The 113321-nt window shown below is 53.4% G+C and overlaps 41 protein-coding genes across 41 annotated transcripts; 18 read left to right on the top strand and 23 right to left on the bottom strand.

The window, feature by feature from the left end:
• Positions 1-6522: 6522 nt before the first annotated feature.
• W97_08728 (uncharacterized protein) lies at positions 6523-7977 on the bottom strand (the record flags this gene model as incomplete). The annotated part of the gene is made up of 1 exon (XM_007786595.1): positions 6523-7977. One exon carries the CDS (start codon positions 7975-7977, stop codon positions 6523-6525), a length of 1455 nt encoding a protein of 484 aa, XP_007784785.1.
• Positions 7978-9447: 1470 nt separating this feature from the next.
• On the top strand, positions 9448-11034 carry W97_08727 (uncharacterized protein; the record flags this gene model as incomplete). The annotated part of the gene is made up of 1 exon (XM_007786594.1): positions 9448-11034. The coding sequence occupies one exon, from the start codon at positions 9448-9450 to the stop codon at positions 11032-11034; it is 1587 nt and encodes a 528-aa protein (XP_007784784.1).
• A 1424-nt stretch (positions 11035-12458) lies between these two features.
• On the top strand, positions 12459-14217 carry W97_08726 (uncharacterized protein; the record flags this gene model as incomplete). Its single annotated transcript, XM_007786593.1, has 3 exons — positions 12459-12741; positions 12801-13720; positions 13795-14217. 3 exons carry the CDS (start codon positions 12459-12461, stop codon positions 14215-14217), a joined length of 1626 nt encoding a protein of 541 aa, XP_007784783.1.
• Positions 14218-14510: 293 nt separating this feature from the next.
• W97_08725 (uncharacterized protein) lies at positions 14511-15974 on the bottom strand (the record flags this gene model as incomplete). The annotated part of the gene is made up of 4 exons (XM_007786592.1): positions 14511-14729; positions 14812-15606; positions 15658-15785; positions 15854-15974. The coding sequence occupies 4 exons, from the start codon at positions 15972-15974 to the stop codon at positions 14511-14513; spliced, it is 1263 nt and encodes a 420-aa protein (XP_007784782.1).
• An 864-nt stretch (positions 15975-16838) lies between these two features.
• Positions 16839-19477, top strand: W97_08724 (uncharacterized protein; the record flags this gene model as incomplete). The annotated part of the gene is made up of 2 exons (XM_007786591.1): positions 16839-17005; positions 17059-19477. 2 exons carry the CDS (start codon positions 16839-16841, stop codon positions 19475-19477), a joined length of 2586 nt encoding a protein of 861 aa, XP_007784781.1.
• Positions 19478-20038: 561 nt separating this feature from the next.
• Positions 20039-20914, bottom strand: W97_08723 (uncharacterized protein; the record flags this gene model as incomplete). Its single annotated transcript, XM_007786590.1, has 1 exon — positions 20039-20914. The coding sequence occupies one exon, from the start codon at positions 20912-20914 to the stop codon at positions 20039-20041; it is 876 nt and encodes a 291-aa protein (XP_007784780.1).
• A 2393-nt stretch (positions 20915-23307) lies between these two features.
• W97_08722 (uncharacterized protein) lies at positions 23308-24276 on the top strand (the record flags this gene model as incomplete). The annotated part of the gene is made up of 1 exon (XM_007786589.1): positions 23308-24276. One exon carries the CDS (start codon positions 23308-23310, stop codon positions 24274-24276), a length of 969 nt encoding a protein of 322 aa, XP_007784779.1.
• An 823-nt stretch (positions 24277-25099) lies between these two features.
• W97_08721 (uncharacterized protein) lies at positions 25100-25319 on the bottom strand (the record flags this gene model as incomplete). The annotated part of the gene is made up of 2 exons (XM_007786588.1): positions 25100-25154; positions 25216-25319. 2 exons carry the CDS (start codon positions 25317-25319, stop codon positions 25100-25102), a joined length of 159 nt encoding a protein of 52 aa, XP_007784778.1.
• A 1854-nt stretch (positions 25320-27173) lies between these two features.
• Positions 27174-28797, bottom strand: W97_08720 (uncharacterized protein; the record flags this gene model as incomplete). Its single annotated transcript, XM_007786587.1, has 2 exons — positions 27174-28032; positions 28085-28797. The coding sequence occupies 2 exons, from the start codon at positions 28795-28797 to the stop codon at positions 27174-27176; spliced, it is 1572 nt and encodes a 523-aa protein (XP_007784777.1).
• Positions 28798-32527: 3730 nt separating this feature from the next.
• W97_08719 (uncharacterized protein) lies at positions 32528-35783 on the top strand (the record flags this gene model as incomplete). The annotated part of the gene is made up of 5 exons (XM_007786586.1): positions 32528-32794; positions 32847-32971; positions 33022-33317; positions 33371-35000; positions 35060-35783. The coding sequence occupies 5 exons, from the start codon at positions 32528-32530 to the stop codon at positions 35781-35783; spliced, it is 3042 nt and encodes a 1013-aa protein (XP_007784776.1).
• Positions 35784-36901: 1118 nt separating this feature from the next.
• On the top strand, positions 36902-37979 carry W97_08718 (uncharacterized protein; the record flags this gene model as incomplete). Its single annotated transcript, XM_007786585.1, has 3 exons — positions 36902-37156; positions 37208-37486; positions 37545-37979. 3 exons carry the CDS (start codon positions 36902-36904, stop codon positions 37977-37979), a joined length of 969 nt encoding a protein of 322 aa, XP_007784775.1.
• A 409-nt stretch (positions 37980-38388) lies between these two features.
• On the top strand, positions 38389-39543 carry W97_08717 (uncharacterized protein; the record flags this gene model as incomplete). Its single annotated transcript, XM_007786584.1, has 2 exons — positions 38389-38424; positions 38479-39543. The coding sequence occupies 2 exons, from the start codon at positions 38389-38391 to the stop codon at positions 39541-39543; spliced, it is 1101 nt and encodes a 366-aa protein (XP_007784774.1).
• Positions 39544-40067: 524 nt separating this feature from the next.
• Positions 40068-40463, bottom strand: W97_08716 (uncharacterized protein; the record flags this gene model as incomplete). Its single annotated transcript, XM_007786583.1, has 3 exons — positions 40068-40106; positions 40170-40223; positions 40314-40463. 3 exons carry the CDS (start codon positions 40461-40463, stop codon positions 40068-40070), a joined length of 243 nt encoding a protein of 80 aa, XP_007784773.1.
• Positions 40464-40780: 317 nt separating this feature from the next.
• On the bottom strand, positions 40781-42904 carry W97_08715 (uncharacterized protein; the record flags this gene model as incomplete). Its single annotated transcript, XM_007786582.1, has 1 exon — positions 40781-42904. One exon carries the CDS (start codon positions 42902-42904, stop codon positions 40781-40783), a length of 2124 nt encoding a protein of 707 aa, XP_007784772.1.
• Positions 42905-43177: 273 nt separating this feature from the next.
• On the top strand, positions 43178-44102 carry W97_08714 (uncharacterized protein; the record flags this gene model as incomplete). Its single annotated transcript, XM_007786581.1, has 2 exons — positions 43178-43415; positions 43501-44102. 2 exons carry the CDS (start codon positions 43178-43180, stop codon positions 44100-44102), a joined length of 840 nt encoding a protein of 279 aa, XP_007784771.1.
• Positions 44103-45528: 1426 nt separating this feature from the next.
• W97_08713 (uncharacterized protein) lies at positions 45529-47472 on the bottom strand (the record flags this gene model as incomplete). Its single annotated transcript, XM_007786580.1, has 3 exons — positions 45529-45828; positions 45901-46981; positions 47117-47472. The coding sequence occupies 3 exons, from the start codon at positions 47470-47472 to the stop codon at positions 45529-45531; spliced, it is 1737 nt and encodes a 578-aa protein (XP_007784770.1).
• Positions 47473-49690: 2218 nt separating this feature from the next.
• W97_08712 (uncharacterized protein) lies at positions 49691-52394 on the bottom strand (the record flags this gene model as incomplete). The annotated part of the gene is made up of 4 exons (XM_007786579.1): positions 49691-49778; positions 49838-51733; positions 51791-51842; positions 52094-52394. The coding sequence occupies 4 exons, from the start codon at positions 52392-52394 to the stop codon at positions 49691-49693; spliced, it is 2337 nt and encodes a 778-aa protein (XP_007784769.1).
• Positions 52395-52829: 435 nt separating this feature from the next.
• Positions 52830-53742, top strand: W97_08711 (uncharacterized protein; the record flags this gene model as incomplete). Its single annotated transcript, XM_007786578.1, has 4 exons — positions 52830-52850; positions 53016-53150; positions 53205-53311; positions 53364-53742. 4 exons carry the CDS (start codon positions 52830-52832, stop codon positions 53740-53742), a joined length of 642 nt encoding a protein of 213 aa, XP_007784768.1.
• A 365-nt stretch (positions 53743-54107) lies between these two features.
• W97_08710 (uncharacterized protein) lies at positions 54108-55981 on the top strand (the record flags this gene model as incomplete). Its single annotated transcript, XM_007786577.1, has 3 exons — positions 54108-54238; positions 54286-54869; positions 54918-55981. The coding sequence occupies 3 exons, from the start codon at positions 54108-54110 to the stop codon at positions 55979-55981; spliced, it is 1779 nt and encodes a 592-aa protein (XP_007784767.1).
• A 373-nt stretch (positions 55982-56354) lies between these two features.
• On the bottom strand, positions 56355-57274 carry W97_08709 (uncharacterized protein; the record flags this gene model as incomplete). The annotated part of the gene is made up of 2 exons (XM_007786576.1): positions 56355-56950; positions 57010-57274. 2 exons carry the CDS (start codon positions 57272-57274, stop codon positions 56355-56357), a joined length of 861 nt encoding a protein of 286 aa, XP_007784766.1.
• Positions 57275-58884: 1610 nt separating this feature from the next.
• On the top strand, positions 58885-60360 carry W97_08708 (uncharacterized protein; the record flags this gene model as incomplete). Its single annotated transcript, XM_007786575.1, has 2 exons — positions 58885-59069; positions 59253-60360. 2 exons carry the CDS (start codon positions 58885-58887, stop codon positions 60358-60360), a joined length of 1293 nt encoding a protein of 430 aa, XP_007784765.1.
• An 852-nt stretch (positions 60361-61212) lies between these two features.
• On the bottom strand, positions 61213-62925 carry W97_08707 (uncharacterized protein; the record flags this gene model as incomplete). The annotated part of the gene is made up of 4 exons (XM_007786574.1): positions 61213-61252; positions 61307-62310; positions 62717-62818; positions 62908-62925. The coding sequence occupies 4 exons, from the start codon at positions 62923-62925 to the stop codon at positions 61213-61215; spliced, it is 1164 nt and encodes a 387-aa protein (XP_007784764.1).
• Positions 62926-63563: 638 nt separating this feature from the next.
• W97_08706 (uncharacterized protein) lies at positions 63564-64616 on the bottom strand (the record flags this gene model as incomplete). Its single annotated transcript, XM_007786573.1, has 1 exon — positions 63564-64616. One exon carries the CDS (start codon positions 64614-64616, stop codon positions 63564-63566), a length of 1053 nt encoding a protein of 350 aa, XP_007784763.1.
• Positions 64617-64792: 176 nt separating this feature from the next.
• On the bottom strand, positions 64793-65144 carry W97_08705 (uncharacterized protein; the record flags this gene model as incomplete). Its single annotated transcript, XM_007786572.1, has 3 exons — positions 64793-64838; positions 64890-64944; positions 65003-65144. The coding sequence occupies 3 exons, from the start codon at positions 65142-65144 to the stop codon at positions 64793-64795; spliced, it is 243 nt and encodes an 80-aa protein (XP_007784762.1).
• An 825-nt stretch (positions 65145-65969) lies between these two features.
• W97_08704 (uncharacterized protein) lies at positions 65970-67634 on the top strand (the record flags this gene model as incomplete). The annotated part of the gene is made up of 1 exon (XM_007786571.1): positions 65970-67634. One exon carries the CDS (start codon positions 65970-65972, stop codon positions 67632-67634), a length of 1665 nt encoding a protein of 554 aa, XP_007784761.1.
• A 486-nt stretch (positions 67635-68120) lies between these two features.
• W97_08703 (uncharacterized protein) lies at positions 68121-69319 on the bottom strand (the record flags this gene model as incomplete). The annotated part of the gene is made up of 2 exons (XM_007786570.1): positions 68121-69188; positions 69245-69319. 2 exons carry the CDS (start codon positions 69317-69319, stop codon positions 68121-68123), a joined length of 1143 nt encoding a protein of 380 aa, XP_007784760.1.
• Positions 69320-69552: 233 nt separating this feature from the next.
• W97_08702 (uncharacterized protein) lies at positions 69553-70677 on the top strand (the record flags this gene model as incomplete). The annotated part of the gene is made up of 1 exon (XM_007786569.1): positions 69553-70677. The coding sequence occupies one exon, from the start codon at positions 69553-69555 to the stop codon at positions 70675-70677; it is 1125 nt and encodes a 374-aa protein (XP_007784759.1).
• Positions 70678-71169: 492 nt separating this feature from the next.
• Positions 71170-72159, bottom strand: W97_08701 (uncharacterized protein; the record flags this gene model as incomplete). Its single annotated transcript, XM_007786568.1, has 1 exon — positions 71170-72159. The coding sequence occupies one exon, from the start codon at positions 72157-72159 to the stop codon at positions 71170-71172; it is 990 nt and encodes a 329-aa protein (XP_007784758.1).
• A 969-nt stretch (positions 72160-73128) lies between these two features.
• Positions 73129-74097, bottom strand: W97_08700 (uncharacterized protein; the record flags this gene model as incomplete). Its single annotated transcript, XM_007786567.1, has 2 exons — positions 73129-73825; positions 73877-74097. 2 exons carry the CDS (start codon positions 74095-74097, stop codon positions 73129-73131), a joined length of 918 nt encoding a protein of 305 aa, XP_007784757.1.
• A 1296-nt stretch (positions 74098-75393) lies between these two features.
• W97_08699 (uncharacterized protein) lies at positions 75394-77062 on the top strand (the record flags this gene model as incomplete). Its single annotated transcript, XM_007786566.1, has 3 exons — positions 75394-75572; positions 75645-76610; positions 76675-77062. 3 exons carry the CDS (start codon positions 75394-75396, stop codon positions 77060-77062), a joined length of 1533 nt encoding a protein of 510 aa, XP_007784756.1.
• An 845-nt stretch (positions 77063-77907) lies between these two features.
• On the bottom strand, positions 77908-81683 carry W97_08698 (CAMK/CAMKL/KIN4 protein kinase; the record flags this gene model as incomplete). Its single annotated transcript, XM_007786565.1, has 3 exons — positions 77908-79661; positions 79720-80014; positions 80070-81683. 3 exons carry the CDS (start codon positions 81681-81683, stop codon positions 77908-77910), a joined length of 3663 nt encoding a protein of 1220 aa, XP_007784755.1.
• A 1104-nt stretch (positions 81684-82787) lies between these two features.
• On the bottom strand, positions 82788-85489 carry W97_08697 (histidinol dehydrogenase; the record flags this gene model as incomplete). The annotated part of the gene is made up of 2 exons (XM_007786564.1): positions 82788-84586; positions 84640-85489. 2 exons carry the CDS (start codon positions 85487-85489, stop codon positions 82788-82790), a joined length of 2649 nt encoding a protein of 882 aa, XP_007784754.1.
• Positions 85490-86442: 953 nt separating this feature from the next.
• On the top strand, positions 86443-90370 carry W97_08696 (DNA-directed RNA polymerase II subunit RPB2; the record flags this gene model as incomplete). Its single annotated transcript, XM_007786563.1, has 3 exons — positions 86443-88854; positions 88905-90137; positions 90194-90370. 3 exons carry the CDS (start codon positions 86443-86445, stop codon positions 90368-90370), a joined length of 3822 nt encoding a protein of 1273 aa, XP_007784753.1.
• A 318-nt stretch (positions 90371-90688) lies between these two features.
• W97_08695 (uncharacterized protein) lies at positions 90689-92211 on the bottom strand (the record flags this gene model as incomplete). The annotated part of the gene is made up of 3 exons (XM_007786562.1): positions 90689-91396; positions 91459-92044; positions 92132-92211. 3 exons carry the CDS (start codon positions 92209-92211, stop codon positions 90689-90691), a joined length of 1374 nt encoding a protein of 457 aa, XP_007784752.1.
• A 3517-nt stretch (positions 92212-95728) lies between these two features.
• On the top strand, positions 95729-97224 carry W97_08694 (uncharacterized protein; the record flags this gene model as incomplete). The annotated part of the gene is made up of 2 exons (XM_007786561.1): positions 95729-95767; positions 96061-97224. 2 exons carry the CDS (start codon positions 95729-95731, stop codon positions 97222-97224), a joined length of 1203 nt encoding a protein of 400 aa, XP_007784751.1.
• A 1011-nt stretch (positions 97225-98235) lies between these two features.
• On the bottom strand, positions 98236-100398 carry W97_08693 (uncharacterized protein; the record flags this gene model as incomplete). The annotated part of the gene is made up of 1 exon (XM_007786560.1): positions 98236-100398. The coding sequence occupies one exon, from the start codon at positions 100396-100398 to the stop codon at positions 98236-98238; it is 2163 nt and encodes a 720-aa protein (XP_007784750.1).
• Positions 100399-101415: 1017 nt separating this feature from the next.
• W97_08692 (uncharacterized protein) lies at positions 101416-102089 on the bottom strand (the record flags this gene model as incomplete). The annotated part of the gene is made up of 3 exons (XM_007786559.1): positions 101416-101510; positions 101572-101880; positions 102008-102089. 3 exons carry the CDS (start codon positions 102087-102089, stop codon positions 101416-101418), a joined length of 486 nt encoding a protein of 161 aa, XP_007784749.1.
• A 3320-nt stretch (positions 102090-105409) lies between these two features.
• W97_08691 (uncharacterized protein) lies at positions 105410-107304 on the top strand (the record flags this gene model as incomplete). The annotated part of the gene is made up of 5 exons (XM_007786558.1): positions 105410-105488; positions 105538-106196; positions 106247-106401; positions 106450-106803; positions 106851-107304. 5 exons carry the CDS (start codon positions 105410-105412, stop codon positions 107302-107304), a joined length of 1701 nt encoding a protein of 566 aa, XP_007784748.1.
• A 760-nt stretch (positions 107305-108064) lies between these two features.
• On the bottom strand, positions 108065-109325 carry W97_08690 (uncharacterized protein; the record flags this gene model as incomplete). Its single annotated transcript, XM_007786557.1, has 4 exons — positions 108065-108394; positions 108455-108649; positions 108705-109143; positions 109243-109325. 4 exons carry the CDS (start codon positions 109323-109325, stop codon positions 108065-108067), a joined length of 1047 nt encoding a protein of 348 aa, XP_007784747.1.
• A 1339-nt stretch (positions 109326-110664) lies between these two features.
• Positions 110665-112292, top strand: W97_08689 (uncharacterized protein; the record flags this gene model as incomplete). Its single annotated transcript, XM_007786556.1, has 3 exons — positions 110665-110674; positions 110747-110895; positions 110949-112292. The coding sequence occupies 3 exons, from the start codon at positions 110665-110667 to the stop codon at positions 112290-112292; spliced, it is 1503 nt and encodes a 500-aa protein (XP_007784746.1).
• Positions 112293-112661: 369 nt separating this feature from the next.
• Positions 112662-113290, bottom strand: W97_08688 (uncharacterized protein; the record flags this gene model as incomplete). The annotated part of the gene is made up of 1 exon (XM_007786555.1): positions 112662-113290. A coding segment is annotated over one exon (629 nt), but the record flags the coding sequence as incomplete, so codon positions are not given.
• Positions 113291-113321: the final 31 nt, after the last annotated feature.

Genomic DNA, 113321 nt, shown 5'->3' with positions numbered 1-113321 from the left:
ATAGTATAAACTATAAAGTAGAATAGAAAGTAAGCTATAAAGTAAAGTAGAAAGTAAACTATTAAATAAAGTAAAACTAGACTAGAGACTAAACTAGAAACTAGACTAGAGACTAGACTAGAAACTAGACTAGAGACTAGACTAGAAACTAGACTAGAGACTAGACTAGAAACTAGACTAGAGACTAGACTAGAGACTAGAGTAAGAGCTTAGCTAAAAACTTAGGCTAAAACTAAATAAAAAACTAAGTAAAAAACTAAGCTAAAAATTAGAGTATAGAGTAAACTAAAAAGAAACTAAATTAAAAACTAGAGATAAGAGTAATATGAAAAGTAAACTAAAGATTAGATTAAGCTTAAGCTTAAAAAGGGTAAACTAAAGAGTAAACTAAGAAGTAAACTAAAGAATAAACTATAAGATAGACTACTAAAAAGCTAAGATAGATTCTGTAAAAGAAACGAAACTAAACACTAAATAATATACTAGACTTTAAATAGACTCTAGAACTAAGCTAAAAGCTTAGCTAAATTCTAAACTATAAGCCAAAATAAAGATAAAGCTAAAATATAAATATAAAATAAGCTAGATAGAAAACTAGACTAAATATTAAATAGAAACTAATCTAAGAGTTAGACTAGACTAGAACTAGATAGTAAACTAAGTAGTAAACTAAGTAGTAAACTAAGTAGTAAACTAAGTAATAAACTTAGAAATAGATTATAAAAAACCTAAAAAGAAACTAGAATCTAAATAGAAAAAGAAAATAACTTATATATATATTATAGAGAAGACTAGGAGGGGATTTAAGGGGGGGAATACTCCTTATTTTAAAAGAGAAAATAGAGAGTTTAAGAGAGAGAATTCTTCGTAGAAAGCAAAATATTTATTTCTACTTAAGTAAGAAAGTTAATAAATTTAACTATACTAGAAGTTAAATAGATAGTATAGTATAGACTAAGCTAGAAACTAGGCTAAAAACTAGACTTTAAGCTAAGTAAAAAACAAAACTAATACTTTACTCTAAGCTAAGCTAGAAACTAAGTAAAAGAGTAAACTAGATATAGATTAAACTAGAAATATAGCTAAGATATAGATTAGAAAATAATCTAGAGATTAGATTAGATTAAAATCCAAAAGATAGACTAAATATTAAATTAGAAAGTAAACTAAAAGACTAACTTAAAGATAAATAGAAAGATAAACTAAGAGATACACTAAGAAATATAATAAGAAATATACTAATAGATATACTAAGAGATACACTAAGAGATATATAGAATAAGGAAAACTAAGAAGAGTTTAAGAGAAGGAAAGTCTCTTATATATAAGAAAAAGAATAATAGAAAGACTTAAAGAAATAAGGTTCCTTCTATAAGATATAGATATAATAAACTCTCTCTATTAATACTCTAAGCCATTTTAGTATAAAACGGGTATATCTAATATATTCTAAGTAATAGCCAATCTAGTAATAATATAGGATATTAATCTATTATTACTAGGTAAGCGGAGTAGAAGTAATAATACACCGTATCCTATAATCTATAGAGAGTAGCTTAAATATTATATCCATAAAAATATATATACTTTAACCTATCTAATATACTTATAAGGCTAACTATAGTAAGATCTAGCCTAAATATACTATTAAAGACGCTAATTTATCTTACTTAGTTTCTATATAATCTATAAGCTAGACTAAGCTATTCTCTATTAGGAGTACTATATCTAGAAGTGGTAGTAATCTATTAAGCTAGTTAAGCTAGTATTATATACCTCTAGTTCTTAATTTTAATAGTAATAGCTCTTTAAGCAAGCTACTAGAAAGTATTCTATTACCTTTTACTAAAACTATAATTTTAAAGATCGCTAAACCACTACTAGTTGTTTCTATAATAGAAAAGTATAGATTGTTACTACTAGCTTTTACTAGACAACTAAAAAGAAAAAAGCACGAACTATACTTTATTAGAGAGAATACTAGATTAAGAAGTGTAAATTTCTTTTAGGTTTAGAAGACCTTTATAAATAGAGTATAAGGTAAAAGGTAGTAGTATATAATAGTGGGTTAAAGAGCTGCTATTATAATATAAGAGAATAAGTATAAAAGGTTCTAAAAGCATATATAGAACTTAACTAATAGTAAGGTGAATATCTAGAAGAATATAGAAGAGGAGTATATAAAGAATTAGTTAAGATTATATACTACTTTTTATTATACAAGATTCTAGTAGCTCTAATTTAGTAAGTATTTACTATATATAGTATAGCTACTCTATCTATTATACCTATACTACACGTAATACTATCTATAAAGTCTTTATAAGAAGCAATAATAAAGTGTTAAATATTAAATATATATAGGGTATTAACTCGAATTACTATACTATAAGTAGTTAGTTAATCTCAACTTAATAATATATATAAAAAGTTTACTACTATTATATAATAGCCCTATAATACTTATCTCGCTTGATGCTATTATATTATAAGTAATAGTATAAGTAATAAGTAGGCTAATCCCTATACCACTATTAATCGTGCGGATAATAAATAGAGCCTAGTAGTAGTTAGAAGGTTATTAATTATTTTATATTTATAATATAAAAGCATTATTATAAGTAACTTACATTCTATAACTAAACTATACTCTAAACTAAGTAATAATATTAAAGAAACTAGTCCTAGCAAAAACACTAATTATAGTAAGACTGCTTAGGGCGTTTAGAATACTTAAGTACTTAGGTGGTACTCTAAATATTTTGCCTACTCGCAAGCTACTCTAGAGCGAGTAGAGTTACTTAGAGGCTCTAAGCGCCGAATTTTTTCTTCTAATACTCTAGTTAGTAGTCTAATAAGCTATAAGCTTTTGCTTAGCTTAGTAGCTATTCTAGATTAGGAAATTAACTAAGTAGATATTAAAATAGTAATTTTAAATAGTTAACTACCCGAAATAATTTATGTAGAGTAACTGATTAGATTTAAGAATTCTAAAAAACTAAGCTCTATATATAGGCTAAATAGTATTTTATATATACTTAAATAAGCTATATATATATAGAATAAAACTCTGGAAGCTTATCTAAGTAGAATTAGTTTCAAATAGCCGGAGCTAGATAATAGAGTTTTTATTGATATAGAAACTAATATTATAATAGCAATTTACGTGGATAATCTACTTTTTTTTTAGATTAAAAAGAACTAAAATCGACTTAATTAAAATATAGTCAAATACCTATTTCTAAATAAGTAATTTAGAGCTATACTATTTCTACTCTAGTATTGAAATAATACACTAAAGGGCTAGGTGTATTATATACCTCTTCTAAAAAGCTTCTATAGATAAAATACTTAATAATTTCAAGTTCTAAGAACTTAAACTAGTTATGATGCTAATAGAGCTAAATAATAAGCTACTAAGAATAAGAACTAATAAGACTTAGTATTAATACTCGATTACTAAGTATAAATTAGAAGCCTTCTATAGCTTATCCAAGAGACTAGACCCGATTTAGTATCTTGTGTTAGTAAGCTATTATAATATATAAGTAGCCCTAAACCGATTTTTTTTTAGCTATTAAATAAGTCTTTAAATACCTTAGAAAGTGTAAAAATCTAGTACTAAAATACTTATCTAAGTATTTTAAAATACTAAGCTAGCTACTTAAAGCATCTAAAATAGCGAGGAATAATGACTCTAACTTCTTATTATATAACAATAAACTTAGTAAATTCGATAAAAAATTGCTATTATATAATAAAGAAAATAGAGAGTTCAAAAACTAAAGCCCTTTATAGAATAATAAGAAAATTCATTACATTGCATTTAAAGTAGGTACAGAACTAGTTCTAACTAGTTTTACTAACTCTAACTAGAGAAATAATAAGAATTACTATATCTTAATTACTAATTATAGTTTTTACTTTAGACTTAACTTAATTAGCTGGTACTCGAAAAAATAAGCTAGTGTAATACTATCTAGCTATAAGACTAAGTATATAGCCTTAGTTTATATAGCTAAGAAAGAGTTATAGTTAAGAGCTCTATTAGAGTATCTTAGTATTAGTTAGTAAAACGCCTTAGTATTACATTATAATAATACTACTAGTATAGCTATTATAGTTATAGAAGACCTAGTTAATTACTTACATATTAAGTATATTACTATACGTTGTTACTTTGTTTAAGAAGTAGTTAAAAGAGGTAAACTATAGACTCTTTTCCTAGAAGAAACTGATAAAATTATAAATAGATATACTAAGAGCTTACTAAAGCTAAAATTCTAGGAATTCTATAAGTAGATTAGGCTAGCTAAATACTACTAGTAGTAAAATATTATTACTAAATTATCAAAAATAGTAGAGCTACAATTTATAGAAAATTATAAGGAGTTAGTTGAAATAGTTAACTTATCGAAAATTACTATCTTATAATAGTAAGCTTAAGATCTTTAGACTTAAGAAAAGGGGTTAAAATTCAATTTATAAATGTCTTAGCTTAGTATTTTCTTAGTATTTCCTTAGTAAGAGTCTTACTATTAGTTGAATTGAAGTTTCATACTTTCTATTTTTAAAATAAAGCTTTTAGTTTAAAATAGAGTTTTAAGTTATATCTATTTCTAATAGAGTTTTTGTTTGCATTCATCTAAACGAAGCTATAAGTAAAACTTAATAAGTTTCACTTTAGAAGTAAGTGAAAAGAGTATATAGATAAGAGGTTTCTTCTACTAGATAAAAAATTAGGCTCTCCACTAATTTAGTTTCTACTATCTGTTAACCTGAAATTCTAATATAGGCTTAATTAGCTTAATAGAGATATAAGCTAAACATAGAGTAATACTTTTCTAATAAGAATTAGTAGATAAAATTTAGGGTAATTATACGCCTATAAAACTTGTAAATAAAGTACTTAGTATTAATATTACTACTATTAAGGTAGTAATAGCAAAATGTAGATAGAAAATAAAGTATACTAAATCTTAAAAAACTAGAAGAATGCGTAATATTTATATACTTACTAAGACTTATAATTTACTATTTATCTATCTTTATAAGCTTGTTTTATATTACAGTCTTATTTCTATTTAGTTCTATATTATCGATAGCAATGCAACGCTTTTATATATTATAAATAAATAGTATAATAGTAATAAATAGGTGTATTACTAGCTAAAAATAGCTATAAAAGAAGAGCGAGGTAGTTATAAAATATAAAAGAAAGACTTAGACTAGCTTTAGATTTTCTACTAGTAATATACTAGTTAAGTAAAAGTGTATAGTAGTTGCTTCTATATAATAAAAGCTTAGTAGAATTTGATCTTCTACTAAACAATTTATACTACTCTATCTATATATAACTTATTATTATATTACTAGATTAACTTTAAGAATCTATAATCTCTAATATAAACTAACTTTATTAATATCTAGTATTAATAAATATACTAAAAAGGTAAGAATAAATGAGTTTAGCTTTAATTTACTACTATAAATAGTATTTATATATACTATCTAACGAAGCTTTTAGCGAGAACTAAATAATAAAGATATATTAATAATATTAATACAAAAGTAGAAAGTAGACTAGTTTAGACTATCTATTAAATAACTAGAAAAGAAGTATTAGAATAAAATATATAATTATCTTTTTCTAATATATAGCTAAGATTACTACTCTATATAAAGAGAGAAGAGATAATAGTTCTAGAAGATATAGTCGCTACTATCTATTATAAATAAATTACTTATATCTAGAATAGTAAGAGACATAATCCTTACTCTTTACTAATAGAAAGCACTAATAGCCTAGAAGATATCTATAGCCTTTATAGTATACTAGCTAAGTATAACATCTTAACTAAGAGTATCTATAAGCGAGGAATAAAATATAATATATAGTTAAGCCTAGTCTAGTAGCGGATCTTCCTAAGTAGTAGTTTGAAGTTATTGAGGAATCTAGCTATTTAGTAATAACAGAATGCATTACTAAAATACTATAGCCGCATGACGCTTGCAACGCTAGATGTTGCTAGTGGGGAATCTTCGATCGTAAGTTCGACTACTACGGTCGCCTGCTTGCATGTCTACGTGTGGTGTAGGAGGTGAAGACGTGGAGTTTCAGGACTGCGCGTAATCTTGTTTCTATGCTTGCGGGAGCATCGCTCACAGCGGGGACTCTCGGGTCTGAGAAACGTCTCTTCGATACATTCGGTCCCTTGGGGGAGATCGCAGGTATGCGGTTGCGGCAAACGTTATGTAGAATGAAGGTCCCCTCGTCCATACCACGCTTGAAGGCAATGATTAACTGCCCCGTCAGTGTGTAAAGAGCGGAGCTAGACACGAACCTTGATGTCCAGTGGGGCATGTTGATGATGGAGACCGGTGCGAGGACGTCGTCGTATGGCTTGTAGTCTTCCCAAGTCGATTCATCATATTCACTCTGTGCGCCACCATCGTCGGTGGTGCCTGACCGGTATTAAACAAAATAATACACACGGATCGGCTCTTTGCATGTGCAAAATCTCAAAAAGCTATCCCCCGCCAACCATTAGCCCTATCGGTGCCGGACGTATCGAGACTAAAATATCCTGTCGACGCCAGCTTGAGCTGCACCTGTCTGAACTTATTAACGCTAGCTCTCTTCTCGAACAAGACATCCAGCTCTATGTACGTGAGGCCCATGGGCTCCGGCAGCCGGAAATAGCACCATATCAAGCAGAGAATACAGGTTCCCGCCCACAGAAAAGACGCCTTACCCCCCCAGTCCCACGCGGTAGGATTCAGCATCTTAGGCATCAGTACGTTGCTTATTATGGATACGATGTTGTATGCGACTCTTGCCAGAACCACGGTCTTGACGCGTAAGCGCGTCGACGGAATCTCAGCCACGAGGGCGAAACAGACGGGGCCGATAGTGATATCATAGATGAAGGTCAAAAGGAGAACTAAGGAGCCAAGCGCCCATGATACAGCTGAAGATTCGGGCCGCGTGCTCACGCCCCCGGTTACCAGCAAGGTGATGAAGCACCCCGCCAATCCCCAAATATACAGGGTTCTGCGGCCGACGACCCGCATGATGAACATGGCCATGATGCCACCGAGGATTGCCAAGCCGTACATGCCCGTCGAGAGATCGAAAGCTCTTTCTGGAGTAAGGCCTGCCTGGACGTAGAAATAGGCTGCATAGCCGGTCAGGGCTGAGCCGCTCCAAGCCTGCGTGATCCAGACTGCAGCGGCGATCTCGGTTCGACGCAGGTTTGTACCTTTAAAGCAGTCCCAATAGGATGTGCCGCCGTTGTGGTGCTTTTCCACTTCGTTGGTGTGCTTCATCATGGAGACTGTCTCGTGGGCGTTGAAACCTACTGCCCGCCTTGTAAGGCGTAGCAGCGACTTCTTCGCATCTCCTGGACGGTTATGGCGGATCAGCCACCAGGGCGACTCTGGCGCAAATGCCACTCCAATGAGGATTGGGATGGCCCACATCCATTGCAGTCCAAGAGGGATCCGGTATGACCACTCAGAGGTGTTGTTTATGAATGCTCGCACCACGCCGACACTGATAAGCTGGCCGATTAACCAGCACAGATTCACGGTGCTTGTCAAGTAAGCGCGTAACGCCACGGGCACGACTTCAGCGGCGTATGTTGTACTTAGAGTCTGAAACACGCCCCAGGACAACCCACAGAGGACTTGCGAGGCCAGCAGCATGCCGATGTTGACGGCGAAAAATGCCAGGAAGATAAAAAGCGACATTGCCGCCAGCGAGACCATCATCGTTTTCCTGTACCCGAAGCGGTCTGCCAGGTAGCCTTGGCCAAAAAGGCCTACGATTTCGGCAGACCGAGCACCATTTATAAGGCCAGATTGCCAGGCAGTCGGGATTTCGAAACTTTCATTGCCCGTGGGACGGCCATAAGACCTCCGAAATTCGGGAAAGGCGTAGAAGCTGTTGACCAGAGCTGTGTCGTAAGCTTCCATGATTATTGTCATGGAAAAGAGTATCGACCATCCAATCGCCTTGGGATATAGCTTCAACCCCTCCATGAAAGACATTCGATGCTCTGTCTGCGCCGCGGACTTTGCCGCAGTCGTGAGGTGGCTGAGACCCGGAACTGCGTGGGATAAGGCTGAAAACAAGTCATCGCTGGATTGGGTGCTATCGTTGTTTCCCTCAGTTGGAGTTCCAGAGGCACCATGGCCGTCTGCTGCTGTTGGAGTAGCGATGAATTCGAGGTGCACATCGTTTGCTAAAGCCGGGGTTGCAAATTCGAGAAGCTCTGAAGGGTGTGGTTTGGAGTCGCCCATCCGGACAAATCGCACCTTCTATTGAGTGCGACTCGAAATAGATTTGATCTCTAGGTACACCACCATCTGGGTTTGGAATTTTGATGTACTATATTGACACTTTGTTTGACGGAGTCTGATATTTCCGAAAGCAAGCATGCCATAGCGAGGAGGGGCAGGGACAAGTCGACTCGACTACAGGCGTTGTACGGATCGGCGCTTCTTTGCGAAAGAAACTCTGGGCTCCCAAATTTGCCAAACCCTTGCTCTTTCGCGGGGAACTTCATCACAGAGCTCTTTTAAACACGTTTAATCCGTAATACCACCACCATAATAAGCTATAAGCAAGCTGAGACTGCTAAAATATTATATTAGCATATAATATTATAATATGCGACCATAAAAAAGCGATATTTTAAAGATTATAATTAACGTGTTTAAAGGACGGCGAAATATTTTTTGCTCATGTTCAGCTGGGAAGAAGCGCCGATCCGTGCAACGCCTGTATCCGAGGCCTAGATTAAGAAAGTCAAGCGACTCCGCTTCCTCGCCTCTGGGCGTTTCTGGGCGGGAAGACCAGCAGCGGGAGTCGCATCACGTTCTTGATCCAGCCTCCATTCGGCTTGTGAGCTGAGTGAATAAAATTAGTCCGTGCATATAGCGGTCTTAGCACTACCATAGCGAGGTGTTGCGATGCAGTAGTTAGAGCTAACAAATCACTTTCTTGATACTATAGATAGAACTTGTATATCTAGTAACCTTGCCTCGATATGCTGCTAGAATATAGATAGTATCTAGCTGTAATAAACTACTAGACTAAGTGTAAGATACTTACTTATACTACTCTTAGACAGCTAGTAGTAAGGACGCTATATAGATAGAAAGTAAGAATTGATACTACTTAAAGAGAAGTAACTCTGCAAGAGCTTAGCTAACTATAGGAATAATGTTGCAAGAGTGCATCTTACAGTATTTAGAGAACAAAGGCCGCAGTTTCACAATCCTGCATTGTGTTTTTAAAGCTAGATCTTCGCTCCCTTTATTAAAATCCCAAATTCCCTGTCATCACAACTCAGATTCCTTTCACTTCCCTCAAAACAAACCCCTTCATCATAACACGGACGACTTCCCAGTATCTGAGTGTTCTTCAGTAACCCCACCACCATGGAAAGTCCGTACGTTATTCTCGGAGTGTCTCCAGACGCTTCCCCCGAGCAGATCAAGCTCGCATGGCGCAAGCTGTCCCTCAAACACCACCCCGATAAAGCTAAAGCTGAAGATCGCGAGGCGGCTAACAAGAAGATGCAGCAGATCAACGAAGCATACGACGCTGTCAAAGATGGTGGCCAGGCGAATAAACTTGAAGAAGATCTCCGCGAAGCCCAGGAACGCTTCGCTAATCTGCGTCGACAGCAGGAAGAAGAAGAGCGTCGACGATATCGTCCGGCACCCGAGTCGAAGTACAATGAGTATCACTCCCGCTCTGCTGGACAGAGCTACAGTGAGTCAACTTACACTTCAGGAGATCACCGCTCCACCAAGCAGGACCGTGGCCGCAGCTACAGGTACACTCCCGCAGACACGTATGCTGGGTATGAACAGAAGCCACGCTATGAAACTCATGCTCCTCGCCATCAAAGTGATAGGGAAGCTGGTTATGAACAGATGCCACACTACGAAACACATGCACCTCGATTCGAGGCTGACACAGAAGCCGGGTACGAACAGAGGCCTCGTTACGAGACACGTGCTCCTCGATTTGAGGCTGAATCAGAGTTCGACAGGCAAGACTCGGGGCACGGGTTTCGCTCCAAGTACGAAACGCATGCGCCTCGGTACGAATACCACGCTCCGAGATATGAGGAATGTAGACCTCGCTACGAGGAACGGAGGCCTAAGCATAACGAATCTCACTACGGTCAATCCGCTACAGCCGGCTCCGGTTGCGAACGGAAGGAACGTCGACCATCCCACGCAGAATCCAGACCCCGATATGAGGAGCACGGGCCCCGATATGAGGAACGCAAGCCCCGAAATGAAGAACATAAGCCGAGAGCCCAAGAGCGGACTCCGCAGCAGGACTCGTCGCGCTCTGCACCGAAAAAGAACAAGAGCCGGTTCGTATTTGTCAGGGCCCGTCCAAAAGATTCGGAATCGTTCAAATCCCGCTCTTCCGCGCAGTCGAGCCAGGAACGAACATGGTCCTCACGAGACGCGTACGAGAGGCTAAAGGATCTCCACAACGATGTTCTCCATCACTACGAAGACCTCACTGATCGGTATACAGATCTGTCGGAGGAAACGAAACTCGACCTTCGGGGCGGTGGCAAGATGGCTATAGCGTGTGTGGTCGCTCGCGCTGTGCTTTGTCCTTATTTGCCGAAGGCGCTTGATGTCATCAATGATGACTGGCTCAAGGAGAGCATCCGAGCCCAAAAGATGTTGGAGACCATCCAGATGCGCATGTCACGCAGTGAGGGCGTTGGTAAGCATCTGGAGCATGCGGAGAAGGCTCTCAATACAGCACGCGAGGAGGTTGAGAAAATGGAGAGAATCATCAGGAGTCTTAGAGACATCGAAGACCAACAAAGTAGAAGCGGAGAGTCGATGCGTGGTGGTCAAAGAGAGAGCCAGCTCGAAGCAATGGAGGAGATTTGGGATAAACTTATCGGCGAGCTAGGTCCGAGCCAGGACCTCGTAAAGGACCTACCGAGAGCCCTTGAGAGGGCGTTGAGGAGGAGTCGAAGATAAGCAGTGCGTGGAGAAGGATCGGGAGATCAGCTTTGGCTCGGTCTAAGCTAAACTCCGCTCCGGTTTCCTTCTGATCTACTAGCATAGAGACCTCTATATATATATATATAAGCTGTTCCGTAGACTATCTTTTTAAAGTCTTCCCGTGATGTTGCAATTTCCAGGCTGAGTTCTAAACTGACCTGGCAAACCACGCAGTGGCGTAGCTAGAGAAAGACTTCCGTTTCATAGCCGCATATCCTGCGCTTATGAGGTACGAGAAGAACTCAAGTCATGAGTGAGTGTGTGGCAAACGAAATGGACCGGGAACCCTCGCCAACCCGAAGCTGAAAAAGAACTCTCGAGGAATAAAGGAATAACTGCTTAAATGGACATGTCATGAACAAAGAATGACTCCCGGGGCAGGCTGGCCTCACTTCTTACGGAGTATGTGCAGCACACACCTAGAGGGCCTGAGGAATACTTGGTAGTTTCCATCATCCTTCACTGCGGAACGAATTGCAGTTCAGTCAAGGTAGATAGTTAAATCTTGACAATGTTATTCATTCCCTCGAGGCCGCGATCGGAGAGATGTCTCCGACTTATCCTGGCAGACGTCACGTGAGTGCGAACACTAATACCACTTGCGCCTTTGATTGAGTGAAGGGCACCTGCAACACATAACCGTAGAACCGGCCCCGCTCGCGAGAGACTTGACGTGTAAGTTACAGCGTGGAATCAAGTTTTGAATGATCTTCAAGCGCGTAGTGCCTGCCGAGGCAAGTTTCCCTCTACCATGCTGTAGCCACTGCCTTGGTTTCTACCGGGTTGGGTTCCTTCCGCTGCGCATCAACCGCGTTCTCTTCTTAGTCACTCTCTTACGCGACTGCGCGGACTGACGTAGACTAGGTCTCACAAGCGGCTTGCGGCAATCAATCCATTAACGCTGCTCAGGAACCTAAACCTGAACCCGCATGCTCAAGCATCTTATGTGCCTTGCGGGCACCCGATCTAGCATTCCTACGCTTCAGGGTCCAAAATTTTCTTCTCCGAGCTCATTAATTTCACTGTGTCGCCTTTGTGACGTCGCACGGAATCTTTCTGTCTGAAAGCATGGATGGATCGCAAGACTACAGTTCACCGTGATCAACGAATATGCCCCTGCTTTTCGATATCTTGGCAGCGGAGGTACCCCGCAAATCCGGGATTAACATCTGCACTCCAGCTAGCCGGCTGGGGATCTTCTAGTCAAAGCAACCGTGCTGCCTCGGCATCTCCATCCCAGTTACAGTCGTCATCTCAATATTTACTGTCTGCAGTACTGTTCCGAGCGTGGCAAGCGGCAGGACCGTCACAGCTAAACTCTTAAAATACTGCATAAATAGCTTTCAACAGCCTCTCAAAAATGGGCTCACGAGTCTTGATCTCCCTTCTCGTCTCCCAAGATGCGTTCCTGGCTCAGCGTGAACAGTTTTACCGCTCTAGTAGCACTCTGCAGTTTTCAAGTCAAGGCAGATGATGGTGCTTCTCCTACAGCCAGGTTAGACTCCGGGCCTATCGTGGGAACCACCACCGCGCTTCCTTCTGCAACCGCAGTTGTCAACAAGTTCCTTGGCGTGCCCTTCGCTGTTTCACCTCCGGAGCGATTCTCACCGCCGCAAAGAGCCCGGAGACACGGAGTTCTGAATACTACAGCGTGGAAGTCGGCATGTATCCAGCAGTTCAACTGTAAGCAAGATATTGTTCCGTTCAATACGCCATCAAGTATACTGACCGTCCGATCCAAGACCCTGAGGCAAGCCGGAACTTCACGATATCGACGTTCAACACCCCCGCTCCTGAGGAAAGCGAAGATTGTCTCTACTTGAATGTATATGCCCCAGCGGCTCCGGCACGAGGCGCTGGACGTGCAGTCATGGTCTGGATCTACGGTGGATCCCTGAGATTCGGAACTGCAGGACAACGAACATATGACGGCTCGTACTTCGCAGCATATGAGGACGTCATCGTGGTCACGGTTAACTACCGCACGAATGTCTTTGGGTTCCCCGCTTCCCCCGAGCTGCCTCTCATCGCCCGTAATCTGGGATTCCTCGATCAAAGGTTAGGCCTGGACTGGGTGCAACGTAATGCCAGAGCCTTCGGCGGAGACCCATCGCGGGTCACTATTTTCGGAGAGTCGGCTGGAGCTTTCTCTATCGACGCTCTACTCACAAGCTTTCCCAAGGGAAGCAAGCCACCCTTTCAAGCTGCTATACTCCAATCGGGGCAGTACAGCTACCGAACCACTCCTACAGTGAGCAGCTCGCCAGCATGGAACAATCTTACAGCAGCGCTCAATTGTACTGGACCAAGTGCCCTCGCCTGTGCAAGGGCTGCCCCCGCTAGTGTGATCAAGAACATTATAGAGCGAGGCGCTCTCCAGTTTGACCCCGTCCCTGACAATCTCACATTGGTGTCGCGACCCGCACAACGCCGCATCTCCGGAAACATTGCGGATGTGCCCGTCTTAAGCGGTACGACATCACAGGAGGGCCGTGTGTTCGTTGTTGGCCAGACCAACATCACCAACTATGTTCGAACAACGTTCCGCAGTGCTCCAGTAGCACTGCAGGACGCCATCCTCGCTGCGTACCCCGTGGGCGGCGAGTATCCAACAGGCTACGACGCCATCGCCCAGATATTCACCGAGTTTGTATTCCAATGCGTACGTCTCACCATCTCCCCAATTCCCCTTCATCTACCTCCCAGTCTCCGACCATCACACTAACATATCCTCAGCCCCAAGCCCTCTTCGCCAACGCCACAGCCGCCATCGGCATCCCAAGCTGGCGCTACTACTTCAACGCCACCTTCCCGAACCTGCAGCGCTTCCCTAATGCGGGTGTCTACCACGCCTCGGAGATCGCCATGGTCTTCCGCACCTACAACATGAGCACCGCGACCGCCGAGCAGGATGCCCTCGGCAAGTTCATGCAGGGCGTGTGGGCGCAGTTCGCCAAGAACCCGCATGGTGGACCGGGCTGGAATGCTGTGGGTACTGGTGATGAGTTCATTGGTGGAGCGGCCGATCTGGATCTTGGGGTAATTGGAGGTCAGGGGTGGGCCGGGGTGAAGGTTATTAGGGAGAGTGAGGTTGATGGTAGATGTGCGCTGTTTAGGCCGATTTATGAGGCTACTACTGGGCTCACGATTGGGGCTTGAGGGCGAGTAAGGAGGTATTGATGTTACGTGTAACGATCAGATAGAAGTCAGATGAAACTGTCAGCTGCACATCGCGTATTTATAAGTACAAGTGGCCAAAGCTGCAATTGAGACTTGTTTTGGTTGATTCGTGACTCCAGATCAAGCCCCCTAGTGAGCTCTCATATTAAGCTTGCCAACCATGCGCCAGAAACGCCTTTCCCCACGCCCCGTATCCCGAACTAAATGCCGCTGATGCACGCTCTGCCAAGTAAGTAACAAGCCCTTCAGTAACTAGATAAATCGGGCTACACCTATAACACCACCTTCCTCGCCTCACTCGGTCTACTCTCGCTCGGACAGTACGGACATTTGAACCGCGCGCCCTTGCTGATCCGATCCAGCGACTCTTTGGCGATGACATGGCCACAGGGCATCATCATGGGCGGATTTGCATCTGTAGCTTGCTCTTTGCTGACGGGACAGACGAAAATGGAGTGGAAGATGAGGTGGGGAGGTAGAGGTGTAGGTACCTAGAAATGACGTGTTAGCAGGATTGTACTGTGCGGAAGGAAGAGGACGATGAAAAAGGACGAAGATGGGTAAGGCACTTACTGGGAGTTCATGAACAGTAGTCCATTCCGTTCGCTTCTCTTTCATAATGTTTTGAAGTTTTACGAGGGTAGGTAGGGCTATCGCGCCCGCCGTGGCGGCGATATAGAGCGGCGAGTCTGCAGAAAGACCCAGCAGCGAGCAGAACTCCCGCGTGAAAGACGTGGCTACGTCCTCCCACGCGGAGTCAGTGTGGAAAGTGCGTCGATACGGCGAATCGGAGAGATTCTGGTGGAAGGCAAGAGCGCCCAGAAGCTGTTGTATCTCGCGGCCGTAGCGAGCCTGAAAAGGCGCAAAGTGCGTCTTGGCGTACTGCCATGCTTTTAGTGGACCGTTGCTGTCGTCTCCTGAAAAGCTGCTCTGCCCGTTGAGAGGCGCCACGCCGAGAAACAAGCAAACGAACTGCAGCCGGTGGAGCTCAAACTCCAAGTTGCTTCCTCTTGCCTCCAGTATCGCGCTGTGCCACCGCGCCCATACGATGGCGGGGCCAAGGTCATGGTGCTGGCGGAGCGAAGAAAGGATGTGGTACATCTCCCCGAACTGTCTCTGCAGGCTCTCAGACTTGAATGTGCCATCTGCGAAATCCTGCTCCCATCTAATTCCGTCTGACAAGCCGGATGAGGTATCCGGGATGGCTGCCGTGTGGGGAGGGTGGCTGTTCGCTTCTGCGATAAAGGTGCTTGCCACCCCGAACTGGCCTTCTCGCAGCAGATGCATCGCTATGGCGCGGTTGACGAGGGATGGGTGGGAGGAGAGCGCATCGTTCTCGGCGGTGGGAAAGGGTTTGTCTTTCGATGCCTGCGGAGCTTGTTAATGGATGCTGGCGCTGAGATCACAGGGCCGAAGTACCTTGGGGAGCGCTTTGCCATACTCGCTGAGTGCGGTGTGTATTTCCGAAAGGTCGGCTTTGACCCTGTCGAAGGACTTCTTGACGGGAGTTTGGAGGGTTGCTAGGGCTTTGCCGGCGGAGTCTGGGTCTGCGCAAAGCGGCCGGTGAGCTTCTGTCGCCTCGCAGATCTGGAGGAGCGGTGCTAGAGGAGCTTACTGGTTATTATGGCGTACCTCGCGTTCACCAAAAGGTCGATCGTCGCCTGCACATCGCCTATGGTCTTGTCCAGGCTTCCCCTTTGCTCAAGCTTCGCTTGCTCCTCAGATAGTGTCTCCATGGCTTCGGTTTGGAGTCAGGTCTCAGTAGCACGTTTCAAGGACAGAAGCCCCGGGATAGTTCTTGAACAGAGGTTGAGCTGTATGAAGCGACTGCTTGTACAGCCGCCGTAGTCACATGCGCCGCTTCCATGCTCACTATCAGGTCATGCTGGATGTTGAGGTTGGTGGTGGTGGTGGTGGTAGTGGTGGTAGTGGTAGTGGGGTGACGTCCCTCGGCACTACCGACTGTAGCGTGACAAGGTACTTGGGTACCTCCCTCTAAAATAGCCACTCGGTCTACTTTTTCGAGCATGTATGGTGTAGATGTAGAGGCATAACGGATTGTTTTATCAAGTAAACCCTTTATCCAACTTGCTGGCTCTAGCGTTGCTTCTATTTTAACAGTTGTTTGTATCACTACAAATTCTCTGGTCTAGTGGTAGTACTTGCTCGAGCATAATATACAAGACTAGAAGCAAGTGCTCAACGGCTTCTAGATAGTATATCAATTTAAGTCGAAGGGTACTTGCAGCGACTCAAGCACGTAGGCACACCTTGCGAAGTTGAAAGAATCTTGCCATGTCCCTTTCGCGCAGTCTGTCGCCGACATCCGCGAGAATGCAACACCGCGGCAGGACCTCGCATTGGGGTGTACGCTTTTACGCCGACAACACCGCAGCGGAGGCCCGTCCGGCAGAGTCGCTCCGTGTGCTGTGCCCAGCCTGTTGAGCCTGTTGATCGGACGAGGCATCTGCAGAGCTGGCCATCTGGTCTCTCTGCGCATGTCTGCACGCCGTCACCATGAGGAAAGCGCCGCAACACACACTGTTCGACAAGATCATCGGGAGGCCTGGTCGATAGTCTAGGCTGACGGAGGATAAAAAATGGCCAACACGGCGCGGAACGGCGTCAACGAGGGCGCAGAGCCCAGGCGGAGTACAGCTATTGAGCCATCCCAGGGAGGCCAGCCAAAGACAGCGTCCTCTTCGGATGAGCACGGGAAGCCTCGAAGCTATCAGCGCTTTGTCTTGACAGATCCTGTGGCTTTCAGGTATTTGCAGCTGAAACTCGACTCTAGTCTACTGCTGCTGACAGGACACGCAGATATCTCGAAGAAGACCCCTCCACTACCGTCCTTGCACGCCGCCGCTCCCTGCAAGGCTATGAATGCTATATCGTGGAGCAGTGGGCCTGCTCTCGCAGCCACCCAACCTTCGTCATAACCACCTTCACCGGCGACCCTTCGCATTCCGTAATCGTAAACGTCGTCAGCGTACCCACAGAGGAGGAAGCGTGGTCACCCGCACTTAAGGTGTACTTCAAGGCCTTGAACCAGTATCATGCAAAGAAGAGGGATACGCCGCTGGGTACACTGATGATCACAAACCTGAGTGGATTTCCGTCCAGCCTAACGGTCATTCCCGTACCCGGCGGCGATGTGAGGAAGTACCGTGAAGACTTCTTCGTCAACGAGAACTTGAAGAGGTTGGGCTGCTCAGGACGTGTGGGAATCCAGCTGGCGAAGCCAAGCGGAGCCACACAAGCAAAATTCCATCAGCTGTACCGGACGAGTGAGAAGATTGATTTTGCCAGTTCAGTTATCGAGCTTGTCAAGCTCTGTCAGATGGCGCTGATGCTGTTTGGAAAACTGGAAGTCGAGTATGCGGACGGGTTGCTCTGCGACGTTACGGAACAGTCAATCAACGACTGGTGGATCGAGCTCGGCTCGGAGCACTACAACATCGAGCCGCACGACGGGATACTTGGACCTACGACAGTCGCAGCTCTGCTGGGCATGCTTTTGGGCGCCCGGAATCGCCTCAATGCATATGGTGCGCCTGTATCCAAGGATGTGTTCGATATCGAAAGCACCAAGCGCGGCATTGCGTACTTCCAACGCGCTCAACGTATGACCAAATCTCGCCGACTCGATCGCCAAACACTCGAAAGACTTCATCGCTCCACTGCTAAAGCGGCCAACGGAGAGGAATGGGCGCTTCCTCGGGCTGTCAAGTCCACCATGGCCGAGCTGAGTGGCAAAGGCGGCGAGATGCTCATGGACGTTGTGGGTGCTCGAGGTAAAGCCGGTATAGCGGAAATCGAGACTACGGACATCGAGGTTTTCGTCGAGCTCTTATATGGCGAACGGTGCAAGTGGCTGTGGTATGGCAAGCCTAGAAAAACCGGGTCTGGCGACACATTCGACAAGCTGCCAACCGAGGAAGGCTTGGTGTTTCAGAAGGACGACCAGGGCGGTTACGCTTGGGCTGGAAGGAGAAAAGATTCGACTGCCGTGGGAACCCGTGAGGACTTTCTCTTACATCGAAGACAAATCTCAAACCAGCAAGGGCCGCCCGAAGCAGTCGAGAAAATCCAAGATCCCAAGAGGAAGCTCTTGAAGCGAGCAACAGGCAAAGTAGCCGCGTCCGGCCGTACGCTCAAGGACGCCGTTAACCTACGCGGTCACCAGCATAAGCACTCGAAAGATGACAATGCCTATGTTCCTGACAACGTGAAAAGGCCACTACCCCGACGGACCAGCACCGCTCCAAGCAGTCCGACTAGCCCACCTGTCGACCGCACTAGCTTCGAAGGCTCGGCTCATCGGTCGCCGACAAAGCGAAATGTTATCGCTGCACCTACCTTTACAAAGGTGTTCTCACAAACACCCACCGAGTCATATACGAACTTGCCTCCTGAGAAAACCGAGGACGACAGAACTGACAAGCAACCAGAGCGAAGAGGAGCCCTGGGTTCATCGCTTCGAGCTCTTTCCAACCCCTCTACCGCCAAGTCCTCTGTAGCTGGCTCTGTGTATCGCGGTGTCGATCTAGATGACCTGTTTGGCACGGCGGAAGAAACGTACCTACCACCAGTATCCCTTTTGCGCCGGACGCAAAGCATCACTGAGGGCATGCCACGCCACCTCAATAGCGTAGAGCTCGACCGCTGGCCCCGCCACCTCTCCTTCAGCGTTGCCGAGGACAGCGTCCTGACCTGGAACGATCGTCCGGGCGCCAATGACGAAGAAGACAACCACCCAACTGACCCAAAGAAACAGCTGATAATGGAGCTCTGCCTCGCCGAAGACGCTAAGCGCGCCGCTGCCAGCATGTCCCACGTCACTTCTAAGCTCGTCCCGTGGACACAGCGCCGCATCGACACTATCAGAGACCTGGACGCCCAAGCGGACCACAACCAGCAGGAGTTGGAAGACCTGTACTATCCGCTGTTGGACTCGTACAACAGTTTGTCTGAGGAATCGAAGGAGATTCTGGCGCGGGAGCGCAGCAGATTGCAGGCGGGTATCAAGGAGATCGAGACGTTGGGCTCGAAGCTGGAGTATGAGATTAATGTACTACGCTCCAAGGTCGAGGATGTGGAGACGGGGGTTGAGGAGCTGGGGAGGCAGGTTGGGTATATTGAAGGGAGGCTAAGGGAGGTGGATGGGGAGGGGGAAGGGAAGGGGTGGTGGAGGTGGGTGACTGGCGGGCTGGTTGGGATGATTGGGTTGGAGAAGTAGCGAGTGTTCTTATGCGCCAACAGTAACATCCGAAGGAAGCCTAAATGGAGGCAGAGCCTTCCTCTCTGCACTTTTGATGATACCCCTTTGCATCTCGGTATCCTAGTGTGTCGTGATAGTCATCCAATTTACTACGCGCTTGAGGCGGAGTTGAATCTCAAGCCAAGTCATGGGTTATGCTGCGCAGAGCGCTTTGTCGTAAGCGTACTTTTCGAACATCTCACCAACTTCAAGCTTGACAATCCCAAATTTGCAACCCCATGTTAGCTAGTAACGTGTCTTTGGAAAACCTTATATCAAACTCTGAGGCGCAGGCTTAAAGCCACCTTCCTCACGGTTGTTTCAGCTCAGTTGGACCCATTTGGGACAAAGCAACGCTTTGTATTTTTCTATTCTATAACTAAGCAAGAACGCCTTCGAAGCAACCCAATGCTATGCAGCCCCAACGCTAGCGAATGCATTTTTGGGGTCATCGTAGTATCGAGCGAATCGCAAGTCAAACCCCCAGCGCCTTCCTCCAAATCTCAGACCGAAGTCCTATCCCAATCAAGCGTCAATACTTCACGAATCCGACAGGCCCTCGTACAGATCGATGACTTCGTCAATCTCGAACATCAACTCACGGATAACATCCGTCCCCGTGTTTTCGATCTCGACGAAGGAGTCTGAGTCCTCGTCTGAGTCCTCGTCTGAGTCGACCTCTGTATAGTCCTCCAAGTCGTCCTCCGAGGATTCTCCGTTGCTTATCCCGTCAATACACTCCGGCGATGCAGTAAGATATTCCGCATAGACCGGGCCTTGTGGTTCAACTCTCGCTACGGCCTGCGGATGAGGGTCAACCGTCCCCCCAGCAAGGTCTTCGGGCCACATCGAGGCAACCAGTGCCGCGACGGGACCTCGGGAATGAGCTTGAAGAGCGGCGGGATGAGCGTTGACATTCGAAGCATATAACGCTTCGAACTGATTTCCGTGGCGACGGGTGTCGCGCACAGCTACTGCTCCGCCATCTTGAGTGGACTGCTGCATTCGGAATCTGGCACCAGGCATCCATGGCGAGGGCGGACCATCCGGCGACTCAGCAATCTCTTTCGGAAACCACCCCATACCGAATAGACATAGGGACAGTGACCCATCCTGCGGGATGGGTTTTCCTGACTTCGAGAACTTTGGGAGAGAAGGCTTAGTCGACAGTGCTTTGGAGCTGATGATCGTCCGGTCTGGCCCGTCTGCTGCACCTGAGATGCCCAGACCGTGGTATTGCTTCTTACTGTCGTCGTTTAGAGTTCTGTACGAGATGGCTTCTTCAGGCCGAGACAGTGGTCTGTCTATAGCAGCTTGGAGCGCTGCGGAGACATCGTCAACGAAAGTCTCGAAACGGACGCCCGTTTTGATGCTCTTGATGATGATAGGGAGGTTCATTCTTTCTCCTGTTGGCATAGCGATCTGCACAGATGCGAGCGGTGCTCTGCCCGGGCGACGTCGGGCGTAGAGTGAGCTCATCATTGCGTTCTCCACGATGCGCTTCGTATTGAGAGAAGGTTGATAGACTCAAGAGTTATTGGTTGCGAATAGAGACGGAATGCTTGAAAGAGTGTTCTACCGAAGAGTTTGGTATCAGCCGGAGTAGAACACCGGTTCAGCTACAGCTGGAGTGAAAAGAAGAGGAAAGCTCGCTCTTAAGTGGTTCCTGCTTCTCCCTCACCAAAAGCACAGCGCTGTGAGCATATAATTTCACCATTCGATGTTCGCTGGTGAGGGACCATACTGGTGAGGGACAACGTTGGTGGAGGACCTCGCTGATAGGCAACAATGTCGTTGTGTTGTAACATGCGAAGCATTGTATAGAAAGCGCTACAGTGTCGTTCCGGACAAAGCAGGCAAAAAGTTGTCCTACACTTTTCAGTGAACGGAGCATCCGCACTGCCATGCAGGTCGATACTCGACGTTTTTGGATTGGCTCAGCGCTGCAGTGTCTGTCGAAGCGCAAAGGTATGGAACTGTTATACAGAACCCAGTATCTGTGTTTGTGTCAGCGCGGTGCGTTCGACTTAAGCGGCAGACGGAATCGGGAGACTGAACGGACGAAGTCAGTTGAGCGCGTGTAAAACGTTTGTCCTGTAGGTACTAGGTTATCTCCTGGTTGTTGGATTATACGGCTGCGTAGACTTGAATACAACTGATGACATCCCATTTCCGCCACCCAAGCCGAACCGGCGCATGAGTGACCAAGGGCGTCGGGACAAGCGAAAACCTGCTGCGGCATGTTCTCCTTCTTTCTAATTTTGCGTCTCTTAGTCCTCGGGGGTTGGGAGACCAGAAGTATACATACCTATAGAGGCGCCGCCTCGCCGTTTGTGAGTCTTATACAGCCAATCACTGATAAAAGGCGGACAACGAGTTCTGGGATTAGAGCAAACCGTTCCAGATGGCCAGTCTTACACCGCCGGATATCTTCAAACCCAGAAGGTCAATTCTGAGAACCATCGTCATGCGGTAGCGGCTCACTACCGTCTCAGTCTTGCAACCTTTTTCATCTCCTTCTCACGCGCTCGCGGAACCATATCCTACAAGACTTGCCGACCTGCGTAGAATGCTTGCATGTGTATTTGGCATGTACGGCATAGCGTTCTTAGGTGCTGAGGGAGAGATGTATCGCTCCTTTTCCGTGAGATACTTCGTTTCCGAGGACCCAGAGTCCATGCCCGTCAGACCGCCTCCGTCGTACCATCGAAGCGGTAGCCGGTTCATGGAATGTTCATTCAGTCTAGAACAGGATCCCGGCGGCGTTCAGCGGGCCCCCGTTTAGAGCTCTTTTAATGGCTTCATGGACCCGCGCGCAGCAAGCTCTCGATAGTCATGAAGCTAAGCTTTTAGCTGCTGACGAGCGGATGTAACGCGAGAAACATGTATTTAAGATTAGTGTGCAGTATTTAGAACGAGTAAAACTTTTCGAGCGAGATGTATATCGAATAGATACTGGAAAAATACAATAGCGCCTAGTGTGAGGCGCAGGCAACAGGCATCTGTAAAATAGACAACGAGGAAGATGTTACTCTAAATCCACGGCCGGAATACCGTGATGAGATATGGCTCACAGGCACTATCGTTTCTCACTTGGGAGAAGCTAGGGCACAAGGTTGCTCCACAAAAGGATGTCCCATCGTCGCGGATGTGTTCATCCAAGCTATTGACGGATATTCATCTTAGTAGACACATCAATTTGCACATCCCTCGGCATAAAGAGACAAGAAATTGAGGTGACGCTCTGCTTGGTGGCTGACAGTCGTCTTGGCTGACACGGGAAGCCAAAAATAGGCATCCGGAACTTCCCGACTGCTCATTGAGACGAATCTACTCATCGAAGTCACTCGTACTCAATCAGTCGTATCCAAATATGTACCTCAGCCCTGCTGACGCCTGAACCGAACAGTTAGTGGCGCGTGCTTAGATCGCATGTCCCTTCTGTTCAGGGAGCCTCGCTAGCACGTGGTAGTATTATCACTTCGTATAAGTTCTACCTAGTGGTTGAATACTGTTGCATTTCCTCTCGATGAGCATCCCCAACTGCACTATGATTGGTAATACGAGACTCTTGTCGGTAGGTGTTATGGTACGAACACACTATATAAGTGTCGATGTGCCGTCGTCTTAGTCCCGTTTGTATACCTCAACGATACATTCGCTACTGATCTCCGTTTCCTACAGTCGGTCGCTATTCTGTTCAAGTTATACATTGTCCTCGATTGTTTACAGTCCGATATTGCACTCAATCTTTGATCTTGTCATTCACGTCCATATCCATTCCAAGATCTCTATTACCATCACTCAGGATGCGCGCACCCATCACACTCCTCTTCGCAGCATTGCTCGGCTCTGCCGCTGCTACCCAGTCATACACTCCGCTCTGGCCGACAGTAGGTGCTCCACATCCGACCGGTGGCTCGTCAACTGGAAGCACTTCTCTAGCGCCGAAGCCAACACAATCTACATCCCACCCACAACCGAAGCCTACAGGAACCGGGGACGATAAGCCTCCAGCAGGGAGCACGGAGACTCTGACTACCTACACCACCGTAACTACATGCCCGATCACGTACACGCAGACACGTAGCTCATCGATCCACATCACGACGAGCTTGACGACGAAGACACTCACCATCACATCCTGCAAAGCCAACTGCCATGGCCGACCCACCGACTCGCCGAAGCCACCCTTTCCCTCAAACTCAACTCAATCTTCCAAGCAGACCTGGGCCACAGGCACCGAGGCGCAGACCATCACTTCCGTCTACCCCACCACGATCACAAAGGCATACACAACCTTCGTCCCCTGCTCCACAGAAGTAGGCACATCCACGTCCGGCGGTAAAACAATCACGTACTACTCCTCTTGGGTAACCCCATCAAGATCCACAACCATCTACACCAGTCTCTGCACGACTACCTACACCCTCTCGCCTCATCCGCCAGCCGCCACGATCGGTGCCAGCAATCCCATCCTGACCGTTCCCGCTCCAACCATCTGCCCACCACCAACGACAGTCTACACAACCATCTACGTCACGCCGTCCGCGCCGCCCAGGGACTGCCAAAGCTGCTACGAGATCATCACTGCGACGATCAGCGGCACGAAAACAACTACGCTGACTATAACGCGCCATCCCGAGACCGAGAAGCCGGAGGAGCACAAGCCGACCGGCACAGATGGTTCGAGCAAGCCTAGGACAAGTGGGACGGGGAAGGGGACGTGGAGTTGGACCACGCTTAAGCCGACAGGTGTGGGGTATTATCACTGGTAGAGAAAGGGAGGAAAGAAGAAGTTGATGGGATGTAATTTCTAGATTTTAAACGACGCTCCTTTAGACTTAGAAGTGTATTGCGTGGGTGTTCGGTACGGAGGAGCTGCATCTTGTATAGGGTGACTGCTTCAATCTAATTTGGCGGTTCGAACGCGCTTTGTAGCATCGGTATTGGCTCACAGAGTCATAGGCTGAAGTATTCAGTAACTAGTCATTCATTCTATCTAGCATATGTGTCCACAGTAACGAGCTACTCTCGAACAAAGAGAATATAGATTTCTACATGAAGTGAAAGAAGCAAAGCTCGAAGCATGCAAAAATTACTCGTCCTTCTCTTCCTTGATAGACACAGGGATATGACGAACCCCTGTATCAGTTGTCATTTTTCTCAGTTGGAGAGCCCACCCCACTGGTGGGGACACCGCCCTCGAACCCAGGCCCGAGGGCTGGGGCTCTGCGCCTTCTAGTGCCGGACAGGATTGAAAGAAGTTGGCGATGGCGGCTTCATTCTCATCGATCCGCTGTTGCAGCTGGCTTGAGAGCTGCTGGAGCTGCTGGAGCTGTTGGCCAGTCTGCAGGACCGATTGCAGGAGCGACTGCAGAGTGGGGGGAGCGTTGAGAACGGAGGTGAAGCCGGAAGCCGGTGGTGCGGTGAAGGGAGTCGGAGGAATCGCGGAGTGGGCCTGGGGGGCCGCCAAGAAGGACGGAGAAGCCGAAGGGTTCGGTAAACCCATTAAGAGAGCCGAGGGTGTAGCAAAGAGGGGCGGTAAAGCGCGCTGGGGCTGATCCTGGGGTGGGGGTTGTTGCTGGTGCTGTGCATCCTTTAAGCGTTGTGCAGCACGCAAATGCTGCTCCCGTCGACGGCGGGTCCGGTCGGACTGGAGATGGCTAGATTAGCGTCCCGTAGCAAGGAGATGAGATGAACACGAGGATACATACTCCTCGTCCTCCACGTTCTTGATCTCTGCGCCCACGATCCCCTCCTTGTTTCTGGTCTTCTTCCCGTTTACCATGGCCGCCACGGCCGGCGCCACGCTCGTCATACTAGAATCATATCAGTATGCTTATAAATAAAAAGAGACGACAATACATACAGTGAATATGATGTTCTGCACTTGTGCGTTGAATGTTACCATTCTGATACTTGTTAGCACATATCCTGCATTCGATGCGATAACGAGTGGGTAAGCGGTAAGAGCGGTCCCCGGGAAAGACAGGTTGTGCGCAGATGAGGTATTGCGGAGAAGAGATGGTGAGGATGAGGGAAGGTGACAGTAAGAGGTCAGGAGGGCCAAGGCTGCGAATGCTGTGCTGAGATGTGACCAAGGAAGACTGACCGGAGGGTGATTGACGGAAGGGTGGCGACAACTGCATAAAGTCAGCTTCTCTGCTCGTTGAAAGACGTACGACCTCCATGGCACAGCGAGAAGGTTGAAATGGATATGGAGTTGAATGCGGTCGGGGTGCAGTCTGCTTCATACCACGAAGTAGCCTGTGGTGCGCCAGAGAGAGGACTAAACGTGCAGCTTGTAGGATGAGACGTGCGGTTGAGTCACCTTACTTGAGTGTACGGTTGCTGAGAGAGAGGAAAGGGAAGCAGAACATCTTTAAGACTTCTCACTTACTCAGACTCGGCCTCGGCCTCCGGAGGGCCTCCGTCGGCGCGGTGTGCCCATATTAAACCTCCACAACCAGCTGCATGGTCATCAATCAATCTGTCAGCCGTTCAAGATTGGATTGAGATGTGAAAACAGTAAGAAGAAGATGAAGGGCAAGGACACGAGTGGTATGCTGAAGTGAATGCGTTGGAGCAGATATCACAGAACCCTCGAAGCCGGAACATCCATGATGGCCTGGAGGAAGCTTTCAGTGGAATATATTGAACGGACCTGGACCGTACATGGATGTTGCAACAAGCTGTGAAGCACAACGTGGGATCTGTTGCGTGACGAAGACAAGGCCGTGGCCTATGTGGCATGAGAGCTGGACGCGAAGCCCACCACAAAATATGGGCTCATTCGTTAGACAATTCTCTGCGATCGATCAGCGCTTTACCATGCGAAGCCAGATCAAAAGCCTTACCGTGTGCAATATCTTCTAGAGACTTATATATTCCGACACCACTTCGATATCTTTAGGGAAATGTCACAACGTTTAGCCACAAGTCCTCACGTTGCGAAACGAGCCACGTCAGCCGCCGGCAGTGACTTGAACACATCCTACACCCATCATTGTGGTCCGAGAACCGCTCTCTAAGCCCGAAAAAGTACCCAAGTTACGTGACCAACTCGGCGCTTCGAAACTGAACGCCTCATCGACGAATATTGCGATTGCTTGAGCTGAAGAGCTCTGAGGACGGGACCATGAGCGCTTGAGGAGGGTGCGAGTAGACCCTCGCCACCTCACACACAAAAATGGAAGCATGAGAGACTGAAAGATTCAGCACTCGGCTTGCGGACCATAAGGGGGCGCAGGGGCCTGATTCAGGGTCGTCTGAGGTAGAAAAGGCTCAGATGGTGATAAAATCGATTAGGAGTCGAAGCTGAAGAAGTGTAGAGTGGATAAATCGAACCTGTCAACCCCAATGGTCTCCCCTGACAGCCGTAAGGCAGATGATAATGAATGCGTATAGATACACATGGCCCCTGTATTCGCGCCAGTGGTATCAATGCCGCCGCCCAACCTCCAGATTTTCCGCTCAAGGGAAACTGATTCCGCACGCTTCAAGATCCTCGAGCCATAGCCATAACGCCGCCAGAAGATGCTCACCATGCCACCGCACTACTACCAGATATACAGGTATATGAACGCCACCAAATGCATCCCTTTTCTGCCGCAAGCATTCCCATCCCACCGAAACGCCCTGATACATGCAACCAGGAATATTGCCCCGCGACTCACTTCGCGCCACTCCCCAGCTCCGCCTCCAAGTGCGCCCACTCCGGCACCTCCCTGACCCTTCCCCACATGAACTTCTCCAAGCGATTTGCCGCCTTCGCATACGGGGTACTCTCGCTATTATACTTCCTACAGTTATCAAACACGAGCTTCGCATCCCTCAAAAACTCCTCCGCCGTCTCATACTGGTCCTTCTCGAGCTTCTCCTCCATGGTGCTCAGATCCATCGGATTCGTAATGACGTCGTAGTAGTCCTGGACCTCGTCCTTGTTGACAGGCTGGATAAAGGGCCACGCGTTGCTGTTGTTCTGGAGGGAGTTGAGGAGGTGCAGCAGCTGGTTGTAGTTCGGGCCGTGGCGGGGCGCGCGGGCTAGCTCGTCCATAGAGGGGGACCAGCCGGAGGCCTTGATCGCGGGGATGGTGAGGGGGTCGATTGGATGGACGCCGTTTTTCCACTGTGAGGGCGGGGGGTGGACTTTGTAGGAGTTGGAGATTGCTTTTATCTTCTTGTCGACGCAGCATTTCTGCTTGGTGAGCATGCGCTGCGACTCGAGGTAGCGGATCTTGGGTACCATGCTGCATTGCATGATGGTGCCGCCTTCGTAGTCTTTGATGTAGCCCATCCAGCGCGGCTTGCTGAGGGTTATCTCTTTGGTGAAACCTTGCTTTTTGAAGTAGCCGATTGCGTAGTTGTCCGCGTAGGTGAGGAAGTGCATTACGTCGGAGGTTGCTTTGACGTAATCTTTGAGATGCGACATCAGATGTGCGCCGTAGCCTTTGACTTGTTGGTCCGAGGAGATGGCGCAGAAGACGATTTCGGCGAACTGACGACCTTTGAAGGGGCGGTAGGTTATGCCGCTGCGAGGGTGTCAGTTGGAATGAGCTTCCTGAAATCGGAGGTGATACATACCCAACGACTTCAAGCGGCTTCTTGACTATGGCCATGGATAAATGTGTCCGGTCATACACAAGCCGCGCAATGTAATCCTTCGGCATCTTCGGCAGCTGCTTCTGGAAGATACACTTCAGACCCGTGAGAATTATGATGCTCTCCCTGCTGCCATCGTTGTTGACCACCCTGAACTCGATCTCGCCATTGCGCTCTTCAATGACGGCGGGCTTCTCCTGCAGCTGTCCGATCGAGGCCTTCGAAACCTGTCTGGCATTCTCGGGGGAGTCGTCGGTCTGCTTTGGCCGTTTCGAGGGACTGGCGGCGTCGAGAGATTCGTCTGCCTTTCGCTTCACTGTGCTTCGGTTAGAGGGTCTTTTGCTTTTGCGCGCAGTCTCGATAGGAGGGCTGGGCGTCGGAGAAGACCGTTCAGGCTCGAACGGTGAAGCAAAAGAGAGTGTGCCCCTTGAGGAGGGTGAAGTAGACGAAATGTCCGCCGGAGGAGACGACCCGGGGGGGAACGAGGACAGCAAAGGCAGGTCGTCGAGCTCCGGAGACAAGACTTCAAGTGCGGTCGCCCCTCCTAACGGGGAGCTCCTGGTGCCTGTTCGCAAGCCTATGCGTCTCCCCCGGGTCGGTTGGACCTTTGACGGTGAAGAGCGCACGGCTACGGTAGAGCCGGTGCTGGAGGTGCTGGATGCGCTGGATGCGCCGGATGATGTGCTCCGAGCCATGGTGCCTGGAAGTGGCCTTCGAGGCGTACGAAAGGGAAATGCAACTCACCGTCTTCCTTCAGGATAGGAGCCATGGCGGTTTGTACTGCTGCTGACACTCAGCGCGGGCAGGCGCCAAACACACAACCTTGGAAGTCGACGCTTTCGGAAAGTGACGATGGGCGGATGCGGGAGCGCGGGAGCGAACGAGGCGGCTCAGTGCAAGCGGTGGCAGAAACAGGGGACGATCTGACACGTGCTTGGAATCTTTGCTGACATAAGCTTAACCTCCGCCAAAGGATAGCCTGTATCTTCCATCCCACCGCGAAAGGTCGAGCCTTCAACCGGCAGTCTCTCTACTCCTACAGAGCAGGCATCACTCCAGTGTTATCGTGCAGCCGTTATGATGCCTTAGAGCTGCTAAGCGATGTCTCATGGATACACATGCAGCGGTCGCGGTTCCAAACGGACTGTAGAGTCATTACCTCGCTCAGGGTGGTGTATATCAAGAAAGGCTACCCGCCCTCACTAGAGCATGGCTCAGGCCTTAGATAGGTGCTCAAGTATCTGCCACTATAGTTCAAATGCTTTCTCTTAGCTCTCTCTTTCCCTTCCCTTCTTCAACAGATCACTATCCTATTCTTGGGTCATCAACACGCTTGGAAAGGTATCTTTCCAACTCCCTCTTATTCTCTACTTCAACAAACCACTATCCATCTCTCAACTGCTGCTCGCAAAAGTCAACTCGTAGAAGATCCAGCTACTCTATCGCTCCATTCCCGCCAAGCCTTACGCGCAGCAGCTCCTGCAAGCACTCTACCACCGACCATTGCGCGCACCTTAAGCCAGACATTCTCTCCACCGTCATCGCCTACATCACTAGTAAGAGTTACTGAGTGTAGTCCTACTAAAAGCCGTGCTTTACGCGTGCGTTCTGCTATATTTGACTCCGACTCCGACGCAATGCCACCTTGTGCAGATTTATTACTGAAGCCGCTTGTATCGCTACATCCCCGCCGGCAGATATGCGAGACAACTCCAACGAGCACTCACGAACCAAATATCGCACACACCTCGGCACTTGGCCGAGCATCCGTAGGCCTGAGGGTGCAGATTCATGCCTGCCAAGCTACACGCAAGAGCGGCAACATTGGAACCTGCATTCTGCATCGGTGTTCCGGCGGAAAGAAAGGTTTAGGCTCGATGAGTATGATCTATAGCGCCGTATTGACTGATCATTGGAGCCTTGGAGTGAAGCCGTTGGCGGAGGCGGCAAAGTTGCCCTGGCATGATCGTCTTAGTTGACCATTATAGTAACCACTTCTCCCTCACCCTTGGTAGCTTCGAAGAAGAGCTTAACGGCGGTGGCGCGCCTAGTACGAAGGTATAGATCTACACCCACTCTAAGGACGCGTTCCGAGCGTCAGCGACGAAGAGGAAAACCCCTTTCTTAGCAAGAACATTAAGCTGCATGCTCTCAAGGCTAAGACTAGCATTATTGAGCGCTGTAAGAGCGCTAAGGAGCGGGTAGAGGAGATGGAGAAACAGCACGTAATAGTGAGAGCATGATACATACTTCGTGAGTCGATGCCAGCTCCTTTACACCCCTTATACACCTTATATTGTCTGCTAACACTCGTCCAGCCGCGGCAAATTTTTTTTACCTACCCCACCTCTCGGTCTGCCCTTTGATTCCTACAAAGCGTACTCTCCTAGAAGATCCATCCGGGTAGCTGCTCAAAGTCATCTTTCAGATCTAGCTATGTCATCGCTATATCATCCCCGCAGGCAGGTACGCTTACGCGCTCAACTGTCAAATCGCGCCTCCTATCCTCGAACGAGTCGTAGCGCCGTGACCGCTCGCATCCTCCAATTCAAGGAAAAAGCTCCGGTCGGCCTACAACCGCCCGCTCAAGGCCTCACCCCAGAGACAAGCAAGCCGAAACACTGATTTACCGCTGAACCTCCATCGGCAGTAGCAATGGCAACCCTGGGCATCTCCACTCCGCACAAGTGATACGGAAGCCCCATTTTCTCGACCAGGAGGTTGAAGGACGCACTGAGTGAGTGACCAGATCCACACCAAGAAGATAGTTGCATGCTTTATAGGTAGACTGAAGCAGCGTCCGGACTTAGAGCGCTACACTGCTTAACATCCCAATTGAACTACGTTGGATGATTCTCAACAATGTCTACATTAAACATAACGACGAAGTTCTATCAACCCACGCTTGTTGCAGGCAGATACGATACGAGGTCATCGATATGTTGTTCTGCGAGGATGCCTTCCACTTCCGTGTCGACCGATGGGGTGTCACGCAGCTTGGTGGTCCTCTTCCGGTAGAAGTGTTCTCGGGTTGCGTTGTAAGTAAGTCTCGGCTCTCCTGTACCCCTCATGACCTTGGACTGTCTACTAACACCTGACCAGCTGCGGCAAGAGAACCTTCCCCCGCTCCGATCCCCGATATCTGATCTGAGCCGTCAGCGACGATTCTGCCCGTCGCAAAGCCGGCGCATCATCCCGCCGCCCGTTCACCCGTTCGCTCGGTCGCATGGGAAGCAATACCCACGTCCCTATTCATGCGTCCATGTGCATTCGCCACCTCCCTCGAACCCCAGACCGCGGCGAAGCATAGTCACCGCCTCCCCCCGCCAGGCAGACAGGGCGGGGATGCGTACCATCTGCAGTCCCTAGGCGACAAGCTTCTCCCTCAGGCTCTCTTCCAAGTTCATACTCCAACCCATTGTCGGACTTAGTGGCGTAGATCGGGGTCTATAAAGACACGAAATCCCAGCTCAAGTATGGCCTAGGGAGGTCTCTTGGAAGAGAATTCCGGTACGGTATAAACCGCGGTGAGGCGGGTTAGCAGAAGGCAACATCCTATTATATATCTAGGTGAACACATAGTGTATACTAACCGTCCCTCACTTCAATCAATCAACTAGATAATCACAATCTTATCGTCCATTGCATTTCCAAACGTGATAGATTTGCATCAGCTGCGCTACAATATTGACAGAAACTTAGATGGACACAGCTTATCAACCTACTAGCGGAGTAGTAAAGTGTCTATGCCTTGATCGTTAACAAGACGCGAGGCAAGTGGCTTAGCGGTGTAGTAAATCGACCTACATCCACGCATGGGCATGGGCAGGCATGAGGGTCGTGTGAGGTTGTCAGGGCATCATGTGATCTAGCTGACTGCTTGTGGGTTGCAAGACAGAGCAAGAAAATTCACAAGTTGAAGCTTCCAAGGTTCCATCAACATGTCATCCGAGAAAGAATGGAGGTCCGGAATCCACAAACTCTCGTTGAAAGGCTCATCTGAGCCCTGAAGATCAGGGTCCAGCTTTCACATGCAAGTGTCCAAATGCTACAGCTGTTACTCCGTAGATAGATGTCTTCCAACATCGGGTGTAGCATTGTAGCAGAAGTACTCTTTCTTCACAGATTCGGCTCTCGAAAAGAGGGGAATGGTCATTGCTGGATGGCAGTGGTCTCCAACAAGCTTGAAAGTAAGTTTGCGCTGAAGACCGCTCGGGCAGAGTCGGTTTGCTATTGGAGCGATGACGCAACTTGAACATGTTCCTTGGCTTGAAGCTGAAACGTAACACGTGACAATAGCCCCTCCACCGCATACACAAATCGCTGTCCACAAACTTGCTCCCTGAACATACTCTGTTACTCTACCACAACCAGTACCTATTGGAAGACACGAATTGACACGGCTCAATCCAACGACCACCCATCATGCCGTCCTTTCGGTCATCTACACCACTCCTCCTAGCCACCGTCATCCTACTCATCTGCTATGCCCGCCCAACCCACGCTTTCGGCGCCGGCAACATTGCCTCCTTCTCCAAGATTGAGGGCCAGAATTGGCGTCATGGAGACCTCGAAGATACCCTGCTTACTCTTCTCATGACCAGCGCTCAGGGGGGAAAGAAGTTCTCGAAGCTCGACGTCAAGCGGGTCTATTTTGGCAATTGGTTGAGGGACTATTCTCAGGCTGTCGATGTGAGCGAGAATGAGCAATACAGCGTTAGCGTGAACCTGACGAGTGTTGTAGGTTGGCACCGTCAAGAGCGTCAGCGCTGAAGCTATCCGCCTTATGCTCTGGATTCTTGGCTTCTTGAGCTTTGGATTCGGCACTGGAGAGTTTGAGGTCACTCGGGAAAGACTTGGATGCTATCGGTACGTTGACAGGATCTCTACCGTGACTGAGCTGACAAGAGGCCCTGCAGTCCCGAGGAGCACATCGACAACCCAAAAGACTACGCTGACAACATCGACGCCCGCCAGTATGACCGCAGACTCCGCGGCCCGGTCGACGAGGAACGCGAACTCAGTGTCGACGAGCGCACCGGAATGAAGAATTACATTGCCTCTGAGGACCTTGGTATCGTGACATCGGCTGGCCTGGTCCGTAAACTCTTTAGGCGCTCCGTAGACCTCGCTCGGCGGTCCAACAGAGGAGGTAGCAAAGCCGATATGTACGAAGCATTGAGACTGTTGGGCACGGGATGCCATTGCTTGGAAGGTCCTGTTACGACATCTTCGACGACGGTAACAGGCAGCTGACGCTATCAACAGACTTCTCCGCTCACTCGAACTACACCGAGCTCGCACTCATCGAGATGGGCGAACGCAACGTTTTCCCTCACGTCGGCCGGCGTACCCAGATTCAACTTCGCGGCGCGCGCGGGCCTGTATATCCTCTGGTAACAGGTACCTTTGGAGGCGTCGACTTTCTGCACTCGGTCATGGGAGAGCTGTCAGACAAGGCTACACAGTCAGAGATTCAAGAACTTGAGGGCACAATGACCGCATCTCAAAGCCAGGAGAACAAGTCCATGGTGCAGGATCTACTGAAGCAGCTTCCGGATGGACTCTTTGGCGGCAAAGATGAGGCAAGCAAAGTGGACGAGCTCTCCGCCAACAGCGCTGCGGCTCAGATGCAAGGCATGCATATCACGCCAAAGGAGCCAGAAGCCTTCATTGAGCAAGTGAATGAGATTGCGAAGCAAATATACCCCATCATGGAATTCCACGACGAGATTATGAAGTCTATCACCGAGACCATCGACAACATCCCCATCCTGCCGGATCTGTTGGAACAGGTACAAGAACAGATGAACATCTTCGTGTTCTCCCTCCTGGCACCTTACGTGCTCCCAATCATCCGACAAGTCAAGACCGAGCTCGCAACCGGCTCCTCCGAGATCATCCAGTCCTCGAGGGAGAAGCAACTTATAGTCTTCCACGACGACCACTCCACCGATCCTACCCACTCCATGCTATCCAAAGATCACTTCTCCAACGTGCTCAACGAGCCCGCCGGCAAAGTTGCCCAGCAGATTCTCAGGTGGGCCGTCCCACAGCTCGTCGAGTGCTGGGACGACCCCCAGATCGACGCCGACAGGACCATCGACCGCATTATCGACGGCGTATTTCACCACCCTGCCCTCCGCGGCGATGGTAACGACGGCGTCAGCGAGGGCCGCGTGCTCCTTTTTGGAGTTGTCGCGCAGTGGTGGGAGGAGCAGAGCGAGCGCGCGAGAGCCGACCTGCGTGACAAACTGTCCCGCGAAGGTGTCGAGCGCGGCCGAAACCACAAGGAGGGTGTCCATGACAAGGGCCATGGCTGTGGCAAACCCCTCGGTATGCCGGGCCTCGGCACCGCGTTGTCGTCCGGCGCGCCTGGCGGGAGAAACACGCGGCCGGAGCAGGCGGCTATGCATCAGGTCGGCAAGGCGGCTGGCGAGGCTGTCGGTGGTGGCGCCCTGGGCGGTCTCGTTGGTGGAATCGTCGGCGGTGTCGGCGCGAGCTTGCTTGGTGATGCGCTGGGCGGCGACGCGGACGAGAAGAAGACGTACAAGAAGGAGGGATACGGCCGGGACGGGTCCCATACGCAGTCGTATATCGAGACCGGTCGACGCGGCCCTGGTGCCGAAGGCAGGGAGGGATATGCGCAGGCGGGGTACAAGACTACGACTTATCCGGGCGGTGGCCAGCGCGAGGAGTACTCCCGGTATGAGCAGGATGGACCGGGAGGGAGGGGCCAGGGGTATGGCTTCACGCAGGCGGCGGAGACGAGATATACGGCGTCGGGCGGGTATGAAAGGACGGAGGAGAAGCGGTACGAACGCAATGAGGAGTGGAGGACTGAGGTGAAGCGCGAAGGTGTTGACAGTCGGGGAGAATATTATACGGAGACCAAGAGGTATAACTTACCCCTATCCTTTGATCAGCGGTCAGATTTGGCTGACGCGACAAATCCAGGCACTCCGGCAAGTACGGCAAAAAGGCCTCCGACGATGATGATGACGATGACGACGACGACTACGAGAAAAAACAGCGCAAGCGTGAGAAGAAGGAGCGGGAGCGCCGCGAGAAGGAGGAGAAGAAGATGCGCAAGAAGCAGTATGGCGGCGGTCGCTCAGACGATGACGACGACGATGATGATGACGAAAAGAAGAAACGTCGTTCTGGGGGCTACGGCGGCGGCTACGGCCAGGAATCCGGCCACGGTCGCCGCAGTTCGAGAGAACGCAAGCGCTCGGGATCGAGGGAACGGCGCCGGTCGAAGTCGAGAGATAGGAATGAAGGCGGGTATGGGCGTCAGGAGCAGTCGTCGTATGGCGGTGGTTATGAGGCGAAGTCTTCTGGATATGGGAGGCAGGAAGAGCCTGCGTATGGCGGCGGGTATGAAGAGCGCTCGTCGGGCTACGGCCGAACTGAGCAACCTGGCTATGGCGGACGTCAGCGAGGCGGGGATGACACTGAGAGAAGTTATGGCGGTGGTCAGGAGTATGGCAGCGGAGGTTATGGAAGAGAGGAGCAGCCGGGCTACGGCGGAGGCTACCAGCAGCGGGAAGAGGGATATGGCAGGCGCGAGGAGCCGTCGGAGGGGATGCCTGGAGCTTTCGGTGGTGGTGATGAGGAAGAGTACGGCGAGCGGAGGCGAGGATATGGACAAGGTGGTGGGTATGGTGGTGGATACTAGAAGGGCACAGGATGTATGTTCATCAAGGGTGATGCTGGGACACTGGAAGAGACATGCGGTATGGCGGACGACCTAGGAGTTGGCTTGGAGCAAGAGTAGCCGGTTGTCCCGAAAGAGCTCTTTGAGTTTCCACAAATGGACCTTGTGGAATGACTTTGCGGGAATGGGCGTGCCAAATGCAACAAATAATCCACTGCTCGATAGCAACTCGCTTCACGTCTTCAATTGAGCATGCGGAAGGTGATTTCCTGTTATGTATCTAGCTAGACAGTTTGGTGCCTACCAACCGACTATTCCTTACTTGGTGAGATAATCAGAGAACCATGATCTTTCAGTCCATTGCATCACCAAACGCGATAGATTCACCCCTTGGCCTGATGAGCTTGCACACGCGGGCGGGTTCCTGCCAAGCCTCGCTTCCTACTAGCGCGAAAAGTTGGGTATATCAGAACGCCTCTCTCACACTCTCTTCTCTCATCACGACAAGTCCGTTATCCCACCCCATATCTTGTAGAGCGTGTTACTGACCCTCTCGCAGTACTTCATAGAATCATTTCTATAGTATATGTCCTCTTCTGAGCTCCTTACCAGAGCCACAGAATCTCCAACCTGGCTGATGAGACGTATCCTCGGCGCCCTGGAGTGAGAACTTTACTCCCGCTTCGGCGGGAGTGGCGATGATCTCGACCACACTTGGCTTTGGTTTCGGCCTGGCTGGTGGGGTGGGCGTTGATGGACTTCTGACAGGCTTTCTGCGCTTTTGATGTTTGGGGCGCAATGTGAGTCTCTTGGACATTCGTGGACCGGTCTTTGGAGAACATCATGTAGCGTTCAGAAGAATACGATCGAGCGACCCTATTCACAAACAGCTTGCTGTGAGACCTTTGAATGCCTCGAATCAAACTCCACTTAGACACCACGTCATGGCAGATTGCCGATATTTGATGATGAGGCTGAACTGACGATCAAGCTTTGGTCAAGCTATGCGGCTCTGCTCCCCAGATCGCAACATTCGAGAGCCAATTTTCTGGATGGATCGTTGCAGAGCTCCGCCCTCATAAAGACTCCGGATGCCGCTGCACCGCAAACAGCAGACTTGAATAGTCTGGCTATCTAAAATGCTCTGTCGTATACTCAGCGTTAGCAGTTTGCTGCTCACCGCAGCCACAGCATGGAATACAGATGTGCACAACCAGATTGGTTTCATGGCGGAGACGTTTCTCACGCCTTCGACCACCTCCGTTCTGCAGCATGTACTCGGGCCACAATACAGCGGCTCGATAGGCCGGGCGGCAGACTGGGCAGATGCATACGCCCACACGGCTGAAGGCAGTTTCTCATACCAGTGGCATTGGATTGACTCAGCGGACGAGGTGAGTGGAAACGTCCTGCTTGGAAGGGGCTGTCACTCACCGGCCCATTAGCCGCCTACATCCTGTAATCTTTGCTACGACCGCGACTGCTCAAAAGGCGGCTGTGTTGTGTCAGCCATTGCGAACCAGACCGAGATTCTACGCGACTGCATCGCGGATGTCAAGCATGGTATTTTGACTGACGGCAGCAACATCACCTGCTCGTATGCCCTCAAATGGCTCACGCATTTCGTCGGAGATGTTTCACAACCCTTACATGCCTCGGGCACCGCAGCTGGCGGGAACCTCTTCAACGTGACCTTCAACAACATCTCCACTGAGCTTCATGCTGTCAGTATACAGCACTACCTTTAGTCGATAGCCACCTCACTCTGACACACATTTCTAGGTCTGGGACGGCTACATAATCTACAGGGACGCTGGACTCTCTCAATTCTCCCACCAGTCCATCTCGCCCTTCATGAGCTCTCTCGTTTCGCGCATCAAGGCGGATGACTTCTCCCAGCCCACTGCAGAATGGCTAGCCTGTATCGATCCAGCTACACCCCGTAAGTGCGCGCTCAGCTGGGCGCGTGAGAGCAACCGCTGGACCTGCGATTACGTCTACAATCAGACGTACAACGATACAGACCTCGCAACAAGCGGGTATGCTGAGGGCGCCTACCCGATCGTAGAGTTGCAGATCAGCAAGGCGGCTCTTAGATTGGCGACGTTGTTGAACAGGCTGGTAGCCAGTGGTTGTAAGACGGGCCATGAGGTAGTGCTGCAGACGAATCACAACCGGCAGGACAGCCCTAAGGAGGCGGATGATGTGTTTACATAGAGCTGCGACGAAGCTGAATCTATAATCATCTCAAAGGTAAGGATACCAGATTTGTTTTCTTTCCCTACTTTGTGTCATACTTCATATTCGTTGTCCTCGAGGATAGATTCGCGACGAGGATTACTAGTGTGGTTGATGCACGAAGCATTACGCTGCCGATGGCCGCAGTTCCAGCTGTCGCAGCTTCATGTTGGAAGAATTAAATTTCTAATGTCATCTCTTCGGCACTTGCGCTCCTCCGCAAAGCCGCAGTCCCTGCATAAGGTGTTCGGCGAACCCCACATCGGACTCCGTCCCCAAGCCAGCCCCACATCATTCTTCTACTACTCCTTCCATACTTCGCGGCCATGTAGATACTACTACCGCAAGCTTTGCAGCTTACTTTCGCACCATTGGCAAGACTGTCGCAATGACCTTCGAGGATCTCAAAGAAAAGCTCACTGACGTGGGTATACCGCCTCTCCTTTCGACTTCAGTGCTGACTCGATGCCAATAACAGGGAGCTAGCCGCGAGGTTTCACCAAATCGCGGATCTTCTGTCCCTCAAGATGCCGCAATCCCTCTCGAGCGCACGAGCATAGCCGACTGGCGAAGAGCGAATGACATCGACCCATCGAAGCAGATCCGCATCACCAAAGTCAGCCACATGCGCTACCAGCACGAGGACCTGGACGAGATAACACGGTTTCTGCGCGACTTCGGGATGAGCGTTGCGAAGAAGACGGATAGCCAGCGCTGGTACCGCGGCTACGGCTCCGACCAGTACGTCTACTACGCCGAGCAAGGCCCGAACAAGTTCCTCGGCGGCACCTTCGAGGTCGAATCGTATGCCGACCTCGAGAAGGCCTCGTTGCTTCCAAACGCCGGTCGGATAGAGAAGCTCGACGATGCGCCGGGAGGAGGCTATCTCCTTACTCTCACAGATCCCGAAGGGTTTCCCGTCAACCTCATCTACGGCCAGGAGGCCGCGCAACCGGGCAGCATGCCCGAGATCCTCACGACGAACTACGAAGCCGAGAAGCCGAGAGTAGCGCGGTTCCAGCGGTTCAAGCCCGGGCCGGCCGCCGTGCACAAGCTGGGCCACTTTGGCCTTTGCGTGCAGAACTTCGAGGCGCAAGTCGAATTCTACACCAGAAACTTCAACCTCGTTCCCTCGGACTTCCTCTATGTGCCGGATGAGAGCAGCGAGAAGGGACGGAAAGACGTCGCGCTCTTCGCGCACATTGATCGTGGCAGCGACTATGTCGACCACCATACCTTCTTCATGTCGACGAACACGTCGAGCCATGTGCACCATTGTTCTTTCGAGGTCCACGACTTCGATACGCAGAATCTGGGGCATGAGTGGTTGGCGAGCAAGGGCTACAAGAACGTGTGGGGTGTCGGCAGGCATATACTAGGGAGCCAGTTGTTTGACTACTGGTGGGATACCAGCGGGAACATGATTGAGCATTACGCGGATGGCGATCTGGTTAATGATGAGACGCCCGTTGGATGGGGGGCGGCGGGGGATGAGAGTCTGGCCGTTTGGGGCCCGGAGGTGCCGAAGTGGTTCTTGGACTAGATGCAGTTTACCATTTTGGAAAAGATGTCAGGAAGCGTGGTAACATAGTCATGGGCTACTCACGGTGAAACTACCTTGTCTCTGTTCATTGCACGGTCTCCGTATTTAAGCGTCACCATGGGTTCTCTAGAATGGATGGGTAGACGGACCTAGAAACGATCTCATGAACTAGGTATGGCTCTCGGACTGCCAACGTGGTTGCTAAGAGGGACGTTGTGCTGGCACTGGCAGCACGACGTCGAAGCACATTCACAAACAGAGCGCCCGAAAAGTCAGGCGAGAGTCAAGATGAAGCAGATCCCCAAGGAGGAAATCCTATGTATTCAGTTCCAGTTTTTGAAGCTGTGGTGTGTCTAAGCAAAGACCCCACCATGTCAAGCCGCTTCCCCAGCCATGCCAGTATGTATGCCGAAGACCGACCGCTAGGTTCTCCTCACCGAAGACCTCTGCACCGTAGCCAAGGACGAGGACCCATCACCTTTTTGATTCGAGTCTGGCCGTGACGACCCCATCCGAGATGAGATCTAGCCGCAGCGGTCATAGCAGGCGAGGCAGCCATCCTGCTGCATAGACAAGATCTCAGATTAGCGTCCACAGATGACGGTCTCCCTTGGGATGAAACTTACACGGCAGGTAGCATGTTCGCAGATGTCGAGGCAGGGGAAGCCGAGGATGCAGCTCTGTGCGCGGCCGCTATGTCAGCCTGTAGTTCTTGCGATACGAAGATTGTAGAGTAGCAGGGACTGCGGCAGAAAGGGTGAGGCACGCACAGTCAGGCAGTTGTTGTAGTAGTCGTTGCACTTCTTGTAGCAGTCGATCTGGATGCCGCCGGCTGCGTTGGCGCCGTCGCCGGTGTTGGGGATCGTGGCGGCGAAGGCGGTGGCCATGAGGGCCGTGAGCACGGTCGTGAGGATCTGCATGATATGCATGTTGCCGCTGTAGTGAGGTTGACTGTCTTTATTGAAACGGTTGTTGACTGAGTGTAGTGATGTTGAGCTGGAGTGAAGATCGAATTGGAACGGAAGTATTTGGTGGGCAGGATGGGAGGTTGTTGGAGGAAAGATGGAGGAATGAAGGAGGTATGAAGGTCGGGGCGGTGTTTGTTCTTATGGTAGCGAAAGAGGCAAAAGGTCGATGCGGGTGAAGTGAAGCGATGAGCAAGTTATCGGGCCCACGCGAGAAAAGCCCAGTGATGACATTAAAACTGTTACATGACAGACTAGCAGGGCGCGAAGCCTCAGCCCGCGTCGGTGAAATTGAATGTTCTGAGCTTCTTCTCCTGCCTAAGTTCTTTGTTGTGCCTCTCACAATCCGCGAGCCTGGCCTTCAGATGGTCGTTCTCAGTCCTTAACTTCCTTAGCTCGGCCTTGACTCTGATGAGCTCTCGGAGTTGAGCTTGAGGATCTAATGGTGAGTCAACATCTTCCTGTTCGCTACCGATGGAGATCATCTGCTGCTCTGTCGCCTCCGCGCTAGGAAGTGGCTGAAGGGTAAGGGACAGCCGTGACTTGGGTTCTGAGTAAGAGGACTTCCTTCTTTCCTCAATGAATCCTTCAAGCAGCGAATTGCGTGCTCTGATTCTGCTGGTTCGGCAGTCGTTGTAGTTTCCAGGCTGCGGCGACTGCTGGTTCTGTCCTAAGCCAGACAAGGGTTGCTGCAAATCGGGAGGCGGTATCGGGTCGTTCTGTGCAGTTTGGAGGGGCGACTGTGGGCTCAAAGGACTCTGGCCACCATCCACAGGGCTTTCAGATCCTCGAGGCACCTCTATCCTCGGGCCCCAGATGTGATGTCGTTGCTTCTTCCTTGGTGGACCAGATTCTTTATCAATGCCCACCTCAGCCACATTGTCACCATCGCTTCGTCTCTCGCTGCACTCGTTAGTGCTCGTACGCTCTTTGCGTGCCGTGCCAGGCTGAACCATTTCCAAGCCAGCAGGCTCTCGGGCGGATTCTCCCTTTCCCTCGCAGCGTAGCGGCTGCTCCCCCGCGTCGTACTTCTTATGAATAGGAAGGTGTTTGTATGTGAAGGCCAGCGACTTTTTGGGCGCTGAAAACTTGACAATCAGTCCCCCTCGACAGTCGTACACGGCCTTTGCCCCTCTTTTGCCAACTGTACTTGCATGGGGCTTCCTGTTCGCTACCCGATCCTTATTCGACAGCGAGTCGTTGCAGATGAACGAGAAACGCCATGCGCCGGGAGACTCTTTGCTGTTCCAGTCGTTGCGAAAGGTATAGCGGTAGCCATCGACCCTTTGAGCTGCATCTACGACTGCTCGTGCTATTGCACGTTGCTTTGTCCTGTTCCACTTGGTGTCCATTGCGTCGTTGAGAGTCATGGCCTCCAGTATACTCATTGACCGCTGGACAGTCGATTGACAATTGGCGTCTCTGTTGGTTGCAGTAGCTGGATCTCGGTGCAGATCCGCATCATTGGTGTGCGTTGAGCCCGTGCCATTCTTCTCAAGATTCGCTGGCTTACCGTCCGGCAGTACCTGTGAGGGCTGCGAGCTATCGTCCGGAATGGAGACCACGAAAGACGCGCCGGGCCAGAAGGAGATGTCGCAAGCGGAATGTTCAGGGATCTCAGGTGGAGGATACAGGTAACTGCTCAGCGATGCCTCGAATTCACCCAGTGAGGAAACATAGTAATGGGTAGTGTGAACATGTGGATCGTTCGAAGGTCGGCCCCTTCTTCGCCGCAGGAGGCTGAGGGTCCCGCTGCTATTGGGCTGCTCCCTATCCGCCTGGCGTTGTAGAGCTTTTGGCTCCTCTTCTTGCCGTTGCTCCTCCTCCTCCTCCTTCCAATACCCTGGGTCCTCGTGTTCTTCCTGATCATCTTCTTCCTCTTGTTCGTCCTGTTCTACCTCGGGCCGGTCTTCTTCTCGCCGAAGCTGCAGCAGCTGCTGCGGTCCCGCGGTCGCCGCACTCGCACTAGGAGGCGGAGTAGGGAAGCCTGAACCAGGTCGATGTTGGGTATCGACAAAGTACTGCGAATGCGCCTTCATCCACCGTCTAGACCACTGTTGTCCGACTTTTGGCGGCGGCGCCCGAGGATCCGGGTTGTGTAGGGCCAGGATGGAGTTTGCGCCATCTTCGACCAGCTTGCTCCACGTTGTCGAAACGCCAATGCTGTCCAAACCAGCTAGCCAGCTGCAAAGCATCTGCTCCTGCTCATCGTTGAGTTTTCTGTTCGCGGCAGGTCGACCGGATCTCGATTGGCGGCCTTTGGCGCGTTCGCGCAGGCGTTGGTAGGGGACATTGTATACTTCGGCGAGATGGCGGAGATTGGGCTTCGCGCCGTCGGGTATCGTGCTAATGGCCTGGTGGATACGAGCCTGGACGACTCGGTAAGTGTCTGACATGGTTGGAAGTAGATGAGTATAGAATAATGTCCGCTGTCATCACCAGCACCCACCGATACAGTGAGTGGTACATGTACTTGGGGACTATCTAATCTTGATCGCTCAAAAATCTAATCGATAAGTACCTACATAGCAGAGCTCCAGCCAGAGCTCCAGGCCAGAGCTCCAGCCAGAGCTCCAGGCCAGAGCTCCAGCCAGAGCTCCAACCAAAGCTCCGCTTGAACCTCACGAACCTCTATCCACCCACCACACAAACACCCCACTCCCGCAATCATGGAGCAAACACGCGCCCTCAACGCCCTCGAGCCCTTCCTCGCCCTCTCCAAATCCGCCAACTCCCCCCGCGCAGCCGCCGATCTGGTCACGCAAGCAACATCCGCACCAAACACCTACGTCTTCGCCGAGCTGCTCCAAACGGCAAACATCCAAGCATTGCGCCAGTCACCTGACCACTGCTCCTACCTGACCCTCCTCGAGATCTTCGCCTGGGGCACCTGGGAAGATTATCAATGTACCTCCCCCTTCCCTGGCCCCCCTTCCCCGAAACCCGCCCCGCCCCGCCCCGCCCAGCAAGCCGACTGACACACAACCCCCAGCGAATCCCACCCTCCCCCAGCTATCCGAAGCCCAGCAAACCAAACTCCGCCTGCTCTCCCTCCTCCCCCTCGCCTCAACCCCGTCCCGCCTGACCTACACCGCCCTGCAAACCGCGCTCTCCCTGCCCTCCGCCCGCTCCCTCGAAGCCCTCATCACAGCCGCCATCTACGCCGGCCTGGTGACCTGCACCCTCGACCCGGCCCACAACAGCATCGCCATCACCTCCGTCGCGCCGCTGCGGGATCTCGCGCCCGGTTCGGTCCCCGCCCTGTCAGCGACGCTCGACGCCTGGGCCGCCAGGTGCGAGGACGCGCTCACGGCGCTCGAGGCGGAGAATGAGGGCGCGAGGAGGGGCGCGAGGGAGAGGGCGAGGCGGACGAGACGGGAGGAGGAGGCGGTTGAGGCGGCGGAGAGGGAAGTTGAGAGGGGTGGGGGTGGGGGTGGGGAGAAACGAGCGGCTGGGCCGGGGGAGGAGGGGGAGGGGGAGGAGATGGATGTTGATGAGGTGGGAGGGTTTGGTGGTGGGCAGGGGGCGAATCAGGCGAGGAGGACCACCAAGAGGGGCCCGGGTGTGGGGTATGGGCGGAGGTTGGGCGGTTGAGTGCGGGAAGGAGACGTGGGAAGGGCGAATGAGAGGCTCCAATGTCAGAAACGGAAGACTAAACGGTGCTGCACCATGGGCGTTTGATGGCGTTGGCTGGCGGTACGAATCGAGCGCATGGCACGAAGATAACGAGAACCATTGTAAGGCGTGCTTAGATTGATACGAAGACTCATGAACAACCTCCTCCTGATAGATCCTAGAGCAGGGCTGGACATGGGATAGCATAGCAGCTGCGACAAGCTTGAAAACAACTTTGTTCAAGCCACCAGAAATCGGCGCTCCGTGATTTTATTCCAACCGCTTTCCTGACAGGCCGCTCAACCTGGACTTCGTTGCAGGCGTAAATCCCATGGGCTTGTAGCTCTGCAATGGAGACGACCCACCTCCGCTTGTATGACTGAATTCGCGTCATCACACTCGAAAGCAAACTTTGGCAACTTATTGACTTATGTAGGTGAAATAGGGTGCGTTGTCATTTCAGAGTGCAGCATCCTAGCACGTCCAAGCGTGTTCGGTTTGACCGGACACAAGTGACATGCATAGCTGCTGTCGACGAGTAGGAAAGTTTGTCTTTGAGATTCTTCAAGGGGCAGACATTCTATCAGCAGACTGGTGACGCGGGGCCGATCTGGGGTTTCCAGTCGCAACGTTGTGAAAAGGGTCGGTTGAAGGATCAATGAAGGTGTCACACAAGAGGCGAGAACAAAGACTTGAGGCCTGGCGAAGGAGGGAGTGAGGGACGAAAATAGGCATGCCGGATCTCTTCGGAGCAGTCACATCACTTAGCTACATCCATTCCCCGCGAGTCTCACAGGTACGCACAAGTTCCGCTGTAAACCGCAAAGCAGCCATTCTAATTAACCGAACTCATCACACGAGTCCCCATAGTCCAGCAACGGCTGGATCAACTCCTCGCTTGTGAGGCCAACTACCTCCTCAACTCCACAAGTCCCAGACAAGGTATCCCCAGTTTTCTACCAGCCAATCATAGAAGAGGTATTCACAGCAAAGCCAACTTTTGTGCGCTGAAAGAGGGAATCTTTTGGAAGAGAAAGCTAAAGGCAAAAAGTGAAAGCAGAGTAGACCAGTCTCCCATATGAACGTTGGTGAAGAAAACGAACAGAAGCGAAAGAGGAAAGAAAGGGGAGGCGTCTTCTATAAGCACCGTCTCGTGTAATTAGGCCGTTGAGCATGTAGCGACATCAGTGGTAGCCAGGAAGGTCGGCTCTGCGATCCGCAAGCCAACCTTTCGCTGGAATGGCCCGGAATGGGACAAAGCGACCAAGCGAAGTAGCCAACAGCCGTAGCCCCTATAACCCAGCATATCCCCGGTTCTAATCACAGGACGCCGGGGTGGAACAACTCGAAGACCCAAGAATCGCAATGTTCAAAGTCTTCACAAAACTCCACGATCACGCACGGCTCATAACCCCATACCGGGCAGGCCCGAGCCAGCAACATTAACATTCATGCCGCCCAAATTGACAGGCATGACCGGCCCACCAGTCGGATTGATCCTAAGCTCCGGATTGCAAGGCGGCGAATGCTGGCGATGATACTTAAGCCCGTTAAGGTTCTTGTACCGCTTCCCACACACCTCGCAGCGGTACGGTTTCTCCTTCTCCATGCCGACGGTGCCCGGATACGGCACCGAGGTAATCGGGTCGACAATCGAGTACGAGCCGTCCTCGTTTGCTTGGAGTTGCTGGTTTCGATGGCCGTGCTGTGTAAGCCGTTAGTATGTGGCTAATCACGTGAACCACAGGGTTGTTGGATTTCTCGGGTCGAGACTTACGACTTTGTGGTACTTCAGCCCGTTCTGGTTCTTGTAGGCCTTCTCGCACCCATGCACGGGACATTTGAATGGCTTCTCCTCTTCGGCTGGGAAGCCGAGCGCCGCGCCGTTTAGGCCGGTGGTTTGTTGCGTGTTGCCGCCCATCTGCGCTATGCGTAGGGCTTGCAGTTGCTGCTGGTTGTAACCGCCTTGCTTGCTGTAGAGACGTTTGGCCGGGTCGTCGATGAATTGGCTCGGGGCGTCATTGCCCATCGCGTTGATCTTGCTCCAGTCGAGGTCGTTGCCGGTGGCCATGGGCGGGCCGAGCGGCATGCCGGCAGCGTAGTTCTGCGCGAAGTCGGGGTCGAGTTCTCCGGGAGTGCCGGGTTGTGATGTGTACGGAGAGATTTGGCTTTGTGCGTTCTGCAGCGCTTGATTGCCGAAGGTAGGTGTGTTCACGGAGGAGACAGTGGGGTTGTTTTGAAGTCCGAACGCTTGATGACCGGCATTTGGCGTTGTTGGACTTGACTTTTTTAGCCCGCGATGTTGTTGCATAGTGTTCGCAACATTCACATTGAGCGGTGGCATTCCGTTGTTCATGTGGCCGAATGGCGATGGCTGAGAGTTGCTCGTCGTCTGTTGCGGCTGGTCGAGCTGAAATGGAGCGTCGTCCATGTCCATGCTGTCTAGAGGGTCGACATCAGGTACAGTGGCCAACGGCGTCCGGCTGAAAGTGCTGTTCCCGAGTCCACTGGACTGGTATGACTGCATGTTGTTCATCTGAATGTTCTGATTCGACTCGAAGCCGTGGTATTGACTTGATGGCTGCATACTCGACCTTGACTGATGAAACCCAATACTGCCATTCCTTCCGTTCTGATAGTACCCGCCTTGTCCGGATATCGAAGGGCGGTTGTTGACTTGGGCATTCGGCTCCGCGTGGGCCGTCTCGTAGTGCTGTAGGAGGTCGTGTAGCGAGTCGAGGGTCAGACCACAGCACGCAAAGTCTCTCATGAAATTGGCCTCTAGTTTTGGTAGATACGATGAAGAGTGGAAGGAGGGCGATTGTTGAAAGGCGTAAGGAGAGGTTCCGGTCATGATGCTGTAGAGTCACCAGTCAGTACCGCTGCAAGTAGTTTATGTAGAGACCCGGCTAAGAAGGGGGACTGCGCTTCTCCTTCGATGCACTGCTGCGTGGATTGACGACGATAGAGGCAGGAGATTGGAGCGCACTTACTCGTCTCGAATCCAACTCCCTACCGAGATTCCACCCCAGCTCATGCCATTGGAGAGACTCCCGGCCTGGCTTTCTCTCCGCTGCCTATCCTTGACCGAGATCGGCCTGGCGCCGGATCCACCGAAATAAGAACCCATGCCGTTGTTCAAGGAGTTTTGTCGCGCTCCTATACTCATGCGACCGTCGCTGGGGTTCTTGCCTCCAATATTTATAGCGTCTGATTGCTGGCCTGACAAAACCGCGTTCTGCAGCGCAGACGTGAGATTCGAGGTGCGAGGTGATTGTGAATTGAACCTCGGGGGAGTGGCAATCTGTATGGGCGACGCGGGCCTTCCGCCATTGTAGTGTCCGGCCATAGTGTACGATCTCCGCCTCGGAGGCGAATCTGGGAACAGAGGAAAGCTGCCCTCACCCGTATCTGCGAACAAAAGGTCGTCCGCTCCCAGGTGTGAGCTCGCGTGAGTGGCGCTGCCGTCCTGTGGTTTCTTGTGCCAGGAGAAGTAGAGGTCAGGGCCCCTCTTTGGACGGTTGAATTGGGGAGATGCGACGGCAGTGACCGGAGTGCTGATTGGGGTGCTCTCTACAGTTGACTCGCGCCCACGGTCACTGGTGTTGGGCGAGTAAGAGAGAGGTGGTGGTGTCTCGGATGAATCCAGCTTCACGGCTTGGCTGATGTACCGGGCTGCGTGACTTAGTTAAAGTGGGCTGCGGCAACGTCCGCAAAACGGGTTCGGCGATCTGCGGTCTTTCGGAAAAGAACAGTAGAAGGTTCTCGGATTGTGTATGCGATCGATGCACTGGGAAGCAACAATTATTGTAGGAGGTGAGGTTAGAGGAGATCGGGGGCTGCGGCAGCGACTTTAGCGGCGACGCGAGGTGATGTCGCGGACTACAGGACGTAACTACCAGCCCGGATGCGCCACAACCTTTCTTCGAGGACGCGGCTCGCTCGGATAGCACTGCTTAGGTCAGGTTGCAATAGAGGCGAAGAGGCGAAGAGGCGCATGTGAAGGAGAGTTCAAGTGCAACATGAGATGAGGGAGCTGTAGGAGCCCCGGGGGGGCGTACAGTACAGTACAGTACTCGCAACTGGAAGCTATGGGCCGCTTTGGCGGTGGACCCTGACGGTCAACTACCTAGGTAGCCAACTATTGGGGAGGGATCATTAGAGATGCGTGACAGATGGCTCCCCCCGAGCGCAACGGCAGCTGAGTAACGTAATCGGGCCTCACTCCCACTGTCACCGCCGAGATCCACGGTTGACTCGAGCGCGGCGCCACCAAAAGGCCATGGCCTTCCAGAAGCTGAAGATGGTAGGGAGTAGGGTTTAACGGCCCAGCGCTGTGTGCTCGGCACAACTGCCGGCTCGCTGTTTGCACGTGGCAGCCGAACGTTGTGCGCCTGTTCTTCAGCCTTCTAGCCTTCTAGTCTTCTAGTCTTCTAGTCTTGCAAGCATTCCGTTGACACAGCTGACAAAGAGTTTCCACGTTCCTCGACACAAACCATGCTCCATCTCGAAGATGCCGTCCAATGCACGCAACATGCCTGCTAACGCCGCCGATTGGACGCGCGCTTGGAACCGAAGCCCTAATTCGATCTAAGCGCATCTGCTGTCGGAGCCAGCCATTTCGTCAAAGGCGTGCAAGAACGTCCATGGGTTTCCCGCTCCATGCAGTTGTGCATCTTGCCGCGTGCTCCGTGAAGACCATCCCGCCTCTCGCGCCGAGGATGTTGAAAGTCGCCGCATCGCTGTCCCCGAGCATTGCGCGTACTGGAAATCTCCGAGGCCAGCATGGCCTCTCCCAACGAGCTGGTCTCCGGATACAAGCAAGGGGGCGCCTCGGCCATGGTGCCCCTTGGGGAAACCCGGGCTAGGGCGACTGGCCTTTGCGTAAACCTGAGACTTGCCTGGTATTTGGGATGTGTCTCGTGCGCACTCTAGCAGCTACATAAGGTACCTATTCGCACTGGCTAGAAGATGCTCACCGCTACGGGTAGAAGTATCAGTAGGGTACATGGCTTCGGCCAGTACCACGGATATGTTTCGGAGAGCAGGTCCGAATCGATGGTGCCCGCCTCATGAATGGTACCCTAGTGCTCTCGTCCCATTGATCACATGCTAGGACGTTTCAAGCGCACGGCACGCACTGTCATGAAGCAGGCAGTTGCATAGCGTCTAATGGTTTGGGGTGAAACTTGGCGTTAGACTTGCGTTCACGATGATGAAGGGCTGCAGATGTAGTTCAAGTGAGAGAGTCCAATCGAAAGCAGGTCTGACGACCAAGTGTTCTTGTTTGATATTCTGAACACGTAAACGGTCCGTCGCTATTCTGGCTTTGCTAGCTTAGAAAGGTGTTATAGTAGCCAGCGTGGACTTTGCAAGCTTCACTCGTCGGGAATTGGCCCATGGGATCGAAGCTACATCAACACAAGCTCACATGCTATGTTAATCAGTCCCCCTTCAAGGCTACCTAGTAGCCGACGCATCTCGGACGGCCGGTATGCAATACCTCATACCAAAGCTGCGGAAGGAGCTTCAATTGTACTGATTATACGTCTCACGAAGCGAAGTTATTAACCTTCCGCTTCGATCTCATAACTGTTCGACTTGTGCTTCGGTTCGAATTTGAAGTCCGGATGTGCTGGGCCCAAGAACATCTCACTGAGATCTCATTAGCGTGTTACTCACAATAAGAACACGTGTACCTGGGGAGCTCTTACCTGATCTTGATCCAGTCCCGGTAGTTATCACTCGCCAGCAGCGTCTCCAGATCGTCACGTCCCCTGTAGGCAGGTGGCCTGTCGTGGATATGCGGAGGCATATGCTCCAACAGCCCAATAGGTACGTAGCGGCATGAGAAGCTGAGCCACTCCAGCAAGAACCTCCTTGTGGTGCCCACACCAATCTCGTCAGAGCCCCATGCCTCAAGCCCGTACTTGGCGAACTTCTCGATGTAGGCCAGGCGTTCGGACGCAGATTTGTCGAGGTACTGGCCCTTCTCGATCTCCTCGAAGATCCATGGCTTGATCAGAGCGCCGCGGCCGATCATGACTGAGTCGACCTTGTCGTCCTGGATGTGGCCGAAGTAGTCGAGATGCGAGTAGCAGTCGCCGTTACCCAGGAAATAGACCTTTCCTGAGCTGACAAGCTGGCTTGGATCAGGTTCCGCAGCAGTGTCCGCTGCTTTGTCCGTGTCTTTGTTTAAGCGGTTGATGAGGGCAGCAATGTCAGAAATGTATTTCCAGTCAGCCTGCCTGGTGTAGCGCTGTTGTCTGCTTCGGCCATGGAGTGTAATGGCCGCAACACCTGCTGCGCCTTGACCTGCCTCATAAGCCTCTTGCCCGCCTAAGATCAGTCGCTTAACAAGCTTGTGGGCGGTGGGATCATTGTCTTTCGTGCCCATGCGAATCTTGACGCTGATTGGGACCTCATCCGAAACGGCGTTCATGCCTCTCAGGATCTTCTCCAACTTGCCAGGGGTATCCAGAAGCGCAGACCCAGCGCCCGCACGGTACACCAGGTCAATGGGGCAGCCGCAGTTGAGATCGATGGCACGAAGATTCGGACATAGCGATGTGAGAATCTCTGTCGTCTTCAGGGCCAGCCAGGGCTTGTTCGCAGCGATCTGTGCGCCGAACTTGAGATCTTTGGTATTGTCATAGCCTGCGACAACAGTGTTCTTGCCGGAGAACTTAGGTGGCTGGATTTCGGTTTGGTGGGCTTTCATCAACGCCCACTCGCCCTTGTCTCCTTGGATGAGGGGAAGTCCCATAGCCATCTCTGACCACGTGACTTGCGCGCCGAGTTCTACGCAGAGGCGTCGAAACGGCATGTTGCCTTGAGTTGTAAGAGGAGCCAGCACTGGTGTTTCTGGCCCGTAGTAAAGGCGACGCTTCTCTGATGGTAAGAAGGGTGGCTCAATATACTGAGCTCGGTTGTTCTCCCTCGCTTCTTTCGAGTCTATGTCCATCGACTCGTCATCTTTGTTTGACCTACCATTCGCTGGGTGTACGGCGTTCTCTCCCCAAGTCTTGCTGAGAAACTCGGTGTATGCATCTGCCTTCGGCGTCTTCGTCCTCTTGCGATTGAGATCGATCTTACGCTCCGTGCTCACAACGTTGACCACTCCCACCTCGTCTTCGGTGATCCCTAGCTTTTCGGCTTCTGCCTTGCGCACAGGGTCTTCCGTAAGGACGAGCTCTTTGCGACCATCGTCTGTTTCCCGCTCTTCCGAATGAGATCCTGCAAACCGGCACTTCCAGCCGGCGTTGCAGAGCCCCCGTACGTTCCAGACTGGGCATACTCCACCGAAAGTCTTGAGATCATCCCGTTTCCCTTCTTTCAAATACTTACGTAGATCATGCTCAAACTTGCACTTCGGGCCGAACTTGCATTCTCGTGGAGAAAATTCAGGAAATAAGGCGCGGGAGCTGCAAAGCTGAAGGGTGTCTCGAGAGCTGCCGAAAGTACGGCCCGTGTTCTGTCCCTTCTGCTTCGACTTTTTCTTGTCGCGCTTGTCACCAGCCGACCCATTCGCCTCATATCGCGGGCCTGATGCTTCTGCGGCATCGTCATCAACGGCTGCAGACGGCGCGCTTGACCTGCTAATGAGGTATCTGAGAAGGGTCAGCTTTCGAAAAGTCAACCCTGCGACGCTTCCAAGCTGCACTTACTCGGACTTGATAGGAGCAACGCCTCTCCTCCTCTCACTCGCTGAAGGAGCACCTGGGGATGACTATGAGCATAATGCAAAGATATGTAATTCTCGAGAGGAGTTTGTTCTTCCCCATAGCGACGCAACAACGCAACATGTAAAAGCCATATGAGCAGTTCTGTTTTGATGCTCCGTATGGGATCTGATTCCACGGACGTACAAGCCTCGTGAAGAATAAGAAATCATCAACTGAAGAGTGAACGATGAGACGATGGGATGATTGAACGCAAGCATGTGATGAATAATTTTATACTAAACTTACCGGATGCATTCAAGCTTGAAGTGCCTGAGGGGTGAGAGTTGTCATGGCTCAGCTTCGTCCTCTTTGCTGGAGAGTCGATGAAATCACCCACAGTTGCATCTGTGACTGGGAAGCCATGGCGTTCTACCTTCTCCGCCTTGGTGGTAGCAGAATCGCCTGGCAAGATAGGCTGTGCTGGGTGCGCTTCCTCCGTTGATTTGACATCTGGTGGAGGCTGCTTCAGGGGTGATGAGGGTTCAAGTGGGTTCTCCGTAGGGACAGGCACGTCGCCTTCTTCCCCAATCGCGCTGTCTCTGTCCATTTCAAGCTGAGTGAGCTGCCAACTGGACGGCGCGGCTAGACCGAGCAGGCACGATGAACTCACGACACGAATTCCTACTCGTGACTGGCAGTGTGGAATTTTGGCGTTGACGGCTGAAGCCGCTACGTTTCTGTGGCCGGTGACGTCAATCGCTTGGCAGTGGTTACGTTGCGATTTCCGTCCCCTCGCACATGCTGCACGTTGCCTCGCTGCCAGCCGTGCCAGTTTCCAAGCTTGATTTCTCACTGTTTCCCCACCGCGTTGGTTTTGACACACATCAAAAACGCCCTCTCTCAAACATCCACCTCCATCACCTTGACAATCCTCCCTTACACACAATTCCGCATCGGCACCCAAGCAATTCAGCTACAGCGTGCCTCCTGGTAACCTACAACCCTCAGCAACCCTTGCATTGCATCAGAGCACATTGCAGCCATGACGCTCTACTACAGCCTCGTAAGTCCTGTCCGCCGTCTACATACACCGATCTATCATATCTCGGCTCTGAAAACACTGTCCTCTCGTTGAGCACTCTCAATGGCCCTTATTAGCTCTCTGGTGTAGCCCCTCGACTCATCGCGTGACCATGCCTAGAGACCCTATACTAACACAACCTGTCAGGTCTTCCTGATCCTGGTGACGGAGATGGTTATCTTCATGTCCCTCATCGTGCCCTTGCCGTTCACCTGGCGCCGCAAGCTCTTCACTTTCATATCAGAAAGTCCGCTGGTAGCAAAATTACAATATGGGATGAAGGTAACCCTGCACAACACCTGCCGCCCTGTTAGACAGAGACTTACTCTTCTCCAGATTACCTTCATCTTCATCCTTATTCTCTTCATCGACAGTGTGAACCGCGTATACCGCGTTCAGGTCGAACTTGCGGCAGCAGCGGAAAGCCCCGCCGGTCGTGGAGGGTATGTGCTCCGCTACCTGAGCCTCTTTCGTACACACTAACACATGTCACAGTGCCGCTGTTCTTGGTGGCTCCGAGCGCATGGAAGTTCAAGCACGCAAGTTTTACTCGCAGCGCAACATGTACCTCTGCGGATTCACGCTCTTCCTCTCGCTCATCCTTAACCGCACCTACGTCATGATTCTTGATGTTCTCCGCCTGGAAGAGGAGAACAAGCGAATGAAGGGGGACCCAGCCGCCAAGGGCAAGGACGCCGCTGCTCTCGGCAATGCGGGCGATGCAGGTGAGATCGGAAGGCTGAAGAAGGAACTGGCCGCTCGCGAGCGTGATCTGGAGGCTTTGAAGAACCAAACAGCTAGCCAGCAGCGGGAGTACAACCGCATGGGTGACCAGATCTCCCCTGCCGACAGCATGCCAAAGAAGGACCGGTAAGCGTCCATGGGGGAGGCACAAGACTGTACCAAGCATTCCAGGAATGCGAAAGCCGTCCGTCAAGTGGCTCGTATTCAGAATTGGACGACATAAACTCAGCACAACGACTGTTGGAGGGAGTATTGGCCAAAAGTTCATGGCGGCGTCGCTGGAAGATCGTAAAGGCAGGGACGTGGGCTGTTCCTAGACTGGATGGCGTGAGGATGAGGGATTTCCGCTTTGCATGAAACACTTCCATGTAGCAATAAAATAGCATGACCTACAGAAGTGTACGGCCTTATCAGACTTTCATGTGGTTATCATGATGCTAGTGAAGTAGACCACGCTGCCCTCAGAACTTCTTCCGGACTGTGGAACCATCAAAAATGGCCGAGTCCTCCACCCCAAGGTTCTACAATTACCCGACAGCAAAGGCGACAGAGGTGCCCTACAAGGAGCCTCCGCCAGCGTCTAATCCAGTTGTTCGAGGCCTAGCACTGCATTACGGTGCATCAGTGTAACAAAGTCCTCATTTCAGCTCCCGACGCGGCTAACTTCCTCCAGTATCTCATCGGTAGGCGCTATACAGAGCTTCCTCTACAATAATGCCGGCTTCAGCAAACTACGCAAGCTCACCGAGCTCGAAGATGTCGCCTGTCGCTACGATCCCGCCGTCGTTCCTATCGCCGAACCTTCGTCGACTCAACAATACACGCAGACCGGCTCCCTTCGAGCACCCGCCCAGGACGTATCTGGACGCTTCCACTCGGTCCAGGACTTTCACGATGCGTATAACTCGGGGCGACTGACGCCGGGTGATGTAGTCGAGGCATTGCTGCCTCTGATACGGAGGGATGTGGAGAAGCCGTCGGAGCACTCCATAGCTTTCCTGGACACAAAAGTGGAGCTTGTCAGACAAGCAGCGGAGGCCTCGACGCGGCGGTACAAGGAGGGTGCATCGCTGGGTTGCCTGGACGGCGTTCCCGTTGCCGTCAAAGATGAGGTGGATCTGAACGGCTACAAGAAGTGCTTGGGGTCCAGGAAAGACTTCACGAACAAGCTGGATGAGACGAGCTGGTGCGTGACGAAGTGGGAAGAGCAGGGAGCGATCGTGCTGGGTAAGCTGAACATGCACGAGCTGGGTTTGGGTAAGTTTTTCTGAAGCCATTGGAAATCGGTCACTGATGGGTCGGCAGACACGACGAACAACAATCCCAACTACGGCACCCCTCGGAATCCATTCAACGAGCACTACTACACTGGAGGCTCGTCCGGTGGCAGCGGGTATGCTGTCGGTGCCGGCCTGATACCCTTTGCCCTCGGTGCAGATGGAGGAGGCAGCATCCGCATACCGTCGAACTACTGCGGTATATTCGGTCTCAAGACCTCTCACGGCCGCATATCAGGAAGGCCAACACCAAGCCTGGCAGGCACAACAGGCGTACTAGGTCCAATGGCTGCCAACATGGTCGACCTAGAGATGGCATACCGCGTAATGGCAACCCCGGACCCTGATGATCCAACGTCAGCCCTATTCGCACCCCCACGTCCTCACAACGGTGACCGCACGAAGCTGCTCGGCGTCTACAAACCATGGTTCGACCGCGCCGACCCACCTGTCCGTGACGCCTGCGAGAAAGCACTCGACTACCTCATCACCAAGCTCGGCTACTCGATCATCGACATCACGATCCCCCTGGTCCACGAAGGCCAGATCGCCCACGCCCTGACAATCCTCTCCGAGATCGCCTCCTCGTTCCCTGACGTCACGGGCCTGACGGCACCGAACAAGGTACTTATCAGCGTCGGCTCAAAGTGCCCGAGCATCGACTTCCTGCAGGCGCAGAAGCTGCGGAATTTGCTTATGGAGCATCTTGCGTATTTGTTTAAGATGCATCCGGGGCTGGTGATTGTGACGCCGACGACTCCGGGTGCGGGATGGCATATCCAGGGCGGGCAGGGGGATTTGAAGTATGGTGTCAGCGATGCGAACATGTCGGTTAGGTCGATGGAGTATGTGTGGATGGCGAACTTTTGCGGCGTCCCGGCTCTCACGTGTCCGGTTGGATATGTTGATCCGGTGGAGGGCGAGGGCAAGATACCTGTCGGTCTCATGGGCATGGGCGAATGGGGGAGTGAAGATGCTTTGATTGAGTGGGGATATGATGGAGAAGCTTGGTTGAACGAGGGACTCCCTGGTGGGAGGAAGAGGCCTGCGAGTTGGGTTGATGTCCTGGATGTTGCAAGAGGTAGGGAGTGAACAGTGGCATTTTAGGCTGACTCGAGGGTTTGGGTAGGTCCAGAGTTGAAATCGGACCCCGGAAAAATGCTGCACGATGAACAAATCAACATAGCTTTCGGGTCTTGTGTGTAGTTTGTAAACCTGATGTGAGCTTGCTAACAACGAGCCCTTCATACTGAGCGTACTGTTCGTAGACATCGATCCCCCTTTCGTCTTCAATCTTAAGTCATTGCCCAGGGCTTTTCACCGGCCCCGTCCGTTTCGAATTGGTAGAGGTACAGCATGGATTGATCATGGGTGGCATCAAGAAAGTTTTATATCAAAAACGCTTGATTACGCTGTGTCAAACTCCTTGCAGGATCCAGCTCTTAGCCTTAAACCCTCACTCAGGTCAACGCGGCAACGCCGTCACAGGCCGTCTCGGGATGCACCTCCCGGGATGCCAGATATTAAAGAGAAACACGGCAACAACCACAGGCGCAAACTCCAAACACCCAAAGAACACCTCGTGAGTCGACAAATACCCCATGACCCCCTCCGCCGTCTCCGCCAACCTAAAGCACGTCCTCAGATAGATCGCCAAAGTCGCAACAACCAACGCGATGATAAAACTCCGCTTCACAGTCATCATCGTCACCTTCCTGCTCCGCCACAAAAACAGAGCAAGCAGAATGATAAACACAAGGAACGCGAAGACCTGGAATGCCAGCCCCGCGAGCAGGATGTTATTCGCGGTCGTCGGGTCTCTGCGATTGCTTTCCGCGACACCGATGAGCGCTGCGCCCGCAACCTGCACGATTGTCGCCACAACGTCGCTCGTGATGAAGATGGCCAGGATGAGTCGAGGCCCCATTGGGGCGTACTCGCGGCCCACGACGCTGATGAGCACGCTGATGATGGTGTAGATAGCCGCGGAGAAAAAGACGGGCGCAACGACGATGAAGAAGTACTGCACAACGAAGTATATCACGTTGTACGGGCTGATCTCTGTGTAGTCTGTTAGCAACTCTGATCACATGATTGCGAAAGGAGGTGAGAAAGCGTACTGTTGGATAGGATTCGGAACGCGTAGCCTACTATCTCCATGGCGCACCCGACGATTACGGGCGTGAAGTACCAGCATGGTCGGTGCCGGAAGAAGAGCTGGTAGCTGTGCCATGCGGTTGAGATGGCGAAAAGGACGACGCCTAGGATGCCGACTGCGAAGGAGGGAGTATAGCCGTAGATGATGATGCGAGCGTCATTGGGACCCATGGGGTTAGGGAAGTTGGGATCGATGTAGTAGCCATCCAGAGAGCGATCTCCTTCCATGTTTGGCGAAGTTGAGGCCTGATACTGGTTGGGCCTTGATAGTCTCCGATGGAACGGGGATAGAAGGAATTATTGAGGAATTAAGAAGATAGCAACCAGAAGGAATTAATTAGAAGCAATGATGAGAAGTAGACGGTGAAGAGGGTATCGATTATTCTCGTATCTCTATGCTGCTTCCAATTGACAGCTCTTAAACAACTCAAACGCTTGGCTTAATTCTGACCACGAGGTTATGTTAAGCTTTCTCAGGTACGGCGAGCAGTGCGCCTTTTGACAGCTGCAGGATCCTGCGCCGTTTTATTCTTCAGCGCCTACTGTGACGCTCGTATTACTGGCGATCTGTGTCCGACATCGAGCCATGCGAAATTGCACGAGGCTGTCGATGGCCACTATTGTCCAAGGTGTTAGCGAAAGGAGCGTCATAGACTCTGTCGCGTACGAGTCTTGGCAACGTCTCGGCCGTAAGCGCAATTACCGATGTTTATTAGTATTTTGTAGACTTCAGCTGCCAGAATATGGAAGATAAACTTCATATCGAAGGTGAACTCGACACAGTTGTTGTTGCAACCACGGATGTGAGCCTCGAGACAAGTCGCTTGCAAGATTTGGTCGCACCGCGCGGAGAGACTAACATCTCGGCTCGTCACTCCTGATGCCATCTCCACAACCACTTAGTCGTGGCGAGATGGTTGTTACAGCTGTGGCGAAGGAGATACCAGATCTTTGTCGGCATCAGAGATCTAATCCAGCGGCTGGAGCAGCAGTTCAAAAGTCAATAATTCCAACTCGAGCCATACCGTACTGCCTCGCAACCGGCATCGCACGTGTAGATGTGGCTCGCCGGAACAGCAAAAACTGCCAGTCCCCATGAGCGTTAAATTAAGAATCAATCATCAAGTTTACCACCGCCAGCATCACAGAATCTCTGTTGTTGTCCCTGCCTGCAGTAATCTCACGGCGCTCCTACCGTCTCTATACATTGAAGTCTTACAGTTGATCTACTTTCAGCATCTCCTGAAGCCTTAAATCGCTGGCAAGCCAGATGTCGCAATTTATGAGACCTTGCCGTTTCTAGCGGTTTCCGGCGCTCTGGTGGGTCTTCGTGATGCAAAAGATGGCTGTTGAAACGCGCAGGGCGTCATGCCTTCCATCGTCCGCATTCCTCACCCTTTCATGCCCAAGAGCCATTGAGCTTCACGCGTACTCACACTTAGCCACCCATTTCTCTCCACATACTCTTTGATGGTGATCGCTCTGATTTTTCGGGCGGGTTTGCCTGGAACTTTCATGCCTTGCTCCCGCCGCTGTTCCATTCTTTTCCAATCTCCTCTGTCCCGCTGTCAATATTATAAGTAGACTTTGTAGAGCATTGTATGGTCTCAGCACGTCACCATCGCACTATGTTCCTCCATAACAGATACTCAGCCTCTCTTCTTCTGTCATTGCTAGTACTTAGCCAATGTCATACTGTTGCGGGCTTAGTACACGGACATAGGCATAACCATATCCATATCAAGCGGCATGCTCATGGCCCACATATCCATCAAACTGACGAAGCTCCCCAAAGGAGGGAAGTGCCTGTGGAGAAAAGGTCAGAAGAAGGCCTGCACATGCTGCAGGGAGGTTCCGAGAGACCTCCGCACAGTTCGCTGAGATTCTTGAACGATCTTCGACAGCTGCCTGACGATATCGAGGACAACTTCCGAGAGGTGAAGGATATCCTTGGGGAGCTCCTCCAGATCAACCAGGAATTGAAAGAAAAAATACAATCTTTGCAACAGTCACAGTGCTCGACGTCAGCACCCAGTCCTCTGCCAACAGTAGCCAGTATAAGCACTCGCCACACAACGACCTATACAACCCGCATTTCGAGGACTGTAACCATTATCGCGACCACTACCACCCCAGCAACGTCATCATCGACTAGCCCTCCATACTACATTCCTCTCAATTCAAGTACGTTGACTTAGCCAACAAGCACGTCGGTCTCGGCCTTCAACGCGCGGGCGAGCAACAACATCGCCGTCTACTACACACAGAGCTCTGCGAGCAATAGCCAGACGGACCTCAGACTGCTCTGCGCAAAACCCGCCGTCGATATCATAACCCTGCCGCTCATCGCAACGCTCAACGGCCCCAACGGCTTCCCGACATTCGCCAACACGACAGATTGCCTTGGTCCGTCAGCTTCGCAACTTGCTGACGCACCCAACCTACGCGATTGCTCGAACCTGGCCGAAACCATCACGTACTGCCAATCTCTCGGCAAGAAAATCATCATCGGAATCCTAGGCACTACTATCGAGCCATACTCCCCTGCCACCAATAGCTCTACAATCACCGCTCGCACCGCCTTCAACAGCTTCGACCAGAGACCCCACTCAGCCGTCATGCTCCTATCTCTCTTCGGCCCACCGTCCACCTCTTCCAGGCAACTCACACACCTCCGCCCCTTCGGCCCCAACATCTCGGTCGATGGCTTCGATCTCGGGTTCGACCTCGACATGACCGTCCACGGCAGCAGAACTTCCGCCGACTTCGTCGCCACCCTGCGCGACCACACCGCCCAATCCGGCCAGGCCTTGTACGTCTCCGCCACCCGGCCCTGCCGGCGCCCAGCCAGCCCGCAGACCCTCGCAACCCTAGCCCTCGTCGATTTCGTCACCGTCATGTTCGCCCATGACCCCGCCTGCAGCATCGCCGGCCCGGGCTTCAACATCTGGGACTGGAGCAACGACCTTCGCCTCGCGGCGGCTGATGGTGCCGCCAACGGCTCGTCACAGGGCAACGGCACAGCGCCGCTGCGACCGAAGCTCTTCGCCGCCGCGCTGGCGTGGCCGTCGCCGGCTGCTACGGCGAACCGCACCCGAGAGGGCGATCCGGAGTATTTAGGTCAGAGCATCGGGCAGATATGGGAGAGTGGGCGGTTAGGGAATCTGGGTGGCGTTGCGCTGGTGGAGGGTGGGAGGGGTGTTGCGGGGGGAACGTGGGGGGAGGTTGGGGCGAGGAGTATTGAGGCTGTTGATGCTGCTATTGAGGAGGACTATAGGGAAAGGGGAAAGGATGGGAAGGTAATGGATTTATGAGATATATGGCTGTAATGAGTATGTGCCTCCGAGAGTTTGACGATTAGGCTTTATGAAGTCGCGCTCGGCGTCCTTGTTTTAAACCTAGCTCAAACTATTGGAATGAACTTCCAGATTCACCATGGTTTTCTGAACGTGCAAAATCTAGCAGGGCTATTGATTTTCGTTGGGAAACGGATAATTGTGGAGTGGTGACGGGAGATGTGCCTGCAGCTACTGCTCACGGGAGCGCTACGGCAGGGCAGAAGCACGTATGAGTTTGCTTCTGAGAGATTCGGCAGTTACTGAGCGAGAAAGGTAGGATCACTCAGTAGGGACAAACCAGCACGACCCTGGATAGGATATTGTCCCTTTGCAGGAACTCCTGTTCCATTTTTGTTGGTTTGATCTCTAAGACGTAACTACATCATGACGGGCATATGCCACCGCTAGTACGCCATAGTCCGCCACTGAGTCCGCCAGGATACAACAAGGAAACGCCAGACCCATCCTGATGCAAGCCGGGAGTCAGCCAGAAGCCCCCTCAAAAGTTGGTGGTAGGAACAGCAGTGAGAGAAAGCCCTGTCAGCTGCTCCTACCGCCGAAGTGGACTGTTCTCATGGAATGTAGCGTTTGCGTCCTTCCTGGAACCAACTCAAGGGTTCCGCAACGTCGGGCATAGAAAGAAATGTGGATGCGTCTCCGGTGAAAGTTATGGAGTCGTCTGTCCTTAGCCAAGGATATGCCGGGTCAATCTTGATATGAGATCTAGTGGTACACAGAAAGTAGTGGTGGATGTAGGCGACTGGCCGGTTCACGGAATTCTAGAACTCGAAGTCACCTGTCTGAATCAGGGGAGTATGCTGCAGCGCTCTACCACTCGAAGTCACCTGATGCCTTGTGGAACAAATAGCTGCAACATGTATTAGTGTACATCATGTCAAGGGATCATTTCGGGAGGGCTCACTCCTTGTTGTTGGCATGAAGGATACCGTCCTTAAGCGTGCACTTCCATTTGTTCTTGACGCGGTTGACCTTGTCGTACGTGCAGACCATATGGTCGCCCAGTGCAGCGAAAGTGTCATCGTCATTTTCCTCCACGATCGGGTCCTCGTCGGAGTCGTCTAGATCGGAGTTGATGGCATCTTCATCCAGTTCCTCTTTGACTTCCGAGTCCAACTCTCCATCGAGCTGCGGGATGCTTGGCGATTCCGACACGGTTTGAAGGTTGCTGCGAGCCTGGGTAGTTCGGCGCTTCTTACCCTTGCCTTTCGAAGGCTGATCGAGTGGAACGAACAAGCCGCTGTCCTGCTGCTCAGCCAGTTGCTCGAGCTTCTGACGCATAATGCCGTCGGCAGTGAGTCTGCCGTCGTTGCCGTGCGTGCGGCGGTCCGCTAGCACAGCATCCCACGACTCCAAAGCGTCGTCGGCGCCATCGTACTGAGAAGCGGCAGGATAGGCCTGTTGCGGGCGCTGGTAGTTCTGCTGAGTCTGTTGCGTTTGCGGAGTCTGCTGGGGTTGTTGCGGTTGTTGAGGACGGTGTTGGCCTTGACTGGGAAGCTGCAAGCCCATCGGCCTCTGCTGCTGGCCGGGCAGGGAAAGCCCGTTTGGCTGCGGGTTGAGCGGGTTGACAGAAGGGACTGAGCCCTTTGCCTGGTCGGCATATTGGTTCGCGATGTATGCTTGTGCCCGCTGGTGCGCCAGCTTCTGGTTCAGAGCAGAATGAGCGACCGGCTGCACGGGGCTGGCGTACTCCTGCTTGACGCTAGGTTCGACCTTGATATGAGGACTAGCAGAATAGCCATGCGGAGAGTTCATCTGCGGGGTGCCCAGGTTGGCGGGAAGCGGCGAGAGTTCATGCTTTGAAATATTGGACGGCACGGTTGGAGGGTTCGCGACCTGAGGAAGAACAGGAGGCGGATCCCAGGGGAAGTGGCTGACTCTCAGTTCCGACAGCCGTTTCTGCCATCCCTATACGACGTGTCAGTACTTAATGAAGGCTACAGAACAAAATTAAAAGAGATAAAAGGAATGATGAGACCAAAGGTAGATGCAGTAAAGTAGAATCACATGACCCGCTAGTCAAGCGGCAGGAAATTGGTGGGGGTGCTGGGGTACAAAACGAGCAAAAACAGCCAGCGCCCCGAGATCGCTGTCCGCTGCTCGCGGCTCAACCCCGCCTTTACTGGCCCACTGCGGTCCTCACCACCAGGCAGCCATACAGAGAACGAACAAACAACATTGCATTGTTTCTGCTCGACGACGGCGCAACCATAATCGGAACGGACGGAATAAACAGCAGGCGAAAGATACAAATTGCAGATGCCACGGAAGTCCCGTCCGACGAGAGGCAGTAGAGCGGAATGTCACCACATACCGAGCGAAGCTCTTGCAGCGTTTGGCTGTCGACACCGGCCTCTTCGAAGTCATTCTCCGAAGCTGCAATCACAGCTTCGATGACCTGAGCGTAGGTCGGTCCCTGTACGAAGTGCCATGTCAGCCCAGTGCTCCCGTAGAGGAAGTAGAGGCTGAAGCAAGGACTGCTGTCGGGCTCGCGAGGCAACCCACAACTATGTTCTCCGACATTGTGAATGCGCTGCCGTGGCGTCTTTGACGACCTTGGGCGACGGCGGAGACGAGGTTGCGAGGGTGGAGCTGTTGACTTGATGCGCGTTGAAGGCGCCCTGTCGTTTAACTTGTCGGATGAATAGCGAGCGATCTCAGCGCCGTCGACCTCCCACGCTCAAACCCCTTCCTATGCAAGAATCTCTATCCCGCTCATGCGACGCTTCCTCGGGCAGCAAGGCTTTCGCGCCGTTGATTGGCGTGCGTGATGCTGTTGCGGGGTTCCTTGGGTGCAGGTGGTTGTAGGTGGTTGTAGGTGGTTAGGTCGCGCTTCACAGATGGAACTGAAGGCCAGCTCTCGCTTAGCGGCAACAACTCTAGCGGAGCCGCATTTGGCAGTACCCTGAGACCTTGATGACCTCCACGTCGTTCTCAACACGCAGCTATGTAAAAACCTCACTCATTTGCTCGCATATGCATGTCGATAGCTTCATCAGTACATGCCGTTTTTGTTTCACACGGCGCACTTTTCCATCAGCAGCGTCAGGCTAAGCTGTAAAGAAAAAAATGCTCATCGAAGGTTCTAACTTTTTCTGATATTGCATGGCACAGCTTGCGTGTTCTGTGTCCCCAGTCTGTACTCATGCTCCATGTGTTTGTCACGGTCCCGCCTCCTGCTCCCTTTCCTCATCCTCAGCATCCTCGTCAACAAGCGGCACGAACCTGAAATCCACAAAACTGACCTTTCCCCCGTCAACCTCGATCATGAACTGCAAACTCAAAACGCCCTGCTCATCAGCCCTGATGCTCACCTTCGTCGCAACAGCCATCGCCCGGCTCGCCGCCCTGATCGATGCAAACTTATAACTATTCCTCAGCTTCCGCCCGGGCTTGTGGTACGTCGGAGCCAGCGTGAACGTCTCCAACAGTGACGAGAAGCCCGCCGACGACGCCGTCACCGTCGACGGCAAATCGCTCCTAAAGTCCATGACCGCACTGCCCAGACTGCCAGTCGCGCCCAAGGCGAACCCGACGGGATCCGCGCTCGCGGTCAACGTCAGCCGTTCAGGGCTTGTGCTCGCGAGCTCGGTGACGGCGTCGTGAAGCCAGCTGGCCCGCATGATAATCTTCAGCGCTAGCTGGTCGCGCGCAAATGGTATGTCGCCTGCCGCGGCGGCAGGCTCGTAGGTTGTCAGTTCGCAGGTCGTAGTTACGCCTGCTTCTTCGAGGATGACGCAGAGTGGGGCGCCGGGCTGGGCGTAGGAGAGCCGGCATGTGCTTGTTAGGCCTAAGACGCGGTTGTCGAAGGCCGTGGGCCCGGTGGTGAAGGATGACGGGTATCCTGGCCGGCCGCCCGGCGGGTCGGCGATGTTGAAGATTTGTAGAGTCTCTAGCAGCGCGACGAGGGAGATCTGGAATACGGGGGGGTCGTCGGATGTGGAAGCGTCTGAGACGGCGTCGTTAGTTGCTGCGGTCGAGGAGTGCGGCGCAAAGTTGTAGGACGTGAAGAGGGATTTGTCGAGGAAGGCGAGGCCTTCCATAATGCTGTGTTCCTCTACGGAGAAGCGTAGCCCCTCTTCGCTGATGCTGACTTGGGCTTTGGGCGCGAAGGCGATGCAGCGTAGTAGCTGGTAGAGCTGGCGCGCCGAACTCGATACTGCGCCGAAAAGAGGAGGGTCATCATCGCGGTCGGCGGAGGGTGTTGTAGCCATGGCGGTAAGATTTGATTACGAGGGTCGCGGTCAATGCCCCTCTTTTTATCACAACACTCGCGAGTTCACCGTGAGGGCCGCTATTGAGAGCAGTCGAACGCTTTTATTGCATCCAGAGGTATTATACACGGTAATTGATGATCGAGCCGAGCCGTATGCGACCCAGGGAAAGGAGACTAGACGTAAACGCCGACAGCGCAAATCATGTAGACGGCGCCAAAGCTGCTTTGACATCAGCACTGCGTAGGGTGAGGCTTCCGGGCGCAGACCTACCCGAAGGCCAGAGATGCAGGAACACCGAGTACAGGCAGGTTTGTCAATGACCGGTCTTCATGAACTGTTAGCTGTCGCCTAGGATAGCAGTCAACGACCAGGAGAAATCATACTCAATCCGAAGAGGCCTGATAAAACCAAGGCTATGAGTAGCAGGGTGAATCCGACGGTGAACTGAGCGTTCTTGCCTACTATCGGCTGGTACGGGTTGGCAGAGGCGGCCTCCCAGACGTCGTGGAGCGGTGTTGAAGACATGAAGTTGATAATGAGCGTGATGAAGTTCCCCGTTCTCGTGCCAGTTGATGTCGTCTCAAGACACAGCTGTCCTCGGGGAAATTCGTGATTGGATGACTAAGACGCTCGTTTACCTAGGTAGACCGTAGACCGGAGAGGCATTCCGCGGCTGTCAATTCAGAACGCGAGCGGCTTCGTTCAGTTCAGATGGGCAATCCGCAGCTGGAGATTCTGTATGCGGAGACTTTGGTCGGTTTGAACTGACGCTCCGCAGCGGTCAATGTAGGACGGGCAGGGCTTTATACACTTCAGACATGCAATCGGTAGCAATGGATTTTAGACATGAGAGACTTTGGTCAGCTCAGATAAGCACTTCCGCAGCTGTCAGATTCAGGAGGTGAAGGGCTCTGGACTTTAGGCATGTGCTTGCGATCCGCAGCAGCTGATCCTACGTGCGGAAGACTCCATTCACCTCACACAGGTATTCCGCAGCGGTCAACCCAGGATGCTGGAGACCTCATTCACTTCGGGCCAGCATATCGCAGGACCAGGTTCACGTCATGTGACTTTGTGGAAGTAGCTTAGGATGATCACTACCGGTAGCGCCCACGGACCCTGCGTCATCCATCTCCCGTTCGTTGCTCGGTAACAGGGATGCCAAGCTCTAAACAATAACACCTTCTACTTAACACTTTCTCCTTCCTTCCTTCCTTCCATCCACCTCATCCTCACACATCTTTCGTTTGCTTTCCTACGCGCAGCATTCTACACAACAACTCAACACCAGAGTAGATCTCAGCGCTAGAGGCATCATAGCAAGCACCCTTCATCGACTTCATCAGCAAAATGGCAACTTTAGCTATCTCGACCCCCGAAAAGCAATATGGCAGCAAAGCATTCTCAACCAAGCTGGCGGGCGGGCGGCTGCCGCTTCTTAGCAGCCCGAAACTCCCGTCGCCTCGGACGGAGACTATCCACGTACCGTCACCACCTCCCTCAACCCCCAGACCGCGGCGAAGCATCGTCACCGCCTCCCCCCGCCCGGCCTGGGAAGGCCTTCCCCAGTCTGAACGGACGCTGCTTCCTACCTCCGCCATCAGACGGAAGCCACGTACGAGGAAAGAGTACGGCAAGACGGACCGCTTCATCCCAAACCGGAGGGTAGATGAGGCTCCGATTCGTACTGTCCGCACGCCGAGGGCCACAAGCTCGAAGCAGCCACCATCAGTGCTGGCAGGCGCAGCGTACGGGTTGTCACTGGAAGGGCTCAGCTTGAATGACGATGATGATGACAACACGTCATCACACGACATACCACACTCCAAGCAGTCGCCGGACTCCATAGCCTATCAATCCTCACTCTCTTCCGCCTGCGACATGGCACCAACCACGCGCATCCTCTCCTTTCAGCCGAAGGCGCCTGAATCGTCGCGGCCAATCGACCTCCGAGCGGTGTACAACCGCCCTCTCATTCCACGTGCTCGGGGGGCTCAGCACCGTCGTCGCATCGCAACAGCCCCCGAACGCGTACTCGACGCACCAGGTCTCGTTGACGACTACTACCTCAACGTTCTCGATTGGTCGCGTGGCAACCAGATCGCAATCGCGCTTGAGCGGCAGGTATACATTTGGTCAGCGGAGACCGGGACGGTAGAAAACCTCTTCGAAACCAGCGCGGAGACATACGTTTCATCAGTCAAGTGGAGCAATGACGGCGCCCATCTGGGCGTCGGCCTCGGCACAGGAGAAGTTCAGATTTGGGACGTGGAGGATCAGACCAAGATCCGCAGCATGAACGGGCACGAGGAGCGCGTCGGGGTCATGGGCTGGAACAAGCACCTTCTCTCCACCGGTGACCGCAAGGGCCAGGTGTTCAATCACGATGTTCGAATCCGACAGCACAAGATCGCTGACTTGGTTTCGCACACACTGGAGGTCTGCGGGTTGGAGTGGAGGGCTGATGGAGCACGACTGGCTACCGGTGGGAACGACAATCTGGTCAGCATATGGGACGCGCGGAAGCTCGATGCGCCACAACACAGGAAGACGAACCACAACGCCGCCGTGAAGGCACTGGCCTGGTGCCCGTGGCGCAACAATCTCCTGGCGACCGGAGGTGGCAGTGCTGACGGCAAAATTCACTTTTGGAACTCGACAGAGGGCACCAGAGTTGACACCGTCGACACCAAGAGCCCAGTTACCGGCCTCCACTGGAGCCAGCACCACAAGGAGATCATGAGCACGGGCGGCTTTCCGAACAACAGTCTCACCGTCTGGACTTACCCCGAGCTCGTCAAGTCTTTCGAAGTCGGTGCCCACGAGGCGCGCATTCTCCACAGCTCGATGAGCCCTGATGGAACGGTCCTGGCAACGGCGGGGCCGGACGAGTCGATGAAGTTCTGGCGGGTCGGGGAGGGCACCAAGGGCGGGGAGCGGGGAGCAGGGCTGGTGAAGAAGGAGGGAGGTGAAGGGGATAGGTCGGGTATGGCGGGCCAGCTTGTAATTCGCTGAGGAGATGGTCTACTGTGTAGAGACAGCCATGTTCTATGCGGATAAGAGTTGCTTTTGAAGCATTCACTTAACTTACTTGCTTGCACTTATGTTCATTGAGAGCCGAAAAGCAGAGAACCTCAATTTCTTTAAGTGCAAGAGTAACCCGAAAAGCTCGTTGCCGCACCTATGCCCAACTTATTCAACACCACATTCACAATGGAAACGGCCACCTGATCTCGTCAAGAATGGAGTAGTTAGACAATCCCACCCACGGTGTTCTTCCTGATCGTGTCATTTGTAGAGCAGCCAGAGAATCCCATCCGAAAAGTTCGTTGCCGCATCTGTGCTCCAGCTTGTTCGACACCAGAGTCACGATTGAATTGAACTCATGACCCTGTCAGTCATAGAGCAGCAAGACAATTCCATCAACAGGAAGATGTTCGGCAATTCAGCTTTCTGATGCACCAATCACCCAAGGTGGCATTGATCTACAAGCTGTATGCCCTAACTATCCACCTCCAGGGGCACTTCTAGCTCTCCATGCGGCACCGTCCCGTTCGCATGGCCCTCAACCCCAGCCCTCGCCCTCTTAGCCGCCGCGATAACCTCCGCATCCCCCTCAATAGCATTCCGCACATGCCTCTCCCTAAGCTTCGCCTGCAACTCCACCAACGCCTCTCCATCTCCCATGAACGGCCTCAACTCCTCCTCCAACAACTCCCCCAGTTTCATATGCGCCCCCATGACCAATACCTCTTGCCTCGCCACCAACATCTGCAACCTCTCCGCCTCGCTCATCTGCGTCTTCGTCACCGGCCTCAGCAGCGGCGCAACCTGCTGCGACGCCACAAACACCGCGACCAGCACCTTCCTTGCCACGACAATCGCCTGGAAGGGGAGATACGCCGGGTGGCCCAGCACGCCGAACAGCGGGTTCAGCACCCGCGCGACCACGAACGGCAGCTCCGGCGCGCTGAGCACGCGGGCCTCGAACGCGGCCATGGAGGCGAAGGCGAGCCAGCGCCAGTACCGGCCCCATGCCATGTAGCCGAGCAGGTTGGCCAGGAGCATAAACGCGCCGGTGCTGAGGTAGAAGGGCAGGCACAGGTGCAGGAAGCCGAAGGAGACGAAGTCGTGCACCGTGATGCAGTTGCTCCACCCGGGCATCAGGACGTCCGGCCCGAAGCGGTCGTACGCGAAGCGTCTAGCGGGGGAGACAAGGGTGTCGCGTGCGAGCTGCAGGCGCACGAAGTGCGCATTTGCGGCGGCGGAGGCGGCGGGGGTGAGGGTTGGGGGGAGCTTGTCCGGGTGGAACTGTGCGGCGAGGCGGCGGAAGCGGGACTGGATGGTGCGCTCGTCTGCGTCGAGGGGGATGGAGAGGAGGCGGTAGAAATTCCCGGTGCGCTGGAGCTGCCAGTCCGCTTCGTAGATGGTGTAGAGGAGGTAGAGGACTACGACGGTGATGTGGATCGTGCGGCGGTGGGAGAGGTATTGGGGGCTCCCGGGGGCGGGCTTGCGGCTGCCGGCGCGGATGGTGAGGGAGTAGTAAATGTGCTGGAGCCAGTTGACTGCCTGAAACTCGGATATCAGTACAAAAGAGCTCGGAAGACGCGCATCGAAGAGCTCACACGGCCCAGGAAGAACCAGCCCGCGAAGGAGATCAACTGATCCGTTCCAAGGGAAAGATGCCCAGAGTAAGCCATGGTGAAAGGAGTGTTATCCTGGTATCATCTTGGAAAGAGAGAATGAAAGCCGAGAATCTATTCTATCCTATTAAATCATTACATTCGCCAGCGCCTGGAGGCCCGCGGTTCATCATCCCTTGGTCCCAGGATTCACACGCGCCAGATGGCCGTAGATATGCCGATAGGGCTGAATCTTTTTTCATCCCTACCACACAACGGCTATCACCACTTTCTCCCCCGCCAATTGCACCATGTCGGCCGCTCCAGAAACGCCCAAAAAGTTGAGAGACAAAAGCCAGCGCAAACCAAAAGACCCCTCTACCAAAGCGCTCAAAAACTCCTCAAAAAAGCGGCCCCGCGACGACGCCGAGTCCTCATCCCAACTCCTCCGCACCGAAGCCTCACCCTCGAAGCGGCAGCGCACCGCGCCACCCACCGGCGAGCCTTCCACCCAGCACCAACCCAACGCGAGCGCCACAGCACAACCACTACAATCGCCTCGACCAGAAGACTCCCCCTTCGTCCACCAGACAATCTCCCTCTACCTCCCCCTCTCCCCCATAACCTACGCGTCTCCGATCCCGGGGCTGTGCGCCGAACACCTGTCCCCGCTGCTCCTGACATACTACCCGCCTCTCCACGGCGTGGTCCTCTCGTACGCCAACGTGCGGCTGTCGGCCGAGCGGCCGTCCATCTCGCGCACCCCAGATCCCGCCGACATAGAGGAACCCGTTCTCGCCCTCAGCATAGACGAATACGCCGCCTCTTTCGTCTGGGCGACGGCCGACTTCGTGGTCCTGCGGCCTCGGCGCGGGGTGTGGTTGGAGGGGTACGTCAATCTGCTCAACGAGAGCTATTTGGGACTGGTCGTGTATAACCTCTTCTCGGCGAGCGTGCACCGGAATCGGCTGCCGAGGGATTGGCGGTGGGTTGAGGAGACTAGTGCGGGGGATAGGCAGGCGCTGGCGGGGGCTGAAGAGGGACATGTCCAGGGAGAGGAGGAGGTCGGGAGGGATACAGATGGCGACGTCAGGATGCGGAAGTGGCAGGGGAGGGGAAGGCAGGCCGAGGGCTATTACGTTGATGGGGAGGGGGAGAAGGTGGACGGGCTGATTCGGTTCCGGATCAAGGATTTTGAGAGCGGGGCCGGAGAAGGAGAGAAGGGGTTTCTGAGCATCGAGGGTACGATGCTAAGTGAAGATGAGGAGGAAGAGGCGGATGAGCAGGAGAGGGCGCAGGGAGGTGGCGCGCAAAGGGGTGCTAGGGGCAGGTCGAGACCGCAGACGTCGAGCACGAGAGGGAGGGGAGGGGTCAATGGGGTTAATTGGGGTGACAGGAGGAATGGGGCGGAGAGGAGTAGAGGTGCAAGGTCATGACTCGGCCAATCATGATACGTTCGACAAAGTCATAGCAGGCGGCGCAGCGAAACCCTACAGCCATGCTACCAAGCCCGAGACTAGTTCACCTTGCAGGATGGTCGTCTTGGACGGGAAGCCTCACTCGATTTCAATCCGTGCGGCTTGCGACACGGATGCTGGGGGAACGAACCATGTGAGGGGTATCAGCAACGATGTGAGACGTGAATGAGAGATCTGGATGGGGATCTAGAGGAAGCGATTGTATCTAGGTAGATCTTAAGACTCATGATGGATTCGTGACGTGATATGTTCAAGGCTCAAACAACAATGCACAACATGGTAGGTCTTGACAGGCGCTGAAAAGCTGCCTGGTTTTCTCTTTAAGCAGAATATCCACCTGGCAATGCCTAGTCCAACGCCTTCAAATACCAAGAAGTTCCGAGCGCCAGCGCCCTCGTTCTCCAGACTGTCCACAACGCCCGCTCAACTGATCATCCCAGAATACAAATCTCAAACAAGAAAGCAGATCCACCACTCACTCCTCCCATCCCCAACCCTCACCCACTTACTCCACTTCTCTTGCCCTTCAACACCCCATCTAACACCTGTCCCCACCTCAACCCCGCTTTCCAGCCTGTCCGCCAGCTCACCCAGCTCCTCTGGTGCCGTGCGCCCAAAATTCGCGCGAAGGTCTGTGTGAGAAGACGAAAGACTGGGTGAGACATATCTGATGACGTAGCCGCTGAGTACTGGTGTGTTGAACTCAGAAGAAGAGGAGGAAGAGGAAGGGGCGAAGACTAGAAAGTCTTGATGGTCGGACTGGATCTCGTGGCATAGACGGAGGAAGGCCAGCTCATCTGAAGCGACGTCGGTGGACTTTGTGAATGCGGCGGTGTCTGGTATGGCGGGAGGGTCGCCTCCAACGAAGTTGTGGGTGAGCTCGGTCGGGGAGAAACAAACGTCTGCTATAGGCGACGCGGCCGCTGCTTCGATCTCCGCATCGGAGAGGTCGAGCCATGTGAAGTCCGTCGCGACCGCTTTGAGCTCTGCCCCGCTGATTCCAAACGATGTTGGCAAGGTACACCAGGACAGCCTTTCACCACCACCCATGGATCCCTCGCTTTCTCCCGCCTCGAAATGTCTACCTTCGTCTTCAGCGCCCTCGTCAACCCACCTCTCCACGAGCCCCCAAACAGCCTCCGTAACGTCAACCTGGCTTGCCAGCAACATCTCTCCTCTTTCACTTTCCCTTCCCCTTCTCTTTCCACCAACGCTGACACAACGCATCGCGATCTCAAGCACACACCTCAGCCGTCCATCCCCACCCATGACAACATCTACCCCTACGCCCTGCCCCTCACCAAACGGCAAGTTCAGAAACATACACGCACCGACCTTCAGACCCCGCGGTCCAAGGCGGAAGGCGGCGCTGTGGAACTTGATTGGATCGCCTGGGATGTTGGGGTCGGTGATGCAGAGGGAGGTGAAGAGTTGGGGCATGGGCAGGCGGGGAACCTCAACGTCCGAGAAGCTGTGCGGAAAAGAGACGGATGAGTTGTAGGACTGAGATCGGAGGCCCTGCTGAATGGGATCAGAGAGCACGAATAGGCGCGCGAGATGCTCGATCTGCTGCTCCCTATGCGCAACTGCCAGAGCTGCGCACGTGAGCAAAGGCCTGGGCTGAAGATCTAACGATGTGGAACTCCCACGTGAGGCCGCGCATGCCGCTAGACTGACTGCGTCGCGGCGTGGGTGACACCTGGCGGATGATAAAGTTGGCGATCCTGGTGGCTTCATACGAGAGTCGATGCGCGCTGGTTGAGTCCGTGTATGCGGGTTTGTCGGCGAGATCTGCGGTGTGCTTGATGTTGAATCAGAGGAGCGTTTTGAGGGCGACAGGGAAGAGATCCAGTCAACATCGCGGAAGTGGCCGGGTGGAGAGGCGTCGCTGCTTGCTGTGGGGGAGGTGTCGGACGAGGACGATGAATACAAGGATGGAAGTGAAGTCATTGAGCTTATTGAGCAGAGACTGATAGCAGATGCTACTCTGTAAACCTGTTTGGCAGGCATAGTGGTAGTAGAGAGATTGGATAACGCTTCGCACTTAATCTTGGCTGAAACGATTGATGGTTGGAATTGATATCGATTGGAGTCGCTGAGTAGGTTGAAGGCAGGTTGTGGTACAACTCAAGGAGACTTTTGAGCGCTGCAGAAGAGTTGAAGTGATAGGAGCTCTCGAACAATACCTTTGTCTTACCATTTACGAGACATAATCGTCGGCCTGCAACCCTACAAAGACAGCTTGGCCTTTGTCCGCAACACGAGGAGATCGCCCCATTGATGATACGTGTGGAACACTTCCGGTGAACTATGGCCGTGTGTTGTCTCGTCTCCTATCTGCGCCATCAATGTTGGTCTGCTTAATCACCGGATCAGCGACTTCGCTATTGATGCTGAGCATCGGCAGCATCAGCTCGTCCCCACGTTGTTCAAAAACTCAACCACGGCAATCTGGCCTTCTCGCTTGGCCATTGCTTCCGTATGCAGTGCGCCAGGGACATCTTTGCGTCGGACTTGCAGTCCAAGCTCCCGACACAACTTTTCCAACTGATCCGCCTGATCCGGCGGCACAACTTCATCTCGACTCGCCGCAACAAGAAGAATTGGCATATCGCCCGGCTGTTTCCTTTCCGCAATCGTCCGCAGCGCCGCCTCGCTATCCCACCAATTCCGAAGAAAGGGCCACAGGTAACGATAGGGCAGCCACTTCTGCGGGTACAGCGCGACCAGCATGTTGCGTACGCTAACGAATGGCGTTTCGAGAATCAATCCGCGGATATTCAAAGGCTTAGAGGATGACTGAGTTTGTTGGAGGTACCTCGCTGCAGCGTCGGTTGCGACTCCCGCACCGATACTCTGCCCCCAGAGCACCAAAGACATGTCACGTGACAAGCCGCCGTATGTCTCCTGAACCCAAGCTAGGGCTGCGCTTGCATCTTGCTCGATGCCTTTCTGCGAGGCGCGGCCGCGGGATGTCCAGAAGCCGCGGTAGGACAGCGCGACTATGGTGTATTGTGTCCGGGGGTGCTGGCTCGCTGCGTGATGGTTAAGTGCTTTGAGGACATTTGACAGAGAAGGTAGTCTAGGCGGAAGCGATGAAGCGTTCCTGGATTCCTCAGCTCGTTGGCCCAGAAGCACCGTTCAGCTGGAAACGTACCCCTGGAAGTAGACCACGATGACCTCCTTGTTACTCCTATCCGCAGAAATCTCGATGCCGCCCACACAGAGAGCAACCTCGGTTCCATCAAGACTCCGTATGCGTTTTTCTTCCCAGTGAACAGGTTTGCAGATATTGGCGTAATCTGCCATCTTTTCTCGGCGTGAGAACGGAGGCACCGACGGCATGTAAATAATCTTGTTTTGGAAGAGAACCACCATACAGCACTTGTATGTCCACAACGTAACGACCAGGCCGCCGAAGACCACGGGCGGCACGAGGACAGCTGGGATGACATCGCTGAGAATGGTGCGCTTTTGCTGACGGACAGTGGAGACATTGGGTCCGAGACGGACGTTTTGTTTGGAAGCACTGAGATGGTACCGCTGGCGAGATGGAAAGTACTTGAGTAGTCTAACACCTCTTACCCTCATTACCTTGGGAACTGTCAGTTGAGGTTGATTTCTCAAGAGTGCTGAGTACTTTAGCCGTCTTGTGTTTCCTAGGTTCATGTGCTACTTCATGGCAACCTTGGAACAAGGCTTATGCGGAAAAGCCGTGGCCACGCAAAATGTATATCAAAAGTATTACCCCTCAGCAATAATATTATATGGATATCTTTATACCAAAACCATCGCTGTTCTATGCTTTCTACATACTATCATACTCTTGGGTAGATATATAGAGATTTGGGCGTGATGTGTGAATTTGAATGTTGTGTAGCTTAGTATGAGGCGGGGCGTCTTCGGCCATTTTGCGTGGCCATCATTTTCTGCGTGAGCCTTGGAAGGTCAAGCAGATTACGACGCATAGCGGCTGTGCAATGTAGATCCTTTAGCACAACTGGTCGGAATGCTGGAAGGTTGCGACTGGAACGCCTTCGGTGCTGACGTGCATAGCTTCCAAGACTCCAAGCCACACTCCAGCCTGCGCAAGAGATAACATTATGGTCTGCAGGCTGCAATCTTGTCCTAACATCTTCGCGGTTTTGTAAAGTAGAGCAAGTCTTCATTGTCGCGTTGAAGCCGCCTTCTTTCATGGCTGCTGCGTTCATGGCTTCGTCGCCTCGAAGTTCGGTCTCATTATATGCTCTTTCACCTGCCTCCGCGGCTCAACATGATTCTCATTATGGGAGGGTTTCGAGTGATGAAGTCTTGTCACTGCCTCTTTTCCCTTGGGAGGAGCCTTCCGCAAGATCCACCACAGCTGCTGATGATTCGGCGTCCATAAAACTCCCATCGGTCGGTAACCCTGGAACTTCACCCACGCGGAGTACTTCAGCTTCGACAAAGCGAGGAACACAAACGAATCATCCCGAGCGAAACCAACTCCTCAGGTGGCACATCGATTGGCGCTCGCCCTTTTTGATGATATTTTCCAGCGTTGCTGGAATCCTCCTCGCGGTCACCCATCACAGCTTCTACACCATCATGGATGGAAGGGAAGTAGCATCGCGGAGTCAACAGGAATGGTCGACACGGATCGGGTCCGGGCTTGCATTTTTGTCTCAAACCGCGATGGCGACAGCTGTGGGCCAAGCGCTGACTCAACAGCTTTGGACAGATCTCAAGCGCAAGGCGACTGACATCAAGACAATTGACAGTATGTTCTCTATCACAAAGGATCCAACGGCATTTTTCAACAAATCTTTACTCCTTCACACGAAGCTTATAGCTTTGCTGGCTGCAGTTGCCTGGTGTGTCTTCTTTCGTGAGCTCCAAGCTATTGTAATCGGAATTTTGTCGCTGACTGCGTGCATCTGAGATAGGCTACTTCCTATACTCGCTGTTGTAACGCCTGCAACGCTGTCAGTGACGTTACAAAACGTCACCACAATTCAGACCTTGAACGTCCCAGATGTGAATTGGAATGCGTCCGCATTCATGGACGTGTTCGGACGAGAAGGTGACTTTACGCTTGTCTCTGTCCAGGTGAAACGGGCTATCACGATCAGTGCCTACTCTGTAGAGATCCTGGCGATCACTCCATTATTCCCGGACTACAGCTACTCCCTAAACTTCTTCGGGCCCTCCTTTCGATGCCAAGACGTGAATGCTCCAGGAGAACAAGCGTTATTTGAATCCATTCGGCCATCTAATTACAACCAGACCATTCAAAACGTGCTTAACAACAACGGGACGCCTTTTATGGACACTTGGGATTTTGCAATGGACCTTCTCTACGTAGGAATTATCCCATTTCCGAGCGCCTACAACTCAATACTTCTTCTAACTCCTGATGTTAACATTTCCTGCACGTTGTGGAACACTTCATATGATGTCATATTCGATCTATCACAAGGGGCCCAGACAATACACGAGAGCAAGGTCATCCCCCAAGAGCCTTACCGGTACGATGATATTGACGACGATTTTACTTATGGAATGGTAGGAAGCATGGGCTTTGAGGCTGTTGCTGGATCCATGGCATCCATCCTAAAAGGCCACATCGAGGTCGCTGACTCGATGTGGCCTCATTTTGGCGCAGGCGGATCAAACGCCGACTTCACCAACAACACTGGGGTATGGGATCCCATCTATCACACCGGGTTGATCTTCTGTCCAGAGCTGGGCGAGCACATCGTCCAAATCAATATCGATGACCCAAGTAGCATGCCCCAAACGCTTACTGCAACCATGCCACGTTGGATGTGTCGGGCTGGGTCGCTGGCGAGAGCAGTCGAAGAGTTGTCCCGAAATATCACTTATAGCCTCTTCACTGTTCCAGATGTTGTGTGAGTTTGCAATCGAGCCATCAGTTCTCCACCATCTCCTCAGTAGAACTGACTTAACCCACAGGGAAGAACGGCCTATCCACGCGAATATAAGATCCGCTCGAAACGAATACTCCTACCGCAGCCGTTACCTACTTCTGAGCTACGGAATCGGTATACTCTTCACCATCTCTGGGATCGCCATCGGGGGCTTCGCGTACCATAGCAATGGCTACAGCGCAAGCACCTCATTCTCGACCATCCTGCTGACGACGCGCAAGAATCCGAATCTGGACGAGCTAAGCGAAGGTCAGTGTCTAGGGAAGCAACCGTTGGCGGAGGAGATCGGGCGGATAAAGCTCAGGTTTGGTGTCCTCAGTCCCGCGGGGAGTAGCGGTGTTGAGATTGGACACGCGGGTTTTGGACTAATGGGTGATACGCGGAGGTTGAGGAAGTACGAATATCTTAGGTAATATACTCGCGAGTGAATAAGAATGTTTTTCTATATCCCGTTTGGTGGTAAGACACGGTACGCTCGGTGTCCTATTCGTATTGGCATTGTGTATGTGTCACGTGATCGTCGAAGCGCAGCCACATGACAGCCGCAGGCTGGACTACACTGTGCTATTTATTGCACTTGGTCTGACCATATTAGGTGATCGTTAACAGCAGAGCTCAGCGCAAGCCATCAAGCATGAATTCACTGAAGAAGCAATTAACCATCCTCAAAATATCCATATTACTGATGTCCCCTTTCCCGCCATGCCCCCTTTCCCGCCATGCCCCCTTCCATGCAGCTGACAATCAAGGACCCAGTCCTTCAACGAAAGCAACGGCCAGCGCAAACGGCCAGCCATTTTATACACTTCAACACAAAGGGAATGGAACGCCCGTTCTCCCTTACACGCCGACGCTTCCGGAAAGAAAAAGAGAAGGTTGAGTATGAATCCATGCCGCTCGACCGCTTGGCCAAGAACGACCGCAATGCCCCAGGTTACATCGACACGAAAAGAAAGACGCCGCCCAATGCTGGAGGAGAAGAAGGTGTAGGGATGCCCGCCAAGAAACAAAACACAACAGACAACACAAAAGCAACAAGGAGGAACGGGTGAGAAACCAGCATATTAAGGCACCCCCCCCCGGCGCCGTTTCCCCAAACCCCTCCCCCGCCCAATCCTACAAATGCTCCCCTAGCAATCCCATCTATCCATGCCTATGCTAAAGACAGCACTCCCCGCCCCCATCGTCAATTTCCCCCCTCCCCACCCCCTCACCTCCTACGCCTCTTGAGCCTCCCACGCACAACCTCCCCGCCAATCTACGTCCTCCCCCGTCGCCTAAAAAAATCCATAACCTTCCGCGCAGCCCCAGTTCCGGACCCACTCCCCTCATACGCGTCATTAAACTTGCGATTCGGCTTCTGGAGCACACCCTGGCGTCTATCATTGCCCTGCTGCTGCTGCTGTTGCTGCTGGGGTGGGAGCGGCTGGGTTTGGCCGTCGTAGCTGTTGAAGCCTGGGGGGTAGAGGGGGCGCTGCTGGGTTTGCGCCTGTTGCTGGTGGTAGTGTTTGGGATCGGATTGGTCGGATTCGGTGCGGTAGTAGTGCGGGTCTTGTGGTGCCTCCATCTGCCCTTGCGGCAGCGGCTGCGCGTATGGCTGCGCATTCCGGCTGGGCTGCGTCGCGACCCCGTTCCCATTCCCGTGTCCATAGCTCGTCTGCCTCTGGCCCTCCGCCCCGGGCCCATAGTACGCCTGCGGGATCCCTGATCCCTGCTCTCCCGCACCCCTAACTTCCCGCATATGCGTCGCGGGACTGTCCCTCGCGCGTCGATCCAGCTGAGGATCATACAGCACCGGAATCGTCGAGTTCGTCGTACTGAGACTGGAGCGGGACTCGCCTCTCCCAAACGCCATGACAGGGCGGGATTTGCTCTGTGGGCGGCTCCGCGGTGGCTGCTGTGTAGAAGATCGGCGCGAGTCGGAGGGGTAGGGTGCGCCGGGCTGCTGTTGCTCCTTGTTGTGGGAGCTCGAGGAGATGCCTTTGAGGAAGGAGAAGCGGCGGGGTTTCTCGGCGGCGGAGGAGGGGTTGGCCATGTCGCTGTTCTTGCGGCTGAACATGCCGGAGATCCTTCTTCCTGACTCTGTTGATCGCCTTGGTGCGGCTTCGGCGGGGAGGGCGTTTTGCATGCTGACGGGTGGGTAGCTCTTCTTTTGCTGCTGCTGCTGCTGCTGTTGTTGCTGCATTTGCTGGGTATGGTCCCGCGAGCTCGTGCGTCCGAAGATGGAGGGGGTCCGCCCGAAGAGCTTCTCGCCGAGGCCGCTAGCCGTGTTGGAGCGCTTGTGGCCGCGGGACTGGTGGTCTTGCGATTCTTGGTGCAGCGCTTGATAGTCGGAGGGCGTGCGTTGGGTGCTTGGGCGACCCATTGTGGCATCGCCGCCTATAATGGGCTCGTGCTGGGGCATAGGAGCGGAGATGATGTATTGCTTGCTCTTCGGCTGGGCGAAGCGGCCTTGAGCGGTGGTAGCGGCGACGGTGGCGACGGCGGGTTGGCCGTAGGAGTTGCCGCGCGAGGGCAGTCGTGCGTTGCTGCCTAGAGTGCCGGCGGTCGACGGTCTGGCAGCCATCGAGGGTCCGCTTCCGAAAGCAGTTGAATCCGAGGCTGCGCGTTGGGCGTCTCTACCAGGTCGGGAGGGAGGTGGCATGCTAGCAGTGACATTTGTTTGCTGCAGCGGCGCTGACGTGGCATAACTGGCAGTTGAGGGTATCTCCACCGGACCCTGCCGGGTGTCCGCAGCCCGACTTCTGGGTGTGCCTTGCTGTGTCTGAATCGGAGCAGTCGCCGGAGCCGTTGCCGCGGGCGCTTCCCTGGTGGTCTGCGAGTGAGGGGCCACGTACTCGACTTGGACGGTGTTTCGCTTAACGTCTCTAGGCCCTTTCGGCGTGACTTCAGCTCGGTCAACATGGCCATGTTTGGGAGTCAGTCCTCCGACTGGTGATGCTGTCGTGTGTGGTTTGCCGGGCTCTCTGACCGAGGCGCTACGGTTTAATAACGGCGTCTCGAATGGATCTTCTGCTGACTCGTTAGACCTGTGTGGCATGGGGCCAATTCCTGCCTATACGCGACTTACCTGAAGGTACGGTAGCGTTCACAATGTCATTTGAGGTAGTAGTGCTACTGGTGATGAACCCGACAACATGAGCATATTCACTCAACCAGCTGTGTCGGGCAACTTCGAAAAGGTCGGCACGCTTCCTCGGATCGGGCACCAGGATGCGTTTTAGCAGGTCCCTGGCATGCGGTGTGACATACTCAGGGAAGGTGAGAGGTGTCGAGACAATGTACTTGTACAGCAGGTTGATGTTATCGCCTTCAGGGTTCGCCGGGTCGTCGTCAAATGGCAGGTAGCCGGCCAGCATAGCGTACTTGGTCGGGTCAGTCTTCAGACAGGTAAGCGCGTCAGATGGTTCCATGACTTACCAGAATGACACCACAACTCCAGACATCGACTTTCCTGCCCGTGTAGAGCGAATCGCTGACAACAAGTTCAGGAGCCGCGTAGCACGGGCTGCCACAACTTGTTTGCATTAGATCTCCTCTTCGGTGGCCAGCCGTGTCAGTTTGATCCAGGTTCATCCTCTTTACAAAGTCTTTACTTGTTAGGTTGTACTCGATCTCTTCTCCTAGCTCGTCCTCTGGGTTGAATGTATTCGCAAAGCCGAAGTCTGTAATTATGATGTTCCGGTTCCGGTCAAGAAGCAGATTTTCCAACTTCAGATCTCGATGGACGATGCCCTTCTTGTGCAGATAGCCCACGCCAGACACCAGCTGAGCGAAGAGCCGTCGTGCGGCGTTGTCTTTGAGGTATCGGTGGTTGAGTATGTAATCGAAAAGTTCACCTCCTGACGCGTATTCCAGAATGATGCCGATATGCCGCTCCGTCTGGACCATCTCGTGCAGTCGGACGATGTTTGGGTGCTGAAGGCCCTTCAGGATCTCAATCTCCCGGTAGATCTTCTGCAACCTGCTCTTGTTCGACCCGAGCGTCTCACGCCGAATCAACTTAATGGCGACCTGCACGCCGCCCTCCTTCTTCCAGCCCATCTTGACCTTGCCGAACTCGCCTTCTCCCAGCGTCTGGCCTAGTATGTAGTCCCCAAACTTGGTTTCTTTTCGGGACGTCCCTGACTTCGAGTAATCCTGCCGGCTCTTGCCTGCGCCTCGCCCGCCATCGTTCACTCCGTCGCTGCCGACGAGACCGAGGCCGGTTATTGGGGTGACATCGGTGCCGGCAGGCATGGGTTGCGACTCTGCTATGCGTGCTCGTTCACGGGCGATGTCTTCTTGTGGATCCCCCACCACCAATCGATCTATTATCGTGCTTTGTTCTCGGGGCAGCTCAGTGCCGATGGGTGTGGAGCCGACGGCCGTGGCGGAGCGGCTGTGTGCGGGAGACGGTCTCGATCTACTCGAACTGCCACCCTGCTGCTGCGGGCTGTCTTTTGGCGACTGATGGGCTCGCCGTCTTGTTTGAGCTGCTGCGGCTGCAGAGGATGCCGGGTCGTCCCGTACGCGTTCGCGATCGCTCCCGGTGTCATACTCGGCATTGTACTGAGCGGTTCTGGAGGGACCCGGCCGATCTTCCAGCGGTCTTGTGTATATTTGTGCGTCGGTGGCAGGCGCGGTCGCCGTTTGGCTTCGCTGATGGGAAGATGTGCGAGGAGGTGCTATCGGCGGACCACCGGCGTAATTCAGGGCTGTGGGTGAGACAGCTACAGGGACCATCGAAGGAGAACTGTGTGTAGAGGGAGGGAGGGCGTAGGCACGCGGTGTGGTCATGTTGGATGTGCTAGATCCAGCGGGTGAGTGGTATTGTTGTTGTTGCGGTGTGTGGGGGCTGTTGCTGTTTGACGCCGAAGCAGTCCCGCTGGGACCTCTTGCTGCTTTCCTCGACGAGGCGGGAGACGCAGCTACATTCGGCGCTGTCTGGGCGAAGTATTGGTCGCGGTTGTGATCGCGGTTGTGTGGAGGTTGCTGGTATTGGCGGTTTGTTGATAGGGCGGATGCCGTCGATTGCACCGCTGCCGAAGACATGCTCTGCTGGCGGGAAGCGCGAGATGGTCAACACCCCGACGGTCCAGCTTCCCTGTGCTGCAGAGGCCGTGGAGCAATGCGGCGCGCGGGTGACGGTTGGCAGCAGACGGCGATGCGAGGCTGTAGGGTATCACGCGAAAAGGGCTGGCTCGACGTGGATGCAGCTTTCACATGTATTTCTGCTTCAGTTAGTTAGAGTACTTGGGCACCCCGGAAGCGAGCGCCGATCCAAGGGCCAGCGAATCGCTCACCAGCCGCCTGGCTCGGGGGAAAACAGCAGCGAGCGACGGACGCGTTGGCGCAGCGTAGCCGTCTGCTCGAGCGACAGGTCAGGACGGCGGATGTTGGAGTTGACGTTGGCGGAGAAGAGACACGGCCGGGCTTGGAGCGTGAGGTTGGACCTGGTGCTCTTCCAGGCTGCGGCTGCTGCGGGAGAGCAGAGCGTCTGGTCGCAATCTCCCGTCGGGGCTGGCAGCAGGGCAGGGCAGGGCCCCTTTCCTTTCTGAAGCAGTCAAAACAAACGACGCGCCGCCTTGCCTGCCTGCACAGCAAGCGACAGTCCGATTCGTCGCTGCCAGGGATCAGTTCTGTCTGATGCCGCTCAAGCACGTGGATACAGAGATGCAGCGTATATCACGACTGTCTGTCTGTCTATCTCGCAGCCTCCGCTCCCCGCAGAAAGGGATAGGAACGTTGGCCGTGGGATCAAATCTCCGGAGCGGGCGGCGTCGAGCGTCGCAGGCCTGAAACTCGCTCCCGCCGACCGGCCAACCCGTTTCAAGAGCGGTCCAGCTGTGCCCGTTCAAAGTCGCATGGCGGGTCCGGTGGGTGAAACCGCGTGCCTGCTTGAACCTCATCCGGAGCCGCCTTCTCTGCATGACATGCCGCGCGCGCTTCTCGGCCGGCACGTGCGAGCCGCCGGGAGATGCACTTGAACGAGACAGGCGGTCCGCTGAGTTTTCTAGATGTTTGGGTTTTCGCGTGGTCTAGGCGGCGAAGTAATATAGAGTGATCTTGAGCAGATGATGATGTTTACGTCAAGCGTTGTTCTGTTCTATATGACCATGACACGATATTCCAGTCGTAATTAATAAATCCCCTCTCTTAAGCACCCATCCTATCCATGTGCGCAAGCCGTATACTTACAGCCCTCCGATGAGCCTCCAGCTCCTCCACCTTCGCCAGCTGCATCACCGCGCCGCCCACATTCCTCAGGCCCTCCGCCGTCAAGTTCGAACTCGTGATGTGCTTCACATACGACGCGAGGTTGACGCCCGAGTACTGCTTCGCGTAGCCGTACGTGGGCAGTGAGTGATTGACGCCCGCAGAGTAGTCGCCTACGCTCTCGGGCGTCCATGGCCCGACGAAGACACTACCGGCGTTCTCGACTAGCGACACTACGCTCGACGCGTCGCGGACTTGGAGGATGAGGTGTTCCGGCGCGTAGAGGTTGCTGAGGCGCATGGCCTCGCTAATGTCCTCGGTCACGAGAGTCACGGAATGCTCAATGGCGCCTCGGACGATGTCCACGCGTGGCAGCGCGCTCGCCTGTGCGTGAAGCTCGTCCTCGATTGCCTGCAACTGCTCCATAGTGAGGTCGACAGCGATGAGGATGACCTGGGAGTCAACACCATGTTCAGCCTGACTGAGCAGATCCGAAGCCACGAAAGCAGGGTTCGCCGTCGCGTCCGCCACGACCAGAACTTCGCTGGGTCCGGCCGGCATGTCGATGCTGACGCCTGCGGTGGTATCGTTCGAGACGAGCATCTTCGCCGCCGTCACGAACTGGTTCCCTGGGCCCAGAATCTTGTCGACCTTGCTGACGCTCTCGGTCCCGTACGCCATTGCCGCTACAGCTTGCGCACCGCCAGCCAGCACGATACTCTCGGCGCCTACCTTGTGCGCTACATAGACCACCTCTGGCGTTATCGAGCCATCTGATCGGGGCGGTGTCGCCATGACGATTTTCTTGCATCCTGCTACCATGGCCGGCACGCCGAGCATGAGTGCTGTTGAGGGAAGGACGGCTGTGCCTCCAGGTACGTATAGACCTACTCGCTCGATAGGCCTGGAGAAGCGAGAGCAGACGACGCCGGGCATTGTCTCGACGACCAGGGCTTTCTCCTCTTTTTGCGCGGCGTGGAAGCGGCGGATGTTCTCGAAGGAGATATCGATCGCCTCGATGGTCTCTGGCGGTAGTTGCATCATCGAATGTGGAAACGGCGCCTTCAGAACAGGAGAGGTCAGGGAAGTCGCTTTTTCGAACTTGTGTGTGTACTCTAGTACTGCAGCGTCGCCTCGCTCCTGGATGGCGCTAATGATGGGCTTCACTATACCCATGATCTTGTCGGTCGAGCGCTGTGATGGTCGCTTTAGGGCTTCCTGAACAGTCTCGGGCGCCTCTTCTGCTGTGATGTAACGCCTCATTCGGATCCTCCCATCCTTAACGCCTGCGCTGTCTTCCTTGCTCTTAGGTACTGACGCGGCTTCCTTGACCATCTCAGTCGTCCCATTGGTCTGTGCCGTGCCGTTGGTCCCGCTGGCGACGCCGAACTTGGCAGCGTAAGGCCCTTTCGCATCGCCTTTTCTCCGCTTGACTTTGACGCTCTTCGCGTCGAGGTTCCGCTCCACGTCTTCTAGCGTGACACCAGCGGCTATACACTTTGTCATAGCGAAGTAGAACAGGTCGGCTGCCTCAAATGCGACGTCCTCCTTGGTCTTGGCTTCACAGAGCTCGTTCGCTTCCTCCATAATCTTTGCCTTCAGCATCTGTGGATCGTTGAACAATCGCGCTGTATAGGATCCCTCGGGTGCGGAAGCTTTGCGGTTCTGCAGGGTTTTTTGTAGGCGAGAAAGGCCTTGATACTGTCCGAAACACGTCGCCGTGGCCAGATGGCAGAACCCTGGAGCGTATTAGCACGCAGTTTCGAATATCCCTGAGAACCACCTTTCGTACCTCTACCCTTTTGCCGCACAACGAAGCGCAGGCAGTCATGATCGCAGTCTAGTGATATCCTGACTAGCTCTTGGATGTCTCCGCTGCTCTCGCCCTTGTACCATAAACCCCTCTTCCGGCTCTGGTAAACCCCTCGCCCAGTGCGCAAGCTCTCCGACACACTTTCCTCGCTACTGTATACAAGGCCCAGAGCGACACCCCGTTCATCCGTGACTAGGGTTGTGAAGAGGCCATCAGGGCGGTCGCTGGTCGCATTGGCGACTAGGAGCCTCGCCGCGTTTATGAGTTGCGGCTGGGACTTGGAATCGATCGTCAGGAGAGTCGCAGGCACGACAGGCACAGCGGAGAGCCTCGATATCCGGAGCGCCGAATCCGCCGTAGGGCTTGCGAAAGACACGTAAACCTCCGGTCTCTCTGCGCCGTACTCCTTCAGCCATGACTCCACCAGGTCTACGTCTTGAACATCCTGGGTATAGATTCCGACAGACGTGCCGGCGATAGATTCAATGATGTCCTCTTTCGTCTGGCCGGAGATGCAGAGGACGATGCGATCAGCGTCTATGTTCTTCACGTCGCTCAATTGATCCAATTGCTGGCGATTCACGAAGACCTTTGAGGCGCCCGAGTCGAGGAGGGAGACGATACCGTCAATCGAAGGGAGGGCAGAGACATCGAAGCATGTGGCGAAGAGACCGGTGGTCTGCTGGAGGTAAAGGAAGGCATCATCGATTGACTGCGCGTCGAGTTTGGTGAAGACGCTGCCAATGTAGGAGAGGCCTTGAGGGCGCAGGCCGGAGGTTTGAGTGGTGTAGGTAGCGATGTCAACGGCAGGCAGCAGAGCAGAGGCCATTGCGAGGCTGCCGTGAGGGTTTGGATTTCAATATGGGAACAACGGAGTGCAAGGTTAAGGCTGTCGTGAGTCAATCGAGCTTTGATGGTGGGGGCATAAAATTCAGGGCTGCCGGGCCGCGATCGGCTTTGACGACATCATGGTGGCATCCTGTCGTGCCTAGGTATCTGTAACAAGATGAAATCTGCAACCTACCATCGCACAGAGCTTTGCTGTATGAGAGTCTGGAGAGTCTGCGGTGAGACTCTTCATAGAACCAACGTCAAGAAAGGGACCGCTTTCGGCTGACAGGGACAGGGGCCAGCTTGCCACGCGGGTGACAAGAATGCGCGGACACCATAACCAGGAGGCAGTAAATCACGACGTAAATAATCATTTATATAGCTTTCGATATATTAACTAGGGGCTATTACAGTTTCTCGTCTTAGTAGTTTGTATCTAAGAACATGCGCACGCTATAAAGAATTAATTTAACCTAGTCATCGATTTTATCTCGCAGCAGCTTCTGGGTTGACTGTTTGTGGAGTCCGCGCATTTGTGTCATCAGGGTGCTTGCCCAGATCCGACCTCTCGGGATGCCGAGCCCGGAAGAGAGGACGGGCCGATGAGGCTGAAACGGCGGTTGCATTCGGATTAGCGCGCTTTGAGCTTAACCTGTCCGGCTGGACTCCTGTCGAAGGCGCCAGACTTTGTTCTGGCAGCAACCACAACCACCACAACCACCACCACCCGCTTCTCCTCCGCTCTACGACACCGAAACACCCATAGAGCGCGCTGGAGGTTTAGCTGTTCAGTCCTTTCACGCTCATTCCTTCGCCTCACCAGAGAAGCGGCGCCCTTTGCTCGGTTTCGCCGACGCGCCACCGCGCGCTCTCTCCACTCGCCCTTCGCACCGCCTCTCCACCCGCTCCTACACCATCCATAGCTGTCATCTTAGCTGATACGACACCATCATGGGCGATTACGGGACCAGCGACTTTGAGGCGTCCAGGTACAATGACGAAGACACGAACATCATCACAGCCGAAGACTGCTGGGAGGTCATCAACTCTTTCTTCCGCGAGAAAGGCCTTGTGTCGCAACAGCTGGAGTCCTACAACGAGTTCGTCACGACGACGATAAACCAGATCGTGGCGGAAAACTCGCGCGTCATCATCGACCAGAACACCCCGCAGTCGGACGACGACGTTGATCCCATAATAAAGCGCCGCTACGAGATCAACTTTGGGTCGCTGAAATTCTTCGCCGCGTCCATGACGGAAAGCGATGGCACTACAAATCAAATATGGCCGCATGAATGCCGGTTGCGCAACCTGACATACTCGGCTCCCTTATGGTGCAAAATGTCAAAAAAGGTCATGGTGGCCAGGGAAAGACCCATCGGGTTTTCCAAAGACGGAGTAGATCCCGACGTAGAGATGGACGGAGAACAATCCGGAGCCACCGAGCTCGTCTGGCAGCGGGAAGACGAAGACGAGCCGCCGGTCGATGTCTTCCTGGGAAAGATTCCCATCATGCTCAAGTCCCAAACATGCTCCTTGAGAACTGCGACGGAGGACATCGCTACGATGCACAACGAGTGCCCCTACGATCAGGGCGGATACTTTATCATCAACGGTTCAGAGAAGGTCCTGATTGCCCAGGAACGAAGTGCGGCCAACATAGTGCAGGTTTTCCACAAGAAGGGTACCCCGACGCCGTGGGTTGCTGAGATTCGCAGCGCGATCGAAGGAGGCTCCAGGCTCATCTCGGCCATGCAGGTCAAATATCTGGCGAAGCGTCCTCAAAAGAAAGTGCAAGGAAAGGAGTCGAGCCTGCAAGAGGGACCTATCATAAACGCAACTTTACCTTACATCAAGGCGGACATCCCGATTGTCTGGATCTTCCGCGCGCTGGGCATCGGCTCCGATCAGGATATCTTAGATATCATTGTTTACGATAGTACCGACACTCAGATGCTGGAACTGCTGAGACCCTCCCTTATAGAGTCGCAGAGCCTCCAGCACCAGGAAGACTGTTTGGATATGATCGGCAGACGCGGCGCGCAAGCCGGTTCGAAGGCGAAACGTATCAAGTATGCGAGGGACATCCTGCAGAAAGAGTTCCTCCCTCACATTTCCCAGCAAGAGGGCAGCGAGACGAGGAAAGCGTTCTTCTTGGGCTACATGGTCCACAGGCTGCTGAAATGCGCACTTGGCAGACAGGTTGAGGATGATCGCGACCATTTCGGAAAGAAGCGCCTGGATCTTGCCGGCCCTCTGCTAGCCAACCTCTTCCGCATGTTGTGGCTGAAGCTGACCCGCGACGCCTCCAAGTACCTCCAGAAGTGCGTCGAGAACAATCGGAGCTTCAACTTACATCTAGCGGTCAAATCCTCTACAATCACCAACGGACTGAAGTATTCTCTCGCAACCGGAAATTGGGCCGAACAAAAGAAGGCCGCGAACGGCAAGGCTGGAGTGTCCCAGGTGCTCAATAGATATACGTATGCCTCGACGTTATCCCATCTCCGGCGGACGAATACTCCGATAGGTCGTGACGGGAAGATTGCCAAGCCGCGCCAGCTGCACAACACTCACTGGGGCTTGGTCTGTCCCGCCGAAACTCCAGAAGGCCAGGCTTGCGGACTGGTCAAGAACCTCTCGTTGATGTGCTATGTAACCGTCGGTTACCCAACCGAACACAGCGGCATCGTGAGTTTCTTGAAGGATCGAGGAATGGACTATCTGGAGGAGATTGAGCCTCGACTAGACCTGCGCAGATCTACGAAAGTCTTCCTCAATGGTGTTTGGCTTGGCATCCACCGTGACCCAGGGCAGCTAACCGCTGCATTGCAAGGCATCCGCAGAGAGCCCGTCACCAGGGGCGACCACAATGAGTTGAGCATTGTTCGTAACATTCGAGATCGTGAGATCAAACTTTTCACTGATGCCGGCCGGGTCTGCCGCCCACTCTTCATCGTCGAGAATCGCCCCACAAGTGCCAACAAGGGAAACCTCGTTCTGAATAGGGAAATTTTGGACCGCCTAAGCACAGACGCCCAGATCGACACTACGGGCATGAAAGAAGAGGACAGAAGGGCAATGATTTTTGGCTGGGAAAACCTGCTTCAGAACGGTGTGGTTGAATACATCGACGCCGAAGAGGAGGAGACCTGCATGATCGTCATGACCCCCGAGGACCTCGAAGAGCATCACCGGATTAGATCTGGACAGTCAGTGTATGAGATGGACCAAGACGACCCACTCAAGAGAGTCAAGGCCAAGCCGAACCCCAGTATATCTGCTTTCACTCACTGCGAGATCCATCCTGCCATGCTTCTTGGAATATGCGCAAGCATCATTCCGTTTCCCGATCACAATCAGGTATGTCTCCTTTCTCGTCGCCCTCGAACTCGATGCTAATCTGTCTTTAGTCTCCTCGTAACACCTATCAGTCGGCTATGGGTAAACAAGCCATGGGTGTCATGCTTACAAATTACCAGTCCCGGATGGATACCATGGTCAATGTGCTATACTACCCCCAGAAGCCGCTGGCGACTACCCGATCCATGGAGTTCCTCAGATTCCGAGAACTGCCCGCTGGTCAAAACGCCATTGTGGCTATTGCATGCTATTCCGGCTACAACCAAGAAGACTCCGTCATCATGAACCAGAGCAGCATCGACAGAGGTCTCTTCCGCAGTCTCTTCTACCGATCCTACATCGACCAAGAGAAGAAGGTCGGCATCCACGACGTGGAGAAATTCCTGAAGCCCCGGCGAGGAACGACTCTGCGGATGAAGCATGGCACCTACGACAAGCTCGACGACGACGGCCTCATCGCGCCTGGTGTGCGTGTCTCCGGCGACGACGTTATCATCGGCAAAGTCGCGCCCATCGCACCAGACGCGGACGAGCTTGGACAGCGCACCAAAGCGCACGAGTATCGCGACGTCTCGACACCTCTCCGCTCAACCGAGAACGGCATCGTCGACTGCGTAGCCCTAACCACCAACGCCGAGAACCTCAAATTTGTCAAAATCCGGACCCGCACAACCAAGGTACCCCAGATCGGCGACAAGTTTGCCTCCCGGCACGGCCAAAAAGGCACAATCGGCATCACATACCGCCAAGAGGACATGCCCTTCACGCGCGAAGGCCTAACCCCCGACCTAATCATCAACCCGCACGCCATCCCGTCCCGCATGACCATCGCGCATCTAATCGAGTGTCTCCTCTCCAAAGTCGGCGCCATCAAGGGCCAGGAGGGCGACGCAACCCCCTTCACAGACGTAACCGTCCAGAACATCTCCGACCTGCTCATCCAACACGGCTACCAGAGCCGCGGCTTCGAGGTCATGTATAACGGACACACGGGCCAGAAGCTGCGCGCGCAGGTGTTCTTGGGCCCGACGTACTATCAGCGGTTGCGGCATATGGTTGATGACAAGATCCATGCGCGGGCAAGAGGGCCAGTGCAGATTTTGACAAGGCAGCCTGTGGAGGGCCGTGCGAGGGATGGTGGCCTGAGGTTCGGAGAGATGGAGCGCGACTGCATGATTGCGCACGGTGCGAGTGCGTTCCTGAAGGAGAGGCTGTTTGAGGTCTCGGATGCGTATCGGGTGCACATTTGCGAGATTTGTGGGCTCATGACGCCGATTGCGCAAGTTGCTCCCTTCCATTGTCGCACTGCATTACAGAGTCGTGACTGACAATTTTCTAGGAGTCTCAAGAACCAGCAGTTCGAGTGTCGGCCTTGCAAGAACAAGACGAAGATCGCGCAGGTCCATATCCCGTATGCGGCGAAGCTGCTGTTCCAGGAGTTGGCAAGCATGAATATCGCGACGAGGATGTACACCAAGCGCAGCGGTGTCTCGATTCGGTAGTCACTCATCACTGATCATGAGGATAATCTCGTCTTTCTACTAATTTACGGAGCATGGTTGGTTTGCATTCGCAAGGCGTTTGGATCAAGGTTCGTGGAGCGTTTTCCGGAAATTGGGGTTGTAGGACGCACAGCCAGGGAGACATTGCTGTGGCAAACTTTCAGATTCTCTCAAAACCAGGAGCTTGAGCTCTGTACACTAGACTACTGCACGATCGTATTTTTAGCAAGCGCAGGCCGATGCTGGACTCGGCTTCGATAGAACTCGAAGTACTTGAGTGATATGACCAGGCAGTCTCCTCGTTCATGCATCCCACAAGCAAGCGGCCACTCTTACCGTCGACCACGATAACCTCGGCCTTGATCACGCTCCCTACTCCTACTTCTCCGCCTTTCCCTACTCCGACTCCTTTGCCTCCTTCCTCCATCCCGATAATCCTCGCGCCTTCCACCTCTACCGTCACGATCCCTTTTCTCACCCTTCGGACTCCTACTCCTACTCCGCTCTCTCGCACCGCCCCTCCCCCCTCTTCCCCCTTCATCCCTCCTCCTCGACTCCCCCTTATCGAAGACATAGCCATACCGCCCCTCCCTCGCCCTGGGCGCATCCTCATTCCGATACTGCCTTCGTTTCTCCAACCCTTCAATGCCCCCAAACCCACCCCTCCCTCGTTCCTGCCATCTCTTAAAACTCCCACTCTCCCTCCAGCTCTCCGGCAGCCGACTCACACTCTGGCTGAAATCAACCCGTATGCGCTTGTCATCGATCAGCACGCCGTCCATCTTGAAGTACGCCTGCTCGCAGCTCGCGCGGTCGGCGAACTCGATGAACGCGTATTGGAGGCTGTCGCCCGTGCGCCGGTCGCGGATCACTTCGCAGGAGAGGATGGAACCGAAGCGAGAGAAGATTAGGGAGAGGTCGTCGGAGGTGGTTACCGGGTTGAGTTGGCAGACGAAGAGGACGTTTTCGGGTGGGGCGATCTCGGCGAAGGGGAGGTCGCCGACCATTTCGAGAGTTAGGGCTTGCGCGCGGGCTTCGCGCTGAAGTTGGGAGGCGAGGGTTAGCTGAGTGAGGGAGGTGGTGGGGAGGGTACGGCACGCACCTCTCGCCGCCGCTTCTCGACTTCTTCTGGGTCGGCATTCTCGTCAATCTCCTCGTCGTCTGCTATTCGCACAGTCGCGAGCTGTGCTTGGGATGGAACTGGACTCTCGGGTGGCTCGACAAGGCCGTCTGGGTCGGGGTATGGGTCTTCGAGAACGTGGGCATGCCGTATGCGGATGTCCTTGAGTGGACGTCCTTCGTCGTCTACAAAGGCGCCGTTGATTCTCTCAAGCGTGTCGAAGCCCTCGACGACCTTGCCGAAGATCGCCGCCTTCCCATCCAGGAAATCTAAGTTGTCTCCCAGCGTCACGATGAACTGACTGCCCGCCAGGCGTCCATCAGGGTCGTTGGGCGCCGGAGCCGTAGCCATGCTCACGGTGCCTCGCTCGGCATGTCTCAGCCTCTTGTGGAATTCCGGCTTGAACGTCTTCCTGGACGGCCCGTTGAGCAGGCCCCAGATGGAGGATCCGCCATCGCTATCCTTGGATCCGGGGCCGATGGGGTCGCCGGTCTGGAAGGAGAAGTCTTTCTGCACGCCGTAGATGGGGGCGAAGTTGTAATACTTGACTTTGCATAGCTTCAGGAAGCTAGAAGTAAGGTCGCATGTCTTAGTTTCATGCTCAGCGTTCTTCGTACGTGTGGGATGTGGGGGAGTAGGGAAGGATGTGGCTTACTTTTCACAGCACTTTGGCGCCTCGTCGACCAGAAGGTCTATGACTAGCTCCCCAAGGGACGTCTCGACGAGCACCGACATGGTGGAGGGTCGCAGACTGGACGGATGATGTTGGCGTTGACGCGCGCGGCTCCGCGGGTAAGGCTCGGGTTAAGGCAACCTTGGAAGTTCTGTCACACTGTCACAATGCGGGAGGTCGCCGGGCGCGTACCGGCCCGTCCCACGAGCAAGCTGGAAGTCGACTAAGCAAGTAACTAAGTGGGTTGGCGGGCCGCAGTCACGAGCTGCCCAGCCGCTGCACCTCCTTCTGAGTCGTATCTCACTTCCTCCTTCCTCCCTCGCACCCTTCGTCGTCGAAGCGAGTCAAACACGGACGCAAGAAGTGTCATATTTCGAAAACATGCGCGGTAAGGTACCTCCGAGCCTGGCCTGCTACTGTACACCGACCGCCCCTTGGCCTTCAGCTCGTGCGCCGTGCACCCTATTGGAAGAGACTCAACCCTAAAGGCGCCCACGGCGCCCTACTGCGGGGCCGGCACCTAACTGACCAAACACAACCAAGGCGGAGCTTATGTACATCATCCGGCGCATTGTTGCATTCGACCGCGATGATCTGCCTGAGGGCGAGCTCTACCTGTCACTTGCAGCGTTCAGCTGCGGTGCTGCTGTCCGGATCCTCTCCGTGGCTGCATCTTCCGCGGACATAACGCATGCCGAGGGCGCACCCACACATACCAGACCAAGGACTCCGTTCTGCAAAGCCCATCAGCTTGCCGCATCATCGATCTGATCGCTCTCAGAGCCGTTCGGCATTCTCAAAGTACCTTGGTGCATCTTACCTACGGCATATGGCCGGGCCAAACAGCGGAACGGTCCTCTCGCCAGGTCTCGTACCTGAGGAACCGCCTAGGCTTGGCATTGCAATGCAGCACTGCAGCACTTCGACCTCATCGCATGATAGCCGGACACCACCTGCAGGTTGTACGGCCCAGGCAGGGGATGCTGTTCTCGATTTGCATGGAGCCCCCTCTGCTGCCGCAACAGCTACTGCTGTAGTGGTATCAGCCACCTATTCGTTAGCTCCGATGGCTGCTAGGTCTTCTTTCTTATTTCCTTCCATTCTTTTGTGATGATCTGAACAAGCCTCCTCTCGAATTCTTCAGCCACGTGCTACCGCGCTTTTGACAGGTTGATTCTGCATCATCTGAAGCAGATGCACGCGATACTCGGCGTCGTAAGTGTTGGGATGTTTGTCCCACTTACGTTCATGAACAACGTTTTGTTGAAAGACAAGGGGCCACTTCTCTCTGACCGGAGGCGGTGGCGCCTAAGGTATAATATCGGTCTGATATAGGTTGTGTGCGACAAGTGCGCATCCATTGTTTAGTCAAGATTAGGCTTGGAGAGATGCGCGTCCGCTCGAAACGTTCTCTATTGGCTCTGAGGCGAGAGCACGCAATACGGAAAGAAGACCATGTTGTTACATCCTCAGTTGTCATGATTAGATGACCCCACGGTCTTGCAGGTCAGGAAAGATGGACATATCGAGAAGTTGCGAGGCCGAACGCGACGTCTCGTCAATCCAAAGTTGCAGGTCATCGCAACGCCATCGGACGTCTTACCTAATTACCACCGTAATCGGATAACGACCACTTGAGTCTCCCTCCTCACCCCACGTTGGCCCCATTAGGACGGGCTTCCTGATGGGCTCACCTTTCTTGGAAAACCCACTCAATGCTTGGCTGTTAGGCAGTTTGGCATCAACCTAGGTATCCTATCAGTATCGCTCGGGTAAGTCGCCAAGCGTGACATCCACCCAATCTGGCCCTCTACGGCGCGTGCAGGTATCCAGGCTACTGGTCGGGACCGCGCAGCCGTCCGAACCCCTGTTTGGCACGGTGCCAATAGAATAGAGGGCGATCGAGCAAGGAATGTTTTACCGCCAGTATCCTTACGCAGATTGAATCGTCATGGTGCTGCTGACAGTGGAAGTTGGAGGTCGGGCTTTGTTTTGAGCCGACACGCAAGCAAGAGCGCCTGAGACCCCATGATAGTCAAGGGCAATCGGTTAGCGGGTCGAGAACCTACAGAGAGCTCGCATAGGGGACTGGCGCGACCCGGTTCATGGGTGGACCCGCAGGCCAGGCGGCCCAGGGCCAACAGCAGCTTGCGAAGCCCATCAATCGATCAGCATCTGGAGTTGCGTTTGCTACCGGCAGGGTATTGCGCCAACAAAGGATTGAATCAGATCAGACTTTCAAACCAGCGTGTCAGCATTTGCCAGCCATCGGTGATCGTCAAGGACGTCCCGTTTTCGTTCAAACACTCAGCTCTGCTGTTATGAAATTGAGGGGTCCTACCATCTTCGCTCTGTTTCATCATTTTGCAACGGTGCCAGGTGTGGCTAAGGCACGCTGACCGGATCGCAGCAATTAGTTCTCCACTGCATCGCTCGTGCTGATCTGCCGTGGCACAAGTCCGGCTGATCAAAACGCAAGTGATTGATCCTCTACATGAACTCTGGAGGACGAGACGCTGAGCAGTGTGTCCCAGATGCGTCCGAGCAAGAGCTGCGCCTCTCTGGTCCGACCCAGTTGTCCTTCGTTTCACAGGAGACATGTCGGCAATGTGATCGAGAGAAGCCGATTTGGGAGGCTGATTGAAATACCTAAAGACGTGTCAATAAATTCGAATACGCTTCAGGTCAAAGGCTCCGCTTGTATTCCTCGCACGTTCCAACCGCTGGAGACAGATATGCAAGAGCTGGCTGTGGCACGTTCCACTTAGCCTTGTGAGAAGGCGCAAACAACAACGGGCTTGGCCTTGACGGCGTTCGAGCCTCTAGGTACACAGAGAGGTGAAGCAGCCACCCGAGATTCCGTCTTCCTGCAACTCCCCATGACTAGTTTGCTCCACCCCTTGTGTCCAACAAGAGCGAACCCACTTCAGAACGGTTCTCCAGAGGAGAATCGGAGTAGGCAGAGAAAGGGCTCAGAGTTGCTTGATCATAAGCAGGCAGACTGGAAAGCTGACGGCTCACATTCTTCGACCACGTTGATGGCGAAAAGCCCAGAAACAAGACTTGCAGGCATTTTTAAATGGCGAGAGGCACTCTTGACGCTCTTGCTATATCATCCAACCGCCAGTTTCCAGCCGTGCCGTTTCTTTGTTCTCCGTTTGCAATATTCAGCACTTGCAGATTGTTCCAGTCTGTACTGGAACCAACGCTTCGACGAGGGAAAGATTACCCTGAGTGCATCTTCGGCGACTGAAGGTATATTCTGCACTTCACGTTGCAAGCAAACACCCTTTCTCACCGTCTTTTGCAAAACCTGCCTCTCTCTGTCAGCGGATGAGCATTAGTTGTATTTCCCTTGATGCCTTTCTGAGGGTTGTCTAGATGTTGAGCATGACCCGCGCCTTTTACGGCTCTAACGACTTTGAGCGATTCGGCCGCTGTTCTCCGCTGGGCTCGTTCGGACCATACTACAACGACCGGAGCTTACCAATGTCTCTCTCTCACTCGAATCGTCAAGACTTTCGAGCATGTCCCGTCTCGCGACAAGATCAGAGTCCACCGCAAGCACCGGAACAGGAGATGGGCAACAACCCACCCAGACGACGCATCGCTGTAGCTGTAAGTAGGACTTCCTGAGATCTATTCGATGCCATCGGTGCACCACGCAAGGCATGGACAGAGGACGACGGTTGGATAGCAGCGTCCGCTTTCTCAGCTGTAGTACTAACCAGTACTCCAAATTTGCAGTGTGGCCGATGCCGGAAGCGGAAAATTCGGTGTAGTGGTGATCCAGGCAATGGACAAGGCTGCCAGAACTGTCGAACAGCTGGTGCAGATATCCATGCTTGTACCTTTCACAGGGTACGTCCCCCTTTCGAGTGGCTGAAATCTATGTACTGACATCGGTTCAGGTCGGCACTGTTGTCGGCTCGTTCGAGACGCCATCTGCACATCCAGTGGGACCTCAAGGTCTGACTGGTCATTACGGTGCCTACGGAACTGCGCCGTATCACGCAATGGGCACAATGCATGGACTACCAAACGCATTTCCAGCGCAGGCAAAACTGGTCGGGCAGTACCCTATGGTAGCGCAAAGAACAGTGTACCCGCCCACTTGGAGCTCGAACCCCTATGGCGAGGAATCCTCTGTCGAGTCCTATAGTCTCCAGTCATCAGGCTATCTGCCAGGCCAGAGCACTATGTCTGGCCTCTATGGGAGCCATGATGGCAGCAACGATGCGAGGAACTACGGCTTAGGATCCAGACCATCGATGAACCCGTCTGGGATCTATCTTGACCAAGAGAGCGCAGCGGCTTACTCCTCAGCTCCTTCGGCATATTTCACCACGCCGGTCACTCGACAGCCTACTGTCACCACCGAAAGCACTTCTCCTTTCGGCATGACCTCGCTGCAGTCTGCTCTCACAGGCAGACAGCTACCTATGCCAACAGCCAACAGGATGCAAGGCTCGTCAATGACTGACGGCCTGACAGCCCGCATGCTGCTGTCGACTCAAAGCACAGGTCTAAGCGACCCGAACGCTGCTGCTAACTACAACCGGGCCGCCATGGCATGGAACCAAGAGGGTGTGGCACCCAACGAACGTCAGGGATCGATAGACGTCATGGCACAGTCTTCAGCTAAAGGATCTTCTATTTCGTCCTCAATCCCCGAGGCCAGCGGTATGGCATATATCCCGATCACCAGCAGCCCTGAGCACTCGCCAACGACTGGCCCGTCGCTAGGCTACAGCTCAACGGCCAGTTCCATGCCTGCACCTTTGCTCAGCGGGAGATCTTCCGGCCCTTCCAGCGCCATGCTCACGGCGAGTTCAGGAAGCGACACTTCCAACATGTACACTTATTCAGCCAACAGCTCTTCAAGGCATGATTCTACCGGAGCAAGCTCACCAACCGACGATACACTCGTCAGCGGTCAACGCTACGCCCCGATCGCTCAGCCACAATCACAGCAGCCTATGAGTGTCGAGACACTTGGGAGTGAATCCTTTGAGAACAGATCCCTGACTGGTCATCGGGCGTCGGTATCCAGCTTGAGGGGCGCAGCGTACTGAATATTTTTTTCTCCGACTCGGCGTCTGAGCCAGGTGTCTTAGCCTCTCCGCGCCAAGTGCTGCACCCACGCCGGTGCCTTTTCCATCCCACCTGAAGGACGCGGCGTAAGGCGTAAGGAAAATCTGGAATGGTCTTTGGGCTTCCTGTTCCGGTGTATCTATACAGTTTCTCTATCTGGTAACGAACTCTCCCTGCTTTTCGGTCTTGGCGCAATTACAAGAGAAGGACGCTCACAGCAACCCCCGGCCCGGCGTGGCACGAAATGGCAGTAATCGGTCAGCATCTGTAGGGGGGCTATCACAAGAACTATAGGACAGGAGATGTGTGTATTCACTCGAGGGCTGATGCCCTCTGAGTTTTGGCGAAGCTTTGGCGTACAGGCGACGAGGGCACAGATGTAGTACGGCAAATGCATATGAGACATGGCGCTGTCGGATTACGGAACGAGGGAACGGGAACGGGCCTCCGCCGCTATGATCGGAATGGCTTCGGTGCATGGATGGAATGGCATGGTTGAAATGGCGTTATCTTCATCTCCAGGAGATCTCGGCAGCGTTCTATATCGGCTTGCCCTCATTTTATCCGGTCTTTCTTTCTTGCCTCTGGGTGGTCTTCTGCTTTTAAGTAAGATCACGTCAGGGCCACTCCTTCAGTGCTACTCTCGATCTCACAGGAACAACTGTCGGCGGTCTTGTATGTAATCTTACTTGGCTGGTATAGGTGTAGAGAATCGAGGGCGCTGTCTATTCGAGATATTCAGGTGCCTTAACAGTAGCGGGACACTAACATAGTGGATCTCCGAAGTTTCGCGTCAGTTGAGACAAATATGGTCACGTGACATCATCAGGAATATACCTCAATTCAATCCGTTCGAGCCAGCCATTCTTCCCTACACCCAAACAAAGCGGAAAGCAAACGGCTGCAAACCATCGCACCAGCCCAGCAACCGAGTTTAAGACTCATACGAACGACCGAGCACCATACTATCCCAATACAGAAGCCTTGACCTCTCACCCATCCCCTAGACTCTCCCGCAACGCCTCAACATCCAGTCCTTCGACCGTGACCTGACACGGCACCTTGAGCGGCGAACCGAGGCCCAGAACCGAACCGCTCTGATTTACGCCCAGAGGTCTCGGCCGTGGGACCTTGTCTGGCAACGACTGCGCTGCCGCTCTTCCTTGCGCCACTTTGACCGGCGTGCCAGGCGTCGCAGACGTGTTCTCCTTACGAACAGACGCCTCACTTGCACTTGCCGCCACCCTCACAAGGGTAGAAGCGGGAGCAGGAGCGGAAGCAGGACCCCCACTCCACCGTCCCCAAACCCACCCTCCAACCTTCTGGCCGAGCGTCCTATCGCTGCCCCTCTTCCTCACGCCTCCGCGCTGCTCTACCGCCCCGCCGGCGAGCAATAGCGAGCGGGCGTCGCTTTTGCGTGGTACAGCTGGTCTGGCGGCCGTAGCGGTCGTGGCACTCAAAATGGGACCGCTTGATAGCGCTGCCGCTGTAGAGACGGGAGCGATGCTGGGTTTGAAGGTGAAGCTAGAGGTTGCGAGTAGGTAAGGAGGCCGGGAGGGGAGGGTCGGGATGTCGAGACAGTGGAGGGAGAGAAGAGATTCGTGGGAGGCGGCGCGACGGAGGGGTGGGCGGGTGGTGCGGATTTGTGTGTGATAGTCTGTGCTGCCGGTGAGGTCCTGGAAGGGGGGTGGCGGTGGTTCAGGCTCTGGTACATCTGAGGTCTCTTCTGGGATGGTGGCCTGCACTTTTGGCGTAGAGAGTGAGACTGATTTGTCGGCGCCTGCTTGCGTCTGCAGCTCATTCAAGGGGCCGTCTGCAATCCCCTCTGCAGGCTCCGCTGCACTTTCCGCCAGCTGGTCACGCCCTGGAGCGGAAAAGCCACACAGTGGTCCCGTCAATCCGCACTTGATCTGTAGTGGCTCAAACACAGGAGAATCCGGGGGTTCGCTACCATCTGGACTCGTTGGGCTTGAAGAGTCCTGCGTAGCGTCGCTGAAGACTCGGTCAAAAAATGACGAGGTGCGATTCGTGGAGGCGTAGGGGGAGCTCGGAACTGATGAGGCCACAGATGGTCCGGTCTGACTGGATTGTGTAGACCAGCGGTCCTTCCCCAGCGCTCGCTGTGGAGTCGTGACTGCCGTCTGAGTCGCTATTGCTGGAGTCAAGGCCGGAGCGGTTCGCCCGAAAGCAGGGGCTTCGGAGCGCGGTATATGCTGTCCGGATGGACTGAAGATGCCTGGAGATGCAACGTTCCGTTTCTTCTTTACACGACGCTGGACGGTGGTCCTGCCCCTTGCAATTTCAGGCCCAGGAGCGGTTGCTGGCGCGTGATAGTGGTGGTGCACATGCAGGGCCTGGTTCAAGACTGGCTCAAACCCGAGCTCTTCCCGAAGCGTTGGTGTTTGGTTGCCATCTGCGCTGTAGCCGACTGGCTGATGCAGCATGAGCTGTTCTCGCAGTCTCTCCACCTCTTCATTCGAGTTTAGCAGCAGTTCCCTTAGTTCCACAACGCCAAGCTGCAGGTTCGCGTTGTCCTGCAAGATGTCTTTGACGAAGTGCGATACCACATCGCCACGGTTCTTGCTCATGCCACCCGTTTTCCCCTTCCCAGCATCCGCCTCAAGCTCCTGCTCCACAGCTCTTCTCCACTCCATGCGACCAACCGCCTCGACATGTCGCTCACGCTCTTCTCTGGCCTCGCGCTCGATACGGTCGACCTGGTCCTGTAGCTCTGCGATCGTGCGCTCCGCCTTGCGCCAACGCATTACGGCGCTTCGTTCGTTCTCGGTGGTCATCGCCAGCGTCTCATGGAGACTAGCCTGCTCGGTTTCCAGCTCCGCCAACTGGCGCTCCAGCGCTCTGGTCCGCGACTCAAGGAGTGTCAATCTCTGGAGCTCTTGTTGCGTGGACCTTAGCGTAGCGGTCAAAGACTTGATATGATCGTCGGACTCCGAGACGGTGTTGTTAAGATACTCGAGCTGATCGAGTAATGATCTGTTCTCTTCGATCGTCTGCGCATTCCTGGCTTCCAGCTCCCTCTTGTCGCGCTCCAGCTGCTCAATCGTCGCGCTCATCCGCACCCGCTCCTGCTCGGCATCTGCCATGTAGGACTCATGGCGGACGAGTAGGGCCTGTAACGCGAATGTTAGACTCATGCTGTGCCTCTAGCGATGCAGAAACCCTGAAAGGATATGGACGGGATACGGAGCGCTTCGTAACGGCTCACTGAAGCTCGGCAGATTTTATCGAGGACGCCAAAAGAAGAGGCAGGCGCATACCTGACCAAGCTGGGCGGCGAGCTGGACGTCGCGCTCGAGGCCTTCCAGAAGCGTGCTGGTATGTGCCAAGTACGGGCAATCGTCCTTCCCGCAACAACATTGAGTTTGAGGAATGCTGTGGGAGGCCTGGAGTATACACTGTGGCATAGCTACCGCGACAAAAGGGCGAGGCTAGGAGGAGCAGCAGTCGGTGTTGAGAAGCGGAACATTATCGTTACTATGTAGATAGAAGGGCGAGTAAGGATACCTTATCGAGTGAGGTGGGGGATAGTGATGTTGTTGACCTCGGTGTTGTGGCAGGGTTCCATGATTGCCTTGCGCTTTGGTGCTGCTAGCCGCTCGCACTAAGGTAGGTACCGATGTTGCGCATGCTTGGTGTTCCGCATTAAGACTTTGACTTCTAGCATAAAGGGTAGAGGACCAGACATGGGGGCTATATAAGACATCTTCGAGCATGGAAGTAATTCTGCGTGGGGATAGCATTCAAAAGGGTCGACAGTATCCTTCGGTAATATATAGTGGTAGTCATCGGAAGGAGAGCAGATGGAACATAAAAGTGTGGATTCGTCTAGGGTATCTCATTGTGTCTACAAACGCCAATCTTCCATCTACACCTGGTCTCTCAGAATGCCCGTCATTTCCATATAGGTGAGTGACCCAAACGCTTGACTTCATGCTGAACTCCCATGCCGAGCTTCAGACCAGGCAAAACCCAGCCCTGGGGCTGTCTCTGCATACCCTCTCTACTGCCATCGACAAGTGTGGTGCCGGTTGTTGCGCGTGATACGCATCCGCGATTGACCAATAGTAGTGCTCATACCTCATAGGTCATACATGAAAGGCGCATGGTCCCTGAAAGGGGCCTGCGAAACGGGAGTGAGCGAAGGAAGTTTCTCAAGCCATGGGGGCCTCAACGGCGTCCTCGGGTAGCTGTTTACCGCCGCTGCTACTGCCCTGGCTATTTAGGTAGCTGAGGTAGCAGTTCCATGCTGGCGAATGTATCAGTACATTCTGTCTAATAGAGGTTGTAAAAGCAGATAAACCACTTACCCAGTGAAACCACATTGACAACAAGCACCCGATGCTCCAACGGCACATATTTGAAGTTTACCGCCTGCACCGCCGGCCAAACCATCCAGTTCTTGGTCAGCGCCTGCCCGTATGTGCTCTCAATCTTCTTCTTCGGGTCGCTGCCCTCCATCAGCGCCATGCTGTTCAGGAAGATGAACAGGTTGGTCGGTGCGAAGAACATCTGATCGGCGGCAACGCGAGCGGCGATTGTGCCATTCGGGCGGGAGGGGAAGTTGATGCGAGTGGAGAGAAATTTGAACCAAGTTGTAGCGGCAGGGCCGAAGATGGCTGTAGGATATGGGATGTTAGTCTACTAGGCTTTGAAAAGTGGAAGGCGTGTTGAGTTTGGTTGGAGCTAGGGACTGTAGTAAGTGTAATGTAGGAGTGGTGAACGGGTGAGGGACGGAGTACGAACCGCCGCCGTATAGAGCCATGCGTCCTGTACGTGCGAAGTCGTGCTTCTGAAGGCCGACGCCCTCAACGATTTGTTGCGCCATGGTGTCGCCCGTGGCGAAGAGGACCTGGAGGCCCAACCGGAGCCGTTAGCTGAGTTTTACCTCATACCTTTGCGTCCTGTCCTCGTATGGGTGTATGTATTTGTAGATATGGCGGGCCGGTAGAGTGACAAGTGGGATGATTCGAGGCAGGTTTGCGGAAGTGGGCTTACCGCCGTCGTCACGCTCTGGGTCAGCAGCGGGCGCTGAGCGAGCTTTGCCTGATACCTGGGCTCGTCATGTCAGCAACTGGAAGCTGGGAGACAGAAAGTGCCACTGGAGGCTCACCAGCGGAGCGCCATGTTATCCGCTTGTATCAGATCTGGGGCGTGAATATAGGTGTACTGTGATAGGATAGATTGAGGAATTTTACTGTTGGATGAGTGGAAGTGAGTTGAGAATGAAGATCTATTCGAGTACTGGGAAGAAGAATTGCAGCGGTCGAGGAAGCCTGCGAAGGGCGAGCGCGTTGCGGAGTTTCCTAAACAGACTCTCGGGATTGACTGAGGCCATGACGCACAGGGCAGACAGCTTGCGGATCGCAGGAACGGGGAACGGGGAACGCTTTGCCCAAAGAGGAAGCGGTGAACTTTGCGGCTCTACTAGTCGGCACGCTTAATATTCGGACATCGGATGGACATCGGAGCATGCAAATAAACCTAACATCAGCACTATTTATCAACCATCTTGCCTTATATAGGGCACCACACACTTTAGTTTCTGTTGCAGTAGTAACTTAAATACTTATTCGATACTGCTTTATGTATCTAGCTATAAATATCAAGTAGTTTTATATCATCTCTACTATGAATATGTATTTGGATGTTTTAGTCATATAGAGAAAGAATACAGTAACTATAATAGAAGCTATAGCTCTAAGGATCTAACTTTTGTATCAAATCAAGATCATATCCTAAAGCTCTAGTTCCCTTAATATGAAGTTTATAACTATCGCCGTTGCAGTGTTATGGTTGATCGAACTGCTCACAAGATTCTGTCCGAATATTAAGCGGCCCGACCGCGTAACGTTCTTTGGAGACCCGAGCACATTAGGATTGTGCATTAAAATGTTTTTGTTACGAACAAGGGCCAGCGGACCAGTCGTACGCCGGCCAGCACGGGCTGACACGTGATGCGCTCTGCGAATCTTAGCGCGCTCTGTCTGATCTGCAGCAGAGCACGCCAAGACGAACAGAGCAGACAGAGCAGGCAGAGCAAGGTACGGAGGTACCTGCCCCGGCCTGCAGTATATAGGAGACACCGTTCTCACTCATTAGAACGGTGTGCTCAACTCAAATAAGAATCTAGTATTCTTTGTAACTTGATCTGATCTCACTACGTGATATCAATCCTCACCTTGTTGACTGTATCTTGGCACTGTTCCCTATCTCCTTGATCAGGACCCCAACCATCACAGTAACTTCTCGTTATCTGGTGATAGCACCTCGTTACAGTTTTGCGACAATCTCAGCTCGCTCAGATAGGTGTCACTCATATGGTACTGCTCGAATGACCAGCTCAGACAACAGTCATAGTTCTTGTAGTACCTGCGCACCGCTGGAAGGTGCTGTGCCAGAAACAGGGTATATATTGGACCGCCTTCTGATAGCTGTTTGAGCAACCACACGTCTCGCCTACCCCGTAAAAGTGTTGGTGTCCCCATAATGATGACATTACGTCTGCTTCCCTTTATACTTGCCGATATCATCTCTTGTTCCTTCTAGAGTTTCTTCGGCACGCCACGGAAACATGAAGGCAGAGCTGGTACTCGTACAGAAGAGCAAGCGTACAGAATGATTCCTTTGCTGAGCAACAACGAATCTAACAAATAGGAAATAGTCTGAAACTGCCAGGGTTTACCTAGTACCCGTTGGTTAGAGCGGCCCGGGAGTCACAATAGCCGCACAGCGCTTATGCCACATGTTTGCCAAGCCCTGAGACCCCATTCCTCGACACCCAACCTCCTTCATGTGCGGGATCACGCAACGTGTGATGGGTGCGGTGCTGCTGCAGCCCTATCCCTACAGGGCATAGAACGCAATTTGATCAGTACTTCTTCTCACCTAACAAGCAGCTTTCCTGATCGCCCACTGACTTATGTGGATTACCTGCTGGACATGTCACGGTACTATATCGCCAAATGTCGATATAGACGGTACAGTCACAAGAGGAACCCGGGTAAAAGATACCAGATCCAATGGCAAAGACACGGGCTGCGGTTTTGCTTCTAACCGTCATGCTCAAGAGCTGCAGCTTCTGGCTGAGAGCATTTTGTGGCTAGTCTCATCGGAGATCATAGTATGTATTTCCAGTCAGGACGGAGTGACCGCCCAATCCACATCGCGCGAGTTACAGGGGTTTGCGCTCACTCAGCGCGGCTATGGCTCGCGATATTGCCAAGCATAATACGGCTATCACATTCGTCCGCTGAAAGACGGCGATAGGGCTGATAGCGTGCCACGACTGATCCCCTTGCTTTGGTGGATATCTTCTGTTTCGTATTCGAGACTTGTTTGGCTAGTCGACTACAAGCCAGGCTGTCCAACGATGTTATTTCGATGGCCGGATCCCGCTCCTCACGACCTTTCCAGCTCCAAGATGTTACGCGGGTATCACTGTAATATAGCGCCTAACAAGATCAACATGTATATGTTCAGATATCGCGGAATCTTCCTTTTCCAACGCCATCTGCCGAGGCATATCAACGGAGAACGCCTTCTCGGACGCAAATCCCAGCGATTGCTTGTGGAGGTGTGACCGAAAGCCTTTCGCTGAACTTGTCGAGCCGTGCAGAGTATCACAACACCTACTGGGATTGGGGAAGCAGTGCAATGCTAAGCTCAGATTTCACCGCTTAGACTCGATATCAGGCGAAACGTGGGGCCGCAGGGATGGTCTGGGGCTGACGGGAGCCCATGTAGCAAGTCTTAGCCACCACATGGTTTCGTCGCAGCGAGCCACGAGGAACGCATGGAGATGGCTAGGTTGTTTCCGTTTGATCAGCCCTGCGGGTTGATGGCCATTGACTTTGCTGGCTGATCCCACCACCAGCTGGACTCCCCACTCAGCTTGCTGTTGAGCCAAAAACCTCCAGACTTTACTCATCCTCCAAGTCTTCCTGAATACGATCATAGCAAAATGATTCATTCGAGTGACCGCCGAACAAGGCTCTGCCTGCTCGTTGTTGTCTTTTCTCTCCTCGTGAGATGTATGGCCTTGGAGGATGACTTCGACGTTGTGCGTGACAGGTGTACGCGCTGGCATCATTCATGTTAGTTGAGCCTCATAGTCAAATGCGCGTCCTTACTCTAATCATCTCAGCTATGCTCAGGGACAAGTCGGTGTTCGTTGACGGCGGAGTGCAGCTGTTTCGCAACGAAGAAGAAACATGGCTCGGGTTTAGTAAGTCATCAGCTCTCAGAGCCGCAGTCTGGCTTACATGCACATGCAGGCAAATACATATTCGAAATTGACATGAGCGACTCGTGGGACGCGACCACCAACTTTACAGAAAAAAGAATCGGAAGGTTCGGAGACCGTTCCATGGGCTCCAATCCTCCGAACATGGTTCGAGGGGCTCTGTGGCGAGGACTTGCCAACGATTCGAGGCTCTACACCTTCGCCGGATCCACATTCTTGGCCAACCAAAGCGACCCAGACTGGCGACCGCCTAGCTTTGACGACTACTCCTTGTGGTCGTACGATACCTCACTGATGACATGGGGCCAATACGACGTATCTTATGCCATCCCTCGACGTCCGAACTGGGGCGCATGGACTGAAGCAATTCCGATTGGCCTTGGATTCTTCTTGAATGGACAGGTTGATCGAGGCTCTTCGTATGTGCTGTACACCACGTCGGAGTACGTGGGCGGTACGCTATCCAACGCTACGGACAATCAAATCACCTACCTAGGTGGAATGGCCATCGTAGACCTGGTGACACAAACCGCGAGGAACGTGTCGACAGAGTCCCTGGGCGCTCCCCGTGTAGCCGGCGGGTTGATCCACAGCCCAAGATTCGGCAAGACGAAGAACGGTACTTTGATAGCCCTTGGCGGCATGCGGAGCGCGGATGAAAGAAACAACACGTTCACAAATGGCATTCTGGTACCTGACTGTTATGGAGAACCTTTTAGGTTAAGCACTGACGTTGTTAGATTGACTTCAGCAGCGTCTCCTTATGCGACACGTTCAGCGAGGACAATGTGACCTGGGTCAACCAGTCAACCACAGGCGAGACGCCTCCTCCCCGCATCGATTTCTGCGTTCTACCAGGCACAAAGTCTTCAAAAGACAACTCGAGCCACAACTTGTATGCGCGGGGTGAGAGGCTTTGAACTAAAGGCTGACGCGATCACAGCTATATCTACGGGGGCTACGATCCAATACAATCGATCATGTATGACGACGTCTATGTACTGTCCCTTCCATCCTTCACCTGGACAAAGGTCTACGAAGGGCCGAGTCCCCGGTTCGGACACACATGCCACACAGCCGGCAAACGCCAGATGATGGCCGTGGGAGGGTCGCTCGACGCCAGCATGTACGGCGTAGAAACGACCGGCCAATTACCCAATCTCACCACCTTGCAATGCGACCGGAGGGCAGGTGTGGCGCTATTCGATCTGACTGCGCTGACGTGGGGCTCGTTCTTCGATGCCTACGCCCCAGCGTACCAGGTCCCGCGGAAGGTAGTGAAGGTGATTGGTGGATCGTGAGTGCCTGAATCCGTGATCCATGACAGCTATCTCACAGTAGTAGGGGAGACGGCAAGGCGACCATGACGAAGCCGCTCGGGGGCTTTGCCCATCCTGCCATCTCGACAATGTTCAATCCTCCACCGACCGAGAGTCCTGCGGCCAAGAATTTGACGAGTGATCCTTCAACGGTTCCCCCAAGCTCCGAGCCCCACCGCGACAGCAACACCGCTGAGATTGTCGGTGGCGTGGTCGGAGGCGTGGTGGGCTTGGCCATCATTGGCGGCCTAATCGTCTGGATCATGCGCTCGAAATCAAGGAAACACCGCCGCCAGCGTTCGTCTGCTCAAGAGCTAGCTGGTGAATCTGCATGTAGGGGGCTGGCTGCAAAACCTCCGTGTGAAGAATTGCCCGGAGACATGTCGCAGTTAAAGGCGGACGCTGAACTGGAAACCCCTGTGACGAAGTATGTTAAGGAGCCGATGAGAGATCCTGTCGAGCTTCCTGCCGGGGATTGATCAGTAGGTTGTGTAGTGGGTTGTGAGATTGAAGTTTGAATAGAGGCTCCGCTGAGCAGGTCGAAGAGAGACCGGTTGTAGCGCGTCAAGGTAAGTGGAGAGGGAGAACCCCATAGGGCTACTGTGATTGGTGCGGTACAAACAACAAGCAGGCATCCGGTAATGATCGAGTGTATATAGTCACTCTCTTTCTCTATTTTTGGTAGTCTGAGTGGCTAAGGGGGGAGCTAGTAAGATCACGGAGTCTCTCCAGAGGACACCACGCACTCAAATTGTTACTCAAATCGGTCTACAGAGCTGCAGGTTGCTGACCTATTGTACTCGGCGTCGGCCATCAGCCCATTGCCTCCGCGCCGATCATGAGCATTCCACCCTTGGAAGAAAGAGAGGATTTGAAACGGAGTGGATACATTGAGTCCCGAGTAGCGGCTGTAGAGAGAAATCCCATCACGCATGACCTGTGACTACTTCATGGGAAAGAAAAAGTAGAGGCCTCACAGTTCTCTCTTGTACAGACAGATACACACAAAACGTTTAGAAATGGAGACAGATGATATCATCGCTCGAACAGAAGGAGAAAGCTCTTTCGCTCCCCCTCTCGTTCCATTCACAACGCTAGTAAAACACAAGAAGGAACAATCCGACATGGTATTCGCCGCTACGCCCCCTCACTTTCCAGTCGAATCACGCTACGCTTTCCACATGAACCAAGGCAAATACACAAAAAACCCACTCCCCACTACCCCGTTCTTACACCTCCCTAATCAATAGTCATCCGGCTAGTCCCAAAGCCCTGTCCCCCGCTCCCGCTCCCGCCCCCATAGGTCGGCATCTCCGTCTGCTGATAATACTTTGGTTCGTTCACATCGGGCACCTTGCGTTTCGAGATGTGCGGCTTGAGCCCTTTGTTGAAATTGTTCGCGCAGGAGCACGCGACCGCGATCGTGATGATCAGCAGCAGGATCGTGATGACCGCGAAGGTGGTCAGGGAGCGGCGCGCAGGGAAGTAGTCAGCGCGGCGTTTGTCGTTGGCCGTGTACATGCGGATTAGCTTGAAGAAGAAGTAGGCCAGGGCTGCGAAGTAAATTATCTGTGTGGGGGGGGTGGGGTTAGCTGGGGACAGAATGTGGGACAGGAAGGGGGGACGCACGATTGTGCAAACCATGCCGAAGACGCTCTCCCGGCGCGTCCAGTACGCGGCGAGGAGGAGTAAGACGATTGTGATGGGGACGGCCGCGATAGTGAGGTAGAACTCGGCGTCGGTCGTGTTGCCGACTACGACGAGGAACTGGACGGTAAAGCCGAGGAAGAAGAAGAAATCGAACTTGAGAAGGGCGATGTAAATCTGTGGTGTGGCGTCAGTCCCGTTACATGCTTGTTGTGAGCCATGCGCAACCTACCTGGTAGGTCAAATATCTCCGCTTCAACCTCAGATCGGCGCTAATGTGCTTGTAGATCGTCCACGCAAACTCATCATATAGCTTCCACGCAACCACGGACAGCAACACCGTCCCGACGGCCATGAGACAAGGCAGCGCGATCAAAAACGGCTGCACATCCTTCCAGAACTCCGGCTCGATGAATCTCGACTTGTTGAGCGCCGTCACCGCGTCCTGGAGCTGGTCGATTTGGATGGATGCGTAGACCAGAATGCCGACATTGTAGAGGCACAGCCCGATGACCTGAATCGTGTTCTTGAGCCGCAGAGCGTCATAGACCAGAACCAGCTGGTACAGGTAGCCGAACATGAAGACGGCGAGGTAGGTCGGTATTGTTTTCGACTCGCTCTCCTTCTTCGCTTCTTTGTGGATGCCTAACTGGAATCTGGCGAATACATAGCTGCACACATTAGGTCAGCTCTTGTGCTTCCTCGATCTCAGAGCAAACACCCAAGCGCTCACTGCGCGCTAGTTCATGCGGCCGAGGGGAGAGACGTACGCTTCCAACGCCAGCGCTATCAGCGCCTGTAACATGGATATAATGAGGAAGGACCACGTCCAGACGGTGTTGGGTTTGTACATGACGGACTGGCTCGGCCTGACGCCGGGGCTGCTGGAGAGGCCTTCGCGGTCGTGGTAGCCGCCGGGGGTGTACGGGTGGTAGTTCCGATCCAGAGGCTGACCTCCGAGGAGGGAAGCTCTCGACTCGTGCTGGTGAATTTTGGCGGTGGGAAAGCCGCTCGCGGCGGCGGCGGACCGAGAGTTCGTACTGCTGGGAGAGAGCGTGGGAGAGAGCGTGGGCGTGAGGGTGCGGCTGAGACGGAGGTTGTCGCACGCGACGTGCGACAAAGTCGTGCGGCAGTCTAGGAACTGGTCCGGGAAGTGTTTGTTTGATCAAAAAGAAGGACAGCCAAAGGAAGAGGGCTCTGAATCTTTGGGCAAGCTCGTGTGCTCAACCGCTCACTGCCCGCTGCTCACTGCGTGTTGCTAGCAGCGCCTGGCTGGGGTGTCGGATTGGGGACGCAGGGAGTTCGGGGACGGCGGCGCGGCAGGCTTGGCTCAAACGAGTGTCGCTAACGGGCGTTGAGGATGGTGAAGATGCTGGTCAAAATGCTGGTGGTATTTGATGCGAAAAACGACAGGTTCCAGTTGAAGGCGGCCGTCAGGTGTCGACGAAGGGCTGTCGAGTTGTTTGCGGTGGGGAAGTTGTCTGCTGTCAGGGCTGGAGCGCTTCGTTGGTTTGGTTAACTAAGTATGTAACGTTGGCCCTCTCGGCGGGAACAAGCGACGCAGAGTTTGCCAATCGTTAAATTCGGGGAATCACAGGGTCTCGAACGGGGACTGAAGTGGATGGTTGGTGCTGCGATTGTGCGCTCTCGATGCAGACTTCAGCGCGCTGAGAGGGAGAAGAGTATCCAGCGGCACTCCTGGCTATTATGCTACATGTCATATCTTACACGGTGCTCTCCACCATTGCCCTGACCGCAGCGGTCGAAATGGGGAGAGGCTGACACTGACCGACACCTGAGGCGCAGCTGCGTGAGGCTTGTAGGTCACCTATTTTCTGCGCATGCCCAGGTGGACCGTTGCAACTGCAAGGCTGAGCCGCAGCCACAAACTGCGCGTGGAAACTCTTCCAGGTGGAAACTCCCGTCGACTGCCAAATGGCCATTATTTGCATGCCCTCCAGCGGTTGAACTGTTACTAGCAGAGAGGGGCGGGAGCAGTCCTTTTGCGGGAGCTCGATGCTTTGCCATCAGCCCCAAGCTTGACAGTTTTGGCAGCCCGTCGGCGAACCTGACACTTGCATGCGTAAAGCTTTCGGCGGCGCCGACGCAACAAGCTTCCCCGACGCGCTCCTTCGCATTCCGCTTGCACGAAACGCGTCTGCACACGACCCTCTGCTGATTCGGGAGCAGCCATGGTTTCGAGTGAGACTCCTTCTCTTTGCTTGCTTGCCTGCCTGATCGCGTGGTCGCTCATTCACCTGACATAACTCATAGGCCAAGAACTTCTGCAGAGCGCCGCAAAGTTTGGCTCTATAGAGACGTGCGTCAGGGCCGTATATCTCAGAGCTACTCGCAAGCTGACCAAGTCCCGCAGCGACGACTGGCCGCGCATTCTGGAGGACGTCCTAGCACGACTCGAGAATGTTCGCTAGGCCTCACCCTAGACTGTCGCAAGACCCTGCTCACCGAAGTGCAGGCAATTCGCGACTTTCCCGCCGTAATCGTCCCTGCGCCCGATCTCCCACCAGCACGACCGCCGCCAATATTAGCATCGCCCCTCAAAGCAGACGAACCATCAAGCCAGGACTCGCACGTCACAGACAAGGAGAATGCCCCGCCCGCAACCCCCTCTCCGCGCCCGCCAGTCCCAGCCTTTGCGCAGCGAACCCCCCAGTCCTCCGACATATCCACCCCAGCTCTCCCCAGCGCCCCTGACAGCGATCTCGTCTCCGCTCTCTCCGCCCTCCCCGTCGAGCTGCGCCCCCTCTACGTCTCCATCGTTGATAGCCTGACCAAGAACTTCCCCAAACAGGCCCCACACACTGTCCAGCGCCTCGCGGAACTGATCCTCAACCCAAAGCAGCACTACCGCTTCCTCCCGCCCTACCTCCGCGCCCTCGACCGCGTCGTCTGCGTCTCAAGCAGTATCTCTGTCTTCCCCCTCCCCCAAGCCGCTGTCCCGTCTGGCGGCCTGCTGAACGGCACCACGAGCCCCGTCTCTAATAGCGCCGCGGCAGCTCTGGGCAGCGACGAAAGTCTCGGCGGCGCACTGCTCACACCGATCCCCTGGCTGCGACCCGACCACGAGCGGTTGGGGTCAGCAGTTGCGGCAGCGGCAGGCGGCGCAGGTGGACCTAGTCAGAGCGAGCTCAAGTCCGAGAGCTCCCATATTGTCGATGGCCCCAATGGCGCGGGTCGCATCGAGACCGTCACGGTTGTGAACGGCGTCATCACTACTGCTACCTCAACCACTACGACATCAGCAGTCCCCACTTCCAGCGCGACGACGATCAGCAACCCGGCACCCTCAGCAGCCCCCGCCGCGGGCGAGTTAGAAGAGTCCCTCCGCGCAGGCGGCGCAGTGACCCAGGGCGAGCTCTTGCGGCAGGAGCAAGAAGCGGGCGTCGTGCCCGTCGCACAGACCTCACCACGCCGATCACTGCTCTCCAGCACTGGTATCAGCACCAATTCTACTTCAGATTCATCAACAATTGCGGACGGCGCCCCTGAAGCCGGCACCGACGCAGACGAACACCCAGAAGAACACCCTCACGCACGCGGCCCCAATGAGATCGGCATGGAGGACATGGGACCGCAGGAGCGGGCGCTGGGCGGGGAGCTAGATATGGAGGCGGCGGTTGGGAGAGCGGTGGGGAGGAGTGAGGGACACGGGAGCAGGGAAGAGGGGAGAGCGGGCGCGGCTCAGAGCGCGGAGGTACAGGCAGACACGGAGATGACGGACGCGGACGCGGATGGGGAGGTTGAAGCGGAGGTTGGGATGGTGGATGCCGGTGTGGTTGGGGAGGCGGATGCGAAGTAGGGCGTATGCTCAACTGACCTCGGGAGGGATGGCTCGAGGAGAATAGAAGAAGATCGTCACGTGGCCGCTTGGATAACACTTTGCTTGAACATGGGCATTTGGGATGCCCCGACGGGGGAGTATCCACAGAAATGAGGATCCTAAGTGAATGGAATCGTGAACAGCTGAATGACTCTGACCTGGGCGGAAAGTGCCCCGGAAACTAACCTGGAGAACTCCGAACGCCCTCCAGGCTAAATGCCAAGCCGACAAACACGTCCAACGCAAAAATCGCTAGCAAAGTTCCCTACATCCATAGACACGCAATGAAAAAGAGTGATTCGCGCCTCCCAGGCGATCCACTCTGCCCCAAAACTCCCCTAACGCCTCTCACCAATCCACCGCAAGATAATTCTTGTACGAACAACCACACGCCCCACGCACCCCATCCATCTCCCCCGCCGTAATCCCCTCAACCCGCTCCCCCCGCCGCCCATCCACCATGCGATAGCACTCCGGCGTGCCTCCGTCGCCGCCCGCGACCTGCCTCACACTCACGGCGAACGGCCACTCCGGGAACGCCTCGCCTGCACCCCCGCTCTCAGAGGCCGGCGGGTACTCCCTCGGCATCTTGGTATACAACGTCGCCTCGAAGGTCGTGCGGGCGTAATAGCACGTCGCGGCGCCGCCGTCGTCGGTGATGGCGACGCGCGGCGTCACCTCCTTGGGGAGATAGAGCCAGAAGCTGAAGGCTTCATTCGGCAAGCCGGGGAAATCTAGTCGGAGGGGCGTGGGTGGGATGGAGAGAGTGAGCGGGTTCGGGGTGCTGGAGATTATGTAGGAGTTCTCTGATGGCTGGGAGGAGGAATCGGTGGAGGAGATGATCCATTGGAAGGTCGCGCGCGAGTTTGTGGGGGAGTCGGCGTAGGTGGTGTATGGGTAGCAGGCCCAGGTTGCTGGGTTCGAGGTGCAGTTTGTGACGACTTCGTCGAGGAAAAGGGGGAGGGAGTAGGATCCTGCTGGGAAGTTGGGGGCGGGGGAGGTGCTGGG

Source organism: Coniosporium apollinis (assembly GCF_000281105.1).
Source record: "Coniosporium apollinis CBS 100218 chromosome Unknown supercont1.61, whole genome shotgun sequence".
Taxonomy (NCBI): domain Eukaryota; kingdom Fungi; phylum Ascomycota; class Dothideomycetes; genus Coniosporium; species Coniosporium apollinis.
The sequence above is the reverse complement of the archived record's forward strand: the minus strand, read 5'-3'. Positions and strand labels throughout refer to the sequence as shown.